This window comes from Hypomesus nipponensis, chromosome 10 (assembly GCF_054491055.1).
Source record: "Hypomesus nipponensis isolate SF chromosome 10, ASM5449105v1, whole genome shotgun sequence".
Classification (NCBI taxonomy): Eukaryota; Metazoa; Chordata; class Actinopteri; order Osmeriformes; family Osmeridae; genus Hypomesus; species Hypomesus nipponensis.
The window spans coordinates 15,054,768-15,186,975 of record NC_140370.1 but is presented as its reverse complement, the minus strand read 5'-3'; the positions used below and the strand labels follow the sequence as shown (position 1 = coordinate 15,186,975).

Below are 132,208 nucleotides of genomic sequence, written 5' to 3'. Positions count from 1 at the left end.
GCTGGTTCATGCAGCCTTGTGCCGTGTGTTAAGACTCAGCCGTTTAATGTTGTCAAAGATGGTTACAGACTTGCTCTCTCCCTGATGAACAAAGCAAATCGGTTCGACCAAGCACGGAGGGCTGAGGCATGGTTTAGTGTACTATGTATTGTGTGCGTGTGTGTGTGTGTTCCCAGTAATGCCATTAGGGGCAGTTTATTCTGGAAAACCTCACAACACCAGGCCAGGAAGCGTGTATGTGTTATTTTGTAGATGGTTACAGTAAAGGGTTTGGAATCGAGTGAAGGTTCTGGAATGTTGTCCGATGGCTCTTTGTTATTATTATGGGATGGCGATTAACTCTGGGGAATTTATGTATTTTCAAGGTGGTATTGGGATGTTTGAGGTTGATCAGAAGGGCAGGTTTGTTACCCTGGTGATGATGGCGACTGGTAAGAGTTCAGTCTGACAGTGTCTGTGAGCAGTAGTAAAGGAGAGCTGTAGAGTCTGACTTAACCGAAATCTGGATAGTGTCATCTCGTAAGAAAGGACTGGTGTTATTAACGACAGGGACTTCAATACTGGACTGGGCCTGGATAGGCCATCTTACACCAGACCACAATTGATCAAAACAATGAAAAATCCATCCAACTCCATTTTAATGTTAAGGTGATTTTGTTAATTTAATTCATATTATTTGATCTTATATAGAAAACCACTCAGTACACTTAATCTAAATTCATATTGAATGTGTGTTCTACGTGCAATATCTACATTGTTTTGGTCAGATCATAGAATTTAAAATGTGTTTGATTATGGGATGTCTTACCTTAGGGAAAAGTGGTGTGTATAGATGCATTGTATAGATTAACTGTTCATATAGCAACAGTATCTATGTGGAGGGTGAACTATGGGAAATGGCACTTTGGTTGTTATAGGCCATACCGTATCATGTGCTCTATGAAAGAGTCATCAAAGCCTATCATATTATATATATATACATATATTTTTATAGCCTAGATATGCGTTCTATTGTTGGCCTGTTGCCTGATAGAGATTAGGAGCTTAGTTGCTGTGTGTGTTCTATGTTCTATGTTCTATGTACCAGTTGCAAGTCCCTTGTATCTGGAGGGTAGTTAGGGTTGAGACGGGGTTGTTTTTTTTGTCTCATCAAAGGTTATTCTCTGTGTAGACTGGAGTTAGAAAAATGCTCCAGTACTGTACCACCTACTTTTATTTCCTTGAGGAAGATGGTACTACTTGTTCTGACAGACATAATAAGCCTGTTAGCAGCACAGTGTGTAACTGTCAAGCATCCAGGTGTTTCTTTATAATTGGGATATGACAACACAATGAAAGGGAGTGGATGAAATCCTCTTGAAGTCAGTTACCTCCAGAAATAGGTTCTCCAAGGCAACGCAGTCAGGTAAAATGTTGTATTCTTTACAATCTACACTGTGGTATTCTGTTTATATGGATGTTAGAGTAAAAAAGAAAATGACCACATGGGTCAAACTCATCTCGTTATCTCTTAGCGAAATCGGGTCACAAGACCTGTTTTATTAATAGTTCAAATAAAAACATACGAGAAGATTATTTGCATAAACATCTAGACACAGATATTCTTGTGAGAGGATAGTAACAGTGACCATTCATCAGTTAACAAATTATTAAAAAATTATCATGTTTAATGAGAAGGTGCACACCCAGTTTGCAATAACAATGGGAGACTTAATAATGTATTCATGTTGGCATTTGTTTGCACATTTTATGTTATGTACCTGGTACTTGGGGAGATTTTGTTTTAGCATTGTTTGATTAATTTGATGTTGTCTTTATTAATATGGCATTATGGGTAAATATCCATGTAATCATTACAGGTTCAGGTTCAATGTCTCTGGTACAGTTTTTCCCAATACGGAACCACAGCGATATGGAGTTAGGCCATCAGTCTCATGCTAATATTTTGTGATAGAAAAGTGATTTGTGCCTGATCTGAAATCATTGTTCAACAATCGCAATGAAGACATGAAGTTGTTCTAGTTCATGACCTTTTGCAATGTAATTGAAAACCACTGAAGCTTGGCTTGATTTAAACTGCTCACTGTTGGTTTTAACCACTATGACAGATCTTTTATTCAGTCATCACATATCACACATGCATAGAGATCATTGTATGAGAAATATACAAGAATACAATAAATCATTTCTATCAAACCATGTGAATATATTGTGATTGTGGTTTTTAAGATTTTTTGTTATTTTAAGCAAGTTTGGAAGTTATCGATAAAACAATTGAATCCAAATAAATTCACAACTAAAATGCGCGGACTACTCCTTACACATTTGTGCATCTTTATTAAATGTATCTAACAATATACATTTTTTGTTTACAAAAGCACTTGTCTCAATGGTCTTAGGCAGCCTCTCCTAAGTCCTACACTGAAGAAAGGGACATTTTTTAATGACCCAAATCCAAAGCCTTTCAGATCCCCTCCTCACACTCATCAGCGCAGATAACAGGAGGAACAGTACACAACAGGACTTCCTTCCCTGAGACATTTTAGGCAAATTCATTTGGTGTGTATCCTCCGTTAATTTTCTTCCTCCTCTTCTTTCCCCTCCTCTTCCTCCTCGCCTCCCTCCTCCTCTCCACCTTCTTCTTCCTCTCCCTCCTCCTCTCCACCTTCTTCTTCCTCTCCCTCCTCTTCCTCCTCTTCTTCCTCCTCCTTCACCCCCGTCCCTGCCGGCCTGCCGTGAACATGAGCCATGCCCGGCCTGCTAGGTCTGGGGTTGTGAGGTTGGACCATGCTCTGTGTTGGTGGTCTTTGTCCCTCAGCAGCCTCAGGTTGAGGTTGGTCTCTCCCCATCTCCAAAGCCTCTTCACTGGAGTTGGTTGGTTTCAGGGGGCGTGGGCCACGTGGGGGCTGGTGGGGGATGCTGGACACCATCTGGTCTTTGGGCTCGTTGCTGCCTTCAAAGCTTTGTCCACTGGAGGTCAAACAGCAGAGTTTATTTGGGTAAAAATCATGAAAGTTTTTTCGCCTCAGGATATCTTCATGACGAGTCATCACACCAACCGTATGAATATTCAGTCAGTCCCCTTGATTAAAAGCAAATAAGCTATAATAAGCTAACTAACCCTAACCATGGTCCTCTCACCTGTGGACTGAAGTCTGTGTGTGTGTTTCACTCCCCTGCCTCGAGTCCTGCCCTCCGCCACCTTTGTGCGACCCCCCTCCCGCCTGCTCCTCACTCTCCTCACTAGACTTGGCTGGAGGGGGCTGCGTTTTGGGGGGCTTGCTGGTCCGTCGGCACAGGGGCCGGGGACCCTGGCAGTGGGGAGACGGGAGGCTGTGGTTGAACTGGGACGCCGCCATGCACTCCGCACTGGTCCTGTCACACACACACTGCAGCTTGTCGCACACACTGACCCCCTGGCCTAGGAGTCATAAATGATGCATTAATGTCACTGAGGGAAGGCTTAGAAGAAAGGTTAAGTTAAAGGGTGTTTCTATGGCAGACCCATCTTAGGGAGGGGATGCGCGGGTGGATTGGTATTTGTAAAATATCTTAAAACACAGAGAAGGAGCTTCATTCATGAACTGTCTTTTTTATTTCTAAAATGACAGAAGGGAAGGTATTCAACATGCCACCATTCAGGCCTAATCAAACGTAACGTTTATGGACCTATGGGTTTGCATGTGTAGAGCTGCTTGCTAGGTTTCAAATGAACTCACAGCGAGGTTTCCGATTCTCACAGGAGATGCCTGCGTTCAGCTTCCTGTCTCTCTTACAGCCCATGGACCTGATCTGGAGCAGACAGCAGCGGTGGAAGAAACAGCACCTGACAGAGAGAGAGAGAGAGACAGAGAGAGAGAATAAGGAAGAAAAAGATGGAATAGATCAATTATTATAAATAATTGAGGGAGATTTGAACCTGTGATCCATCTGATATGCAGCTGCATCTCTCCACTACTCAGCCATGCCCGGCTCTACCGGCGTGTGCCCCGAGGAATATATTTCGAGAAGTCAGGTGGCTGAACGGTTAGGGAATCGGGTTACTCATGAGAAGGTTGCCGGTTCAATTCCCGGCCATGCAAAATGACTGTGTGTCCTTGGGCAAGGCACTTCACCCTACTTGCCTCGGGGGGAATGTCCCTGTACTTACTGTAAGTCTCTCTGGATAAGAGCGTCTGCTAAATGACTCAAATGTAAATGTAAAACATTTCCCGTATATTGCGGAGAATAAACTCATTCCGTTCAGGCTGACCTGTCCAGCTGGTCCATCGGTTGACCTTTGCCCTCCTGGCCGCAGTAGCAGCCGTACATCTCGTACTCGTGTGGGCAGCGGCCCGTGAGGCAGCGCAGCATCTCCCCCAGAGCAGGCATCTCTAGCCTGGCACGGCCATCGCTGGCGTACTGAGTGAAGGAGCCACTGCATTCTAAACACACACAGACACACACACACAGACACGTGCAAACACACACAGACACGCGCAAACGCACACAGACACACACGAAAACACAGACACGCGCAAACACACAGAGCTGGTAACTACTGATAACCATGTGTTCATTAAATATAAATGAAATGTGTATATATGGGCATGACTGTCAACAATGGCTTTTCAAAGCAGGTGTTGGAGTTGTTTGAATGCGTAAGTAGGCTCTGAAACTGAAATGTCTAAAGATAGATTCAATCCTCCGATCAATAACTTTCAGTAAGAAAAATAAAAGAATGAAAGGTTGATAGTTTAAGAGATTGGGTCCAGTTTTTCAGATCTTGACTGCGAGTGATCGGAATCGTCCCTGTCAGCTACCTTTGCTGTCAGCGTGGAGCTGAGCTTCCGACAGTCCAATGGATTCGAGGAGAGACCAGGCGAAGAAAGGCACAGCTCGTCTCTGGACCCTCCCCTGGCCTGAGAAACAGTAAGCGTTGGTCAGGGCTCACACCATACTGACACCTTCAGGATCGAGTGTTAGGTAGACATATTTTGACACACCCCCACCCCCCCCCCTTTCCAAGAAAACTGTCGGAGTAAAAGCACAATTGCGATGCTACGACACGGTGAGTAATCATTGGCTTTTCCACTAATTTGTGTATCAAGAGAGCAAGTAAGACAGCTGCGATTACGTGAAGGCAACAGGAGCGTCTGAATTCAGGTGTGAATCCCAACATTACAGCCTTTACATTTACATTACCACGAGGTTAACAAGTGTGTTTCTTTTTTTCAGTCCCCATTGAAAGAACTGGCTGAATCTGGATGTGAAACCAAACATTCCAGCTTTCCTACTTTCTGGGTGATTCTCCTGAGAGCTATCGAGCTGATCTTCCTCATCGCAGGGTTCTTTGTCTTTTTCCTCCTCGTCTTCCTCCTCGTCTTCCTCCTCCTCCTCTGAGACGTCTCCAGGGGTTGTGTATGACAGTGTTGTGAAGGACCCGTGGATTTCAGGCCAGGGTTGTGTTGTGATGGTAGTCTGGTGAGATGATGACGGTGGTGATGATGCAGATGGGTTGGTTTCTGAGGTTGTCCTTCTTTCCCCTAAAAAATGGGCATCTTTCAATTTTAGATTGTTAGTTCATAGTGAAGATAATACATTTGTGAATATTATGTATTAAGTATCCATGAAAACTGCCATAAAAGAATACTAAGTCGTTTCCAAAAATGTGTTTTTATGAAATACCGGCGTTTCCTAGTTCTATGGAATTGTGTATGTTACAGTATAATCATCACAGTACAAAACCTACCAAGTCTTGCACCCGGTATGAATTAGCATGTGTGAACTAAATAAAATTCAGTGCTAATTAATTGTATTGTACTGTGAATCACAGCTTTATTACTAACCACTGCTTGTGAAGCCCAAAGGAGTGACTGTTTGTGTTCTGGAATGTTCTTTGAAGGAATCCTCCAGAACTGTGGGTGGTAGCACTGAGGAGGCGGTGACTCTGATTGGCTTGGAGCTGGGATTTTCGGGACGCCTCGCCGAGGTTGGTGAGCTTGTCGTTGCCGCGGTAACAATTCCCCGCCCTGGCACGCACCAACAGACGCAGATGACAGCGATTGTACAGCTTGCAAACGTGTTTGGAATCAAATTAGTTTTGAAACTAGGTGTCTGGGGTTTTTGTTACACTGTTGCACTGTCATTACACTGTTGTTACACTCTTATTATGTTGTGATTACACTGTTGTTACACTGTTATTTGTTATTATTCTGTTGTTACACTTATTATTTTGTTGTTATTGTTTCCAGTGTGACAAAAACATGTACTAGTAATGGCTACTTTTTACTTCAGTATATATTAGAGCCCATTCTTCATACACTAACTTAGTGAAAAAGTGTATTTTTAAAGATTAACATCTGTACTTCTACGTGAGTGAAGGATGTGTGAACTTGTTGTGCATTGTTGCACAGCGTAATGTACAGCAAGCAGTGTAATACATGAAGACTGACCTTTAGTTTTATCAGCAGAAGCTGGAGGTGGAGTGTCCGTAACAAATCCTCTGTCCCCAGTCTGCAGTACAGACGAGAGCAGGGTGGGTCTGGTGGAGTTTGGTGAAACTGTAGGTCTTCTTGGCAAAACTCCCTTCACATTTTTTTCTTAACCCAGAATAAAAAATGTCCTTCAACTTATGGACTTGGGTTTTGACTCATCTTTATAGTAAAAACAGCAACAGTGTGGGAGGGCACAGCCATAAAGAATGACCACCCTCGGTAGATCCCCAGAATACAACAACAACATCGACATTTGTTTTTAATGTAACTGTGAATGTATAAGTAGATTGCTCTACCTGCTGGTTGACCAGGTGGCTTGTCTTCCATCTCGGCCGACTCATCAGTGGTTGAGGGTTGTGCTATGGTGGTTGTCCCTGTGGTTGAGGGTTGTGCTATGGTGCTTGTCCCTGTGGTTGAGGGTTGTGGTATGGTGGTTGTCCCTGTGGTTGAGGGTTGTGGTATGGTGGTTGTCCCTGTGGTTGAGGGTTGTGGTATGGTGGTTGTCCCTGTGGTTGAGGGTTGTGGTATGGTGGTTGTCCCTGTGGTTGAGGGTTGTGGTATGGTGGTTGTCCCTGTGGTTGAGGGTTGTGGTATGGTGGTTGTCCCTGTGGTTGAGGGTTGTGCTATGGTGCTTGTCCCTGTGGTTGAGGGTTGTGGTATGGTGGTTGTCCCTGTGGTTGAGGGTTGTGGTATGGTGGTTGTCCCTGTGGTTGAGGTGGACAGTTTGTTCACTGTGGTGCTAGATCTTGTGGTCGTGGTTGGAATGGTTAGGATTTCCTTGACTGTGGAATATCAATAAATCAACGATGAGATTATTGCACGTTTCGTAAACAGCCAGAGTCTCGTTTTGAAGCTGATATTACAAGAGAGGTTTTGGTTTACCGTGTTGGTTTTCATTCTCTTCGTCTTCCTCCTCCTCCTCCTCCTCCTCCTCCTCCTCCTCCTCCTCCTCTTCTCCTTCAGGTGAACTGTCAAGGGCATGTGTAGGTGGCTGTATTGTCGTGGTGGTGGTAGTTGTTTCTTTGGTTGTATGTACGGGTTTAACAGAAGTTGGTGACCTTGTCGACATGATGGTTTTCTCGGCTGAAAAATAATTCATGTTTGGAGAGAAATGTTATCCTAGTGCCGTTTCAGTCAATAGAGTGGAACTGTTTTGTACTCTGCTAATTGCAGGTTTTGCACAACGTCCGCAACCCGTACCTTCAAAAACAGAGTCCACTTGAGGCCGGAACAACGGCCTTTCCTGCTCCTCATCCTCCTTCTCTTCCAGTGAGTCCTCAGCCGTGGTCACAGGGAGCTCTCTGGGAGATGTAGTTCTTGATGGTGTTGTATGCTGAGGTGCCGGACTGGTCTCAGTTGAGGATCCCGTTGGTATTGTTACACTGGTCATGTTTACTTCCACAGTTTCAGGTGAGGGGACCAGTGAATGGTGGGTTGACAAATCATCTAATGTGGTAGCACTGTGTCCTTCTGTAATATACAAAGCGCCTTAAAACAAATACAATAATTATTTTGTATTAGGCATTGCTAAAATAATACATTATCTGATTAGAATGATTCTAAACCAAAAAACTAAATATTTCTGGTGGTGTGTTGAGTATTTGGGTGTTAAAACATGATGTTCACCTGAGTTGTTTCCTGCTAAATGAGTGTTCGCTGTCACATGTTCCTCCCTCTCCTCGTCTTCCAGTCCCGCCCCCGTCGCATTCACATCTGCACAGATAACACAGATCTAAAGACAACTAAGACATGTCATTCCCTCCAGACCTCCAGCTGTGACAGGGCTAAGAAAAGACACATGAAGGGTCTTTTTAAACCTTGTAAGACTTCGACATATTTCCCTATGTACATAGAGTATGTCATACTATAGATGTTGTGCTGAGTTATTAGTGTTTACTTTTTGACGTTTACCACCTTACTTTTTTCCTGGAAATACTTTTTAGTAACCCATACCAAAGATAATGTATTTATTTAACAAATCCTATCCAAAGCAACTTACATTTGCCATATGGTGGCATGTAATATATTGTATAATCTTTATATTGTTAAATATAGTGGCCATACATGCTGCTTAACAACCACTTTGAGGTAAAACCCGTTGAGAGTGTAAAGGCGTTTTGTCAACCTTGAAGGCTGAAGCCCGCAGAGAGGTAAGAAGTACGTTCTTCTTCTGCTCTCTCCTCTGCTTCCTCCCATGCCACACCTTCTCTCTTGTTCTCTGGTTCATCTACAGCACAACACAGCAATAAAGTAGTCATTTAGCACACACTTTCATCCAAAGGGCAGTGAGAGGGGGATTTGAACCTGCAACCTCTAGATCTGCAGTCAAATGCTCTACCATATATATCCAACCCCATATAACAATTTTTTAAAATCTACTTTCACGTACAGTATAACACGCTCCTGAATCATATAATTTATTTCATTATGCCACTTCTAGCGATAACAGCATGAATCACTTTTATAACATTTTATTGGCTGCCACGACTTTTCAGTCACAGAAATACACCACGTACTGTAACTTTGTTTCGCCCTTGGGGGACCATCGTCTTGAGTCAGCAAGTCTGAGGCAATTAAGAGTTTACCTTCAAAGAGTGGTTGGGTGGCCAGGTCAGTCGGTGAGGTCACTGGGTCACCAGCATTTGTGTCATTACCCATGGAGGTGTCCTTTAGCTGGTACACGTCTGATTGTTAGATGAGGAATGAGAAGTTCAGCACATATTCATTACAACAACAGTGTACAAACCAATGATTACTTTCTGACTTTGCTGTAGTCAGAGTAAATGATAGGAATCCCATAAACTGGTGACCAAAAAAACAATAGTTACAAACTCACAAATATATGACAGTTCTCCAGAACATTGTTGTTTCCTGGTTCATGTCCTGAGTTTGAACCAATAACAGTTAGTATGAACTGTGGTCAAAGACCAGGTTGTTACCTTCTTCTAGGTGTGAAGAGTTTGAAGACAGGAAGTTCCCATCAGAATTAGTCATGGACACATTTTCTGGAAGGAAATGATCTGAAACAGGAGGCATCATAACATTATCATAAGCTTGGTAACTTTGGGAGTCTTTGAGTACTTGTTTTAAACTTCCCTCACAATAGGGTAAAACATTAGAAGAAAGAAGGACAAAGAAAGTTACATTTTTTTAATCAAGATCTCTAGCCCAAACTTTACTTTCAATATCTCGTTCTTAAATGGTTCAATCTGGCGAAGATATTGATAGCTATTTCAGCCACATATACAGAACACCTGCAACTGAGCAGAAGAAGCTACGGTAGTTTATTTTAAAAGCTGGCGATTAGTCACAGATACAAACACTGTAAAAAAACCAGCAGTAGTTTATATTGTTGTGTGTGGGCTGAGACCACAGTGCAACACAAACCCCCCAAAAGATCAGTTTTAATTGACCGGATCAACCAAGGTGTGAGTCATCTGTACGCTTCTGGCCAATCAGGGCCCCAGAGATACGACCTGGGTGACCTGCACTGAAATTGACAGGACTATTGACGCACAGGACTTTTTCTCTGCTTTCTTTTTTCCTAGTTCTGTGTTCATTAAGGTCTCACCTGTTTCATTGAAGACATCCCTTGTGTCCGCGGAATTATTGAGCAACACTGTTTTTACACACAGAAACAGAAGAGTTATGACTCACCTGGGGGGGAGGAAGGGGGGGGGCATTGCAGTACAGTTCAACATGACCTATAACTTCTACTTTACCTATTTGTTTTCGAGCAGAGCAGAAAGATTCTGCCAAACCTCTCATGGAGATGGCATAGGAGCTTTGAGCCATGCATTCAACAGCAGCCTGGTCACATTCACAGAACATCTGCTGACACGAGCCAAACGAATCTGAACAACAGTAAGAATATTCATGCAAACTTTGGCATTGCGAGAGCTGAAATATTTTGTGAATACATTTTATATTCTCTCTTTGTTTTTACCACAAGCAATATTTTCCTGGGCACAGGTGAAGTTTTCGGAGAGGGTTAGAAGTTCCTGTCGGCATGATTTAGCCATCACTGCCTGATAACATGCTCTGTGTGCATGACAACAGCTGGAGGGGACAGAGATCACAAATAAACTGGTAAAGAAGCACATTTTACAAAGTTACAGTACTGTAACTTTATATATATATATATATATATATATATATATATATATATATTTAAAGACATTGAACGTCTTTGAGGACTCAATGAAGTTAAAAACAGGCATTGTACTCGAAAAGTTCAGGCGCTGTTCTAGAATGTTCACCACCGGCACTGTTCTAGAATGTTCACCACCGGCACTGTTCTAGAATGTTCACAACCGGCACTGTTCTAGAAGGTTCAACACGGGCAGTGTACTGGTATGTGTGTTCTTTGCTACCCGTCCATGGCGTCCACGGGGTGTCCCACTGCCAGGTGTCTGCAGGAGCAGCCGTAATCCTCCATGTGGCGGGGGCACAGACGGGCGGCGCACCTGAGCTTCAGAGCAAACCTCAGGAGCCCAGGGAAATTATCAAACACCGCATGAAGCCATGTGAAGCGCATCCCAAGACAATCTTTTGAGAGAGATAGATAGGAAGAGATAGAGAGAGAGAGAGATAGGAAGAGATAGAGAGAGAGATAGAGAGAGATGGAACTGTACGTGTAAAAGGAATGACTCAAACTGGGACAACCCCCCCAGAAACACACGGTAGACACAGAAGGAAGAATTTAATGGGGGGTTCCTTTTTTTCCCTTTCTGGCAAATCAATTTGGTTTGTAGCAGGTGGTGGGTAAAGAGATTTAATCTTAGATAGGCCAAGCTGTGGTCTGTCGTCTCAGTGTGAGAGTGAAGCGTGTGGAGCGGAAAATGATTAAGTTCACAGCTCTCTGTGGGAGCCTACGTTCCCTCAGCCAGGGTTACCTCTGCTATCAAAACAACAGGGCTGTGGACTGTTCGACCCCAAATGTCAACCCGCCCAGTCAAAGTCAGTTAAGTCTCCGTCGTCACTTCCTCGGGTCAGTAAATCATTTGGCTTTTTGAAGTTGACTACTCCTTGCCAGGTCAAGTCATGTGGAACAGGTGTCACCCAAGTTTGCAGTGCACCATTAACATCTTCGCTACAGCAGCTGTCACGGTGGTCAAATCTATAGTGGATTTACACTGTACAAACATCCAGTTCACTACCGTTGCCAGGTTAGATCATAGGAATTTGCTACTCATCTAAACTGACATTTGTCTTACACATGTTGGCCTTACCTATGAGCAGGTCGTCTGTGTTGAGTTCACTGTTGGCTGGGCAGAATATGGAGTTTCCAGACAGGGCTGCACACAAGATGATAGACATGTGACTGGCTTACAGTAGACTGAGGTCCTGTAAGGGTCCTATTATTATGCAAATTACTGCGAGATAGAAATCAATTTGTGTATGTTTAACAATCCACTCAACTACATTGTGTCTGTAAATCGATAGGACACTCACTGGTTGGAAGCGAAGATAACATAAATATCCATGTCAGAAACATGATTTCTACCTAGAATGATTGAAGAAAACACGACAATAGCACATATTTAACACAGAAATCAGAAGAAACTTTCAGCCACAGAAATCCATTGAAGGATGCAACCTTGGAACCACTCACCCCTGAAAGCATACAATTAAGTGACATTTTCAAAACAAATTCAATGCATTAGGACTACTATTCTTCTCTTGAATAACAAACCGTTCAAAGGTTATTTTCTCTTCACTTCTAATATTGAACTCCCTCATTAGGTGCTGATTAGAGAGCTTTTAAATCAGGTCGGCAACCTTCTCTCTGCCTTTGTATCTTTTTAACAACTTCAAACAGATCCCACCTGTCGCTCAACTAGGCTTGGCACCAGGCAGCAGACTGAAAGCGTCACTAACATTATTCATGCCCCGGGAAAGAAAAAGACGACGGCATTTTCGTAGCTACAGCAGTGAGTGGGAGATCAGTGCCTTTGATATGAGCCAAATCACTGCCATCTCCGGCGTCACATTGCTTATGTCAGCCATGCCGCTGAAGCTTTCTTTCAAAACAGCTCAGTGCGAAAAGCAGCGTATTTTTAGGCTGTTTCGAGGAGTGAGTGCACTCTTCAAATTGCCTGGTGTCAATTCGCTCTGAAGTTGCTGCATCTTTGTGTCTGTGAACAAAAACTGGTCTGGCTCTGGTTGTTGAGATAAAAAGAGGTCACATAAAAGCAGCACTTGAAATGTCCCCTCGCGAAGCTTTTTTCTTCTTCCCCTAAAAGCGTAAGTTACAATATGATATATTGTCAAGAGTTTTCATCTTGAACTGGCCCTCGCTTTTATATTTTGGCAACTCCAATAGGCGATGGTATCATTACAGAACAGGTACACACCATTAAAAAACATTAGTAAACGTCACAACGATTCCCCAAATAAGTCTTACCTTAAATCTACGGTTGCCAAAGTCCATATTGTAGTGCTGTTCACTCTAATGAGCCTGATCAACCAGGGCTGTCTTTGAGAACAGGCCTCGTAGTCCAGACCTCCTATGGACCATAGTCACCGTGCACAAAGACTTAATAGATAACTAGAATCATTTTACCTCTGTTTTGTTCTATCATGGCCACACAAGCTCTTATGTCCAGAGGCCGACTTAAGGGTCTGTCTCGAGTCCTTAAGTGAAGGAATATCAGGTATCGGCTGAACAAGAGAGCATCAGAGCCTACTTCCTGTCCGGTCTGTCTTCACTTGGGTCACCTCAGAACTGCCGGGTGGGGAGGGAAAGCCTCACAAGGGCCATACAGACCCATCTCTGTTCCCCCGGAGGTGCAGGTCTGACCTTAAGGTTGACCTGGTGTTATCTCCCCCCGCCACCCTCCCCCTCATATTAATGGGCTTCTGAGACAGTGGAGAGTCAATGAGACACTGTCTGTGTGTGGTTCTGAGGATCTGAACCAAACAAAGAGGTATTATCTCAACCAGGTGCTCAACACAACCCTTTTGAGAGAGAAGGTTGGAGATGCAGAGGCGTTGCTGGAAGTATGTGAAGAATGCATTTTGTCAAACAGCTAATTTCATAAAGAGTTTAAAAAGGTCCCCATAGAGAAATATATCTACTTACTGAAGTTTTTTTGTCTGGCTAAGGCAAATGTTTCAGACAGAATTAATAGATCTGAAGAGCGTTCCTGGCTGCACCTTTAAAGGACTGGTGATATCGTGTGGAAATAAACTTTAAATTAAAGATCTTCTGTCACAACACGGACATTAGAAAAGGTTACTTTTCAAGATGAACAGTATTTATGCCGGAGCTTGAGCCAGTGTAGGCTTATTTAAGAAAATAACAATTATGTGACATTGTGGTCGCAGTAATCTCTTCCATTATCTTGATCCAAAAGCAATCCCAGTGTCCTGTCTTACAGTGCAGCTGAACGGAAAAACACTGGAGCTGTGACTGATCACTGATGAACATTTCCCCCCAAAGCTGTCAATGGATCCCTTCCTGCTTATGTTTCCTGATAACAAACTACAAAGCTGATAGACACCCTAGGGTCACTGAGACACGACATACAATGAGATCGTTTGGAGTCTAATTGAATTTTCTTTGAACATAGGTCAAGATCTATTGTAGCCCATCGTCGATCTATTCCACAAATGCCCAGTTTCTTATTTAGAGAAGTACTCTCTCATTTACATTGTAGTCATTTAGCCGACGCTCTAATCCAGAGCGATTTACAATAAGTACAGGGACATTCCCCCAAGGCAAGTAGGGTGAAGTGCCTTGCCCAAGGACACAACGTCATTTGGCACGGCGGGGAATCAATCTGGCAACCTTCAGATTACTAGCCCGACTCCCTCACCGCTCAGCCATCTGACTCCCATCTGACTCCCTATCGTATCGGAAATGTTCCCTGAAGAGGATCATTAAAGCTGCATACTGTGACATTCAGAACAGTAAAAGGTGTTTCTCGGGAAACGGATACACCATCTGCATGACTTAATTCTTTGGACAAGGCTCATCGACAGGTTTAGAGTGAAAGAAAGCCACACTACACAGAGTTAGTTCCCACAGGTGTCGAGGACAATCAAACAACATGTTTATTGGAATTCAGAATACAATGTTGAGAGAAGGTTCAATTAGAATGCGTAGATGGCGGAAGTGTTGATCTCATGGATTAGCTCTCCGTGAGAGAGAGGCGCTTTGAGAGTTTCCTTCCCCTCCTTCTCTTTGTGTCTGGCTACGCTCTTCATCTCTCTTTCTCCTGATATCCTGGTCACAGTTTGTTGCACATTCTCGCAAGGCACCTCTGTTTCAAATCTGACGGGGGAAGGGAAGGCGGTCGGGGGAAAAAAGAGGTATGAGAGACAATTTCAAAGACGTTCAGCTTACCTTGTCAGTTTTAGAACATTTGTTGACACATTTATTTGTGTAACGTTTCTGCAAAGAATGTATTGGAGCCTGCGGAACATGGTACGCCTTAATGCTTCCTTATGGTCACATAAGACAAAAAAGGAGTAAAAGGAGTACTACAATTGTTAGTCAATGGTAAGTGAGTATTACTGTAGGTGTCCTCAACTACTAACAAATTAATGAATGATTTTTTGTAGGCGGGAGGGGCGGGGGGTCTGTGGAGGAGCACTCAGTCAACCGATAGCCATCCTACTTTGTCACGGCACAAAATGGCCGACGCTCCCTCTCCACAGAGCGCTTGCCGAAAGGGCTAACGACGGAGGCCGGTGGTGAAGGACACACGGCCGTATCTGTCCTTGCGGAGTCTGAACCTGGCCTGGGTGGTCTGACGTGCGCTGGTTGTCAAACTCTCTCAGAGAGGCTGATCTGAGCTGACCTGCGTGCCTATTAGTGCCGCGTTTCAATGGGGAAGCTCAGTGTGTTTTGGAGGGCCGGTGGTTTTAATGAGGCCCCCATTTTGACCTGATGAATAGAAGCATCGTCAAGAGAGAGGGGGGGAGGGGGAGAGAGGGGGGGAGAGAGAGACAGAGAGACAGGGGATGGGGAGAGATTCAAGTTCTGTGATCTGCTGTTAATTGTGTCTGGTTTTCATGCGAGACAGTTTAAAGCTGTGAGGTTCACTTCAACCGCCTCCAATCACATCCACGCTCACATTCGAGAGAGAAAAATGTAATCTACCAAATCTGGCCCCTTCTTCTCATTAAATATCTAGTTTTTTGGTGTGAACGTTTGTTCTCTGTACTTCTGAAGGTGATTTGTCAACTCATTTGACTGACTTGGTTCTTGTGATTACGTGATACTATTACACAATCATGGCACTCAAGTACCATCAAGCATGAAAAATCAACAACTCCTTGATATGTGACATAGCTTCGATTGCTCACTGGATGAGCAGATCCGGGAATTCTCCTTTACCAGCTCTACCTGACAACTGACCTCAGATCATCACTTACTTTTAGAGAAGGAAACTCTTCGGACCCGCCTGCACACCTCAAACGTGTGTTTCTCGTACCACAGATGACTGTCGGCACAATATCTGTGAGACAAAACGTAGAATCGGGGTTACAAATCACGAAAACAAAACCATGCCCCTGATCAGAGCCATGTACTGTGGGACAGCATGGCCTCCGCTGAATGTCCCCTGACCTCATCGTCGTCTTGGATCCGTAGGAGCGGCAGAGACACTGGGAGAAGAACTTGCACAGCTCCAAAACGCAGGGCTGCAGCTTGTGGGCGCTGACGGTGGTCGTTGGGGTCGGGCTGGTGAGGTAATCGTCCGTCCACTCCCCCGCGTGGTGCAACGCGGGTCGTCTCCACGGGCAACCTGTCAGGGGAAAGGTCAACGTTTCTTCTTTTATGGTAACAGGCCATTTTCCCGGACGTATATGTTAAACATCTATCTCCACGCGTGTATCATAGTGACATGGTATGTTGTGTTTAAATACCACAGTGTATTGGAGATACATGACAATGTTAACTTCAGCCCAGCACTGTTACCTAGGTTGATAATATTTTCATAAAATGCTCTTATTGGCCTCATCCTCAATGCTACAATCTCTGTTATGAGAGACACACACACTTTTGAATGAGAAACCGCTTAGCCCTGCAAAACCTTTCTTCAGTCACATATCAAATGGCAAATTCAGGCTTCCATCAGGAAAAAAAAAACACATTTATTTCACACAGAATATAGATGAGTTCAACTAATCTTCAAACAAAGTCTGCCCTCTGAGTAAAAATGAAAATTCCATTCGCCCCTTCCACATTTCCCAGCTATTTCCCAGCTCAACCCCACCTGCTAACTCTCGCCCGTGGCTACAGTCTGATCCCTTCAGATGCTCAGCCAATAGGAAGCTTCTCTACTCTCACCTCAGCTGCCGTCCTGCACCCCCCCTCTCCTGCATTGCCACACAGCGGACCCTGCCTGATTACAATCATTACATAGCAGGTGCACGGACACTCAATTACCATATAAATATACGGCAACTTCCTCTCACAAAAGGAGTTACAAGAGCAGAGCTTTTGCTTCCTTTTAAACTGTAGGGCAAGAATGGAGTCAATGTGCTAAGCGAGAAACAGACAATTAGCAGTGAAAAGGTTTGTTGTATGTCACTCTATTTCAAATGATAACTGATCTATAGAGCATTAAACTGGAATTATTGTCCAATTAGGTGCAAATAGATATGCACAGGCATGAATTGATGGGAACAAAAACAGACACAATTATTATAAATCTACTATTTAGTACACATTGCTGTCTTATTTTGGCACATTATGTACAAGACCACATTTTTTCATTTGCCATTGGCAGTACTATATCCCTTGATACGAGTGTTCTATTTTCTGTGTGTCAAGATATCGCCACCTGGTGGCTCCTTCTTTCGCTACACCTTAGATCAGGGTGTGGTAGACGGCTACTGTGAAAAAGATAATGGACTTCTACCTGCTGATGCGACCTTTAGTTTTATAGAGCAGTCAGTTTTGTATTCGAACTTTGAGGAGAAAAGACAGTCCTCTCATTCTACTTTGTTGGACATCAGAAGTGAGACTATCGTCATTATATCCTTAACAACCAATCTGTCAGGCACACACACAACATACTCTCATGATATATTAGATCCTACACTGTAAGCTTAGAACATCACTTAGTAGGTTAGATAATGTTACACTGTAAGCTTAGAACATCACTTAGTAGGTTAGATAATGTTACACTGTAAGCTTAGAACATCATTTAGTAGGTTAGATAATGTTACACTGTAAGCTTAGAACATCATTTAGTAGGTTAGATAATGTTACACTGTAAGCTTAGAACATCACTTAGTAGGTTAGATAATGTTACACTGTAAGCTTAGAACATCACTTAGTAGGTTAGATAATGTTACACTGTAAGCTTAGAACATCACTTAGTAGGTTAGATAATGTTACACTGTAAGCTTAGAACATCATTTAGTAGGTTAGATAATGTTACACTGTAAGCTTAGAACATCACTTAGTAGGTTAGATAATGTTACACTGTAAGCTTAGAACATCACTTAGTAGGTTAGATAATGTTACACTGTAAGCTTAGAACATCACTTAGTAGGTTAGATAATGTTACACTGTAAGCTTAGAACATCACTTAGTAGGTTAGATAATGTTACACTGTAAGCTTAGAACATCACTTAGTAGGTTAGATAATGTTACACTGTAAGCTTAGAACATCACTTAGTAGGTTAGATAATGTTACACTGTAAGCTTAGAACATCATTTAGTAGGTTAGATAATGTTACACTGTAAGCTTAGAACATCACTTAGTAGGTTAGATAATGTTACACTGTAAGCTTAGAACATCACTTAGTAGGTTAGATAATGTTACACTGTAAGCTTAGAACATCACTTAGTAGGTTAGATAATGTTACACTGTAAGCTTAGAACATCACTTAGTAGGTTAGATAATGTTACACTGTAAGCTTAGAACATCACTTAGTAGGTTAGATAATGTTACACTGTAAGCTTAGAACATCACTTAGTAGGTTAGATAATGTTACACTGTAAGCTTAGAACATCACTTAGTAGGTTAGATAATGTTACACTGTAAGCTTAGAACATCACTTAGTAGGTTAGATAATGTTACACTGTAAGCTTAGAACATCACTTAGTAGGTTAGATAATGTTACACTGTAAGCTTAGAACATCACTTAGTAGGTTACATATTGTTATGAGGAGCACTTGTAATTATCTACCTCAAATTGATACTTCCTATATAAAAAAGGCCATTACTGGATAGTAATGTTAAGCTCACTAATGCTACTCATGACTCATGTTAAATTCTGCTTTTGTGATTTTTTTTTAACTCACTCTCCTCTTTGTAGAAGCCATTACTGCAGTATTACACTGTAGCTGAACCCAGCATCTCTTTAGCCTTGTACCCATGGAGATCCACCTCTATGTCTTCTGGAAAACAAACCTGGGTGACCTTCCCTGCAGCCTTTACAACGCCACAGTAATCTCATAGAGAACTGATAAATACAGAACGTATGGCCTTAATTCACTTTTAACCTTTACTGCCCAAGACCACAAAGGCAGTCTCTTGGGAAGTGGCAATGTCTGCGTTTCCATGGCTACTATCTCTCCACACTCGGCTGCGTCCACACACACACACACACACACACACACACACACACACACCTTCCCCTAGACACAGAGTCGATGCCTGTGGACCATCCAGAAATTACATTGAACTTGATCTGATGGAATGGCGGTAGTATTCAACTCTCTGACAGGGTCAGGAGCAGGGAGCCCCTGCTCATCCAATACAGGCACAGCAGGGCATGTGGTACTGTACATTCAGTAACAGTGTGAGCGGTAAATTGGCAGCACTCCCCCCCTGTCAATTACATGCAGCACAGTTCACAGTTTTCATTCATATCTGGTTGCTTCCATCACTATTTTAATTACTCTTCCCTCGATTTAGTTTACCCATCTTGAATTACAAAAGTGAATCTGATTCTTACCTGGCTTCTCAGTGACAGGTGATCTGGTGATCACCCTGGTTCTAGTTGTGGCTGGAGCGCTAGAAGTGGATAGAGCTGTTGTTGCAAATATTGACTCTGTGGTTGTGATCGCATGAGTTGTTCTTGGCGGTGGGCCTGTGGCTGTAAGTGGTCTCGTTATTGTAATAGTTGTGGTCGTTGGTTGAGCTGTTGTCATGGCAAGTTGGGCTGTTGTCATGGCAAGTTGGGCTGTTGTCATGGCAAGTTGATGTGTTGTCATGGAGAGTTGGGCTGTTGTAAAGGCAGGTGGGGCTGTCGTTACGGCAGGTGGGGCTGTTGTCATGGCAGGTAGGGCTGTTGTCATAGCAGGTCGGGCTGTTGTCATGGCAGGTTGGGCTGTTGTCGAGGCAGGTTTTGATTTTGTCCTGGCAGGTTGGGCGAGTGTGATGGTTGCTGGATCAGGTGCTGTGGTTGCCAGGTTAGTGGTGAGTAGGTCTGTGTTTAAAATGATTTGGGTTGTTCTGGGTTGAGTCATTGTGGTTGTTATAGCTGATACAGTGGTCAGCAGAGTGACTGTAGTTGGTGGGAACGTGGTAGGTGAGTCTGTGGCCGTGGTTGGTGTGATCGTTGTGATCGTGGTTGAGGCAACTGGTTGGGCTGGTGTTGATGTTGGTCTGGCTGGTGTTGATGTTGGTCTGACTGGTGTTGATGTTGGTCTGGCTGGTGTTGATGTTGGTCTGGCTGGTGTTGATGTTGGTCTGACTGGTGTTGATGTTGGTCTGACTGGTGATGATGTTGGTCTGACTGGTGATGATGTTGGTCTGACTGGTGTTGATGTTGGTCTGGCTGGTGCTGAAGTTGGTCTGACTGGTGTTGATGTTGGTCTGGCTGGTGCTGAAGTTGGTCTGGCTGGTGTTGATGTTGGTCTGACTGGTGATGATGTTGGTCTGACTGGTGTTGATGTTGGTCTAACTGGTGATGATGTTGGTCTGACTGGTGTTGATGTTGGTCTGACTGGTGTTGATGTTGGTCTGACTGGTGTTGATGTTGGTCTGACTGGTGTTGATGTTGGTCTGATTGGTGTTGATGTTAATATTGGTCTGGCTGGTGTTAATATTGGTCTGGCTGGTGTTGATGTTGGTCTGGCTGGTGTTGATGTTGGTCTGGCTGGTGTTGATGTTGATCTGACTGGTGTTGATGTTGATCTGACTGGTGTTGATGTTGGTCTGGCTGGTGTTGATGTTGGTCTGACTGGTGTTGATGTTGATCTGACTGGTGTTGATGTTGATCTGACTGGTGATGATGTTGGTCTGGCTGGTGTTGATGTTGATCTGACTGGTGTTGATGTTGGTCTGGCTGCGGTTGTAGTGGGTGGTTTTGATTCTGTCTCCAGAGTTGCAGTTGGTAAATCTTTAACAGTGGCTGGGAGAAAAGTGGTCATGTGAGATTCACTTGTAGTTGGTGCTTCTGTTGTTGTCCGGTCTTGAATAATGGATGTAACTGAAGACAATGAAAAACATGATTTTATTATTTTAAGTTGAATATTTATCTGGAGTCTTCCAGCACTACTGATTGTCTGGGGTTTACCAAGTCATTCCTCAATTGTTTAGTAACCTTAATCCTCTTGAATATATCAAAATAATTGTTACTAAAATCTGTTAAATTAAGACTAACTTCAGAAGTGTATTAACAAAGCTCACCTCGTGCAGTGGCATGGACTCTACTGGTTAGTACAGCACTTATCCCAGGTGAGGAAATATGGCTTGCATTTGTTGGCAGTTGGTGCCAACCTAATGTGGCAAGGGAGTCATGGTTTTATACACTGATGTATTTAAATGTTTAAATTTGCTTATGAGAAATTAAATCAGCTGACCTTCTGTACTCACCAATAGGTATCTTGTGAGCCGAGATGTTACCTACTGAAATGAAGAGAGAGAGAGAGAAGCAGAGAGTGTGTGTGTATCTCAAAGGACCTGTTACTTTGAACATAAACATAGCTTGTCAAGCTACTGTAGTGGTGGCTGTTTTGAAGCCACACCTCAAAGCCAGATTTGCACTACAGAGCCGTTTAACTGGTCTTTTCTCTGAAAATGGCTGCCGCTGTTCTTATATCAGTGTAGCTTACCTTGTGCTGCCCTGCCAAAGGAAAAACCCTGCCTCTATTTAAGTCTAGTCTGTGTGCCTGCCTTTATGTCTGCCTTCCTGTGTGTTTGTACCTTGTCTGCCTGCCTGCCTGCCTGCCTGCCTGCCTGCCTGCCTGCCTGCCTGCCTGCCTGCCTGCCTGCCTGCCTGCCTGCCTGCCTGCCTGCCTGCCTGCCTGCCTGCCTGCCTGCCTGCCTGCCTGCCTGCCTGCCTGCCTGTCTGCCTGCCTGTCTGCCTGTCTGTATGTCTGTCTGTCTGTCTGCAAAACTAACCTCTGTGGCTGTCCTCTGTGATGGTCTGGTTGAACAGTGGCTTGATGGAATCCACCTCCCACAGTTTAGACAGGTCTTTATCTGAGGAAACACTTTCATTCAGCAGTGGCACACGAACAACCTCAGCTTCCTCCTCAACAGTATAATGAAGTGTAGATAAAAGTTATTGGAAAGCAAACACGATTGCCCAAGGGCAACATCAAATTTCAAACAGTAGCCTATGTCTTTGAATGTGTTAATGAGATGCAGTGTTCAAGTTCTAAGGTGTGTCATGTACAATCACAAAGCTTGGATTAATTCGAAATTGCCTGATTATTGTAAACAGACGAGAGTACCTGATTCAGACAATTATGACAAACCTGTTTTTCCAGCCATTACACAGATATATGTGCAGTCAGAATGATTTTTCTGGGTCACTGAAATAAACAAATACATAGTCTGCAATTTATAATTAAGAATATTTGTCAATTAATTATGACGCTGCATAAAGTGCACATAAAGGAATTAAAGTCTTACCCTCAAAGTAGACAACCAGGCAATATGAAAATATAAACGACCAACCAGTTTATCTTCCACTATACCTGATAGTATCGAGCTGGATTTGAACAGCTCATGTAGATAGCTTGTGGAATTCCCCATCACATCCAATAATATTGCTGTAAAATCTGTTGGAAAAGTAGAGACATAAACAATATTCCTTAAACACAGTGAAGAAATTATCATTTTAGATCGCCTCAACCAGACAAGGAACAAGAGGCAGAAATAGAGTTTTTACACTTTGTCTTACCTGTTAAATCATTTGTTTCGTTTGTTACACAATAACAGTACCTCTTCGGAAACATATTGTTCTCGAAACTTCGGAAACTTGAAACTACATAACAGAAAAAATTGTAGTTATTTAATAAAAGTATCACAAGTTGGAAATAAGTATGTTAATATTAGCTCTAGCTAAAATGCAGCTAATTTTGTAGTCCATCCCTTACTAGTTTGATTGCCCAAGCAATTGTTTTGCTTGCTTTTGCAAAATGTTAAGTTTCCTCTTATATTGCCTCAGTTAGCTAGCTTGGGAACAAGATGAATCTTCAATAAGATACCTCCAGTTTATCTTCTCGGGATATGGCCACTGGCTAAATGTTTTTCATAATGGACCAACTATTACAACGTTTTGAAATTGATCTTGATCAAATTGATCTTGAAAGGATACCTTATATTACCAACGCACTGGATATGATAAGCTAGCGCTTACAAATGTTTTGGTTGCTTTTTCCACAGGAACACCCTTGCATTTTGAGGTTCATTTTGTTTAGTTGTAACTTGTTTAACTAGCGTTACATGCTCTTATGGTTCTTCCCTTTGGCACTTATTTGGTTTTCACAATGTATGCTTCATGTTTTGGCTACCCGCAATGTTTAGGGCTATATCGTTGTTATGATCAGTGACCTATGCACTTTTGTTAAGCTCTGTCTTGGAAGTCTCTTTGGATAAAAGCGTCTGCTAAATGCATAAATTTAAATGGTACACTTAATTTTCCCCCTATATTGATTGAGGCCACAGGTCATGAGTGTTCCTTACCGACATCTACCACAAGAGGGCGTAGTGGTACCATGCAAAAAGACATTGCCAGAGGTTTAACAATCAGAGCAAGCGTGGCCGTAAATTAATTCCAGATAATGCATATAACTTATGACACCCACTGTAACAATGTTACATGATCAGAGATAGGTTATTTACTGTTGTAGACCAGCAGAGTGAGCTTATGAAGGGCCAGGGAACTGTGTGAGGTCACACTAAGCAGGGAAAATAGCTGATGTGATCCTGCGGGTGCAGAAAAGAGACAGTTTGTGATACCAAAGTACTAAACCGATACGTCATATGATGCAAGTCATCTGTATACAATATGTATAGTTAAAACTACAATTCCAGTAGAATCAGAACACTTCTTTTATCAAACATATCTGATAAATTATTTGGACTAAGAACTTAGTAGGTTACATCACCTTTTCCCACAATCATAATGATACTGTTATCAACATTATTTTACCAACTTACCTGATTGTGTTGAATTAATTAATGTATTGACCAATGGGGTAAGATCTATTGCTGCTGGATCAATATATTGCGCTGGGATTTCTGGGAAGAAAATATACGCACCATAGTTCATGAAAATGGACAAATGGCCATTATGAATATTGCAGAAAACGAGGGGTATCAGAAAAAAGTCAAAGTAAAGTAAAAGTCATCGTCATGAACAATTGCTTGTAATGAAGAATGAAAGAAAATCACATATATTTTATAGATGGTTCCCAAGGTTGCAGAGGATATGGACAGCAGTTAGTTATAGATAATTAATTGTTTTATAAGAAGATGAAAAACTAAAGACTTCGTACCTGTTGATGCTAGAACATCTCTCTTGGACACTTCTTCTTTGGTTTTATGTCTTATAACTATATCATAACAGGAAGTAAAACAGATATCAACAATTAGCAATATTAGTAATAATAAGATTGAAGCCATGGGTTCTCAAAGGACAAGTAGGATATTGTCTGAAATTCATAATAAAACTAACGAGTTACAACACGTTTTGCAACACAGTATGATGCATCGTCAATGCTTCATGCATACGTGTACACTGGAAACGTAAATAAAGATGCACAGGAAAAGGCAGTTAAGGAATAAAGTGAAGTGCATGTCCTACCTATGTTGAAGAGGACTAAAAGTAAAACCACAGACAGACATATTCTGAGACCCAGACTTGAGCGATATCTTGACTTCCAGAAGCTTTCCATTGCATGCGAGAACCCTACCACAACAACACAGCACTGTTATGAAGCTGTCAGACACCAAACTGGCAAAACGTAATTGGTTTGCTTCATATGGGGGCAAGTGTCCTCCATACAATGATGTCACCAATGGATGTCCTCAACTTCTGAGGTGATCTTAGTGAGGCACAACTCCTCACTGCAACCTTCAAGTTTGAAGTTGTAATTTCTGCAATCAGGCCCCTCAAATGAAAATAAATAAATAAATATTCCAAAGCCTTATAGATATGTAGTTTGTATTATGTGCAATACTGACATAAATAAATAAAAACATGTTAAACTCACAATCAGGGAACATCATAATCACACATACTGATTTCAAACAGTTAGAGTGACAAGAGGCTCCCTAAACCAAAACTGTAAAATCCCACAGCGCAAAACATCTTTTGGCACATCAGCCTTTTCTTACAGGGCCTGTAAACTTTGGAACTTACTGCCCACAGAGATTAAGAAGATTTCGGAGTTTAAAATGTTCACCTCAAAGCATAAGGCTTGACTGAAAACAAACCAAAACTGTACCCATTTGTAAATGTTGTGAGTTTTCAATCAGTACAATTGCATTTTGTACTTTTCGAATGAGTTTTTAGAATGAGTGTGTTCTGAATATGTAGAATTGCAACTGTGTATTTTTCTTATTTTGTATTTTTAAAATTGTATGTTGTTTTTATTATGTGTATTTGTAGAAAAGCCCCTACAGGGACGGAGTTGAAATTTATCACTTGCTATAAACTCTATGTGCATCACATCAGCTGCAAACTTTGCTCTGTAGCTATGTTTAACTGCATTGTCCCTGTCAAATAAATTAATGAATAAATATTTTTTTCTCTCAAAATTTAATTAACACAGACACAAGGAAAAAGATCTATTTAAAAATCATATATCGTTTGCCAACTTGTCTATCCATCTCATTTTCCCCCTCATTCCCACCCTCAAAGCCAGTCTATAAAGCGAGACAGCTTACCTCTGTTAATCCCTTGCCTGAAATCAACCACACAGTTTCCCCACCAACATCAACCTTCCACCGCGTCACACAGGGAGCCCTGGCGAATGGTAAAGCCTTTTTTTCCCATCCACTGAACGGTGAAGCCCGATATCAGACTGGCAGCTCACCGAGGCTGTGCGTCAGGCACGGAGGCTGGGCACGGCAGTCTGGGAGTCCAGCAGGTGGGCATAGTGAGACGACTGGGCCCGGTCCTATTAACCTCCACCGGTGGCTGTGTAAATAGCTGTAATATGCTGCTGGAGTGTCATTTGAGACCCCGACGGCAGCGAAGGGGAAGAGGAGTGAAAGGGAGGCTTTAATGATGGAGGAATGGTGGGAACTCCAGTTGCACGGGCACTCATAGTCACGGGCACACAGCCGTAATTGGCAAGGAGAAATAAGCCTTGGGGGCTCCGAGACACTGGCAAGGGCCTGGGAAAAAACTTTTCCTAAGACAAAACCGACTGTGGATTTAAAAAACCTGTCAAGTCTTTTCTGTACAGTTCAGCACTAGTTTTTGGGGGTCTATTGGTTCAATGTGTTAATGTCAACCCTGTTTCTGTTATATTGGAGAACAGAAACTTTAGTTAACAAAGTTAAGACAAGGATGAGAAGGTTATGCAGCTTGACTGATAATTATACTGGCAGCTACACAGAAACTCCACTCTTTTCTTATTGTTTATGTCTCTTTATTATTAACAGGTGCAATTGAAAAGACAACAACATAAGAAAAATCAAGTAAGAATACCATTTGCATATCATATCATCGAATCCAAATGTTAAAAGTGGTGTAGTTCATAATATAAATAACAAGTACGTTTTTGAAAACTAGAATGAGTAAAGCAATGTTATACAGCTCAGAAGGCCACTAGTGTAAAGTAGTTTGGTAACACTTTACCTTAAGTTGATATTAAACAAAACTACTTTGAGATTACTCTGTTGTTACATATTCAGTCAGATAAACTCAAAGTAATGTGTTACCAGTTGTATTATCATAATACTATTTAGAGTAGGATATTGGGAAAAAGGTTAAACAAAAACCGTTTTAACCTCAATAAAATTTCTGCTAATTGGCTACATAAAACTGTCATAGTAATTAATGCCTGTCAGAAAAAAAAAACTTCTCCACACTGAACAAGTTAAAAATGTTGTTTATATTCTGCTATTCTTCGTTTGCTGATCATCACAATCATGGGCCACTAAGCGAAACGTTTTTCCATGAGTATGACAGTAAAAAATAAAAATAAAATTGAAACAAAGCAACAAAAACAAGTGATCTGTAAATTATACTTTAAAAGGGCAAGGCACAAATAATTCATACCAGTTGTATGTCCATAATTACAGGTTGTGCCAAATGTACATCCGCACATTTTATGGTATGCATTTACAGTATACAAATAACCAAATCTGATCGATAAACCAAGACATCGCAGCTAGCACTGCTGCGCTTTCTGACTGGAACAGATGAACACAGTACATGTATGGAGCCTGATATTCACACTGTAAACGTGCACATGACCAAATACCATTTAAAAGCACAAGTTGTGACGTTGGGGCTAGGTGCACATGTTGCATGGCATGGGAACCAAATGATGGCGAATTAACAACAGCCAATAATAAGCCGGTGAGAAATCAGTTTGTAAGCGGAATCAGTTGAGAGGAAGTGAAGATGAGCTGCAAGTAATGGAACATTGTTTCCCATGGGCGATGGGCCCTGTGCTACAGTGACTGATACTGGACAGCAGAACTTCACAGCCATGCTGATGGTCCATGAATGGATGACCCCTCTCAGCTGAATCTCTGACTGTGAAAACAACACTTACAAGTCAACATATTAACCCTCCCACACCTGCCAAGTAGGTACTGGGCTTTTTAAATGACAGATCAGTGTCTCAAAAACAATAACTTCAATGTGGATTATTAACACGAACAGCCACTCGTTGTCAAATAAAAGGTTAAAACGTTGGCAAACAGGCTTCTAGAAAAAATTGGATAAATCCATTGCTTTATTAATTTATTTTTCTACACAAAGTATGTTGTGTATGTTGTTTACTGGATTCAACAATCTTAACTGATTGCATTAACTAATAAGAAAGTAAAATTGATATTTTATAGGCCTGTTCCTATGGTTGCAGCATGTCAAAGGCTTAAACACACAACAACTCAGACACATAGTAGACTCACATTATTTTCTCAATTCAGTTTGACGTTCCAAACTGAATTGAACTTACCTCTAACATTTATATTTTGGAAGACCTCTTATTGTATTTGGAAAATTCCCCCAAGACAATATAGATTTTTGAAAGGTTTAAAACAGTAATTTGCCGTGCAAATATAAATCCATACATATTGATTGTAGCTGACATGCTACTGTATGAATACTTGATGAAGAATATATTTCAGATTTTAAATATTTGTCTGGTGTCAGTTGATGATTTTAAACGGTAAATGATAAAAAGCAAGAGGATGGAGATGAAGAAAGAAAATTAATTCAGCTCAGGGAAAAAGGTGAAAAAGGTGAAGGTTAGATAAAAGGAAGGAATGACAATCTGCCTTATTATATAAGAACACGAACAAAAACAGCATTCTTTGGTGGGTGGACAATGATGAACCATCACACTTAGTTACCTCCTCAAAAATCCAGCCTGCTTTTGTTAAGAAATTACAGTGATTCCTTTTGAATCGAAGAAATCAATTTTAACGGTATTTAAATGAAAATCTTACATAAGTGTACATCGAGAGCAATAAAAACAGCATGGAATGTAGATGTGGACATTGTAGAATCACAAAAGATGTTGTGTCATTTCTGTCGGTTGCGTCAAGTCCACCACTGGAGAATGACAGCTCATGTAGACTACATGTTGAAGGCACAATGAAGATAATTATTCCAGAGAGCCAAAACACAGTTAAAACAGATGGATCCAGTGTAACCGCTGCATAGTGAACGCTATGTTCCTACACTCACACATCTGAGCAGAAAGCATGCTGATAAATAGGTAACCAGTAGCCATTTGCTGATTACCATCCTTATAGGTTGGTATTTAACTAATTTAGGACTATATATTAAATTGAATGTCACATAAAAACCCTCATACTTTAAGTCTTAAAGTTAACGGCCTGTTAACTGATGGGCCTGATGTGTTTGAATGGTTACAGATAACCGGAAGGGACTTGAACCTAAGCAATGAAGGATGCTGTTCGTGTTGTACTTTTACCGATCTTTGCTCATCTTAAGTTAGCTATTTATGAGGAAAATCCTCATAATTCCTTGGCCATGTTTCTCTTACTTTTATCAAGTTAGTAAGACGATATTTAAAATACTTTAATACATCTTCCTACATTAACATGGCCTAATGCAAACTTTCCACATTTATTATACTTGCTAACTTAGCTTTTTTTTTTTTTTCAAACATATCAACAATTTATTTTAGATACTACCCTGTAAATGAACCCACATTAAATGTAGTCAACAATTGAGCTTCTCAGAATTTATCTGAAAATATTTTTTTTCTTTTTAACCTTTTAGCTTGCCCAAAGGGCGTTATAGCTGTTATCAAACAAGATTTGTCTTGTCTTAATATACAGTACCTTATGACTGGGCCAAATACATTGATGTGTGGACTAATCCAAACCATGTTCATGAACACTTAACTAGGTCTGTATTCCCAGTTCATTACCTATGTCCATCTGCAACCAGTTTCTTTTACATGTTTATCAGTTACCTTTTATAAGTGTCTTTCACTTCTGAACATATGAGCCAATAAATCCTATTTTATTGGTTTGTTTTTGGATGCAATGAAGGAAAGCATTAAATAAAGACAAGATGTGCCGTAGAACATGGGTTTTAGTGTTTGAGATTGAATTCCAGAAAGGATTTATAGTGAAGCATACAGCTTGAAAAATGAAGATACATGTTTTAAGTTTCTTACAAAGTGTATTGACTAAACAAACATCATGGAATCCTTTATCTTTGACTTGCCACTTTTGTTGAATCTCCCATAGTAATAACCAACTAGTATAAAACAATGAGACAGGAGACTTAAAAATATCAATCTCAACCGTTCTTGGTGCATCATCATGCAAACCATGCAAAAAAATGAAAATGTATTCTTATAAAAAAATAAGTGTTACAAAATGGCATAGCATTTATAAGTATCCATTCAAACTCGTTTTCTTTTACCTGATACCTGAACTTTGCAATGTCTACCTCTAAAAATTGCATGCATTACATGCAGTGCGGTTTGCTTTGCAGCGATAAAGCTTTGGGTGTATATATATATAGTTGTATTAATGTTTATATATTTTTCATCCTCGCTAAATTTCTGTGGTGAGTGCGCTGTACAAAGTCTGTTTACTATACAAACAGAGAGTTGTTGTCTATGTAAGCTCCCGTGAAGCTTCTGCTTTCTCTATGCCACTGAGTCGAGTGTGTATCAAAAGACTTGGGAGAGTTAATGACAATGCCAAGTCCATCAAACCATACTGAGGTCAAACCGATCTTACCCAGGTTTGTTCAGACTGGAGTTGTTTCTGACATCTCACCAAGTGTTTTGGACCCCTAAACCCACTTGAATCTCCAGGCACGGCCTGTCATTTCACCTTCAGTCAAGTTAGATCTGGGGTTCGAGTCAGTCAGGGCTTGGGTGGGCTCATGGAGGGGTGTTCCACACGGAGTCAGGAAAGCCCTCCCCGGTGGAGGACAGGGGGAGAGCACCCCCGCTGGGTGTAAAGGGGTCAGAATCCGTGTCGGTCTCCCCCTCCGCCAGGTAGCGTCTCCCCCTCGCCTGGTCTCCTTCCCCCTCCTCCCCAGCGGCCCCCATCGAGGGGTCCCCCTCCCCCTCCTGTTCGCCCGATATGCTGAATCCGCTGGGAGAGCGCTCCAGCTCCTCGTGGTTCACCGAGAGCATGGAGAGCGGAGTGTCCCCTCCCCGCCCCGTGGTCCTGCCCAGCCCCGCCGACAGCTGCTCCATGCAGGGGCTGTCCCCTTCCCCTCGCCCAGCCATCTGGAAGTCCTGCAGGGAGCTGATGGGGAGGACTGTAGGCCGCTCTGTGTAGGTCGGGATGAGGCCGGGGTGGCGGTGGGGCGGGGGCGGGGGCGGGGGGTGCTGGTGATCCAGGGGTAGGCACCCGCCCCCAGGCAGCCCCAGCCCTCCTCCACCCTCTCCCCTCCCAGCAGTGCGAAGCTCCTTGTGGTGGCTATAATAAGGCATGACCTTGCTCACGGGTACCTGGTAAGACATGTGCGGGCAGGTCTCGCTGTAGTTTAAGAAGACCCGCCGGATCTCGGCGTAGCCACGGCCGTCCCTGGCGTCCAGGCCGCAGAGGGGGTCGCCCGCCGTGGGGTTACAGGGATCCATGGTCATGTGAGCTGCACCGGCCGAGTCCACCTGGAGGTGTTCGATGTGCTGGACGTGCATGTCCACCAGGAAGTCCAGCTTCTTCTCCATGTCCTCCACCTGGACAGACACACATGGGCAGAGGTGTCGGTTTCATCATGCATGGGTGGATCGTGTCACACTCACTTTTTCGAAAAGGTTAAACATTTATTCAATGACTGCGTCCTCAGTTCCTCAAAATCTCCCCCCCCACGTTGGAAAAGAAACCTACGCTCCTGCTCATGGTTGTTCATCATGTGCCAGATCCCATTTATGTTTTACAAGCTGCTGGGTAACATTGCGTATACCCCATCCCAGGAACGTCTTTGCACACTAAAGTCTTAAAATGATCTCAATAAAAAAAAATACAGTTCAGTGTGTAGATACAGGAGCCAAAAGAACAAAGAGGAAAAAACTACCACCCAATCATTGCTAAATTTAGATGTGCACAATGTATATTTAGCTTATGTTGGCCATGGTCATTGAGGATAAGCCCATTAGCCATAAAAAAATGGCATCGTGGTCAGGCAATAAGCACTCAACCAGAAGGTTTCAATCAAGTCTAATAGCTCTTTACCTGTCTCTCTACTCTGACGAATCGGCCCATCATGCTTTGGTCATCAGTATCCGCCAAGGATGCTTTGGCTAGATAGGTTTCTTGTCTGCAACACAATCACAGATAAATATAGTTCAACCACATAAATATGTCAACACGGTACGTTTGTGGTAGGTCAAGGGACCAGGAAAGAGATGGAACGTGGCATAATGAAGATCTATGCATATTGAGTGTGCAAATGTATTAGCACATAATGCTATTTGGGTTTGGACCTGGGAGACTGTTGAGGTGGGTAGGCAAAGGGGGTCTTCTGAGTCTTCTTGTGTTTCGGGGTGAGAGGGGGTCCAGGGGCCAGGATCATGTCTATTCTGAAAAGCGAAAGAAGCGCGGACAAACGAGATTTGAGTTCAAATGTAGAACACAACGTAACTTGACTTCTTTGATTTGTTCCCTGACGTGAATTCATCACGGCAGTTTGACACTGCACAAGAGGAATGTGTGGACGCTCAAAGTAGAAAACAACCTCGTAAATAAAATAAAAAGTCACCTCACGCATTCATGTTCGTGAGCACATATGGATGCTTTAGATAGCATATATTTAAGTGTATTCCAATCCAACGCTGCCCACCTTGTCTGAAGGTATTTGATCCTGCAGAGCATGTCCAGATGTCCGGCAGAGTACTGCTCAATCACGTCCTTCACATCGTAAGGCCTCAACGTCTCCTTGAATCGCTTTTTGTTTAAGAGGAACCTCATGATCCTGTGAGAGAAACGGTTCATATGAGAAAATATTGGAGCCTATTAGACTATGAAAGATATATGATCAATATGGTAAAATCCATTAGAAACGACTTAAATATCACTGTAACCAAAGACGGTATAAATATACTTAAACGAGGAACATTTTAAATGTTGGCATAAAATTATAATGTGATATCAGATATTGGATAGGATTAATAATGTTTGCTATGTTGTAAAAACATCTATAAACACAACTTGACGACTCCTTTACGCCATTGAAAAAACTTGGCAACGTTTTTTATGATTCAAACTGATTAGTCTGAGAACTCTTTCAGGCTAGCTTTGTTTGACACATGCACAGTGAAACCTCTTATTGGTGACTTGAACTCAACAGCCTTTCCGTGGTAGAGTGGTGCTAGACAAGTATCACTCTCTGACAGCCTGAACTTATCTTGAAACGAAACCCCACAGAAGTCAACGTCCTATTCACGAGTCCATTCACACACAGATAATGGAGTGGAAGGGAATACACATTCATGGTGTGTTGATCACTCATCTCTTAGGTATTCATGAAACATTGGGTTCTTACATTATGTCAAAGGTGTGGCCTATAGATGTTCAACTAAATGTGTGTCTGTGTTTGGTGTTTACAAAGGAAACGATTCCCAGTCTCTGGTCTACAATGCCGTCGAATAGCAATGATTCATGCTTCGGTTGTAGCACTGTGGTAAAGGTTTTTATTCCGTAAGAGCAGAGACATTCCTTTGCCTCTGTTCTTAGGGAATAAAAACCTTTACCGCATTCGTATTTTATTTAATGTGAGCCCTGGTAGTCAATCCTTCATCCTACTGGTCTTTCCGGAGACAAGAGGAAGACAGCCTAACAAGCCCTCAAATGGTGCTTCAAACTCTGTAATCCCTAAACTGTGCTCGATTTCAGCTTTAAGGCAGAGTAAAACTGAGAAAATAAGTCAAAGTGCTATCTCCCTCACTCTCACCCAGCACAGTAGACAGCCTCAAGCAAACGCTCAAATAGTTTGAAAGGATTTAAACTGTAATTTGACCAGAGTCGTTTCTGAACTGGCTTGGCTGAGGCTATGAGTTGTGTTCCTTGGAGGAAGGGTGGAGGGTCTGTTGTGGCAGCAAGAAGTTCAGGAAGGACAGTAGTTGGAACTTCCTGTACAGTAGCTGGAACTTCCTGCACGGCAGCCGGAACTTCCTGTAAAGTAGCTGGAACTTCCTGTACAGTAGCTTGAACTTCCTGTACAGTAGCTGGAACTTCCTGCACGGCAGCTGGAACTTTAAGGCTGCAGGCTCACCTGACCGCTCTGATGACCAGCTTCAGAGTGGGGATCATCTCTTCCAGCAGGATGTCTGGAGGGAAGCCTCTCTCCTCGGGGTCCTGCAAGCCTCCAGCATCTGGTGGGACAAACACAATGTCACAACTGAACACATTAGCAGGTGACTTCAAAGGACGTCGGGTTCAGATATCCTCATATGCGCAACATACGAAAACCGTTGGTCACTGAGACACGGTGATGCCGCGGCACCCAAGAACCTTTGTGCGTTCCCGACTGTGGTGAAAAGTTAGCCTGAATAGACAACAACCTGATGCAACGAAAGCTCTTTATATCACAGAATAAATTGTTACTGAAAAGGACTTTTTGGAAGTCTTTGTGTTGTCTCTGTACCTTCAGAGCTCTGGCGCAGCGTGTAGGCTTTCATGCGGAAGGCGGTGCGGAAGCGCTCCCGGTTACTGAAGCCAGCCGGTTTGGCCTCCTTCGAAGGGCTCTCTTCTATGGAGTCTGCGTTCCCTGGCATGATGGGCTTACCCCTCCCTATGGACTGCCGGGAGTTGGGTAGGCGCACTCGCTCCAGCAAGGTCAGCTTTTGGCTACTAGAGAGAAAGGGCAAGTTGGTCAGATCCATTTCAAGATATCAATACTCTTTATTTGATGTTATAGAAGGTTTCTTTAATGATAATTGATGATAAACGACAGTGAACTCAGATAAGAATGTTGATACCAGGGCAACTGAGCGTTCTCAGGGAACGACAACACTCTCAGTCGAGTATCCCTTTTCTTTAAACAACCGCTTATTTAGAAATTAGTGTTTTTCAGCTTCCAAGAAACAGTGCTTTGGCACTAAGGAAGACTCAAAGAACCACGGGAGATTGGACTCCTTTATTGTCCAATCACTGGCAATATTTGGCAGAGAAGAGAGCTCACTGGGTAAAACAAGACTCCTGTGCCTTGGGTGGAGGTAACCCGAGCCGACAACAGCACAACAAGGCCTCCGAAACGCAAATCATTCTCCCGGACTTTTCTCCCACAGAGGAGACACAATATGCTCCTCTATCTCGCCCCGGGCAGAAAGGGACGCGCAGATTACGGTGGTGAGAGGCTGGAGAATGGGAAGCTTTAAAGGGGGAAGAGAGACTCTTTCCCGCCTCTCTGACGGGATAAAGGAGAGAAAATTAGACGTGATTACCGCGATCCGTTACAATAATCGAAGAGCACAACAAAAACGTCTCCACGATCCCCTTCGTCCACCGCTCGTCCTCTGAGACGTGCCGGTCTTCAAAGCGTTGCGATGCACCCCATCCTCTCAGTTATGATGTCATTTCTATGTTTCTATACCCTCAAACAGTATCAGTATCACCAGCACTCTGAAGTAAAGTCCCCTGTTTTCCTTGTCTCCACACGTATACTATATGTCCGGGGAATAACATTTTGATAGGCGACAAGAGCGGGCAGATAACCTCTTGGTTCTTCGCTTATCGTCCATTATTTCTACAGCAGGGCCACTTTTGTTTCTGTCATTGCTAAAAAACTCTCTGGCTCAAATCCACCTGATCTTTCAAAGCCAGCGTGATAATGTCAGGCCACTCATTTCCCACCCCCAGATCCTATCGGTGCACTCTTTCTTTCGCACTTTTGCTTTGCTCATTCTCTCTCTCTCTCTCTCTCTCTCTCTCTCTCTCTCTCTCTCTCTCTCTCTCTCTAGCTTCTCTCCCTCTCTATCTCTCTGTCCTCCCCCCCACTCTCTCTCTCTCCCTCTCTATCTCTCTCTCTAGCTTCTCTCCCTCTCTATCTCTCTGTCCTCCCCCCCCTCTCTCTCTCTCTCTCTCTCTCTCCCTCTCTATCTCTCTGTCCTCCCCCTCTCTCTCCCTCTCTCGTCTCTCTCTCTCTCCCTCTCTCATGTCTGAGTGTTGGCAGAGGTGTCCAGGGCTTGGCTTCTGGGACAGCTGCCAAGTAGCATTTAGGGGCCAGTAACTCAATCCTGAGTGGTGAACATGGATTAGTAGAGAGAGAGAGAGGGAGAAGAGGCGGAGGGCAGTGGTCAGGGCCAAGGCGTTGGAGCAGAACGTATGCACTGATAGGCCCTCATTACCAGACTATCAGGACCAAGGAAGCAGTGGTGAGTCTGGTGCATAGCACAGTGACACACAAACAGGAAGGAGATGACAGAGTAGTCTGAGAGCGTGAGAGTCAGTCCAGAGAGAACAGAGGCGTTATTAGACTGTATGATTAGATTTTTCTTGTGGTGAATTGCAACTAAATGAATGATGGTTTTTATTTTCTGTTTATTTGTGAAGACTTGTGAAGATTTTTGTGAAATAGCAACATGTCTTTCTCTTTGTCTCAGACAACATATACTTCAGAGAGGGCGTCAAAGAAAGGTGTCGCATTACATTGAGGTTTCTGGAAAAACCCACTATCTGCTCTGTGGGCTTGTGAGAAAGACATTCATACTGTGACCTCATCTGGGCATCTTAATATGTCTCTATCTAACTATGAAGGCAGGAATCTGTCTGTCTTTCTGCGGCTCAATGATCTTGAGAACTGGGCACAGTATGAAGTTAGAATATGGAAGGTGTGTTGCTAACAACCCAAGGATGTGCAGTGTTGAGTGTGGTATCCTTCTGCATGGCAGGATATGCTCAGAGACCCACGCCGTTCGCCAGACCAGAAAACTATTTCACCTACACGAGCACTGCACTATAGTTGATCAAATTTACAAATAAACCAGGTCCCTTGCGTCATTGTTTTTCTATACTACTATTTGTAACATTTTTAATGTGGAGCAATAAAATTAAAATTAAACAACCCAAGACTCATCATTACTCTTTTCTCTGGATGATGCAGCTGCTATTCATTATTTAAACCAAACTAATGGACTCAATAATGGGATTCTGAAATAATCTCAACAATTATGTCATAAAATGTCTGATATGATAGATATGTGAGTGTCCATAATGGAACATATATTTACTGGAACCATTAGCCACGGCTTTGCAGGGAAATTGATACGAGTTCTGATTTACTATCTGAAGTTATTTGAAGGGGGATATTCAGATTGTATCATGACATTTTCTGGCTTAAAGAGATCATTAAAATGCCATCAGTAATGTTGGATATGTATACCGTATGTTTGAGACGTGTATCATCGTCAGGGATCAAAGAATGGAGACTTACCTTGCTATGCCCTCCAAATGATCCTTTCTGAGGAAACAAATAGAAATTGTTAGTCATTAAAGTTTGTTGTTTGTTTTGCAGATAAAAACAAGTCTGTTGTCCAGACAGACGGTCACAACACTAAACACTTTCTGTCTGTTTTCATTCATTTTTTGGTGAACCAGTCGGGATCAGGGGGGGCCACAGGACATCTGTACCTCACAGATGTATCACTTGTATTGTCACGGGAAATTCCTGTTTTTTCAGTGGAAACCAAGGTCTCCAATGGATTCAGGATAAAGTTAATCATGCAAAGTAAAGAATAAAACAGAACAGGAAAAAAGTAAATCGATAAAATTATGATGATAATTTAAACTAACAAATTATAGTGTATATATATATATACATATAAATCAATAATTAAATGACACTGACCACAAATACAGTACGAGCACGAGTACGGTGATACAGTATCACCACAGGTTTTACAATGTGAAACAAAACAAAAATTGTGCTTCAATAGATCTGTTTTACAATGGTCAGAACCTATGGTATCACTTACCTGAAACAGGGAAGTGAGATTATAGTCTCATAGAATCTCCATGTGGCAATAAGGTCTTCTCTGATTGGATTGGTGGCGTAATAGCGCCAGGCAGACTGTACAGAAAAAAAAGCAACGCTACAATTCACGGAGGCAGTGTGTAAGCACGATTAACATAACATGAGGTCGTATTTATTTTTTAACGTGCGAAACATTTAGGACACAAATTTTGGACTCAGTGTGCAAAGGCCTTTAAGGTCCGCATCCTTAGGGTTAGGGTTCCTTACTAAGATCCACGTCACTAAGGTCCGCATCATTAGGGTTAGGGTTCCTTACTAAGATCCACGTCACTAAGGTCTGCATCATTAGGGTTAGGGTTCCTCACTAAGATCCACGTCACGTGGATCCGCATTGTTAGCTCACCTGGATAAGTCCGGCGGCAGGATGCCTGCGCTTCTCAAAGTGCTTCTGTCTGTGCTGCTCCTGAACCTTCAAAGCCAGGCCTGAGCCTAGGATGCCCTGCAGGGATAGACAGAAGTAATTAACTACCGATCCCATTGCTGAAATAGACACCATTAATCAACTGTAGATCCCTCATGGGGTGTGCTTGGATTATCAACCACACTTAGTCAAAGGGAAGTACATCCATAGGGAGAAGATGTATATTCATAGACTAATTATGAAGCATTTGGCTCTTTTGAAATAAATAACCTAACTGTGTGTTGTTTCTATCAGTGATTTTAAGACTTAAGTAGTGATTAAAGTAGTACAGTCAGTGTCATTGGTACTTAGAAGCCATACCGATAACAATTAAATTAGAAAGTTAGTTGTTTGGAACACTGTAATAGGTCAAAAACGTTGAGATCACCCTTCATGCTGTGCCTAACCTTGTCAGGCCGTCATTATAAATAATAATATTCTATTAACTAACTTTCCTGAGGAAATGTCATTAAAAAAGTGTAAATGTGAAAGTAGCCAGACCAGCACAATCAATCCTGCTGTATACTCACCGCAGGCAAAGCAAAGAAGGACACTCCAATCAGAGCGAACGTCCCAGCTAACAGTCTCCCGGCCCACGTTTTCGGGGTTTTGTCCCCGTAGCCAATCGTAGTCAACGTGATCTACACAGAAACATGACGTTCATTCGTTAACACCATGGCCTTATTTAAGATGCCTTGTGGGAGGCTATTTTTTTTGTTTTTTGTAGTTCAACATGATAGGTCATAATAAAACAATATATATAATTAAAAAAGATCTGGGTCAGAATTATGCTGGCGAATGACTCACACAAATTCAGTTGCAAAAGTTTTGAGTTTTATATTGACAACACGTAGAATTATAGAATCCTAAAAGTTATAGATCTACATTTAGTCATTTAGCAGACACTCTTATCCAGAGCGACTTACAGTAAGTACAGGGACATTCTCCCCAAGGCAAGTAGGGTGAAGTGCCTTGCCCAAGGACACAACGTCATTTAGCATGGCCAGGAATCAAACCAGCAACCTTTTGATTAATAGCCTGACTCCCTAACCACTCAGCCATCTGACCCCCCTCCATTCAAAGCGCGTGTGAGTATATAGCACTTCGTCAGTCTCTACACACGTACCAAGCCCCACCAAAGAGCGTCTGCGTAGGTGTCAAAGTCCTGGGGTTTGGGCTGGGCAGTGGGGTTGTCGGGGTCAGACACGTCCATGGTGACGTCGTCCTTCTCCACCAAGTACACCAGGAAGGAGGCCAGGATGAGGGACAGGAAGCCGATATACCAGGCAGTGATCAACTCCTGGAGGAACATCACAGATTACCATATACAGAACTCCTGTGCGGTTTAATGTACAGGATGCCTTCAACAGGCCTTCTGCACACGGCAGTGAATGTGTGTGGATCATTGATGGTTTATAAGGATCATCCTGCAATATCCTGTCTCTGTGCGGACTGCAGTATGCTACGTATATGCATAGTTTCCCCTGACATTAAACAGCTCATAATTTAATAGTTTCCACATTATGGAACACTTTGATTTGTACATAATTTAGAAGAAGACTGGAGACAAAAAACCCCATCTATTTTACGTGATGAGTTTAAGTTTATGAAAGTCTTTAAAGACCCCAAAAATTCAAACAACCACTACAACTGCAATTATATTCACGAACAAGCTTCTACCAGCATGCAAACAACAGCATTCCACCTGTTCCAGAAATGTACCTAGGGTGGTCTGGCGTGCTTCGAACACACCAGGCGTAAAGGGCGTCCTTAAAACAGTACAGTGGGGGTCTCTGTACCTTGCTGTGTGCGTAGATAGCCGAGCCCAGAAGTTTCCAGGTGCCCCCGCGCCGGTCCATGCGAAGCATTCGCAGGATCTGCAGGAAACGCAGGCTGCGAAGGGACGTGGCCAGCACGTTGCCCTGGTTACGCACCACTACCACCGGCACAGAGGCAATCAGCACGAAGATGTCTGGGAAAGAAAGAAAAATACTTTGCAATAGGATGTGGTGGTGTGTGTGTGTGTGTGGGGGGGGGGGGATTGTGAAATCCAAACCATTTGGCTAGATATACTTCTTATTTGATACAGGATTAGGTCAAATATGTCTTCTAACTGCATTGCTTGACAAAAAAATCTCACATTGAAAATGACTCTACCATACTGTACGTTTGAAGGGAACAGACTCCAGTACTCTTACAGTGTTCTCTGTGTGCTGTGGGTACAACCAAGACAGAAGCTCCAGCAACATGGTGCATCTGTCCTACCTAAAATACACAAGGGCTTGCGGGCAAATTTGAGCCGCCCCCTCCATCCTTTGTATCGACAGCAGCATCCCGCTGCCCATATCCTCAGCCCAAACTCTGCCCCAAAGATGAAGATGGTGAAGGTTTCCTGAGAAATAAAGATGCAACAGAAAAAAGTCGATCAAAGTTTATTTGTATAGTTCATCTGATAACGACGGATACAACCAGGAATTCAGAATCAGAATTAGCTTTCTTCACCATGTAAGTTCACACAAACAAGGAATTTACTGTGGCAGGAAGTGATTATTAGTGAGAGTGAGATATACTGAAGTAACATGATCTCTTTGTGTATGTAGGTAACTTACCAGGATGACAAGCCAGTGGGCAGAGTCCTTTTCGTGTTCTTTGAAAGTTGTTAAAATAGCCAATATCAAACACCCCAGCACAATCAGAAATCTGTAAACAAAGAAAAAAAAAACCTTAATGAGAAACATTTTTGTTATTTTTGTTATAATATGTTGTAGTAAGATGATGTCTATGATCCCTGTCTTTGATCATCTGTAAGTAACTGACCCAACTGACTTCATAATAATTTAAGGCTTTTCTGTGTCTAGTAATATTGAAATGATTGCAATAATTCTCTGTGCCACTAGGGGGAACTCATACACAGCAGTTTGTAATTCACACATCTCATCCAGGAAATCCTGTAACTTCTTAAATATACATTTTAGTTGAATAACTAACATGAAGAAATGTATTTAGGATGTGCAACTAAATGTATTTACTAATGATATACATTTTGGGCGTACAGTTTTGGCACTTGTGGAGTACTAAACTTAAACAAGTCACGTACTGTATGACATCAATACTTAATGTCTTACAGTACATAAAATCACTTCTTATAAAACAAATTCATCATAAACAATTTGGCACAGTTAGCACTGGTCTATTAATAGTGATTGAAGCCTCTGGGTATACAGTATGCTGAAGGCCTTAGAGTTTGCTACATGGACATCCCTCAAGGCTAGTAGAAGTTGTCTCTGCTTAGTGCCAACTAACAGGATGTGAGCTACAGTCAGGCCGGCGGCCAAATTCAATGAAGCCAGTAGCTGCATCCATCACTTACAGTAGAAAGACCTACAGGAATTAGTGCTAGAGTAGCCAACCAGAACAGAAATGTCTCAATAATAAGGTTATATTATATATTATATTATATAAGATTAGTCTCGATAATAACTTTTTCTCGAACTTGTTGGCCAGCACTGTGGAGTACACAGAGAGATTTCCTGGTACATCAACTCCTGATGGGAATCCCTTCGACTTTGCTTCTCTGTAGTTTGATATTCAATTGGACGACATTCATAGTATTTTGATTGGTTCCTCCTGTACTCTATGATATATTCAACATTCTACTACTGTCCTGAGATATGCTAATTTCAACGATGTTCTTAAAGTTAAACTAATCTTATGCAACATGATGTTAATAACTTGTAAATTGTACCGCATCTCCCTATGTTGTTTTGTTACATCATTATTGACATCATTCTCTACACTACAAATCCCCTGTTAGTTGTGAGTGAGTCATAAATTGCATAAATGAATATGGGTACGGTAATAAGTTCTCAATTCAGATGACTAATAATTCCACAAAAATGGGCTGTGCCTCAAACAATATTTAACAATTCCCAACTGGAAGAAACAGGTATCTGATTCTCACTTTTCAATGTTCTCTGCTGTATAGACTGTAAGTGCAATTGACCTTTAATAAAACATATCATTTTATAAAATTGGCAGGTTAAAAGTTTGAACATGTGAACCATGTTTGTTTTGCTGAAATGAAACTAGCGTGAAATAGGCTGCACACACCCTTCCACCGTGGCATGTCTAATTCCTCCATATCTTTAAGAATGAATTACTGCCTGTCTGTCCGTTTGAAATATACTGTTAACTTAAAGCTTAGCACGGCTGACTTTGCATGTTAAGTATGGCCCTCACTAGGTCTCTCACCTCTGTACTGCAAATCCAGCAAAAAAAAAAAGAAAAAATGCATGTAGATTCCTTGCCAACATCAGCTTAGACTAAAACTCTACCGCAAGGATACATGCTGCCAATTATCATTCGCCCAATGTGGTTTGTACAATGCTCTCCAGCTAACCATTTCTTCAAAGGTTACATGGTCCATATCCTTCAGCACATCCCATTCCTCAACTCTGGAGCCTGGAAACTGCACATCTCAGACAAATACAGGTTTGTCAGGAGCATGGCGACCATTTGCAATTAGCTGCAGGAAGGTCAGGTTTTACAAGGATTGTAATCATGAAAAGTATACAATGAAATACTAAATGATAGGTCTGTGGTTTATATATAATGTCAATTATAGGTTAGACTGGAACCTATGCTGAGCTAACTGCAGACAACTGTTGTAAATTAATGGGGGATTGAAGGAGGGATATGCTAAACTAAGCTCACTAAGAGAAGAATCAAATTCTGCATTCTGCAAATTCTGCACTAAATCTGACTTAAGGTCAAGGGAAGTCACCTCCAAGAACAAACTGTTACATATTTTTTGCTTAAAACAGGTCACATTTGGTTGATTGCATTGAAATTGTTTTAGGGTTTAACACTGCCAGAACTGCCTGTTTTGAATCAGTACAAATTAATTCCCAAACATACAAAATGTTTATTTTAGGGTTACAGGACAAGGACATGAAAGGTCATTTCGAGGGGACAAGACAGGGATTAAGACAAGACAGGGATTAAGAATGTTACTGAAAACCAAACAGTGAGGAAGCTGATAAATCAGTGACGTCCCCAACACTTCTGAGTGGAAAATATTCCACGAGTTGTCAAGAAAATCCCTTTCCTTTCCGCTCTGCTCTGGCAACTTCAAAGCCGTCAGTTTCATAGTAAATTGTTGATGAGCCTTTTATGATACTTTAGCTTTGCGCTTGAGACAGCTACCATTCTGCATAGAGTCCTCAGTGAAGGAATGCCTCAGAGAGTTCCGCCTTACCTAATTCTCTAATGCTCAGCACTTTTCCCCTCAAGATTCTTCAAACTAAATCATTCATGGCCTTGTTGTGTAGCCATTAGGAAGCACAAACGCCTCTGATGAGTTCTGAAGTGCAACACCATAACAACATGAATATTTTACCAGAGAGCACAGTCACACAGTCTACATAATTCACCTTAAAAAAACAATTACAATGTGTTTTCCTCCCTTGACTGACTTGAAATGACTTGCTTTACAGGTCTTCTTTAAGGTTCAATTATGTGTAATTGTGTCCCCTCCAATCCGCCTATTTACAGATTACATAGCAACTACAGTCTAACTAAAGTCAACCAAAGGACACTGTTAATCCAAATAGGGCCTGTTAAGGCCATTGTTAAGTCAACACAGCAGACTAGTCCCAGATATATCTGGTGACCATGAATGGAGGTTTGCAATAAGTCAATAATTGTTCTTGCTTCAATCAGTTTGTTCAATAAGGCACAGTTGGTTTCGTCAATGTCAGTTACAGCTGTTTCCGCAATAACGAGAGACAAGACAAAGGTCTATAAAACAATAGAAATCAAGAGTTTCAACAAAGGCAACATTCCCAGTGCTGCAGAGTTCAGTACAAGCGTCATTCATTTGAACTTGAACAAGAAATAAGCATCTGCAATTTACATAATGGTGCTAATCGAATGACGTAGAATTATATAGACACGACCCTCTCTTACAGCTCAATCGGTAAAATTAAAATTCCAAAGAATTCAAAAGTAGTGCGAGCTATGCTTTGCCCCTAGTGGCCAACGGGGAGTACAGTTTATGGACAGACCTCAGATGCCCTCTCAGTTTTCCACACTTCCAGTGTGGTTCTGTTATTGTCTGAAAGAGGCCGAGTTAGACACATATTGCACCCTGGATGCTACCACGGAAACGCTCCATTACCTTCGTGTTAGCACGCTAAATGAGGCATGGAATCCAATCTCTGGGGTGATTGGCAATCATAAGATTCTTACAAAAGGGACCAGCCTGTTAGTGAACTAACTGAAATCTATTTGGTATTGGAAAATGCAGTACCAATCTGAGCTTCGTATTTGGTTCCTACCCTTTTGTCTGTCTTGAGCAGAGGCGTAAATCTATGGACTTATAACGTAAGAGGCATTGAGGAGGATATAGTCGCTTGATTATTGTTTCCCATTTATTTCCAACAATTTGACTGAATTTGCTATTTTACCCAGCAACAAAATAGATTGATGAAACGTGCTACAATCTAGAACATGTTTTGAATTGATGGTATGTAGTTAGGATCATGGTATTTTCCTATCTTGGGATGAGATGGAGGAGGAATCAGGATGTTATTCTCCAAAAATGCACCAGCTCACCCACACACATGACCCGTATATACCTCTCTGAGCTCCACAGCTCAACAAAACCACTCCTCAGTCAAATAAGTAAAAGTCTTCTCTTGGCATCGCACAGGATGACACTTTTAGAATCCACAGTTTTGCACTGAGGGTGTAATCAGACAGAGTGAAAAAAGTATTCGCAATAATTGTAGGTTATAACAAAATTACAAGATGATCAGAAAGACTGCTTTAACTCTACATGTTACTGATCATTGTACAATAAACACTGGTAAAATAACTTCCTAAGTTACCATGGTGTTCTACTGTATCTCTGTCTCTTCGGTACGACACAATGCTGGTGCAACGGCGAATGACCCAATAAACCAGCGGAGTGTTGGCACGGTTACCATGGTTTTAGACATTCTTGAGTTCTTCCTGTCACAATGTCTGTTGTGCTGTACTCCCCGGGGAAATAAGACAGACATCGTAGAAAACAGTTCCCTTCTTTATGCAATCATCTTGCTTAAAGAATTTAACGTGAAAGATACCTTCTTCTGTAAACGGTGGGGTCAGGTTCATATACAGATAGTGATTTTGTAACCAGAACCATTTGTTCCAATGGATGAATGGACCATTTGAGGTTCCAACAACTGAGAATTGTTCCATGGGAAACCTAAGCGTTCTATCTGGAAGTTTTTTGTGACGTAGTAATTCGATCCCATGGTAGACATGTTTAGCACTGAGTCCTTTGTTTGTTACAAAAATACTTGGCATACTAGGGCATTGGTGTCAGAGATGGACTGCCTCCATCGCTTGAATGAGGATGGAGGCAGTAAGAAATAGGTTTTGAAAGGCAGACATATGGCAATAATGAGCTTCATCACCTTCCCACTTCTCAGTCACGTCAATGTGCAGACGCCACAACAAGTTTAACACCACCAGGACTCACAAAAGCCAAGAGTTTTTTTAAACTATCAATAAACGGGTGTACTGTAGTCAGTCACACCATCATGTGACCTATATATCCGAGGTCACCTTCCTATCAGGAGAAGACAAACTCTATGTCTTAACCTGTTGGAACACAGCTCAAGGTATAACGGATGATCCCTGAGTTCACAGCATATGAATTAACATATCTGCCTTGTGGGGGCAGATGTCCGCATGTTCCCCTTAGTCTCCTATGTTGTCTCTGGGTATTCCTAACAACCAATTTACAGAGAAAGATTCAATAAACGACTGCAGACGATGCAGTTTGGACAGTTGATTTGCTCGGCAGTATGCAAACATATGAGAACAGGACAGCACTGGCAGTGTAATGACTGCACTCACAAGGACAAGACAATACATTCCTCTTTATTTAACTTCCAGTAGAGACGCCAGCTGTACTAGGGCTGCCAGCTTAACACTTTCCACTCTTTGTAACCAAGTTGCCTGCTCAACAAAATAGCAATGTGTTAAATTCACGTGTCAATATGGGCTCTGCCTAATGACAAATATAATTGGTGGACGAGTCTTGGATTTGGGGTTTTGAAAAAGAAGCAAAGAGTAAGCCTTTGAGGCTAAAATACAGATTATCACATTAAGGGAAAAAAATTTAAGACGAACATATTACGGGTCAATCATGAAGGATGAAACTCTATTTAATCCATAATCTCGGAGTATTGTGCTCAACTGTACTGAATGTACAGTAGTGGAAAGTACAGTGTGAAATGTTGTGCGGTGACAACCCTGCCAGGGTATACATCTGCTACTGCCCCTGTCTGACACTGCATCCTCACAGGGGGTTTCATTATTGATGACCCGGCAGGAAGAGGAGGCGTTTTCAACTGGATGAAGTCGACACCCTGTTAGATACCCTTGTAGCTCTCTAACCCTCTCTTTCACCCCCCCCCCCCCCCCCCCTCTGGGCTCTCCCCGGACCCCTTGACGCAGGTAAGATTTACAGTTGAGATGTGGAGCCACAGAACGCTACGATGGGAGTAATGGATTTCACCGTTGGCCTTCTCCCTGCTGCTCCCTGCAGTGTGTGAGGGAGGGAGGCAGGGAGGGAGGGAGGCAGGGAGGCAGAGAGGGAGGGAGGGAGGGAGGGAGGGAGGGAGGGAGGGAGGGAGGGAGGGAGGGAGGGAGGGAGGGAGGGAGGGAGGGAGGGAGGGAGGGAGGGAGGGAGGGAGGGAGGGAGGGAGGGAGGGAGGGAGGGAGGGAGGGAGGGAGGGAGGGACAGATAGGGAAGGAGGGAGGGAGGGAGGTGTGATTGTGGCTGTGATTAGATCTGCTGATTATGCTGAACGCAGCATCAGACAAGAACATCCAAACCTCCTCTAACACTGTTTAACAGTGGGGTCTCCCCTGTGGCAGCTGATGGCTCTATAGAAACCCTACAGGGTCATCCTGGAGAGGGCAGCCATTTTGCATTGTTGTTTATCCCCGTATTTGTGTTGAAAAGAAGTGTGATCGAATCAAAGTCGGGGCACAACGGAACCACTAGCCTAAGTGTTAATAGACACACCTATTTACATGACTGGTTGTTATCAAGCTCTGCAGATAAGGATAGTGTGCCCTGAGAACCAGGGTAGAAGACCACTAGAGTCATTAATATTTATAGCACCAAATGATCAATATTGAATTAAATATCCATTTATATCCTTTAATTTATATCTATTTATCCATGCAAAACTATACATTGTAGATAAGTTCACAGGCCAAGTTCCACCCCAATAACAACCAAAGGAAAAAAACGCATCGCTGGTTAAGGCCATCTTCTAATCAGACTGACTTTAACATTGGTGCCACAAAGTCATCTCTGGCCACAGTGCCCCATGGGAACAAGCCAGGGTTGATAACTCTGGGACCACAGAGATTGATTTCCCCTTCCATCTCTAATCTTCCCTTTTCTGTTCAATAGGGAATTCCTATAGAGTGAAGTGCTGTAGGAGTTTGGGGCTACAGACTGCATCAAAACACATTCTAAATGTTTTCCATCTACAATACGTCACCACATCACTATCTTTAAGACAGAAAATGATTAAATAATTATTCATTATTCTTATTCAGTGTTTTTGTATGTCTCTGTGGAATCATTTTTATATAGCTGAGTGAACTTCAGAATTAAAACCTGTAGGTTGCTACAAAACAAGTACAGTAGGCTGCAACGTAAGACACCCCCTTCCCGCCAATTCACAAGATCACAGAAACAGACCATAAATCCAGTTCATGTTTCGGTGTAAATCATTTGGATGAAATGGGATCGTGTGAAGTTTTTACCCATCGTCATGACTATCCTGGCATTGCAGTTCATTTTGCTGACGATACGAGGCGGCAGCCAATGAAATGGGAGCCGCACGCGCAGATCAATCACCCTCGCAGTTTCCTGTCTCATATCGAACTGCAACTGCGCCGAGACGTAACTCCAGGCTAGTTCGGTTTTTCAGGTGATGTTTACGTCAAAGTGGATTTTCCTGATTTGAAAGCGTATTAATGGGCGTCTAATCTAAAAAAAACAGATTAAACTTATATATATATATATATAATGAACATGATATGGCGAATGCCTTAAGGCATTCCTTAGGAATTACACTCAACATTGCTCTTGAGGTAATCCTGATGTAGATAATCACAGTCAATCAACTCAGTGTTTAAATGCCTCATACACAAACACAAGACACCTCTGTAGCTAGTGAAAATCAGGCACCTCCATCTTCATATTAAGACATGGAGAAAAAATCCACTAACATTTGACGACAATGAAATCGGACGAACTCCAGTGACCTCATATTTCGGAGTGGGAAATCAAATGTCGTACCCTGGGTGTTAATTAGAGTACATTTCCTCTGTGTATAATTAGGGTCATTCCACAGGAAATTAGTTTCAGTAATAGTTCTTCAACCTTCCATTCGTGGAAATAGCCGGAAGACAGGGTGGCAGTTGGAAATATACTTGACCAATGTAGCTGCCAGAATCAGACTTCACTGAAGTCAAATTGTTTCTGAATAGACGCGAAACCCAGCATTCAGCAACCCTGGTTACTGTGAATAAGAAACAATTGGGCTGGATTTACCCTTCCCCAAGGGCAGACCTTACTCATCAATCAATACAATCCTTATGACATGGGAGCCCAATCATCAGTCAACTGATACGAGCTGTCATTTTCACTGCCTGTTCGGAGTTATTAAGGGGAAACTGGCAGAAAAACCCCCCACCATCAGAGGAGGTCAAGCTCAGTTCTGTTGTTTTTAACGGTAGGCTGTTTGTTTTTAATGACTTATCTGAGGAAATGTACTCATCGACCCAATTTCATAACGAGAAATCATTACCACCCCCCTCAGCACTAGAACAAATAGTAATACTGACTTAGATGTCTTAGATTCGCTTAGCGGTTAATAATAGGCCTTTAAACAACATTCTCAACATTCCATTAGAAATCCAATTAAACACGTTTTACATTTTAAACAGTTTGATTATGAACTCAAGACACTAATGAGTTTCACATTGTTTCTGGTGAGTCACCGATGACCAACTGATACTGTATGAGCGTGGCTGTTTGGGCCTGTTCTGTCAGACCTTAGGGACTCCATCACAGGCTATAATCTGTCACCTGACAGCCCTCAATGCCAAGGAGAGGTGCGAGCAATCACTGTCACACACTGACCAGACTGTGTTCATTAGGTAGAGTTCGCCACAACAACACTCTCTCGCTGACACAGTCAAGTCTGAGAGGGAGAGGAGCTCGCTTGTTTTGCTGGAGTGGAGAAGTGGGGCTGTAGAGGGTTTTTAGACAAAAACAGACGAGGAATGGCCGACGTCGCTGGTTGGTTACTGAAACGTTCTGGATCTGCAAGCAGTCATGGATGGATGTGGTGAGGGCCTGAAAATTATAGTTGTGGATTGATTGCGAAAAGGTTGTGGAGCCAAGTGAGCATGTTATGCATTCTAAAGCCATTCAATCAAGATTTCCTTAGAGGGAATGGGGCTGCAGTAATGACATAATATGTTAATATGCCATGTACATACAGTCCTGTTGGATTACAAGATCTGAGTCTTTATCAGCTTAATATCACGGTGTGTGATTTTCTATTAAGTCATCTTTGATTTCCATTAAATCAGCATTAAGTGGAAGAAAATAATATAGGAGCAAAATTATAAAATTCACAAAATCTGTACAGTTGATGATTCAATCCGTTAAACTCAGTATAAAACACACCAAAAAAAATCCATTGCCCTTTTCTGTTTGAGGATGTCTATTCAATTCACTTTGGTTGAAATAAAATGTCATGCCAGCTAATTGTGTTAGATGAGCAATACAAAGAAACAGAAAAAGGGAGCCACACATAGAGCAGGGGAGAGTTCTAGCATTTCCACAAAAACAGATGGGATCAAATCTATCTCTACTACTAGACTGTGTTTCAGTGTGTTTTTACCGTATGCCATCGAAATATTTGCTTGTGTTCATCTCTTCTTGGTCAAAACATAAAATATTTTTCTTAAACAAAGTTATCCAATGCAGTTTCAGAAATGTGCACAAACATGTATTAACTATAAATAAGGGGAAACAACTGGAACACAGCTATAAAAGATCAATAATCGCTTTTAGATATTCTTTAAGGGGACCAGGTGTTTGGCTCAGTATTCTAAACCCATATCATTCTGTTAAACGTATTTGCTTTACTTTATGCTTCATTGTTTCACGCATATAATTCCTAAAAGTCGTAAAAATGCCTGATTTCTATTAGTAATTCCAATCTACACAGGATATTACCATGCAGGGATACAGAGAAGCGTAGATCAACACTGGTTCTCATGGCCAAAGTCCATGATAGTCCGTCATTGCATGGAAAATCACTGCGGCTTCACCTTGGCTTGATGGAATGGGTGACTGTCTGGTGCACAGTCATTAATCTCGGCCAACTGTACACAGAACACAGTTCAGGTGCAAGTACAGTACTGTACTGTAACTCCACGGGGCGCAATTCCAGGGCCAAAGGAAGAACGTTCCAGTTGCTTTCCCAGGAGGGAACCCTGTCATGCAAACGCGAGAACATCCTCCGTCACCCCGGTCAACGCCAAGTCAACTCAGGAGAACACCCCGCGTTCGCTCCATCACCATGACAACGGAGGTCACTCGTGTCTGATTGCCACGCCCCGACGCACGTGTCGTCGGACACGGTTTGAAGTGACTTGCAAAACAGATACGACACGAAAACCGACACGAAGCTAGAGACAGCCGCCATCTTGATTTTTACAGGACATTTCATGTCGCAACAAATGCAACTCATATCTCATGTTGTTATGTTTTACAATCCTGATTTCCAGAATAAAAACTCGCAAATGTTTTTGTGTTCTCAAATGATCTCCCACAGGATTCTTCCACGGGTCACCATGACGACACCTGCCTGCTCGCGCTCACCAGTCACATCCGTCACAATCGTTTCCATAGCAACGCACCCGACAGATGTGGCCGGTCCAATGAAGGAGCTGAGGTTGAAGGGCTCGTCAGAGCGCCCTCAGAGCTCCCCTTGTCACCGGGGTCGCCCTGCTGGAAGTGCCTCTCTGTTGGAGGGAAACGGTACGTGTGGAGCCTACCGTACCGCGCGTCCCCGGCTCACGCACTCCCTCTCAGACTGCCGAGGCAGGGCTGTCCGCGTCTGGGCTCGGAGGTTACGGAGTCGAGCTCCTTGTGAACATTTAGACGTTTAGCAGACGCTCTTATCCAGAGCGACTTACAGTAAGTACAGGGACATTCCCCTCTGAGGTAGGGTGAAGTGCCTTGCCCAAGGACACAACGTCATTTTGCACGGCCAGGAATCGAACTGGCAACCTTTAGATTACTAGCCCGATTCCCAAACCGCTCAGCCACCTGACTCTTTGTGTGAAGGAGGTGAGAGGTGCTGAGGAGGACTCTGTCCCTTCTGGCTTTGCCTGGAGAGCTGTCTGCCGGGGGATTAAGAGACTCTGATCGTGACAGCACACAGATGCTGCCGCCACAAAGACCCATTTAGATATTAGGGGGGAGCGAGAGACAGAAGATGGGAGAGAAGAGAGGGAGAGGAAAGAGGTAGATCGAGAGAGAGGTAGATAGAGAGAGAGGTAGATAGAGAGAGAGGTAGATCAAGAGAGAGGTAGATAGAGAGAGAGGTAGATCGAGAGAGAGGTAGATAGAGAAAAGCAGGTGGCTCTCTCTACCTCCCTCCTGAGAGGTAACACTCTCCTACATTCCTCTCCTGTATAAGCCAATCATTCTATTACCAACCATTTTTCACTGAATTGAATAGATATGTACCAGCAGATTCGGATGATGTCCGTTTAAATAGTCTTGTTAAAGAATTACATGTTTTATTGCATCATTCGTACTTCATCAAAAGTACTTCCTAATTGACAACCCAATGACAAAGCGAACGGGACAGATTGTCGATGATACATATTCATACTTCTACACAAATAAATCAGATTATTCCTGCCTCTGCAAGACCCAGGGACACTAGAAAGCCTCTGCCACAAATTCAGATTTATGAGTCGACATGAGGTCTGTGAAGAAGCTATTTCTGACGCTTTTAACAGTTTATTTCCCATGATAACCACACACATATATCACGCTGGCCAAGCTGCGAGTGCGTGTGTGAGTGTGCGTGGGAGGGCTGTAGGGATTCACTCATGGTCGGATGAATATGTTGGAGGAAAAATGCCTGTGTGTCTTCCTCACAGGATCTCTGCGACGGAGTCTAAGTGGAAGCTGTGAATTCCTTCTGTCACTTGAGTCTAGTCAGATTTTTTGTTTGTTTGAATACAGAGACACTATGAAAGACGTTTATTAAAGAGACGCCGCTTTCATAATTTGATTTATATAACACTCCTCAAGCGAAATACTTTCATGCAAGACTAAAACTGTCACTATGTTTGTCCCTGGTGCTGAAGAAATATGGATTCATTATGTGCCATACAGTAGGGAGGACTAATATCTGCTCAGATATTGCGGAAATATGCTAAGATTCTGAAATTAAACTTCCATTACTCTACTGGACATATCTTTCACTCAACATTGCCTTCTTTTTCCTCTCTACAAGTATCAATATCAATCCCAGGTCTGATATAAACCTCTCAGAAACCTTGGGAGTTGACCCAAAGGTTCCCTTACATCAGTGCAAGCCCAATCGATGGTCATCTCACTGGCCGTAATGAAAGCATCGATATCAATAACACTATTACAAGCCACAGCCGTATTTCCTAATGGCCTCCTCCAGTCATTCTTTTTTCGAAATGATTTCCGAGGCCGGTTCTGCTGTGTCGAGGGCGAGGCAGCTGGTTGAACGGCCATATTGCCAAACCATCCATCAGTGAAAGTGTTAGCCAGCGTAGCCCGTGGGCACACCCAATGTTGGTTGATCTGGCCCTGTGATGGAGTTGACACGGATGGCTTTTAACTCCTTCTGTAGTCTTTGGGCTCAGTGGAAGTGGAGGAAAGAACTAGACCTGGTGGTCTAGTGGAGTAAATTGCCAAGCCTTAGACATCAGAGGGTGACTGACATAAAGCGCCCTAAGCTGCCACCCAAACAAATTGTTTCCCCACAATCCTTGACACCTCATTTTCTCCCTCATTTCTGATCTAACTCGGCCAGCCCAGTAGTCGGTTGGTACTTGGTATCATTAGTCAACCACTTTGGCCTTGAGTCTTCAGTAACTGTGGCCTGTTTGTCCATCTATAGCCATAAAAAATCACACACATGCCTGACAATCAAAGCCTGTGGCCCCGCTGATGTCATAATATAACCTTAGAATCACCTCAGTAGCTTTTCCCACATCACCTGTTATCTTACACGCAGGAAGATTAAAATCACTAATTGACTCCCGGGAGATACATCGCACGGTTGTTTACTTTCTATTTCACTATACTAACGCAACTGCATGAGAACAGGCTACAGTATATGGTTGATCGATGACTACAGGTGTTCTACAACAGGCAGTGTGCCATTAGTTGGTTGGTAACAGTCTGTGCATGTGTGATTGTGTGTATGGGTGAAAGCCTGTGTGTGTGTATGTATGTACTATGTTATTTTAACAGCAGATACTGTGTGTCCAAGACTAATTTAATTAGGCACAATAAAGTTGATCTAATCTTAGGTGTGTATTCACACACTGCAAAGTGTATCTAAGAACATAATTTACATCAGCATTAAATCTCTCACACCCAGTCGCTACAGTAAACATGACTACAACAAAACAATTGAGGCTAAAATGCTAAAGTGTGGCTAAAATGGATTCAAATAACTACAAAGAACGATTGCATCTGCCACTGTTTGTACATCGACTCTGCCAACTTTTGCAAAGGTCAAGGGTGACACCTATGAGGAACTTTTCAATCTAAGTTTTATAAGTGGCCAATTACTCGTTTGAAGTCAATGCCATCCCGATTGTTAACTTGTTTGTGTGGCTGGCTGTTGCCACATTAACTGTAAGAGAATTTGGTTGTTAACCCTACTAGCCATTCATCGCTTACCCAATTAAACCTCTTGTCTGTCCTGAGGGTCTACAGTCTCTCTTAAAAGGGAACAAGATGAATCAATGGGGAGAAAAGATGGCATTACGGAGTGACTTTAAATGGCAATCAGCAAAACCTTCCTGCTAGGGCCATTGAATAGGGTTTGTAGAGAGTGATTTCAGGGAACATAGAATTACAGTATCTTACTTCTGCGGCACTGAAGGTTACTGGCTTCTGTTTCTATTGATACAAGAACAAGGACTGATAAGGCACAATAAGGCATGATAAGCAGCATTACTGGGATAGAATCCAAAAGCTATGCTAATGGACTGATTGTAAATTGCTTGGAGACATCTTGCAATTTGACTATAGATTGTCTGCTTCAGTCTCAAACACCCTTGTCAATAACTTGTCTGTGAATGTTAAGGCTAATGGCTTCCGAATGACACGCGGTCTGGAAAAGCAAAACTGTTCAAAGATAGTTTCGAAGACGGATGTTCATCGTGAAGCTCCTGTGTTTTGATGGCCTTTTGTACCACTAAAAGTCTACATACAGTGGGCATTTAAATGATGCCACAAGGGCATCGTAGATTAATATGGATGAGAATGGAATGAGTGTGCAGGCAGCACGTCAAGTGCATACGTGGAAGATAGGAGTATCTCCACTTCAATGTAAATGTAGTTGTCAAAGTGAGATTTCAAATGAAACCCACACTGAGAAGAATAGAGAGAGAAAGGGTAGGATATGGAGAGTAGAGGACGTTAAATCCTCCACAGTACAACAGTTATCAGCACAAACATGACACGGTTTACCTAAGCCAAACCGTCCCAGAAGGTCCAAACACGATCCCTATGACACAAGGAGGTTCTCAAGCAAACACAGCGCTCGGCATCATGTATGTAATATTTCCAATTCTCAAGTCTGGTGTTGTATTGTAGCCACAAAGTCCACAAAGACTTTGTCCATCTGTGCCAGTATATTTAATCTGACCTTAGAAGACCCACAGCCCCCCGCGTTCCCCAGTCCCAAGGCCTGCTGGCAGGGGGCGGTGATTGGCATAGTCTGGTGGTGCAGCCTATTCATCAACGCAGCTCTGGGAACAGATGGATTCTGTAGTACAGTCTGTATCCCGGGGGTCTGGAAGGATACTATCTCTATGTTTTAGAAACTAAGGGGTGGGGTGGGGGTTGGCAAACACTGTAAGCTATCACCTGATGTAAGGCCATCAAATATGACCCAGCCCCGATAACGGCGTGATCTTGACAGCGCATCGAGAAAGCAAGTGGAGGTGTGATTGGTCACCGCTAGAGAAACTGAAGGCGAGAGCCTCTTGCAGAGACACTAGTCTGGGTGTCAGACAATGGGATTGAGCTTTTCTGCTTTTTCCGCTCACTTAGAAACAGCTGCGAAAATTGTGTCAAATACAGATGTAACGTATGACTAACATTCGATTGTGATTTTTTCACTGCCTTTTCTTTTTTAATGGTTATAATTTCCTGGTCAATACATCTTAAATGAATAACCTTCATAATTGAATGCATACAAGAAGATGGTTTTAGTTATCCTGACATACTTACTGTCCAGTATCTGTTCATGTTGCTTCTCATCTGATATCATCTGAGTTGGTTTAAATTATAATTTTATTGTTTAAGCGCTACAAATGCAGGCAGTACCCAGTGGAGTGACTTGCTACAAATTACAGCATGTGATATCTACATGCAGATCAGGTTTACGAGATTCACAGCATCATCCATCTATGTTCTCCATTGTGTATTAATACATATTAATGCAATATGCTGACTATGCCTATGACCTTGTATTGAATGGAATTCATTTACTTTTAGACCTGTGAGAGTTGTGTTCATTATTTAGCATGCTACCATGAAAATGTAGCACCATTGTTAAATGTTTTATTTATTTATGCAATATACCGTATTTTTGGAAACTCAGCATGTGCTCTCAAGGTTCCATCTTCTAATACACATTATAGTATTCCAATGTAATTATTATTCTACCTAATTTTTTCTTTATTCTTTTTTTTTTAAATAATTGTTTAACCAGTGTACAAATTTGGCATATATGTTCCAAAATGGCAATCATTTTTTTAAAAGATTTATCATAGTTTCCTCTTCATCTTTTCTAGTTCTCTTTATTTCTTTTCTCAACATAAAAAATGTGAGGAAAGATGCTTACGAAGATAGTACCAGCTCTGACATCACATCTCACAGCATGACCAAACTACTATAAAGGGATGCATGTCCACTGGCTATATAGGGGTTGCTGGTGGGAGATGGAAAATGAGCAGCAGAACACATTCATTAACTGTAACAAGATGAAAATAGCTAATAAATAGCTGCAGGACAAACCTAGACTTTGCATATTTTGGGTCAAGTTCAGAACCACTTTTGTTCTGTTTTTGTTTGCAAAAATAGTATTCTGGCTACGCCCCTGGTTTGTGCCAATTGAATTAATAACATGTAATTCACATTATAGTTTTTTTGTTGTTTTGTACCTTATTACTGTTTTGATTGGATTATGAGAATTTGTCATTTTAAACTACCCAGAGGAGCAGCCACACTAGAGACAACCTGTCAACCACTCACAAACTGGAACATCACAAAACAAGTTCAGGGTCTTCCAGGGTTTAGGTGTTAGAGATTTGACTCTAGAGTGGCTTGGTTTGTGTGTGTGTGTTCTTTTCAGACAGCATTTCCCAACAGTGATTATTCCATCATTCTTTCAATTTACGTAATTCTCCAACTAGCTACGCAAATGCAATGTCATTTCACCAGCTGAGAAAACAATTCAGCACACAAGTAGGTCTAGTACCAAATGATTAATCAACAATTGATAATGTTTGTCTACTACAGAATTACACCCATAAACAGCTCTTTGTGCGGGAGGGTTTGCTTGCTGAGTAAATTTGCAAAGCTTCTTGTAGGAGTTTTCCTATCTTGTTTACTTTTCTGGCAGTAAGAGCACGGGAATGTGTTCACCAAAGAAAATATAGTATTTAGGGTAAATTACCACACATTTGCATTATTTAGCAGTCAACCTTTTACAGATAATACTTCTTAACACAAGTTAAGATCAAATGTGAAGTTGTACTGTAGTTAAAAGTTTTCAGAAAACCAGATTGGCCTCAATCTCTCAAACTCAACAAAACACGAGTTTGATACAAAGAGAAGACTCCTGGCATGAATAATACGACTTCAATGAGAGGAAGCAACTCAATCAGAATGCCCTACAGATAACAACAATGAGTCTTTTTAAAGCAGACTTGGTCTTCAAACGTTCAAGCTGAAAAATAACAATTCCGTTTTTTTTAGAGGCTAACAAACTCATTCAATTTAAGAAATCGTAGCTACCGGAAGTAGATAATTTAACAAATTGATCCAATATGACCCAAGGCAAGGAAAAAACAACCACGTCCGCCTCCACAAAAAAAACTAAATAAAACGTGAATCAGTTCTTGAAATGATGATGACGAAGTTTTGTGACCAGAGTGGCCAGATGGAGAAGAAAATAAGTTTTCAGTGTGCCAACATTTTTTCATATTTCTTGCCTCTCCAACTGTGATATTCCATCATTGGCAGTTGACTCTCCTACTGTAACTGTTGTTGAGTCACGCCTTCAGTTGTTGTTCACTTTGTGTTTGTCTATGGGCTTTCCCCTTGGAATTAAAACCATTACTTTCAAAACAACATTTCAACTTCAAGGGATTTGTCACAGAAGGCGACACCGAAAAACAAGCTCCCCCCTAATCTGGCATTTGGGGAATAAAGAACAGTTAGGCCTATGTGCTGTAACTGCATTGTTCATTTAAAGTACAACATGTAAATATAGTCGAATCTGTTCAATTTTTTTTTTCTTCTTAGCTTTAAAATCAATGCTGTCTAAAGGACTCTGAAATGGGCTTGTGCATTGTCTATAGGCTATTCTGAAAAGATTGCAGAGAAAAATACATAGGCCTACATTACTTTGGGCTATTTACCCTGTTGCAATGCATTTGATAAAATCCCGCTAACCACTTACGAAAGAGGGCTTTTGGGGCATTTAGAGAAAGATTTCCAGAATTTTGGAGATTCAGAGAAGCTGATAAGGAAAACATACTACTAATCACTTGGTTTAGCCAATTTATTGGCTCATAAAACCAAGATTGCTTTAGTGAAGCTAACGGTAATTAGCAGTTTGTGTCAGCAGAGCGTTGAGTCTCTGTCTCCCCAGCAGAGTGAAACAGCAGGCTGGTGGAGGGAAGACCCCATCTCAGCTAACATTTAGCCTGACAGAACATCTGCCTCAGTAACGTGCTCCACTGAAAGCTTGTTCACTCTTTGCAAGACGGCGGTACAGTATCAATCCCATGCTCCTGTGGTAGTGGCAGCTCAAGCCGGTTCAAGTCACGATTGTCTGAAATGTCACAGAATCCTTTATTTTAATTTTATTTTAAACACCGACTAACTAACAACCCCTTGACTGGTGTGTGAATGAGTAGCTCATGCGGACACAGAGAACTCTAAATTGTTGTGGAGAGATCGGTTGGAACGATCAAACGTTCAGATAGACCTACTTGAGCAGAGGTCAAGATGTGTGGACTGCAGGCATTTCATTAAATCACTGAATATTGAGTGTAGTATGCTAATTAATTCCTAGTACGTGTTGACGCAGTTTCCATCCATAAATATATCACTGGCTAGATACATTTACGCCCCCCTCTACATCTCTGAACCCTCCACTAGGAACTCAGCGGTGCGTCATAGAGTCGTGTGTGGAAAAAGCTAATGGAGCGCGAAAACAAGAGGCTCTAGCTCTGAGGAGAAAGACCCGTGGCCGGATGCCCTGCCCCGTGACTGCTTGACCTCTTCATACTCACTGCGGGCGGTGTAGCAGCGCGATAGCTCCGCGCTCCGGGGGTTCCGTTTAAAAGACGTGAGTCGGTGGGGTAGGGGGGGATTAGAGATGGATCTTAGAACAAATGTGTTATTGTAGCGTTAGTTTCACCTCCGGGATATTAAATATATATATTTTTTGGGTGGTGGTGTTGAGGCACTAATGACATTTCAAGTTCGGCTTGTCTTAAGTCGCTGTGGCGTTGCGTTCTGGAGTGTTTTTTTGTGTGTTCCCGGCTCTACTTGTGCGGAGGCCGTGCTGCTGACACATGCTTCTGTGCTGAGAACAGAGCATGAAACGTAAACAGAGAGATGTGTTGTCTCTCATCCCTCTGATGTGCAGCATTCCCGGGGAAGAAGCAACTGCCGCGCTCGGCATTTCAGTTTCTATGGTAACAGAAACATCACGGGCTAAAATAGCGTTTGCCTTTTATTATCCCTTTCCAACTCTGGCCAATGAGAGCGCAGACTTGGTATGTGCACAGCAAAACATGGTAATTATGAGCGTTTGGGCGAGTGGCGTCTGGGAGACTGCGGTTTTATCTCAATATTGTGATCTATGAGAGTTCGACATGGTGCAGCAGACATCTTAGGAGCATCGAGTAGACCTCACGTACAGGTTACCTTTGTACCGTTGGAGCAGGTCAACAATAGTGGCATCCACAATGATCATAAATGTCATAACATCATAAAAGTCCTGCTTTCCTATTCATCCTACCCCTTTCCTGTCTTTATCAATGACTGATCATCAATTAGTGAAGTGAGGACAAAGAACTTCTATTGACTTTGACTAGGGCTTCCATACTCTTCGGGTGAGGTGTCTTATCTTCGGATTAATGCAAAGGAAGACCATAGATGAATCACAGGCAGTGAGTGTTCCCTTGTGACTCATCATTGCTTTAACTTGTCACAGAGGAAAGCATAGGGACACTTGCCATTGATTGGACTGCAAGTTGAAAGGGTCACATGGCCGCCAAAAAGGTGACAGGAGTACTTAAGCAATGACAAGATGCAGGATTTCCCCTTTGGTTGTATCGACATCCCTTCTCTATCTCATGACCCTTTACAAAGGGCAGTTAGACAACATTACAGCCTTCAAGATCCAACTACAGATATCAGATGTATTTAATTTGACTGCGAAATCTTTAGACATTGATCGGTTGCTATCAGGATGTGATGTTTACGTCAGTAAATATAACAACAAGTGCATCTCAACAACATTACCGACCCTGCCTTTAATCGTACACAGACCACGTCATGTGATATGCCAGTCAGTCTACTCATCACTATGGGACATCAACCATGATGTGAAAACAGTCCCTGCCATGCCCTAAAACAGCATCATCATCCTCCTCCTTCCTCTGGAGACACAGGATCATCCGTGAGTTCATCCACACAACGTCTGACACCCAAGAAGCCGTTACCTCACCCTGCCTCCCAGAGAACCCTTTCCTCTCTCCTCTCTGAGCCGTGACAGAGAGAGACAGAGAGGGAGGGAGGTAGGGAGGGAGACAGGGAGCGAGAGAGAGAGAGAGGGAGAGGGAGAAAGAGCGATAGAGAGTGAGAGAGAGGGAGAGAGAGAAAGAGAAGGAGAGGGAGAGAGAGAGAGAGAGAGAGAGACAGCGTGGGAGGCCGTTATGGTACGCAGATCGGCAGACAGAGAGATGGAGACTAGGGTCCTAAAGTAAGAGAACAATTCAATGAAGATCTCCATTGAAAAAGGTTTTCAGTCTAGGACTGGATTAATCCATGTCTGTAAAAGTGGGCCTGAGAGTTGTAATGATGGTCCAGATCATGGCGTCAGCGGGTGACAGGATTGAGGTAACCCAGGAAGGGGAGGACTTTAGGTGAGGCTTGAGGCTCCTGTGCTCAAGACGCCCACGCTGACTCAGCGGGGGGTCTGGGGAGACGGGAGAGGTCAGACAGACGGGGAGGCAGACCATCCTTCTGCCTGGAGGCGCTCCACAGTCTTTCATCAGTCTTTGAAATCACCCAGGAAGGACTGATGTGGTCAGAGGAAAACAGGTGACCCACAGAACGCCTTCGATCAGCCAAATACGTCTTAGCCCGCAAGGAAAAAAGATGAAATGAACAATACCCGCCAACAGCGACCACACGCACGGTGTGTTAAAACAAACCCCCTCTCCTACCTGCCATACAGTACATTCATACTCATTCTACCCTGCACTTCTCACAGCCGGCATTGACCACACGAGCCATATGTCCCAGCCTACCTGCTGGGTCTCTCAATGTCAGAGTGGTCTACATTAACACATTTTATACCCAGCGTGCTCAGAAGACGGATATTACCCGCCGCCCCGGGGAAGCGTGGAAGCCCCTGATCCTACAGGAAGCTAGCAGCCTCTCCTTGAGAGCAAGGAGGAGTCATTTGGCACCCTCTCAGGCTCTGCCAAGTGTCCTTGCTCTCACACTGCCGTTTCTAGGCCTGTTATCAAGATGCTCCCTATTCTTTTTAATTTGTCAAGCCTGTTCACACTCTGATTGGCAGCGTGGAACAACCGAGATGTCGGACACGACTAAGAACGGTCTGTGTGTGTGTGTGTGAGTGTGTGTGTGTGTGTGTGTACGCGTGTGTCTGTGCCTGTGAGGAATAATTGAGTGCAAATCGTAATCTTAGTCACGATTGCTTTGGGTAATGGAGGGTGTCTTGCAGGAGTGTAGTGTGGCTCAGGATTAAATCAGGGACATCTGACTGGAAAGATAACTTGTTGTTTAAGCACGACAGACAAAGAACAGCACAAGAAGCAACTAGCCCAGGCTGTAACAATAAAACCACAAATTAAACTTTTTCACATGGGAGACAACCGCAAATTGATGACTAAACTGTCCAAGTATTGGTCTTACATTCTGTATTTTTTTCCCAGCGATTGTTTTTACACTCCCCTCTCTGTTCCTTTTCTTCCTACTCACTAAACACCTTCTCATTTTCTGCCCCTTCCTGCATTCTCCTGTCTTGAGACCCCTGGTGTCCCTTTGCTCCCAGTGTGCCTTTCAGGTGGGTTCACCCTCCTAACTCAGTGGCCATTTGCTCCGGAATCCAAAGTCCTTACTTGGATTCTCTCTGCGTACCTTCCTATGACGGGTCCTCGTGTTTGCAGATGTTTCGGTTTTCCTGACAATTGACCGTTCCCCAGGGCCACGCCCCCTTAGTTACTGTTGCTAGTGGCTAGTTTTTGCTGGTGTTATCTAACCTCTTTTCATCGGTTGGCTTTGCAGACGAGGTTTTTGATGATGCTGTTTTGTACATTGTACATTTTCAAGAGCTGGGATTAAATGCGTCATCTGTTAGCACTTGCCAAAGGACAGAACACCATGTAAGGTTTACCTGTGTGTGTGTGTGTGTGTGTGTTTCTGTCTGTATATGCTGACTATGCTGACTTACAGCACAGCTAAATACATAAAAATAAAAAATAAAAACATTGTATGACATTTTTATAAAACCTGTGAACAGAACACCCCAAAAACTCAGCAAAATCGGATCAATTTGCACTTGCTGATTAAACTCGACCCCTGCACTGCAACCCTCTTACATTTAGATTCAGTCGGTGGCCTTTTGAACCGAAACCTTCCATCTTCCAGGGCCAAAAATCAGCATATTGGAACAATTCATAGAATGCCGCCGGGCACTTCGAAGTTGTGTGACTACCCAAGGTCATCCCGCCTGCTTAATTATCCACCCCAAACTGCATTGCGGGGGAACTGGAATGCATCCGAGAGCGAGGCCTTGAACTGCTGCCACAGCCTAGCAGAGGTGGCTGTGCGAGCAAGGCCAGGAACTCCCCACTCTCATAATAACAACGCTCTCCGGTCTCAAGCTGAACCTGCTCACTCACACTCTACTGCCATCTGGCTCTCATGCAGACATATACAGGGTTTCCCGCAGCACTTTGCAGCTGAGGCTGTCTAAGCAACACACGCCTGCCGCCTTAACTACGTCGTCAAAAGACGACCCCCCCGGTCTGACGGCAATCCCCACCCTACCACCTTAACTAACAACTTTTCTATAGGGAACCCTGGATTTACCAACCCAGTGTGTAAATCCAGTCATTTTCAATTTTCATTCAGCTGGATAATGGTGGCTCAGATCCACCTCAAATACTTTTCAGGACAACTAGGACATTCTATAGAACACTGGAACAACAGAACGTCGGAAGCTTCTCATCCCAGTGTTCCAGTAACACAGCAGGACTTGTCCTTCCTCTCCAACCAGTGGATGATGGAGGAGAAAAGCCTGGATGGGTCGTGCCCTGTTCGAGCCCTGTGTTTTCAGAAGGAGAGTCATGGCGGGGGAGAATCTAGGTCTAACACCAGCGCTCGTGTCTCTTCCAGCTGAGGCTGCTTTGTGCTAAATTCACTGTGTTTTGGTTTGCGAGAGACGGCGTTTCGTGTGTGTATGTGTGGTTGCCTAGCAACTGGGACTCTTCATTTTTGTACATGCCTGTGTCATAGTACTCTGCACGCACACACACACACAGACACACACAGACACACACAGACACACACATACTCAAGCGTTCAAGTTTCATCCCACCCCACACCTAGTGTGCATATGTGAACTGCACTTCAGATACAGAGAGAGAGAGTGTACTCAGAGAGACTCCCCCATGTGTGGAAGAGGGAGCCCAAAGAAGCTACCTTCCACATCTCACCACAGGGCTCTTGGCGCGGAGGGGTTACCGTGGCAACGGCGCACGTGGTAACCAGGGGTAACCGCCGCGGCCAGTCCGAAATGCCGGTGAGGAATCTCGAGAGAAGACGGGCTTCGGAACGGGGGGGTGTGGGGGGGTGGGGAGGGGGTGGGATGGTGGGGAGGGGGTCAGGGGTCAAACAGCAGAAGAGCTGGTAGAGACTGGTCTGTGCTGCTTAGCTTTTCTGGCAGGTGTTTCACAGTCTGATCCGAACACTGTTCAATACGGTGTGGCCTCTAGTCTGCAGACTGGTGGACGTGCCGATACGAAGCCCGTCTAAGACCGTCTTGGGTTCCTCCTTTCTGTCTTTGGTGCACGAGGAAGGCACTTGGGATCAGGTTTGGTACCAGCGGTGCTGGGGTGCCAGATAAGCTTGATCCAATCAATCAAACAAACAGCCTTTCTTTGTCTCACTAGACACATCAGTTATGTTCTGTCATATTTGCAGACTTGGTGTCTGTTGGTTGTTGTTGAAGATGAATCGTTTTCTTACTAAACATTTGAGCCTGGCAGACTCATGTGTCTACTTTCATAAAATAAGTCTGCTTTTACAGTAAATAGCTTGGTTCCTCTACAGTTTTGTTTGATGATGTGAGCAATTCTTATATAAAACAGCGTGACACTGTCAGTTGGCACAGTGAACGCTGCGACAATAGAACAAGTGATAATGGAGATAGTCACTGCTAAATTTGCCAACAATAAAAAGGGGTAGATTTGAGTCTTTGCCCAGATCTTTTAAAATGGGAATTTAAAACTGGTCGGATGGAACCTTATCACTCTGAGGGAAATTATTTTGCTGCCAGCTCAACAATTATTTAGTAGTTTGAATTACACACTTACAGTAATAATCTTTCCCTAAATAAACAAGGAGGCTTTTACTCCAAAGTGTGTGTGTGTGTTTGTTTGTGGTTGAGAGTCAGTTCACACAAACAAATATCTCACAACTAGCCTATTTCCCTTCCAGTCTAATTCAGTTGCTATCCAAGCTCAAAAATACAATCTTTGTTTTCCCTTGATGTCAGACAAACAGAGGGACAGAGAGGGAGGTGGCACTTTGAAAGATTCTATCAAAAGAACTGCACTCGTGACCACCTGGACCAAGTAATGAGAAAGGACCATGGACAGAGAGAGAGAGACAGATAGAGAGAGAGAGAGAGAGAGAGAGAGAGAGAGAGAGAGAGAGAGAGAGAGAGAGAGAAGGGGAGGGAGACAGGGGGAAAAATGTGTTTGTTTGTTTCAGACAGAGAGAAAGAGATGGGGGAGGAAGGGAGAGAGAGAGAGAGAGAGACATTTAATTATGGGTGGTGTTGACTGCCAGAAACGAAACAGGAGAAGATGGAGATCAAGGTATTGCAGCATTCAGAGGCACAGGTAAGAAACCACTGGAGAGAAGGGAGGCAAGACAGAGGAGAGGAGAGACAGAAAAACAAACAGACAGATCATGTGTTTAGAGGGATGGGCAAAGTGATCGCAGGAAGCAGAAACAGAGAGACACAAAGAGCTTGGGATGGAGGTAAGACAGACGGCGATTATTTTAGGGAAAAGAGGAGGGAGAGCTGAGGGTGGCACAAAGAGAGCAGACAGAAAGATAAAAAGGAGAGCTCTGGTGACAGACAGCTCACAAGTGACCCTTACGAAAACAGAGGCTGGAAAGGGAAGACTTAACCAGCAAGACAGGGGCAAAAAAACGACAGTTTGAAGGCTGGTCGTGAGAAGACAGTCCCAGCGAGCAGTGTTAGAAGCGAGTGATGAACAGCGAGTGACAAAAAGGTTGAAAAATGGAGGGCGCGTGCCTTGTGAACGGCTGGTGGAAACCGCCGGACAGAGAAGGACACGTGTTGATGATGATGCAGGGATGATCAGAGAGGAAGACAGACAGGGGAGCGGGATGCGTGCAGTGTGTTACAGCGCGTGTGCCTGAAAGGCTCTTAACGCAGACAGAACTCAAAGAGGTGAGGGGCTCTGATCAATTATTCACAAGCCTGGGCTGGATGGAAAATGTCAGCCCATTCCACACAAGCTCACCGCGCCCCACCCCCCACACACTCATAGTCATAGAAGCAAATATGGATGAAAGTCATGTCGATGAGGGCATGGGCAATTTTTTAAGGTTGTCAGCCAGCATGCTCTGGACTGACCTACGAACGCTCCTAGCGTAGTTTTGAAGATGTAGTTACACGTGTGACAGGTGATCAACCCTTGACAGCTACCGTGACACATTCCAATTGCTGAGGCAGTTACTGGCAATTAGGGGATCTATGCATCCTCAAGAGCAAAGTCGGAATACGGTTCTCTTTCTTCTATTTCAGTGGGCTGTGTTAGCAGTCTGTCTCAATGCCTCACGAAAACCTCTAAATAGCGCCTGCATCGGGAAGATCTCCCCAACTCATTTAAAGCAGACTGACGCTGACAGACTGAGCAGAGTCAACGCTTCTCACCATCTGTCCGGATCATTCCGTTATATACATTAGCATCTGCGGGTGTCGGATCCCCAGAAAGGGGCGTGATCTAATTACGTCCTGAAGGCTGCAGCCTGGCTGCGGAGACAACGCCCCACCCCGTGCCCATCCTGCAGACGTGTGATAGGTGACACGGCATGCACGATCCCGCCAGATGGAAGCTGTGCAGGACAACCATGTACAGAGCTCTGGGTTGTAAGTGAGCATCTCCCTTAGCCGATGGACGACGGGGGGGTATAACCCAATCCTGTCAAGATCCACTCTGCTCCCCTCAAACGCAAAGTGTGTCTGAGTCTGGGGGAAGTTTGATGAAAGTTTAAAGGACCTGAAAATAACTGTTGCATGAAATACTGTTGAAGAAAGTCTGAGATCTGGCCGCTGTAATGTTTATTACACAACGCTCTCGCAAGACACTTCCAGAGTGTAAAACAAGAATAAGCCTAGCCTCAGGCACAAAAGTTTGTTGACGTGTGAGTCTTCCTCGCATCTACCTCACGGGTAGATGTCTTCACTGTTTTGGTACAGCTGAGAAGGCCAATTGTGTTCCTTTGGTGTGTGTGTGTGGTGTCAGAGTTCACTGAGTCTGTCTCTGCTAGAGTCTTGGCAGCTCTCCTAAGATCTGAGCATATTTACATGTCTGTAAGCTAATATGCAGTCGGACTGAAGGCCAGTGAAACACGGTGTGTAGCGAGGGCACAAAATGTTTCATCCCATTACCCCGCAAGCATTCCTGTTTAACAAACGATGGGGGGAGTGTGCAACAATAGGGGCGAAAGTTTTCCTCAGAGTTCACCACGAACCAAGCGACCGAAACCCAAGAAAATGCTTCAGTTGCATCTGTCAAAGATCGATAGGGGTGCTCGCAAATTAGGAAGGGATCAGGATTCAATAAATAAATCAGCAAGCTTTGCAAACAAGAGGAGTTGTGTCCAGCGAGGGACTCAGACTACTAAAAAGAAAGGGAGTGTTTTTGTCCTCTGGAGTCGGTGAAAGTACCTGCCCTTTCCAATGGTGGATGCAACTGTCCTTTAAAAACAACGATTAAATGTAACTGTCAAGTCAGCAATACCCCCGCCTCCCTCTTTCCTCTCAAGCTGCGTCCTTCCTTGTCCTTCAAACTCCACACATGAACCTGCATCTTGGTGAGAGATTTGGCTTTAATATGTGTTAAATATACCAGATGTAACACCCTGCTCAAGCTGATCTGCTTTACATGCCTACATGTATTTCCATTCTAATAGGACACCTGCTGTGTGCCAGGGATGGTGTCAGCACAAGGCATTCTCCATGACCTCGTATCTCTATAGGGAGCAGAGGGCACAGAAGCTCCAGGTTAAATGAGGTGATTTGTTGACAAAAAGGTTTGTGGTTTTTGCGTTTTGGATGGCTGTTGAAATGTTAAGCTAACAGGAAAAATTGGGGCATCCCTTTTCTAACCGAAATGTGCTTGGTGTGGGTAAATGTTTGCGGACATCTAGAACACAAATGCGATTTTTCATCAGCATGCAGTCATATGGGTTTTAGGAGCATTTTAAATGCTGAGTAAACCGATGAATCTCTCGCCCGGCCTGACAGATGTTGACCCATAACATCAACACTAAGCCTCAAGAGAAATAAAACCAGCCTGGGGAAACAAGCCTCCAATCTCATCCAGGCCCAAACAAACATCACCTCTCCAGCACGAAGACTCAGGGAATGGAGGGATTGTGAGGGATCCAAACCAGTCCTCTGGGGAATTCAGTCCAATCACCTGAGCTTTTATCGTCCGCCAGGAAACAGGAAGCATTAAGGTTGCTGTTTTTTTCTTCACAGTAACTGGCACAACCTCGTCATTTCAGGCCGCTGAGAGTGGTAAGGGGGTAGGGGGGGGGGGGTTGGAGGGGGGGGGGGGAGACAGGTGAAACGAATGGTTCCTGGTGTAAAATAAACCATGAATAAATGATGAGAGCGTAGTTCACACTAGCGCTAAGTGCACTGTCAGCTATGGGCCAGGACCTGAAAGTGAGGTAAGTTGAGACGCGCGTGTGTGAACTGTCGTTTTCTCTGAGCCTCACTCACTCACTTCTTTACTCATCCAAACTTCGCCGACTTCGGTGTCTCTCCTTCATGTGGTTCAACTACATTCATTATTTTATTGTGAATAATCCGGTACAATTTGGGACAATCCGCTTGACCGGAAAAGCCTGAAACTTAAAGTCCTCTTTTTTTACCAGTCTCAATAAACAGAGAATTTATTTAACAGGTCGGTGGCTATCTTTTTAAACAACAGCGTCAGTAAAAGTATGGGTTGAAGCCTATGGCGAACCGCACATTGAAAATGCAACCACGGTCTTCAAAATGGCTCCCCGAGATCCCAGGCATTAAGACCAGTAAACGCTGCGTGAAGAGACAGACGGGAATTAGCTGAGCGGCTGTGGTTTGAGATAGTGGGAGTGGAAGGGGAATGGAAGAAGGGTTTATTAGCCTTATCAGAGCCATAGGAGAAGGGCGTCTCTCTGTGTGTGTGTGTGTGCATGCAAGTGAGTGTGCAAGTATGCGTGTGTGTGTGTGTACATGTGAAACAGAGCTTGACGGGTTAGCGAAGGTAAATGACGTCTCCCCTGAGTAAACACAGAAGCTAAATTAGCCAATGGGAGCTGCCGTGGTGTTGTGGGTGGTCTTTAGACACCGCAGAGGAATCCGGATCATGTTACCTGCTTGGTGAAAGACAAACACAATGTGAACCTCCAGAAGGTTAGCTATGAGGGTACAATCCTGTTTGTATTTTCTATTGGTGTGACATGGGTCTGGCAGAATATGGGTCTGATACACTTGTACGGCCAGTAGATACACAATATGGATGACACAACCATCGGCCTTGAGCCAGGGTGAGTGCAGGAAGGTGGGCCCAAACGAGAGAGAGAGAGAGAGGCAGACAGACAGACAGACAGACAGACAGACAGACAGACAGGCAGACAGGCAGGCAGGCAGGCAGGCAGGCAGGCAGGCAGGCAGGCAGGCAGGCAGGCAGGCAGGCAAGGAAGAATCCAAACTAAAAGGGTATTTATTTTCTAAAACCCTAGGAATCACAAAGGTGATACTCACATGTTAACAACATGACAGGGACTGCCACAGAGAACAGGGCAGGGCGATCACACATAGACAACAGCTGGGTGATTGGAATGAGAAACAGGAGGTGCAAGGAGAGAGAGACAAGCCCTTGACCGGCACACACCCAGGCAGACAGACGGAAAACCCTACGGCAGGGAAAACCAGGAACTTAAGCTGGGGCACGGCCGTGGGCGTGACACCACGACCCTCTAAAGAAGCCTCAGATCAGATTTTTAAATTATTTCTAAATTATATAAGAACCATTTTAAATCCCCATGATATACCTGACTTTTATAACAGTCATAAACAGATTTAATGGATGTCCTGACGCCTGACATAACATTTCCAAAGCAGGCTAACGAATCAGATTGATTACAACCGTGCTGGTTTATTTAATGAAGGTTGACCTCTGAGGCTGTTTTCTCTCCAGCTAATATCAAGCCACGTGGTCGTGTACGGTCATCGTACATTATGGAGGCTTCAATAACGACGTCTGGTGTTAAACAAAGGGCATCAGAACTGCAGACTGAGTGCATCGGCACTGATATTAGCTTTCATTTATTGAGAGTGCAATAATAAATGTATTGAATAGTATGGATTCTTGTGTCTGTCTGCCAACAGAGACAATGTGAGTGCCAGGATGAGGGGGTTGTGTGTGTGTGTGTGTGTGTGTGTGTGTGGGGGGGGGGGGGGGTAGGGGATCACAACTATGACCAAACTGCTGATGCATAACATTACTGAGTATCCCTTTTCCAGTCTCTGTCGCTCGATCTGTCTACCCTCTCATCTTCCTCACTCGATGGTTGCTTTCTATGACAATGAGCAAACTATCTTACCCTCCCTCACTCCCTCCCTCTACACATAAAATTATACTTTTTTAAAGCCATTGGGTCAAAATCTCAATCTCCCCCAGTTCCTCTATAGTGCAATCTGAAAAGTAATCTGAGCCTTCATGGTAGTTGACCCTAAGTGCAGTAAATCTCTATGGTCTCAATGGCCGACAAACCTGGCCACAGGAAGATGCTAACGTGATTAGTATGGAGTTGCCCAGGCAGTCAAGCAAATGGTTCTGGATACGGTAATTTCCCCGAATAGCCCGGACCATGCTATAATTATCACAAGCTCTTAAATAGCACTGAGAAAAGCAGCCAGTCATACATCGTCTGCTAATGAAGAGAAAACCATTGTCCTTTGCTTTGACACTGAGAGGATAATGAACTGAGATGAAGCACATTCAGAGTCATATTACCCAAACAGCTCCGAAAATGAACTGCAGCATCAAAGACATGGTGAGAAGTGAGCTAACTGTCCCATTTTACTGTTACCACCAAGCCTCCTGTAACTAATCAACAGGTTACGCAACCAATGTGTGCTTAAATGTCAGCTTAAATGAGATGTGCACTCAGAAGCTTGTGTCACACTGTAAATCCGTATATATTATCTACAGTGTGGCTGCTTTTCAAACACTGAAAGGTCCATGGTAGAGTATTAGGGCTTTGGGCTGGGCTAGGACTGGGGGTTGTGCTGGGAGGTGGAGGTTGGGGCTGGGAGGGGGTGGAGGTTGTGCTGGGGCTGAGAGGGGCAGTGGGAGGAGTTGCTCACCTTACCCACAACTGATGTGTAGCAAGGAGATGCTGAGGATGTACTCTGAAACGCTATGCCACACTCAGTGATTCTGTTCATCTCTACTGAAGGCTTCCACTGTGTGTGGCAACACACTTACAGCATCCCTCCACAACAAAGTGATTGTATTGCAAAGCGTTTGTTCGATTTTCTGCATGACTAGTACCTGACTCAAATCTAAAAGACGGAGCATTTTGCGGCCCACAGTCCATGGCCACGTCGGTGGACGTTTAATGAATCTCTGCGTTGTTTAGCCCGGGGGTTAGGCATAAACGATGACACGGGGAAATAGGCCCTGCGTCACTCAACTCGTTACGCTGATCCCGCTACTCCAAATACACAGCACCTTTTCAGCGGAGATTAAAAAATATGAAGAGACAGCGGGAGAGAAGGAAACCTCGCGTATGAAGCGTGTTGTCGAAGAAAAGAGAAGCCGCCTCTTTAGTTTCTCCTATTGGCACTGTGTACTTTCACTCACTCACTTCAGGAGTTATTGTAATTGGAGATGGCGGGGGGTTTTGCATATGGGACGTGTCGAAACTAACGAGCTGGCTTAAACATGCGAGTGTAACATCGTCCCTTAAGTATCACTCTGATAGGCAGCTAAAGCTAAAACAGAGAACGTTATATCACTCTCAACTTCGGGCCCTTCTCTGTAAAGATAATGTGACAGTTAGACATATCAGGTTCTTATTTAAATGCATATTCAAGTGAGAAACACATGATTGATTCACTCAAAGATGTTTGCATTTGTTAGCCAAAGGCTGTCATTAACTCCAAGGCTTGCATTACCCTAAAGCTATCCTCAAACAATTTTCACATTAAAATACATGTATTCCAGGGCCTAATGTGTATTTCACTGTCAAGGTTGCATGTATGAAACATTTCAGCAACACTTGTTGTTTTTACAATTGGTATTGCTATGCATAGTTACATGGTCATTTATGTGAAGTGTAAAGTGACATCATTTCTATTTTATACATGCATCAAGTGGCAGCCCTGGGCCAGAGCTTTAGAGACAAAGAGAGTTCTGAGCCCTGTGCTTAACTGCAACACCATCTCAGAATTGAGAAAAAAAAAACACAAACTGTTAAACAGCAGTAATGTGTCGTCACTGTCATTGAGGGACCTTTCCCCCACAGTGGCTTATCCTTCCATCAGCTACACACATCACATCCTGTTACATCCACAACACATGACTGCAGTTCCAAATAGAATGACTCATTCCTCGGCGTGTGGGAGCTTAATTGTCTTACATAGTCACGGTTGACATTTCAGTTTCCCCGTAGCAGGTGTGCTCTTAACTGCCCTCCATCCTGGTTGTAACTCCTTTCCTCTCGAGAAAACACAGTTCGCTTTGATATATGAAGACGCTCAAAATACTGAAAGCACCATGGCCGCCTCTTGGCCTCAGCCACAACATTTACATGTAGTCATCTAGCAGACGCTCTTATCCAGAGCGACTTACAGTAAGTACAGGGACATTCTCCCCGAGGAAAGTAGGGTAAAGTGCCTTGCCCAAGGACACAACGTCATGTGCACCGGCCGGGAAATGAACTGGCGACCTTCAGATTACTAGGCCGATGCTCTACCCGCCCAGCCACCTGACTCCCAAAACAACACACAGTTCTCAAACCAAAGGAAAGCCAGTAGAATACTCTGTTGCCATGGTGGCGTCCTACCTGCCCTTGACTCTGAGGCCCACCTCTGTGGCAACACTGGACAACAACGGATAACAAGAGACAGAGGATGACCACAGCCAGGATGGACCAGCAACCAGGGAGGTATTTCTTGTGATGTTTAGGGCCTTGCAGTGGAGAGGGGTTTTCCCTTACAGAGGTGGTCGATCTCTTTTCTCCTCACGGGAAGAGCATCGTCTTCAGGGTGGTTTTTCTGAACCGTGCACTATTGATCTCCGTCTCCTTTAAGAGGGCTGGAGAAGGCAGGGGAAAGACACTCAGTAATGTCCAGAACGCCAGAGGAAGGCCTAAAGCACAAGCTGTGTGTGTGCACGAGCGTGTGTGTGTGTGTGTGCATGTGTAAAGTGTGTGCGTGTCTTGTCTCTCTGTGCATGCTCACGAGCGTAAGATATCGAATGAAGCGTCGAATGTACTGATACCAAGGACCAATCAGAGACCATCTCTGTGCCCGAAAACACTGGTCAGAAGCTTTTGTGTGGAGTCTGGTGTTTGTGTTCAGTGTTTTCATGCCGCTTTGAAACTTTACCCAATCGGGAGGAGCTTCTTGTTAGCATGAAGCTTCACTGTGACTTTGTATTCCCATCCCTCACTCAATCTGCATACAGATCACCAGAGCGGCTGTATTTGACGTTGAAGGGTTGTGAGTCTTACTATGTATTGCTCTGAAAGACCAGAATCCACTTGGTGGTCTAGCTAGGCGAGTAGAAGAGAGGGAGGGATTTAGTCTCATTTGGAATCTGTCTTGTGCTGCTTTTATTTTGGATCGTATCCATCATCAGTCATTCATCTATTCATTTGCTGCCATTCAAAGACAGCAATGTCCTCCCGTGCTGGTGTAGCCAAACACATGCAGACATTTTGGCAAATCCAAGCCCGACTGTTCACCCCCGCTGCCATGCCTAAACTCACAGCGCCGGACGCCACGACCGCCGCGGCCCCACTCCGTTTACGTGCCGACATGATGCTCCAAGACGCCCCGAGACAAAACTCCTGAGGCATCGTGCGCCATCTGTGCACCTGACCGTCGTCATTAACGACCTCTACTTATCCGATGCAAACGTGCAAAACTGACCTCACGGGGACACAGGCACACTATGACTGTTGCCTAGACAACACTTCCTCCCCTCAGGGTGGTCTGTTGTTGTGTGGACTGAAGAACAAGAGGACCCAGGTGGGGATTCAATTGTGTTTACCCTCCCTAGCAATTCATTCCACACAAAATACCAGTTTGTCAAGTATATTTAATGCAATAGGGGTGCGTCAGAACATTTGGCATGAACATTTTATTGCACTAAATGAAAATAAAATACAGGGAAGTTACTTTAAAATGTGAATGGCTGTGAGATTTGGCAAGGTGTGTTGTTAACCGTCTGAAATGATTTATTCATTCAGGGTGGCAATGTCTTAAAAAGCAACCTGACACTGGAGCAGGTTTTACACTATCACACTTATATCGCTGACAAAATGTGCTTTCTGTGTTTACACGGGAACCAAGCCAGAACATAGGGGCGGAGCCAGACCATTAGATCACTCACTGGGCCTGCAGCGCCTAAGCTAATTACCCAGTACCTTAAATCTCCCTTGAAACCAGACACATCCGAACAGTCATAACCATAAAAGCATGAGCCTTGCCAGACAACACTTTTCAGCCCTGCCCATCGTAACATCCACACAGTCCCAACACAACACAAAGCCACCTCTGAAGAGAGCCCAAAAAAACCCCGACCGGGCCTTAAAGCGTGGTCCCTGGAGAGGCCTCTAGGAGGGGCCGGAGAACGTGGGCGCCGCCGCCGCACATTACAGCCGTCTGGTTCCAGGATGAAGCGGTGACAGCCAGCGCCTCTGTGGCAGTGTGGATGGATGGATGAGGGGAGGGGCAAGACAGATGAGTGCTGATATCAGACAATTGGATTTGTTCTGGTGTTTTGGATCATTGTGTAGCAAGCGAGACAACAGAGCACGTCTCCCCCCGTCCGTCCGTCCGTCGTGAGGGGAAAGCAGCTCATCCGGGTTAACGTGCCAAAATGACGGGACGCTCAATCGCCCTGATGAAATGACCGATTTCCACACTCAAAGTGTTTCGGTACATGCAAATAGACGCAAAGGGGAGGGAGTTTAGTGACACAAGAGTTCTGGGGGTACCTTGTAGGCTGCTGAAGACATGCTAAAACACCTGTGGGGCAGCCGGGGGGCAGCTGGGTGGGCAGCCGGGGGGAAGCCGGGGGGACAGCACGTCCAACTCACACAGAGGAGAGCTTTCAGCATGTTATCTGACGCCCGATCTGGCACAAACCACATGATCCCACCAGCAGGACAGGCAGGCCTCTTCTCTATGTCTACTGTAAGGGGGAGTCAGGTGGCTGAACGGTGAGGGAATTGGGCTAGTAATCAGAAGGTTGCAGGATTGATTCCCGGCTGTGCCAAATGACATTGTGTCCTTGGGCAAGGGACTTCACCCTACTTGCCTCGGGGGGAATGTCCCTGTACTTACTGTAAGTCGCTCTGGATAATAATGTAAAAGCAGGCGGCTCGGCATTCCTCACTGCACTCAGGGAGAGATTGTTTCTGACAATACTGGCTTTTAATGAGCCTTAAAGAAATAACGAGTGTCTTTATTTACTTTTTATATCTCCTCGAGTACTGTCATATAGACCTACTATACGTGTGTGTAAAACACATCTCCATGTATTTGGATTCTGTAATTGATGTCCTCATAATTCATCTACATAAAAAGTGTTAATGCATTAATGCAAGTGATTTTTAAAAGCAGGTCATGGGATCATGAGAGTCATTCAGTAGGGCCAACATCACTTACCTAACAGTGCCACACCCATTGAGTCTCAATTATCCACCAGGAATCCAGAACCAACGTCATTGAACCAATCCCAGCTCGTCTTTTCCCACCCTGTGGTGGTTGGTCCAACAAATTAAGGCACTTAAGGAGAGCTGTGTTTAGACAACTGATAGGCTGCTCAGGAAGCCAATTGAAGAGCTTGGTGCTTCATTAGGCCAATCGGATCTTGTTTTACCATTTATTTCACGCTTACCTGACCCAGTAACAGCCTTTGTGAGTTGGAGTCTTTGTGGGTAGCTAGGATGCTTGTCTGCCATAGCAGAGATGCAACAGAGCATCTGTCCATAAACAATCAAGGGATGTCAAGACCCTCCCAGCTACTGAACATTAGAAAACGCTAGTCGGTTAACATCTGTTCAGCATGGCCTCATTCACGACCAAACAATTACTCTACGCCCCTGTGTGCAAATGTATCAAACAATAAAGTCTTTGTTGCATCACAATATCTGGACACTAATGTATTGTCATGCATTTGTTCCCACTAATGCCTCTAAATTATAATGACCCAAACACTCTTGTGATGTGAGTAATGGGGGCCTTCTCCCAAAGGATGCTTCTTAATCTTCATTCATAGTCATTCCCTCATTTACTTGGTGTAAACAAATTGAGCACTTTGTTATATTCGTCCTCATTGTTTGACATAGGCACACTGTCACTGGTGTGGCACAGAGAGAGAGATTTCTTTGTGACGATATGCCGTCCAGAATGTCGTAATGACTGTTCTGGTACCAACAGACAGTATACTGCACAGCATATCTCAATACTGTACAACAAAGTGGGTCATTTCGACGTAAACATGAAAACTCCTCAGGGGGCAAGAACACCAGTATTTTCAATTTATTACACTGTCAGCCCTATGTTGGCAATTATTACCAAAAATCAAGTGTGTAATTAGAGCACGTTTAAAAAATCAGCTAATGCTTTTAACGATTAAATCACTGTATGGAGTTGATCATGAAGAGCTTGTGATTGCTCCTGTGTACAAGCTCACTAGCTGCTAATGAACACTTCTGAGCTGGCAGTGATATCTGCAGAGAGAGCACCACTTGTGACTAGTAACCTTCTTCCACATGGTGTATATTCTCCTTGTGTGCCGAGTTATTCACAATGAGCTGTGTTTTGAGAATAAGAAAACGATTTCATCGAACAGTTTTGGTGGTCTGTTGTTTGTATTATGAATAAACTAGCAACACTACAACATGTACTCAAACAAGTTGGTATTATTGTTCAATCACTTCCTTTCCCTTTCTTCCTCTGGTCTTTCAGGACCTTGGACAGCTACCCGGTATAACGTCGTTTCCAACAGTAGAGAGGCTCGATTGGTGACACGTCCCCACACCAGGATAGATCAGACAAAAACACATTTTCTTCCTCGAGAAATCCAACAGTGAGAAGAATACACAACCATAAGTCAATTTAACAAAACTTTTCAGGAGAAACACTGTTGTAGAGATGACAAACTCAAGTTGTCAAGTTGTTTTATACCCCAAACACAACAATTCTCTGTTTTGTAATTGCACAACTTCCAAAGACATAGTTAGGCTCCTGTTATCCTCAGACGTTTTTCCAGGAGCCAGTTTTGGAGAAACTATTGCTACACTGTACATAGGCCATGTGTTGTTTTTAGTTAGGCATTTTAGATAAGTAGATTAATGTCTCTTGTATGTAATGTATTCGTGTGTGGGCCATTGCGCCTGAAATAAACATCAAAATTATAGGAGGATCATTCATCCGTCTACTCTGAGAGCATGACCACTTGTCAGAAGCACCAGTTTGTCTGGATGCCAAGACGAGAGCAGGAATCACTACTGATCCGCCCGTAAAACTGCTGATGCATAACATCTCACCCCCCCCTCCCCTCTCTTTCTCTCTCTCTCACCCGCGCAATGTCTCTCTAAAATTCAATGTCTTGCTTTCTCTCTCTCTCTATATATATATATCTCCCTCTCAATTACTCTGTTTTTCTCTTTCTTTCCCTCCCACTCATCTCTCTATTCCCTCACCTGCGCTATCCGTCTTCATTCCTTCGAACAATTCCCCGTTCTCATCTTGCTTCCTTTTCCATCTACTGTACAATCCGATGCTCCTGCTGTCTAATCTCTCACTCCGTCTCTGAACCCGCTGTCTTTTCTATACTGCCTTTCCTACATCCATTACTATCTTGTTTCTCTCTGAATCTAATAATTCCTCTCCCCCCTCCTGCTGCGCTCTATCTTCATAATAAATCCTGCTCTCCTTTCTCCCTATCTACCCCCCCTTCTCTTTCTCTCTCTCTCTCTCTCTCTCTCTCTCTCTCTCTCTCTATCTCTCTCTCTCTCTCTCTCTCTCTCTCTATCTCTCTCTCTCTCTCTCTCTCTCTCTCTCTCTCTATCTCTCAGTATCACTCTGCATGAGCATTCAGGCACATGACAACATAGTAAGAGTCACTAACTAGTCATATAGAGTACACACACACATGCTACAACAAGCCTGGGCTACAGAACTCTGTGTAGAAGCATGGCACTGAACTATACTAAGTATAGAACTATGTATTGATATTACGCATTTTGGAGGGTTAGGACATTGGGTTAAATGTCTTAACTCCATAAGGATGTATTTAAGTAGCAAGTCAAATCACTTAAATATTCATTTTTTTGTAGTAGCCTAAATTCATATGAATAATTCATTTTCCTACACATGTAGGGGCTAGACCCATTTTAGAAGTGTCTTCCTCAAAGTAGTTGGAGCTAGTTTAAAGACTGATTACAACAGAGCAACGTAAAACAATGAGTGGTATTGTAACGTAATTAACGCTTAACGCTTTGTCCAAGTTAACAGTTGTTGTAACAATATTTTGCTGGTTGTCAATCAGATCCTGATGATTAGAAGACAGTCGCTGACAAACTTAATGATAGCACAAGTTTGAAGTCTGTCAAAGACGGACGTCTTACAGTGAAATATGATCTACTTACACGAACGCATGGTAGAGCAGCGCCCACCCTCGAGGTCTCTCGAGCGTGTCGTAGATGAGGTTCTGAATCCTCCGCTTCCTAATGTTATTCCTCTTGGTGGGTCGCGTGTACCCCAGAGGTGTCTTGGCCAACAGTCCAATTCCTGTGGAACCCCTCTTGAAATCATCTCGACCAGGCGCCACGAGCAGCAGTGCTCCATCTTTATCCGCCCCGGCTCCTTGGTCCAAATCCCCGGGTAGAGCTGTCTTCTTGTCCCTCTGCTCCTCCGAACCATTACTAACATTTCTGGATCTGATCCCCATGTTCACTAGTGAGCCTCGGCGCCGCGCTTGTGGAGATCTTGTATGAGCAGCATGCCATGATCCGGGCGATAGATCAAGATGCCTTCAGCAGTGGGTCATTTAAGGATCTGGTCCCCCTCGTGAAGGGAGGTGCTCAACAGTCTGACTGGGGAGAAAATTTGAAAGGGGAGGGGGGAAGCAAGATATGTCACAAGCGAAAGATGACAAGTCACACAGTGTAAATAATGAAAACATTGGCTACTCCGTGCAGTATCATGCTAATTTGGATGTAAGTCTCTTCCAGTGATACAGTGTATTGATTAAAAGCGTGTTCTTCAAATCTAGTAACGAAACAACAATGTAGTCTATTATCACATCGTGCAACAATTGCCTGATTTTATTTTTTATATAGTGGCGTTAATATTGCCGCATTAAAATATCCCCAAAAGCCTATAAAAATTAAGAAAAAAACGAAATAGAAATACAGATAAAAACTGGACAAGGCTGACATGTAATTAATCAGCAAGACATTGAAAGAGAGTTTAGCCATACCCATATTCCACAGTCGACCGCTCTCGACAAAGCATGATTTGTGTTCCAAGACTTCGACCCAAACCCCACCTGCCGCTCGCGATAAAAACAAATGCTGGTCGAGATGGGTGGGGACGGGAAAGGGATGAGGAGGTGTCTTGCGTAAAGCAGTTGATAGTGAAATTGTACAGCTCGTCTCTTCGCATCACTGGCCAGCAATGGTTCGTTTTTCCTCTCCAACACAGACGTGACGAGAGACAACAGAAGATCTTCGAGGCGCACCGAGCACGTGATCCATTGCTGACATTGCATCTTCAAAGATTTAAACATCTCCTCACCACTTCCTATTCCACTTCTGTTTAATTAGGGTAAACCTTATGGATTAATTTTATTATTTACGGTTAAGATGTCGTGTACGTGCGCATTTTGTTCACGCTTCAACTCGCCAAATCCAAAGCGCTTTTGTCACTGCAACTTCACAGCATCTGTGCACATCAAGACCTAAACTATGCGCTATTAAAACCCACTCAGCATTGTAGCAACATTAATTAGCAATTTAGAGACTGAATAATCAATCAAGGGAGCACTCCTCAAAAAAACAATGTCTTGTAGGCTAGTAAATATTCGTGTTGTCGCTCTTCCACATGTCAAAAGGGAGGTAAGTCGTCAAGACACTCCCCAAATTATATATTTAGCCTACAAACAAAGAAAACCCGTTAAGGCCTACACAGTAGCTCATCATAACACAGAAGAAAGCTTCAAGTTTCTGTTAAATTGCAGATACATGGCTTCTCCCATGCACAATTCTTTACAATAATGACTTTTACATGAACGTGAAGAATACCATCACAGGAGAATACATATGTAATTGAGATTGGCCCACACCGACAGAAAGAGACTCAATTTGGGTGTTTGTTGTTAACACGCATTGTTGATCCAGTTGAGGGTTGTAAACCAGGAAGGGACAATGTGATAGCTTCGTGTGGACTGCAAAAATGGACTGCTGAAGCCACCTTATCCAATCAGTTCCTACATTATCTGAATGCTTTGTCTTACCGTTTGGTAGGCTATTAACGGATCTCTCATCATGTCTCGAAGTATATTTGTATAGTCCTTTTTACAAGCAATGTCACAGAGGGCTTTAAATACGCCCATAGAACCGCCCAACCTAAACCCTCAAGGAAGACAAGGAAAAACTCCCAGAAAAGCTCACTAGAGAAGTGGAAGAAACCTTGGGAGGAGTAATTCCGTGAGGGATCCCCTCCTCCAGAGACGGTCAATGAAAGAAAGGTGCAGAACACACGCTAAACATAGCCATAGAGCACGGCAGTGTCAATGGGTGTGGAAACACCACCATCATGTGACATCATCTGCGGCTCACAGTAAGATGACAGTGCATGTGCAGCAGGTTTGGGGGTCGGGGGAGAGGGTGGTGTTGTGGGCGGCAGGTGGAGGAAATCCCCATCGAGACTGGCAAAGTGGATATGTTGCTCTTTTCTTACTCCTTCAGGGCATGCGCCACGCCCGTCTACTATGGACACATCTTAAACCCCCTTGACCCCCCTCCACACACACACAAACACATGTGCACACACACACACACGTACACACAATCATGGACACACACCGAAATACACACAAATACTGTCTACACACATACACATTAACACACACACTATTTCACACACACACACACACACATTTATCCAGACAGACTGTCTGTCTGCACAGGTCTGGAGGGAGAAAGCTTATCCTTGGCTGCAATCATCAACATGCCACATAGTCTTTAGGTAACAAATGCTTCTACCTGTTAATTATGTTGGCTCACTACAAACAATAACATCCTCTTAATGATATCCAAAAACATTCTTTGATAGGTATTTTACTACATTCATCAATAAGATGATAATATCTGGTGGCCACCAATAGTCTGTTTTATTTTTGTTAAAGCAAAAAATATCAGTATTTACGTTAAACAAAGTAAATGATGACCGTTTTCAAAAACATTTCTCATCTTGTCAAGGTATTTGGGTGTAACATTGACCAGGCCACATTACACAACGAGTTGTGCTAGTTACAACCTGGAACCTGCATGGTGAACATCTATGACTCAGACAGGAGTGATATCCCGTTAGCATCCATGGAACAATCGTCTCTGGAGCGGCACCTCAACATGTCTCCCTCGAACCCTTCAGACACGGCCAGGGCAAGCAGATGCCTGTCATCGGTTTTCAACCATGTTTGGCTCCTATTTTGCTGTGAAAATTAATAATTACTTATATTCCTGGAACTTATTGGTTCCCTGACCTGACCTCCAGGGAGAACCGTGGCTAGAGAATGGTTCCACTGGGAGAACAGTAGTTACTTCTGTTGACACATACAGGCCTGAAGTTGAAGGCTTAAAATGTACAGTTTGTCTGCTACATCTTGAGTTGACAAAAGCCATCTGCTGTGAAATTCACAATTTATTTGAAAAGAAAGTACTGTATACTGTAAGTTTGTGTGGCTTTCGAATGACCCGCTTGCTACATTGGGTGCAAAAGAATCTGTCATTCTGAGAGAATTCATGATCAGAGGGTTGTTAAGACACAACAAGGCTTGGTTCAGAAGAGCACCTCGAGGCATCACCTAGCACTGTGATCGGGTTACAAGGAGAGGATTTGAGGATATGATCACTTTGTTCTGCTATTTTTTACTTGTTTTTTCTCTCAATAAGGAATCTGAGGGACAAACTTGTACCAACTTATCAAGTATTTAATCATTCAGTTAGAAATGCTACGGAATGTGAACAGATGTTTCCTTTACAGCTGACACCTCAACTGAAACAATAAACTCAATTTGTAATTGCTGTAATTGTTTACCACAAACGCAATATCTTTCACACCTGTCATATGTATGTTGACTTGATGGACAGAATCACTCACATCTTGTTCTGAGCAATTGTTTGAAAAGCCAGAGTCCAGAAGAGACCTGAAGAATGGTTTGATCCAGGAGGAGAGGGGGGGTGGATGTGCCACAGTTCCAGCTCGTGAATTATTAATGTCTTTACAGGCCTTTGGTTATTCCCGCTTGATGTGGCTGAGCCCACAGTGGCATGGCCCATGTTTAATTTATCCACTTCATCCAAGTTTCATAATACAGGGTAACAGGGAACAAAGACTAGGCTACTCCTGAAGTCACTACAGTCCTATGATATCAAAGCCATATAGGTCAGATTAAACATAGTTTAGGTTCGTCATCATAAAGCTACAAAGTCGGCTGTTCAACAGACTGCCGAGAATCACATCCGTTTGATTTGCAGCCAAACAATGTGTCTGGTGCACAGAAAAAAATCTGCTTGTTCAAGGGACTTGAGGTTGAGATTTGGTTTCCCAAAAATTGCAAGGCGGCAGAAAAAGAAACCTCACTAAGTCCGAACTGAACTCGAGTAAACGTCTCTCTCATCACTGGTTTTCTGTTACACCTAGGTCTCTACCTTGGGGGGAACTTTAGAGTGGCCATTTAGACATAACTCAGCACTTTTATTCTGTGCATGCACCTATTGTACATGTACATGTTACAGTATTAAAATTATTACTAGAATGTAATACACAAAATAAGAAACAAAAGCATATCAAACATGACATTAAAAGCTGTTTAGAACGATATTTACAAGAACACAACTTTTAATGATAATTTCAGAGTCTTCCTCTGTCCACCTTCCTCTTCAACTGTTGATATCTCCTTTTCAGAGGTGTGTCATCAAGGTGTGATTGTCATTTTAGCATTCATGCAAATCAACGACTGTCCCAGACGAGTGTCTGGGTGACCAGTGACAAAGGGGCTGCCAAAACAGCCCTACAGTATATTACTGACTAGAGCCCTCACAGATGTTACCGGAGACGGCTCGCCTTTCCACCGCACTGGTCAGAGAAGCGGGCTTCAGAACATCGGTCACGTGTTTAATTGGGTGTTAACAGATTGTCAACTCCGAGCTGATTTTTTTTTGTTTTGCTGGCGGCTTTTTGTGACAATGAACAAGGGGAAAACAAGAGAGGGAAAGAATATAGAAAGTTTCTTTTTCATAAGACAAGCTTGAAAGAGGAGATTAATTTGATGTAACTGAATTTCCACAGAAACACAGCAACCTTGTTTTAAGGAACCCTACATGCTACCCTTTATGATATAAGCTACATGTCCCTGACAGCCGCCAACAGGAAACCTTAAGACAAAACTATGATGACTCAGCCTGTCGTATAAAGCAACAGTTGCCATTTAACTTGGCAGTTCGTAACATGGCTGCGGAAAATATTACAATATTTGACATGGTTTGTTTTGCAATTCAATTTAGCCTGCAAGTCCAATCGAAATGAAAATCTCATTTTGGTACAGACCCTTCGATCCATCTTTCATAGTAAAAGGAGAATTCTCAGAAGCCAGCCAGGTCACATCGCCTAGGCTACAAGGTAAAAGCTTCATCTTCTAGCTAACCTTTTCAAATCAATGCATAGCCTTGCGAGGGGGAGTGCCTATTTTGCCAAAGGAGGCAGTCAATGACTTAAGCTCGCCATGAATCAAGTGTTAACACGGTGACATGTCTGCTGCCACGTGACAAATGACTTTAACTTCCCACCCTGAAGGATTGAGGTGTTGCTGAATTGACATTCAGGGTTAGGGGGATACCGGATGATTCAGCATAAATGCTGAGATAAACATATCAATCCCACAGCTCTGCGTCAGTCGTTACCCAACAAGTAAATGTGTTAAAACGCGTTAAACCAAGTAACCAGTAAAGACAGTCAAACTTCCTGTGAAAAAGGAAATACAGATTATTCATTCATTGTTGCAATGAAACATTTCAAGGAAAATGTAATCAATAGGGCCTTTCATTTTACCATCAAGTGCACTCAGCCGACCAATGGTTGCTTGTAGCGTCAAAGTAGCCATCTCAACACGTCAACACAGAGATGCATTACAGAGCAACAATATAGATTTTTTCATCACCTTTAGTTCACTCATACATGGAGGGTTTCAAAGGACTTCTCACATGAACAGGTTGCTTGAAAACACATGTAGCCCCATTCAGGAGGCACAGGAGTCTTCAACTCCAGTCTGCAAACTGTTTATCAGCAACAATTCATCCTGATCATATTGTAATTCTACATGAAGCAGATGGATGATAGCTGTGTTACAAAAACAAAAACAACATATTGACATCAATACATCATGTGTACACCCAGAAGGTGTAGCTCAACAGTTTTTTGGTAAGTTTTTTTTATAAAACTAAACCATTTCCCTTTTTCTGACCTGATCAAATCCAATCCAATCTGTCAAGTTTGTTTTTGCATTGTTTTCCAATGCCCCCCGATTGTCTGCATCCAATAGAGTTGCCAGGAAACACAGACCCTATAATATTCTACCTGTTCCCTTAACATTCAGCGGTTGTGACCAAACACCCCCCCCACACACACACACCTTCTGACACCCCTGACACACCCACCCACACGACCCGTGTTCTACACAGGCTGGGTGTTGCAACGCTCCAGGATCCCTCTGCAGCTGCTGCTGTGGACCCAACGCTGTTCTCAGCCAACCTTAGACAGACACACAACCTGCTGGGAGGCCAAGAGGGAAAGGAAGTCACTCTAGCAGGTTGCTTAAATAATGTATTCTTTTAAATGAATATCAGCGAGTAAGAGAAAGAGGTGAGCGAGAGCGTCATTCAGAAAACAATACGCGCGTGCTGCCATTCATATTTCAATCTATAAATGTTTCTGGTGTGCCTTGACCGCACGAGTGTTAAGCACTTCAGTGGCGACAATGTAAATAGACAATTACAGTTCACAGCCAATGGGAAAGGAATCCATCCTAATGTCCCTGTGTGTTGAAACACAACAGAGCCCGTAAGAGTGTCTGCCTTGTAGCGAGTCACATTGTGTGTCATTACAGGGATCCTTGGTGCTTCTTCTGAGCTGTACTCCAAGCAAATTTCTTTTTTTTTCATCATACTGTGGGGGGAAAAGGGTTATGACAATAACACTGATTACATCTAACCCTTACATAAGATGCGTTTTGCTCTGTCTAATCATAAACATTGGTTGGTTCTCACTACAGACAGGCAGTGACACTTTACTAGCCAGGATTTTTCACAGCATCTGTTGGTAAAGGTTATGAACATGTTGTCTTTACAAGTCCCTTGGTTATCAACACAGCGACCGAAAGGTCAAAACGTGCAAGGTGAAACTGTCTCTGGATTCTTTAACTACTTCATTGCCAGTAAATCTTCTATCCTGAAGGTAGTTCATAGATGAATCTCGAAATGCTTTCATGTATTGTGACCTTATGTGGAAGCGACACACATATCATTCGTTGCCAAGATTATAATTCTCTTGCTAATGTTTCCAGTAATGCCAACAGATAACATGGTTATGGCACAGGAAAAGAGATGTTACTCCCTGTTCCTGAGTGCTGTTACTTGTATGAAGGAGGATGTATGGGGAAACACTGAAGTGTGTCGCACTCTTCTTTATATCTTATTTTATATAACTTTGTTCACATTGTGAAGTATTGGCTAGAATAATTTAGATACTGTTGTTAATTTTCTACATCTTGTATTTAAAACTACATGTTTACCGTATGTACCTTCCTGCCATTGTCAATTCCTTGTTTGTGTGTCACTTACTTGCCCAATAAAGCCGTTTCTGATTCAGATTGTTTAAACATATACCATAAGTATACTATACGAGTGTCACAGCAACACATCATAACACACTTATTACCAATAAGGTTTCAAATAGCAGGAACATTTTCCTCTCAAATGTTTTATTTGGGGTGATTGTTTTTGTGCTGTGCAATGTAGTATGAAGTAATGACCATGGACAATGATGCAATGTTGATGCTTTGCCTCAGACTTTGGGGGGGGGGGGGGCGACAGATGTTTTGTAGCATAGTATGTTGAAGGCGAAGGATCCTTAGGCTACCACTGCCATTGAGCCAGGCTGCTACTCCTCCCTCAATCCTATTGGATGCCACTGAGAAGGAGCGAATTGGAACTAAACCGACTTAACTCCACCATCAGGGGTCAAGGTTCGTACAGGTTACCTGGCTGCAGTATCACATGGAGGATTGCATCTGACGCCTTCAAAGGGATTGCCTGTTTGAGTCGATGCACTACCCCATAAATCACCAAGACAGGGAAGAACCCTTGGGGACGCCCATCGGCATAAAAACTATTACTCATAATCGGCTGTGCGTGGAATAATGAGACCTTGTCGTGTGTTGCCTGTGTGGAGATAGAGGTGCAAGAGTGGAGAGGAGTTCAAACCACTTGATACCCTCCTGTCAGAACTGCAGCATATGCATCTTGGCAAACATGCATGTGTGAGTGGCCTAAGGCCGTGTTGCATGGATTACAGTCTCCCTCAGTACAGCTGGAAGACGAACGAGGGAAGGGAGGCTGGAACGTTTCAAGGACACAACCTGGGTTGGAACGGAAGTTAGTTTGCTTCCCTGAAATAATTGTAAAAAAAAAAAAAAGGTAATGGAGGCGTCTAGAAAGGGTTTCGTGACTTTCTGTGAGATAGAAGTTGCTATTTGGGGAGTCAGGTGGCTGAGCGGTTAGGGAATCAGGCTAGTAATCAGAAGGTCGCTGGTTCGATTCCTGGCCGTGCCAAATGACGTTGTGTCCTGTGGTATTGCAAGTTCCGTCAGAGGTATACAGGCAACCGTCCGCTCCCACCATTGACGTTGTTTCCTTGGGCAAGGTACTTCAGCCTACTTGCCTCAGGGGGAATGTCCCTGTACTTACTGTAAGTCGCTCTGGATAAGAGCGTCTGCTAAATGACTAAATGTAAATGTATTCGCTACATACTGCCTGGCAGACTGTTTCAACACCCCACCAATCACGTGTTTCTTCTCAATACCTCAAGACTTCCAGCTCCTACTTCCTGTCCTGTCCTGCACTTCCTGTTTCACTCTGACTTCACCATGGCAGTACATCAAGAGAGCAGACATCTTTGCACAGTCAGTTCTTAGAACTTAGTATTAGTTATTTCCTGGAGAATAGTTTTCTGGTAAAGCTTCAATTTTACATCCTCTCTATGGTATTCCTGGTACAAATTATACAAAAACCTTTTATTAAGTGAAGGTTTACAGTTATTATTTTTCGAATTAATTTATATTCAGAATGAAAACAATGTTTTGAAGACACAGACTGGGTTCCAGTGATTACAGGGGGATTTGCAAACACTCGGATGAAATTAAATAATTCTAATTGAACATTTTCCAATGTGTCCGTGTTTGATAAATGAAGCAGAGTGGACATATTTCAAATGCCATCAGCACAGTTTTGTCTGCTTCATTTGACTGTGAAGTGATTCAGAAGAAAACATCATGCAAGCAACATGTGTTATCTTTATAGACCAACTGCCATATCAACAAAGATTACCATTACTCATGAAGCAATAATAACTCTGTGTTGAGAGCCATTTTGTGAGGGGTATGCCAACTAGTGGTTGAGGTAAAATATTGACAAATCTTTTAAATATTGAAATAATTTGATTGACCTTTAGCATTTAAAGTATTGTAGAATATATATTTGCACAAAGCTTCTACTTACCCTTACTTAGAGAGCATATTTAATTTTAACATTAATGTACGACGGCAAGATTGTGTATTACTGGTGGATTCTTTTTTTAAGCTCGGAGGAAAAGGTTATCCACACTGTTAGAGGAAAATGGTCCAACCAAAAACAGTTCTCTGAAAAATACCATGTTGACATGTGAGTGTTGAGAGAGTGATGTGAGAGAGAAGAGATCATGAAGTCACAACCTCAAAGCCTTTCAACTGACCACTCACAGTAAAGAAAAATATGATTGAGGATTCAAAGATGAACATTAAGTCCAAAAGTATTTTTATGTCCTTTGGGCAGTAACTGTGTCAGAATAATATCTTAAAGACCCATCCAAGTTTGCTATCTTGAAGAAGAAAAACGATTACATTCATTTTAAAGCACAGTTGGAGCTCAAGAAAAATTTGTAGCTGGGAAGAAAGCTTGGACTACTGACACAATGTATTCCGTATTATTCAAATTTATACGCATTATTTGACGTAATTGACAATGTTTTACACAGATATTAAACTTAATCTCCACTTTGTGAGAACATTTGAAAAAACTGTATTTGCTAGTTTTCAGTACAACTGTAAACAGCCCTGCAAGTAACGTCATTACATTTAGGAGGAACAGAGAATGTGAGGAATGTGTTTGTGTTTCAATTAAACAAATCAGAAGTGTAGACTTCTGTGACAGCTTCAGCTCTAACCTTCTTTTGTAAAGATCAAAATTTCTTGAGATTTGACAGTCTGATATGCTTTCTTCTCTCACATCAATGGGGGGACATCGGGGTCATCAACAAATCCATCTGAAAATGTAAAGTCTTCTGTTGCCGAGAGATGTTGTTTGCGAGATAACTCGAGCGGCCCCTCTCTGGTCGTTGTTCTCGGTACGATGTTTGCAAAGTCGATGACAGAATGTTTGCTTGGGTCCACTTCCAAACGCTCAGTCCCCTTGTCTGTCCTGTGATGTCATAAAATGCTCAAGGTTAGTTCAAACACTGTTGATTTGGATGAAGTAAACAAGGTAAGGTCAAACACTTGATTTGGATGAAGTAAACAAGGTTAGGTCAAACACTGTTGATTTGGATGAAGTAAATGCAAATACCTAAAACGTTGTGAGAAAAGACTCAAATGAACTAGATTTGATGGATTCACATCAGCTCTCACTTGGTGTCGTTGAATGGTCGAAAAATGAGAGAGCATGAATTATTCATTAATCCCCCAACAAAGTAGAACCTGTTAAGAATCTGTTCAAACTGAAGCCAAGTCATTCCTGGGGATCAAGTCCATACAATCATCTCAAAGGTTTTGCTATTATGAAAGATATTTCACAAGTCTCTCCCTATAAAGTAGGTCATCACATTTGCTGTAAAACGAGGATGAGTTATCACAATACTTATCTCAGATTCAATATCTCCGAAAAATGTTTAACTGAGAACAGAGAAAGGATCTGAATGCAACTACGTAAAGTGAAGATGTACTGTGAGTTGGTACTTGCTGTTAACAAAGTCCCCATTGCTGACATAAGAAAACATCTGCTACATACATCGCTAATAAAAATCTAACTTGAGCTCATTTATCCCACCACATCTACTGCCTAGCTAAATTATTTCCATGAAAAAGAGAATTACTTCATTGCAATGCCAGATTGTGCTGCTTTTTAATCTTGAGAAGTGCTCATTAAAAACGAGCTATCACACCAGCTAATTAGTTCTCAAACTGAGAAAGTTATGTTGTGTCCAGGGGCGTTTCTACACGGGGGCCTACAGGGGCCAGTGCCCCCCTGAGCTGACTGAATAAAAAAATAAACGTTTTCTTTTTTTATTGTTGTTTTTTTTTTTTACACAGTTTTCTTCTTCTAGTAGTCATCATGAACCGAGGAAGGGACATTTCAGCCTTTTTTGCCCCAGTAAATAAATAAGTTAGAGAAACATATTAAGGTATTGAGAGAGCTGAGGAGCTGGAAGAGGGAGAGTCAGAGCATTTAGTATGATTTTAATGTGAAGAAAATTTAAGTGTTTAATGTTTAAATATAATTTGTTTCCGTTTTTTAATGTGCCCCTCTGATTAAACACTGCCCCCCCCCCCGGTCCCCCAGTTAAATTAAACTAGAACCGCCACTGGTTGTGTCCAGACCTACAGTCTGAACTTTTCTACATTTTGTTGGGTTGGATGCAGTGTAATAATCAAAATGGCTCATTAGTAACCCATTTTTGTGGCAAATCAGACAGCTGCCAGAACAACAAAGAACTACAGCTAGAGCAGTTTTTGAACAGGCTGTGGCTCAGGGGGTACAGAGGGTCGTCTGTTAAGCGCAAGGTTGGCGGTTTGATCCCCGACTCTTCCCAGGCCCATGTGTCGAAGCATCCTTGAGTAAGACTCTGAACCCCAGGTTGCTCCTGATGGGCCTTGCATGGCAGCTCTGCCTCCGTCAGTATGTGTGAGGGTGAGTATGAATGGGTGAATGAGAGGCAAAAATTGTGTAGCGCTTTGAGTGCCGCTAAGGTAGAAAATGCGCTATATAAATGCAGTCCATTTACCATAACTGGTGATGTAACACACGCTTAACGAGACAGTGTCCTGGTAACTAAGGTTACTTCGAAGGCAAAACCCCACGTTGTGCATTTGCACTACAGGACGGAAATATCTTCTTTCAATAATCAAACATCCGCATCTGGCCACTCCTTATTTACACTTTATGTTCATAAAATTCTACCCTTATCTGCCACTTGACATTTTCCTGTTAGTTCTATGTAGAAAAATGAATCTAAAAGACTAAATGTAATTGGACTTCCTGGGAAGCACTGTTTTGATTGGCCATCTTGTTGGAGTGATAACGAAACTGAGACAGCACTGCTGCCCTTTGCCCGTTATTAAACCACAATATTAAACTGTGGCGTAATTCCACCTCGTCCATTCAACACACAGCAACGCAGCGTCTGAGTGGGCACCACCAACGAGACTAACAAAACAGAAGCCGGTGATTTATGGAGGAGAGCGTGGCAATTATAATTTAATCTCACCATGCAGCCGTTCAAATTACAGTGGAGGAGAGGCAAAGGAGGGGCCCTGTTCACCACTTCATTACACTGAGAATTTTGCAACTTGTTTATTGCAAAGGCAAATTAAGCTGGTGGAAAATAATGACAAACAACAAACAAAAAGATTCGCCCTGAGTTGTTTTTGTTGCATCTGCACACTCTGGGAAGAATGTCTGCGGCGTAGCCGTGGTTTAGGAAGTGATATTGCAGAGATGTTGTTGGCTTGTATTAAGGCTTGAAGTGCATCTTTCTGTTTTCTGTGACTGAAATCACAGAAATGACACTGTGGCAGGGACAGAGATTGTACCATCATCAAAGTGTTCTGGTTAGCTTCAATGCCTGCCATAGATCCCAGCCCAATCGGGTTTAGAACTAACTAGGCCTGTTGCGTGCTCTTATCATAATCTTATAAAGTCACATTTTGACTAAAGAAGCAGAGAATACAAGGACTAAAGAGAGTTACTTATACATTTGTGACTGTTCTTTCCTTCTTTGGAGTCCTTTTAACTAACAGATCTCTCATTGTGATGGCTAGGGTAATCCATAGTAAATTCATTATGAGACCAGGGCAAGATTAATGAGAACTGTGAGCGTGACCTAAATGTAGACTCCAAACTCATCTTTGTAATAGACAGGTAAACCTGGACGTCAGTGCATTGTAGACCACGGCAGATAAATAGAGTCGTTAGTTTGACTTGCGATAATAATGCACAGTATATGAAGGAGTTTGGGGATGTGCATCATTTAAAATGTCTGACAGTGATAGCTCATGGTAAAAAGGAGGACGTTTATGAATAATCAACAAAGATGGGCAGTGACTGTAAAGCATAGTTACTCTTAGAATAGGGAGGTCTTTTAAAAGCTGCTGTACAGGGTCAGCCCAGACCAAGAGATGTGGAAAAACACTTGGCTGTTAATCAAATTATTCTACAAGGGGGTCGCCAAACTAAAGCAAAACAAATTAGTTTTCACCACAAATAACCAGCTACTAGCTGACTTTAAATACTACCACTGTGCCTTGCAGTTTAATCTTAACACCCCCACTGTGACTGTTTATGTCTATAACTTTTAATGTAAATTAAAGTCTTGCCTTGCTCTGCCTAGTGCAGACAAGTAAATCCATTCCACACAATCTCCCTTCCAGATAGCTCTCTACTTCCTCAAGAAAAGATATGCAATTGGTAGTCAAGCCAGACGTGACTGGTCAGAGGTCACATTTAATCAGGTCCTAACAGCTCAGCCACTGCAATTCACTAGGCTAATAGTCACTGTAGTTACTTAGCACTTTTTCTATTTTATTTTTTAATCTAATGTTCAACTTGGGTGTACAGGATTACAGTGCAGCCTTCTGTCTGGTTGATGGGCTTGCTGAAGGACAGGGGCACGGTTCATAAAATGGAAATGTGGCCTCCTTTCCAGAGTGGCAGCCCAGCCCAAGGCAAGGTGATGGAGACTAATGAAAACCAAATAACAGGCTAGCAGATCAGCTGAGGACCCCTGGGATCTTAGTTTGGCTTTGTCGAGGCAAACTCATAGCCAGAAGCATAGCTATCAATTATATAAAAACAACAATATAAAAAAAGAAAATATATTAATAAAAAAATAAATAATAGGTGCCTGTTTTTAGTGTTTGTAGGAACAATGAGGCTCAACAGATAAGCATGGATGCCTCATTAGTAACTGTAGTTTTCTGAACTTCTCAAGATTAAAACTAATTAGGCGGAATATTACCCAACTGTAATTAAAATATGTAAATGACATGAGTTTTAGGGCAAATAATTAATCTGACAAGCAACTTTATTTTGTTTTACTAACTGCATCGCTAAAGTGAAGTGTTTCACAGTCCCTACTACTACCCCTAACATTCAGGTGCAGGTTAAGGTACAATTTGTGACGCAGCACAGTCAATCAAAAAGGTGTCATCCTTTGTAAACCTTCCCAATCCAACCAATCCAGACCTTCACCAGCAGAACTCAGAGAGAAAGCCTGGTTTTAGAGCAGCACTTGGAAGCCATTTCCATATAAACTGTGAACGTCTCACTGCAGTCCTTACGACAAGCAGGTCAAGGGTCAGGGTTGTAAGACCCTTCTGGTGACATGATCATTAACAGGCATCATCTGTACTCCTGATGAGATCCACGGTCACAGTTCAATACGCAGCGGACGCAGGCAGACAAGACAGCACTGACGGAGGCGTGCGTACTGATGTCAAGGCTAAGACAGTCCATGAAAACTATGTTGGGCAATTTAAATGATGCACAGCTGAGCCTCGTGAGGTGTTTAATGTAAGGCTGTTAGGCAAGGTCAGTCTTAACATTACTCAAGTTTTTGTGATTCATCATTGTATCCTCAGTCAACACTTCAGGCGGGACAACTGATTGTGTTACTTGGAATGGAGTTCATGCTGCTTTATGCTTTACTTTTTTAATTTTATTTTATTCATGCAGCGTTTAATTGATCAGGCAAAAAAGATACACACACACACTCACACACACACACATATATTGTAATTGGGGTCAGGGAAGTTAAGAGTTATTCATAAGCCTCGCAGAAACAAAGAGGTTGGTAAGGACATAAAAATCATGAGAAATTAATGAAAATAAATACCTTATCTTTTCTTCTGATGTGCATTGCGAAGCTTTTGATGGTTGTGATGCCGTTTTTGCTGGCTTGATTTCACCTTGAGCCTGCAATAGATTACAGGAAGGAGTGAGCAGAAAGCCATATGGAAATGTTATAGAAACACAGAAAGGTCTGTAAAAACACCACCTGGCATTCTTTATGGATTCTATAAAGTTTTAGCAGACACTTCACCTCAGCACAGGGACATTTCGTGCGTCTTTTGTTGAAAAAGGTCAAATAACCGTCAACTATTGGTTGTCAACATGGAATGTGAGTACAGGCAAATGCTTGATTTAACTTATTTGACTTGCAGATGTGGACCAATATATATTTTTTAATGCAGAGTTAGATGTTTTATGCAACATTAGACAAAAAAACATCACACCTTCTAAGATCCAGAATCAAACACAACAGTAAACAAAGATAAATCACAGAATCCCTGCCATATATATGTCATCACAAATCAACAGTGCCATCAACAAACTTTGATTTGATTTAGCACTCTCTCAATCATGGCTTCCGAAGTGTAATGATTGGCTGCAGCTACGCTTTCCACCCGGAATTCAGGAAACGCATCATCTGTTATGTTTCTCCTTCCCCATAAACCAGAGACGCGGAGATTTGAACACAGAGTCTTGGTCGCTTGCTTAAAGTAAAAGTCTGCGAATAGAAGAAGATTAAAGAGCGTTTCGTAGGTTTAACTGCCCTGGCTTATTCATGAGCATCTGTTTGCGTAATGACAATGCAGATGATGTTGTGTTAAATCAGATCTGCGTGCCTCGGAAACTATATAGCCGCGTGTAGTCAACGACAACATTCTTACCATACAGACTCCCCCAGAAGTAGAGATTGATTAGATGAACACCAACACGACACTGACACAGTTATAAAACACTATCACCTCTACACAGAAACACTAAAAACACCCAGTATAGAAACACACAAGGACACACAAATGGTTTTCAGTTATAAAATCCATTGGTCGTTTTATGTGCAGTGCACCCTCCACACCAGTGGTTGATGCAGGCAGGGTGTTGAGTGACGACAGCAGTGAGATAACGAGGTTGTCTGAACGATAACGCTGATAAATGCGGTGAACAGCAGCTAATGATGAAGCTCGTGGAGAATCAGTCCAAGTGCCAGTCAGAAGAGTGAATCACGCGTCATGGATCTGAGAGAGCAGTTTGTTTCGATCACTGGAGGAGCGGGCGTGCTTGATCATTGTTTATCCTAAATTAATTATTGATTTAATTGTAATGGGGATGCTTATACACCAGATGTTGACTAATTCATTCAATTTTCTACACACTTGGAGTGTAAACATACAGTATGCAAGTTCCTTTGCTATTATGCTGTTATCATAGAGTCAAATTACAGTATTCAGTATTCAATTATGATACCATGTAAAGGAAATGATTCTTTTTTACTATAGACATGCTTTCAAACCATACATACAACTTAATCTAAAAAATAAATCACAGTCATTTAACATAACAGATAGTTATGAAGTAAATACGTTTAGTCATTTAGCAGATGCTCTTATCCAGATAGAAATAAATATAGTTTCTGGTTTTATTTTATTTTTTCCCCTCATATTGTAACGTTGCTGTTTTAAGATTGGACGGGATGGGGTGAGGACCAGGGAGCCTGCTGTACCTTAGGCATGGTGAGGACCAGGGGTCCTGCTGTACCTTAGGCATGGTGAGGACCAGGGAGCCTGCTGTACCTTAGGCATGGTGAGGACCAGGGAGCCTGCTGTACCTTAGGCATGGTAAGGACCAGGGAGCCTGCTGTACCTTAGGCATGGTGAGGACCAGGGAGCCTGCTGTACCTTAGGCATGGTGAGGACCAGGGAGCCTGCTGTACCTTAGGCATGGTGAGGACCAGGGAGCCTGCTGTACCTTAGGCATGGTGAGGACCAGGGGTCCTGCTGTACCTTAGGCATGGTGAGGACCAGGGAGCCTGCTGTACCTTAGGCATGGTGAGGACCAGGGGTCCTGCTGTACCTTAGGCATGGTGAGGACCAGGGAGCCTGCTGTAACTTAGGCATGGTGAGGACCAGGGAGCCTGCTGTAACTTAGGCATGGTGAGGACTAGGGAGCCTGCTGTACCTTAGGCATGGTGAGGACCAGCGAGCCTGCTGTACCTTAGGCATGGTGAGGACCAGGGGTCCTGCTGTACCTTAGGCATGGTGAGGACCAGGTGACCGGTGGCCTGGGACCTCCTGGCTGTAGAGCTGTCTGGCTTGACTTCTGCAGGCAGCACCAGCTGGAAAATCTGGGGCATCAATTATTCACAAACGTAATTATCAAGATGAATGCACAGATTATGAATTCAGACAGTTACAGTTGGTCAAATGGCTTTCATCATTAGTGGGGCTTTTTATAGGTACACTTTCTAAGTTGGGGCACTTGTAGGAATATCTTACAGAGAGTGACTGGCGGTCATGGATCTTTACCAGCTCTCCCAAAACAGTATTCCCTTCAGTCACGTGATGCTAAGAACAACTATGCCCAAACTCACAGGTACAAACACCAAAAAGCCTTCTCCCTGCTCCTTCTGGGTCCTTCACTTGTCAAAATAACAGGTGTTCAAACTGTGAAACGGACTTGATAGACACCTTGAATGACTCTACATATCAGTTTCCCCTTTCTTCGCTACATTAGTTCGTATTATTAAGAGATTTTATAAGTCTACATCGTTCCAAAGATCATGCATCGACTATTAATTCACTGGCGGGCCAATCAGAACTGACCCTGGTCTTAATATGCAGATCCATAAATCCTCTTGGAGCACAGCCCTGACATTCAAGTCTCCCCACAAACACCAGTTGGTTTGGGATGTCCACAGAGACTGTTCAACTGGCAATCATTTATATCACCTTTTCAAGGTCCTAAATCTTTCATTTGTTTATTGCAGTTAAATAAAGAAAAGAAAATGGGGGGGGGAGACTAAACTGTTTTCGCTTCGTCTAAACGTTTGTTTAATCAGGCTTAAAGGTCACACTGGTCTGTTTGAGGGAGATTAAATGTCCAGCACTTGTCTCAACATGTTAAGGAATATCTTTCCTGTCCTGCACACAGGGTGTAGATAAACACATCCCTAACACACACTGCCTTATGGTAACGAGGGAGATTACACACTGACTGATGGCAGCATGGCTGTCGTCTAACTGCATTGGACAAGCGCCATCTTTTCAAACTCAAAAGTTCACAGGCAGGAAATTGCTTCACAGATGTGCCGTTAATTATTTTTGTCAAAGTGTGTGAAGCCCTTTGAACGGAATGTCTAGAATGGAATGTTCTAAGTTTCGGGAGCTTCCACCCACTGGAATTTACTGTCTCAAGTTAGAAAATTATGGACCTTGAAAACCATATTGATTTGTAGTAAAAAATGTTTCACTAAATCTTACTGATCGGCACACTCAATCATTGATCTGGCACTCGAATAACTCAGTTGAATTAAAGCTAGAACCTTTAAATCAAGAATGAATTACTGTTTTACCTTCGTAAAGAAGTTCAAAAATAGCCGACTAAATGCGGCTTACCCCCAAAAATGTAACCCCATGTAATTTCGGTTTTGTATATCCCAGCATCAAATGACACTTTCCTCGTCAAAGTTACAGGGGGTGCTAACTTTGCATTTACTCAGAAACTTACCTTCCCTTTGATTGTAACTCTAGCGTACAGTGGTTGAATGTCAACATCCATGAGAGAGGTGTCCATATGTCTGTTTGTGGAGAATTAGGGAATGGAAGATGCACAGGTTAAGTCAATTTTGACTAAATAATTGCTCTAGTTTTGGTTTTGTTAACTCATTATACTGTTGTCTTACCTGTAGACTTCCAGGTCCAAAACAAGCATATTCTTGTCCTCCTCGTCTCTGAGCACAAAACCTAGCCTACGAGTGACACGTGTGTGATTAGACGTGTATATAACTTCTACTGACACAAACATAAATAAAAATGTCTTTGTTGGCCGATTTCACTTATCACAATCTGTAACTAGAGGTACAATGATGCATGGTGTTCTCTCTTTGCTCCTTGCTTTGTTGTTTGAGACAAAACATCTTATTTTCTACTGAAAATCTACAGAATAATACAAAAACACCTTTTGTTATTTGGCAGATCATACAGATGATCAGGCTCTTTTTTTTGTAGTAAACCAGCTACCCTCCTTCCTTCATCTCAGATGTAACTGATGTAGTAAATCACAGGCAGAAAAGCATGTTTCCACCAATCAAATCATTTTACTGTTACATCAAAGAGAGCCTCAATGAACCTTTTTCAGAGTAGTCAACCAAAGCCTCAAACTCAATTTGGCGGAATTGAAGGTTTCCTTGATCTCAGTGTGAGTAGTCACTGTTGTTCCGCTCTCCAGACACACCGCCATAAAACTACAACCCCCATCTCACAACTGATGGATACCGATATCATAAACTACAAGCAGAGACAAATTAGAAATGAAATCAGTGGTGTTTTTTAGGGTCTTGACCTCTGACTCTCCCCGCCGTGTGTAATGGAGGGGAACCAGGGGCACTCATTTCTCAGAACACAACACCCCGTTTGAGTGTTGCACAGTAGATGTGGCAGTGAGATTACTAATGTACCAATCACACCATTCCCCGGCAAGTTCTTTACCCAGGTTCGCTGACCATGCGTTTTCAACCTCCTACCTGCGACAAAGCAATACAATCGCCGGACTCAAAAAAAAAGAAGAAAAAAATACATCTTGGAGGTAGAGGGAAACTGTAAAAGGGAAGACGTTGTAACCTTTCTTAAACATTAACTGGACCGCCTGATTGAATGTGTTTTCATTTCAGGTTTGGCTGCTCGTCGCTGTGCAGGGAAACTGGACCTCTTTCAGCGGTAGAACCAATTAAATTCCATTACAGAGCACTCCGCTAGGCCCGCCATAACAGGGTAGTACTACGGTTTATTCAGCACTATGACAATCCTTGCTGGAAAAGCCATTGGGGCATTACGAAGCAGTGGGTTCAGAGCTATAAACAGATTCAAGGTTCAGTCTAACATTCACAGAACAGTGGCTCCCGGTGCAAGAACACACGTTTTTTGAAAAACCTATCCGATTCTGTCAGTCGCTGTAGCCCGGTCCACACCTACCGATCCATGCATCTGATCTGCAAATACACACTGTGTACCTGATAACAGCCCTTTCTCCTGATCTCCTTCTTGTTTTATTGGAAGATTTGGACATAGAAATGCATTTGCTATCCACATTACAGTGTATACACTTCACTACTATGACATTGATTGAAATAAATTGACACTGTATCTAAAAGTGTGAGTGTGTGTGTGCCCCGACACACTGACACAGTACAGTGTGTGTGTGTGTGTGTACATACTTGGCTTCGTTGACGTTCATCACCCGTCCCTCAGGGGTGATCAGAGTCCTGGGGGGCTTGGGCTTCTTCTCCTTCCCCCTGGAGGCAGGAAGCAAAGCATGAACACGGTGTGTGTGTGTGTCTGTGTGTGTGTGTCTGTGTGCGCGATTGAGAGCCAACAAATGACATCAGAGTTATGGGGCCGTCAGGGTGAAGGTGAGGCCCTAGCCAGAGGACCGGGCCGGGGGGATTCATAAAGCAGAGCAGAGGCAGGTCTGTTGAGAGGCCTCCCTGAGCCGTAAGACACATCCCTCCACATGTGGCGTCACAGTCACAGACACACATGAAACACTGCAACACAGCTTTCGTAGAGCAGCTTTCTGCACAGGTATGAGCCCGGGTTAGAGGAAATCACAGGAGACAGCGTTGTGACATAGCAGCAGGGAATGAAGCAAATGTCACTCTCTCTCACACACACACACACACACACACAGACACACACACACCTAAGCCCCCGCCGTTCTTGTGAAGAAGCAGGTCGCCCCTTATAAAGAGCCAGTAGCAAATTAATAAGAGCTCCTGGTCAAGGAGAACTACCACTTTAAAGCTATACAGAGCTGTTTCTTCAGCCCTGTGGGGATTTGACCATTAGAGGCCTTGCTGTGGAATATCTAGCATGCAGGGCAGCAGTGAGGTATGACGTCTGACAGCAGCCTAGTAGAAGACGGCTCCTCTGTCAGCCTTCAGTCCCACAAGATCCCAATAGTACAGTTCAGTTCTTCATTTAAACTCGTTTTGTGAGGTTGGTTTCTTTTTTTAGCACGGATATAGCGAGAGAGAGCGAGGGAAAGAGAGGGAGATGGATAGATTGACTTACATATAAAAGATATAGAAGGAAGGGAGGGAGGGAAGTGAGCAAGATGGAACGGTTCGAAAGTTTTCAACATCTAACTTTTTGAAAGGCGTATAAAGGACAGTTTGTCAACCCGCCAAAGACAAGCTCTAACTCAAAGAAAGTCCTCTAACGATATTCTTTTGTCATAAAATCTCGCTTCCCCCAATATATCACAGCCACCCACCATCTCTTTCTCTCTTCCTCTCTCCCATCTCTCTCCGTTTTCTCATCCTGTTATTGCTGTGCGGGACTTTTCAAGGGTAAAGCATTGCACACCCCATAGAGAGGTCCCTCCTCTGAAACTTTTTGGCTGGATCACTCATCAGGACACTGAGTCAGCATGCCTCTCCCGCTCTGCTGGCAGGTTATGGACTCCAACCCTGAGGAGAATGTGTTCCGACAGCCACTTAGCAAGCCCTAAGCAAAGCCACTACAGGCACTATGTGCTTGTTTTTAGGGCTTTTAGACGGAAATTGAAAAATGGAAAATAATTTCCATTTGACTCTTTCCGGACAACCTGAACTTGCCAGGATGAGTATTTTGTTGAATACAGTTGATGTATTGAGTAAATCTATCTGCTCAAGCATGGACGGACAGCATAAACATTTTAACTCTTGGCGAATTGCTAATGTTTCCCTTATTGTGGGGTGACCCGAAACGTTATAGTTCACTGGTGCATTCAAAGACATTTCTGAGAGCTACAGGGGGTGGGGTGGAGGAGGGGGGGGGGCAGCCTCTGTCCAAATGACCTGGAGTCATCCAGGTTATCTAGCCTCTTCTGTCCAACAGAAGACTTAGTAGTTGCTGTGTAGAGACAGGCAGAGGTCAGGTGACTCCTTCAGGTGACAGATGGAGGGTTGGACACACCCAAAAGCATTTCTCTAAAAAGGCTGTGAAAAATCATTAACCCAAACATATTGGTTTCTGACTGACCTTCTCACACCTGCGTCTGGAACAGAACATTCATCTTTCCTGACAACACACAGTGAAGGATGGCTTCGTGTGTCAAGTCAGCGGACTGGGCAACTCAGACAGGAGACCAGGGTATCATGATTTTCCACTTGAACAACACATGGTTTAAAACCTGTTTTCACTTACGGAAGGTGTTTTAGTTTTTACCTGTCAGCTTTTGTCACACAGCATCAAGGTTCCCTGACACAACCCAGATATTATTATATGACCTGTATCCAGAAGGATCTTATACTACCCTAAAACTAGCGAAGCCACTTCTGTTAAGAAAAGCTACATGTCTCAAATATGTGCACGCTAACACATTTTTCTTTCCAAACCCACTAAGGATTCACTGATAATGCCAGAAGCAATATTTGTTATCCTATTTGTAATACTTACGGATCTAAAGCATGCCATGCCTCTGAGAAGCAGATAGCAGATGGGAGACGGTCTCAGCCGTGGGGAGCCCTAAATATTCACTCCCCACCACATCAAAGGGAATTCCTATTTCCAAGGCGTGATTACAGCCAAGTAAAAATAAGCAACCCTCATTTGCTTGTGCTGACACCAGCTTCCTCCAATACTGGTGACTATTTTTACCTAATACCTGAGACAAATTAACATCTTAATTCAGGTCAACACTGACTCTACTGTCATATTAAACTAAACACAGACACTCTTAAATACCTGATTAACTTCTAAAGTAATCTATTCTGGGGTCTCACTGTTTAAATCGCTAAACTGTAAATGTCTGTGTCTTGGGTCTGTTTGAATATGGTGGCAGCAGCCACAGACTACAAGGGTAGAGCGAGCATGGCTACTGCCATCACTGAGGTGAGAGAGAGTCAGTTTGAGAAACAGACAGACAGACAGACAGAATATGAGAGAGAGAGAGAGAGAGAGAGAGAGAGAGAGAGAGAGAGAGAGAGAGAGAGAGAGAGACAGACAGACAGACAGACAGACAGAGAATGAGAGAGAGAGAGAGAGATAGAGATAGAGATAGAGATAGAGAGACAGACAGACAGAGAGCGAGAGAGAGAGAGAGACAGAGACAGAGAGTAGCACCAGGGAGGAGAGCAGGTACAAAACACACCCAATTAACACCCTGATAAGTGGGTCACCTGTAGGGTGAGCAGGCCACAATTAATTAAAGGCATGGTGGGCAAATTAATTAGGGTTGGTTTACCCCCTATGCCTGAGAGAGAGTCAAAAGATGGCAGCTTGTGATTAGCTCTGTGTTGAGGTCTCTCTGGTGGTGGGGGAGATGCGAGTCTGACTGACAGCATTGAGCGGGAATGTTATGGTTACCATATCCCCTAGACGTTTTGGATAGAGTCTATAGCAGTCCTGTGTGCATAATAACAGGACAACCGAACAGGACAAGCCATGTGCTTGGTACCTCTGGCTCTGACACAGTTGAATAAAGGCGATGAAAAAGGATTGATGATTTTTGTTGAATTTCACTCTGTTACACTTTCGATTGCATACTGTACAGCATATAAGCTTAAGGTGACATTTAATTAAATCAAGTTAATGTTCAAGTTTAATTTGTGTGGGACCACATTGGCGTTCTAAACTGATGTTTATGTTACACTGACACGCAGTGGACAAAGTAAGTAACTGCGCTGATTTAAAGCACATTGACACTAGCATGACGGTGACCACACAGAGAGGCTTGGAAGAATTCTCAGACATTTTTTTTGTTATTCATTCATTTAAAATGAGAAATAGATGTTCTGTTTACTTATAGCACTGGTGGTTACAGAGCACAAAGCTTTACTCTGCATGTGAGACTTGAGTTGGAAATGTTACTTTAAAATTTTTACAATGCTCTCAAAAAGTATAAATCTAACACAGGCTCAACAGTTCTAATGAGTTGAGCTCAATAATATTCAGAACGCATGTGGTCCAGCTGTCAGGGTCGCAAGTGCGTCAGAGATTTTCAACAAGCTTCATGTTTATAAAAAGGTTAAGATGAAATCAGACAGAGCATCATTAGGGTTAATGAGGTTGCTGATGACAAGCTTAACAAACCACCCTCACTTGCTCCCGAGTCTGTCAGTAACGTGATCGATAACTACGACATTTCTCCAGGGCCTCGTTGACGGTTCAGCTTCTGCGGGCTCCACCGCGTTGGCGATTACATTTGGATTAAAAGAGCCGGCTGGCTAATTGGGTAGGGGTGGAGGATGACGTACTTGTCATGGGAATGGAGACCAAAGAGAGAGAGTGGAAGTGTGACGACCCCCTACTCTCGAGAACATGGTCTTAGCGACTCACATCCCTGTCTGGGTGGTTAGTTTGCTGTTCAATCGTAAACATAGACTATAAGAGATTAAAACCTCTGTCGACCTCTTGAGGAGGAGGAGGAGTCAGGGGAAGAGGCTGAGTGGAGGGATGAAGAGGATGACAATGGACAAACAACGTTGTCATCGTCGTCGTCCCCTATCCGCTCAGGAGACAGGATGAAGGCAGTGGTGACAGAGAGCAGACTGGGTTTGTGGTTTTTCATACAAGGCGTTGTTGGCTACCTCTCTTGCTTCTTCTTCATGTCCTCTTGGTGTTGGTGGGCCTCCAGGCGTGACTCGGGAGTGAAGGCGCATGGTTTCTCCCAGAACTCCTTGTCCTTCTCCACGGACAAGAGGCTGGCAGTCTCCTTCTCTGACTGTTCCACCTTCGGGTTCTCCTCATTACCTTCTGGCTCTGGGCTAGAGGTAAACAAACCCAGGAGTTATTTAGGCATATCTGGACCTACAGTAAATGATATGCCGTCTTAGAATGATTTGTTGTGTCGGAAAACCCGGTTCCTTGCACGTACACAGTGTTACTGATATCCGTGTACCAGCGCCCATCAAAGCCTGGTTTCTTTTCATTGGTGAGGACCTTGTTTTTCAGTTTCTCTTTATTGCTCTCCTCCTTCTCCTTCCTTCTCTTATTCAGGTACTCCTGCTCCTGTTGCTTGATGCGCCTCCTCACCTCCTCCAATCCCTGCCCAGCTCGAATCCTCTCTGACCGGCCGATCTCCTTCCCATCCAGCCACTGGAGGAAACATCATCCATAGCAACAAAGCGGACAGAAAGCGTTAGATACAGAATTGTTTTTAAGCTCTCCAAGAAAGACAAACATGTAACTGCAAAGAGAATGTAACATCGATGCAACAGCAGGAAAACGGTGGCTTTTACATACAAATATGTTAACTCATTGAAACATTATAATAAAATATGTGGTATCTCCAGCTTCCTACCTTCAGCTGGGGAATGGAAGCCACTACGTATTGCCGGTAGCCCTCAAACTCAGTGCAGGGGTTTCCCACCAAGAAGAGCTCTCTAAGATGGAGGTTGCTCCTCAATGACTCCACACTGCTTACTTGGCCCACAAAGTTCACAGTCAAGTCAAGCTTCTGAAGACTCTCGCATCCTGTTGGAGAGAAGAGTAATAATACCCTCAAATACATACATTACATTGATCCCGGAGATAAATCCAGCATTCAGGTAACTCTGTGTGTGTTTTGATTTGGTGGTATTTAAATTTCAATAAGTATTCAATGCCTTTTAAAATTCAAAACATGATGTCACTGATTTGCACAGAACAAGCAGACATACCTTCCAGGTTTTCAATCAGCTCGATGTTGTTTAAGGCGAGGTTAAGGTATTCCAACTTCTTCAGTCGACTTACACTCTCTGTTGAGGAAAAGCCCAATGTCACAAAATAAAACGATGCATTTGAATGTTAATGAAAATCAGACATGAAAATCTTCAATTCAGTTCAGCTGTGTTGCTGATTTTTAAATAAAACGCTCACCTATTTTGGGTATCAAATTGTTCTGAAGATACAGGATTTTGAGTTCCCTGCACCACCTGTCGATATGTTCTATTCTTTCAATGTTTTGCTGATGCAAGGACACCTCCTCCAGCGAAAATATCTCACAGTTGTTATGCTCAGATCGGCTACGAACCATCTCCTCTGTGACTGACGACAACGCAGGGAGAAATGTTAATGACATACATAGACAGAAGTCATACTTATACAGATATAAACCTGCTATCCAAATTAAGAGTATTGTGTACAATTGTAGGCTACTGAACCGCCTAGTTGTAGCACTGCTACTACTACTGTAGCAGCCGTAACTATTGTAAAACCATATAATTTACTTTATTTTCTAAACAAATTCGAAGTGGTTTCAACTCCGTGGTTTGGCTCTAAGGGTACTGTATAATTCACTGGACATAGAGTAAGACTTGCCCATGTGTAATATATGCATTACCTTTGTAATTTAGCCAACTTACATGTTACTGACTAATTAGCTAGCTCTTTTAACTTGCTCACGCGGTTATCAACTAGCTGATGTGACGATCAGAGGTGGCTATGATGGCCAGGCTTCAAATACTACTAGCTAACTAGCTAGCTGTCTAGTAGTATTATTGCTAGCCTAGGTGCCACCTGACCTGAACGAAGAGAAGCGCTTTAAATGATGGCCCCCCATAGCTGTAGGCTATAAGTAACACTACAAACCAATTCAAGTAAGTAACAAACTCGCTAAATGTCTTTACGTAAGAGCTTGAAAAAGAAAATCTGTCAAATTACTTCCGTTATTAGAACTGTATCTACTTGTGTTTCGCGCATACTTACTGAGTACCATCTTTTTGATGTCAACATAGGCCTATGATAATTACCGTTGCTGTGGAAACCACCAACACCAACTTCAGAACGTCGATGTGGTACAATGTTTGACGGGCAGGGGGCGCACGATGGGCTTTTATTTTGAAGGTTCCAATACGGAAGTTGGGACAGCAGAAAGAACCAGCAACGACAACAGTAACATCCCTTACGACCAGGGTTTGATGAATGAGTAGCAAAGCTAACAGCTATCACACCCGCATATTTAATTACGGACAGGGTTGGCTTGTTTAAGCCCTTAATGTCAATACCTTTCTAACTAAAGCGAGGTGGTTGTCCCAATACCCCCGTTGACAATGACAAACTACAAGGCTTTTCATACTCAATTGTCGTCCATCATGGAGGCATTGACCAAAGCGGCAATGGCAGAGATTTGTGAGCTCGTAGATGATAGTTATGCAATTTTGCAATTGGAAATATCTCGGAGTCACAAAGAGAACGAAGCTTTGAGAAGGAAACTCGAGTTGATCGAGACAGTTATCGTTCGTGGGCACAACAAAAACATAGCTTCTTTGGGCAACCTGCAAGAAATAGGTGCATTGATGTGCGATGGTAAGTTGAGGAGTGGCACTTTCAATTGTTGATGCCACGAGCACATGGTTTATTAGCACTGCCAATCATATTTTCTGTGTGTAACAATATGGTGTTTAATCATTTATGTAATGATGTGTCTCGTGCTGTTCCAGAACGTGCCTTTTTATCAGGATTGGGTGGAAAGCAGCCAATTGGTAGTTCAAGAAGAGTTGGCAAGACAACGACTTCGAGAGAATCACCAGAAGAGCAATTTTCTGAAAAGTCTGGAACCAATCAGGTAAGAATAAGATTACAGGCGACTTCTAGACAAAAAGTTTCCTACTGACCTATATTCAGTGAATGCAATATTCATAATCTTCATGATCCATTACTACAAAAGGATTAAATAAAGTTATGAAATTGATTATGCTATTTTCCAAAGCATGACCATATATTTTTAAAATTACATTTCTGTATTTAGCAGACGCTTTTATCTAAAGCGACTTCCAAAAGACAGCTTTACAAAAGTGCATAGGTCACTGATTATAACAACGAGATAGCCCCAAACATTGTGGGTAGTTAAAACATGAAGCATACATTGTGAAAACTAAATAAGTCCCAAAGGGAAAATATATTGCACAGCAAGTACAATAGTTTTAAGTCAGTTACAACTAACCAATAAGAGCAACAAGTCTCTCAATATGAGTCATTGTGATCCTGGATCCTTTTGTCATAACTTTTGTCAAAGTTATTTATACGCTAGGAAGTTAGGAATGAGAGCGGGAATTAATCGAAATTGATGTTGTGGCTCATATGTGCACTCACTAGGTAATTTTCCAGTCACCAGAGGAAGAGACGGGCTCTGACATAGTTCTGATAAAGGAGGAGAAGCAAGCAGACCACTTGAGTAGTAATGATCCCGAAGACCAACTGTTAATCAACGAGGAGGGTAAGCAAACACAAAGCCCATTTTGCAAACACAACCAAATTCTGATGAAGTAAACAAAGACAAAATCCCTATTCCGTGACATCACGCAATACTGTTTCTGTAGACACATCACCAGCATGTCCATGAAGTGTGCCACGCTAACCCATCATCGTGTCTTCACCATCCGTCTGTTAGGCATGGAGGTGTTTGGAGAGGATGACTGTCAAGAGGGACCTTCCAGGCTGATGGCTTCTGTCGCCATGCCAACAAAGCTGACCCACTGGGATCAGAGTGCAGAGGAGCCCAGCCCCCCTCACTTTGAACAAGAGGACTCCCAGCATTCCAACACGTCCAGGTATGGGCCTGGGACTGCAAGACAGAAGACCCTAAGCGTTCGTTACAAACCCAAAGAGACTCCGAGTGAACCGGGCTCCTCCAGTCCAACAGGGGGCGATGAAAGCGAGACCGCGGAGCAGGTTTTCGATATAGTTTCCGAGTCGGACTCTGAGGTCACCGCCGGGCAGTCTGCAAGGAAACTCTTTGAGTCGAGCGGTAGTCCCAGCTCTCTCGCGGGGGGTTTTGAACCGAAAAGAGGCGTTTCCATGCTCAGCTCTCTGCCGTATGATGTGGAGCTGGAGATGTGCTCTTCCTGGAGTAACCAGGGCTTGCCAGGGATGGTATCCATGCAGCATGCACAATATAAAGCCGACCAAAGAGGACTACACCCGGACAAGGTCTCTGACCTGACATCCACCAACTATCAAATGAACTTGGGCCTCGGCTCTTCCTCCAAGGTCGACCAGCTGGACACGAGCAAGTTCAACAGGGACAAGCGGTTTATTTGCAACTTTTGCGGGAAGTGTTTCACCTCATCGCGAAGCCTGGAAACGCACGTGCGCGTTCACACGGGAGAGAGACCGTACAGCTGTGCCCAGTGTGGGAAGAGGTTCACTCAGTCTGGGCACCTCAAAACGCACCAGAGTGTACACACAGGGGAACGGCCTTTTGCCTGTGAGCACTGCGGGAAAAGATTCGCAGGCAAACAAAACTTGAGGATACACCAACAGAAACACCACACTAACGCGTAGGGTTTTAACCCTCGTGCTGCCTTCGGGTCACATGACCCAAAGGTTCACAATGAACCATCGTTGTGTTTACCCAATTTTACCCAATACAAAAACAAATACAAATCATTTTCTTTTAACCTTGGCAATGTGGGGGGTCTGAGACAGCCCGACGGTTAAAAGAAAATGCTTCACTTTGTTTTTGTATGCGGTAAAGTTGTCGCAATACGACGGTGGGTCACATTGACTGATGGGTCAGAATGACCCGAAGATAACACAAGTTAAACTAGCTCATCATGTAAGCTGCTGAAAGGATCGTCGTAGTCGTTGATCATTTAGGGGGTGAACTGTAGTACTGATACCATGTTACTGTATCTAATTTTTATAGTTTTGTGTGCATTGGCCGTACAATGTTTAACTTGTCCATCACTGGCAAAGAGGCTTGGCTGAACACGTGTGTACCCTGAAAGAACGGATAGTTGAATTAATTGAATCACAATAACCTTTTGTTATGCCTTATCCTGTTAAATCTATTATATTACCTTTTTTAGGTGGTTGAATTACAAATACAATGTTTAGTGTAAACTGACATAAAACAACTGTTACCTCTAATGTGGGCCATGTCTGGACCTCTATTACGATTGATTGGTTCCTGCTATCTAGAAAGACTAAATGCTCTCTGTATTGAGTTGTACATCTCTTAAATAGCATGCAACTGTTAATTATTTGGTGTATAGGTCAGCAATAGCTAACATTAAACTGTGTGCAACTGGTCTGAAACTATTAAATTGTTCTCATGGCCTTTCTTATTATCTTTGGGAACAGTTTTTACAAGGAAGCACTGAGTCTACCAATCTAAACACCATGGAGTACAAAGCATAAAAGCAAATTTAACAATACAATAATTGTTGGGAGACAGTACATATTGCATTTTACATTATACACATTAGCATTGCAAAGTATTTAGAGGTGTATGCCATATTCCTTATTAGGCATTTGAACTCGAATGTGAAGAAACACGAAATCAATGTTTCAGGAATGAACTTTTATTTTGAAACAATATGGAAAAAGGAAGTCGAATAATTCGGATCGGTGATTGCAGCTTACCCCGACGTCTGTCCGCCAGCAGAAAACAGATCACCGTTTGAATAGCACAACTGCCGGAGTGTCTGTAATGTCGATTAAACTTAAATCGCACCGGGACATTAACGAAATGGCAATGCACATGCCGAATTCAAAGGCTATGCACGATCAATTGGCGATTATTATGGGGGCGTTGACCAAAGCAGCTGTAGCAGAGATTTGTGAAATCGTCGACGAAGGTTATGCGGTTCTGCATTTAGAAATATCAAAGAGACATAAGGAAAACGAGGACCTCAAGAAAAAGCTGCATTTGATCGAATCTATTATTGCGCGTGGCAACGCGTCTTCTCAAGCTCCAAATGTAGCTAGCACAGACGCGGTGTCCTTATCGCGAGATGGTACCTGCACTAAACATCGACAGAATAACAACGGGGAAAATGTCAACGATGATGGGAAAATAACTCCTAGAGATGGGTACTTAATGGAGCGAGAAGAGGTAACTTTTAGCCACCGATGTTCATTAATTATGCACATCCGTATGTATTTTCTTTACTACTCAGTTTCGTGTTCAGATTAACTGGTTACCTAGGGCGCAACGCTCACGTTTGTGTTTATCTGATCTTTGTTGTGAAAGCTAAACTCGCGAGAAGTCCGTCGTGAAAAGTGAGGAATGAACTTTCACCAATATTTCATTGCAGTTTCCCGATGTTGTGCTCATCAAAGATGAAGATTCAGATAATGAGGCCAACGCGGAGAGCAAGGACGGTAATGAATGCTTTAAACCTTTACAACCAACATTTCAAGGGTATGTCAGTGGTATAGACGTCCCCCTTCATCCTGTACTTAAAGAACCACTTGGGTGTCTCCAGTATTTTTACCATATTTTCTTTTTCAGGTGCCAAAGTTACTAAAGCCCAGGCACAGGCCATCACAGGAGGCAGGGAGGGAAGCAGCCCAGGACAGTTCAGAAACAAGATAAGAAACTGGGCAGGAAACGACATTGAAGGAAACCTGCAGTTGGACCTGAGGAAGAAGACGTCAAAACAGTCTTTCAAACGCTCCGCACCCAAAATAAATTCCGGCAACAGGAAGACCATGGGCTCTCCATTCACATTGCGTGCAGCCTCCAATGAGCCTGGTTGTTCTGGGCAGTTAGAGGGCAACGAGATGGCGATAGCAGAGTCCAGTCAGTCCTATTCCTCCGCCGACACGGCCACGGAGGGCCTATTGGTTCACCCAGACCACCCGGATTGCTCACCAGTGTCAGATATGAACACTAACAGTCAGGTGTACTTTGATGCTCAGGGCGAGGCCTTGATTGACTCTGAGCCTAATAAACTAGAGCTGGACCTCTGCTCGCCATGGCCCAAACAGAGGAATAGTGATTTGGATTTTACTCGTTTCCATCCAAGTGAAAACGATGAGCACGAGGCTTTTGGACTGAAGCTAATAAGCGTTTCGGGAGCTACTACAACTCACTGTCCACTTTCCTCGGAAATCAACACCTCCATGGACTTTGATGGTTCTGACCTGATGGCCTTCACGGTCTATGACGAACAGTCCAGCCGGCTGCAACACGGCGAAGTGCAGCCGGGCGCCAACGGTAAAGGGAGGCGTTTCATCTGCCGACTTTGCAACAAACACTTTGCCACTTCCCAGAACCTGGAGGTCCACATGCGGATTCACACTGGAGAGCGGCCGTTCAGCTGTGCCCAGTGTGGGAAGAGGTTCACGCAGTCTGCCCATCTGAAGTCGCACTTGAACATTCACACAGGAGAGCGTCCACACGCGTGTGAAATCTGTGGGAAGAGTTTCATAGTGAAATATAGTATGAAGTTACATATGAAGAAATGCCACTCCAATGTGTAAAGTTTAAACTTTCATCCATAAACTGTCATCCATAAACCAGTTCAATCTAATTAAGAACTTGTGGTATTCATTCAAAAGCTTGTCTGTAATATTGATGTTTATTATATCTACTTTTGATACATTTGTTGTTTCATCTAAGTGGAGGTTCATTTTCATCGTACTGTAGTATGATTATGAAATGTTTTTCTAATCCTACCCTATAGTAGAACATGTATTATAGTTAACAAAGTATGACAATTAGAGACCAAGTTAAACTGATTTACTCTAACATTAGTGCAATGTATTTTTTTTTTATACAATTATAAATGTAGCTGATTTAATTTGTAACTGTTATTCATCACAGCAGTTTCTTCTGCAATAGTTGTATTTAGATTAAACAATAATCTTATGAATGTTCTTTGTCAAATCATGTGTATTTTTATACATTTCAACGTGGCGGCTGAGCATCTATGATGTCCGTTTAGCCACACCCCAAAGGTGCGCTGCTGGATTGAGATCTGGAGACTCTGGAGGCCATTGGAGTACAGTGAACTCACTGTCATGTTCAAGACCCATTTACGTTAAGTCATTTAACAGACGCTCTTATCCAGAGCAACTTACAGTAAGTACAGGGACATTCCCCCGAGGCAAGTAGGGTGAATTGCCTTGCCCAAGGACACATTGTCATTTTGCTCGGCCGGGAATCGAACTGGCGACGTTCAGATTACTAGCCCGATTTGCTAACCGCTCAGCCACCTGACTCCCCTAGTTTGAGATTTCCCCAATTTAAGATGATGTGAGATAGCTACAATGTGGTCATAAAGGGGATGGAAGTTGTCAGCAACAATATTCAGGTAGGGTGTGGTTATTTAACAATGCTCACTTGGTGATAAAGGACCTAAAGTGAACCAAGAAAATAGCCCATGCCTCCACATGCAGCCTGAACCGTTGAAGAGTCGCAAGGTAGGATGGCTTCATGCTTTAATACTGTTAACGCCAAATTCTCAGCCTACAATTTGAATGTCACTGCAGATACAGAGACTCATCATACCAGGCAAGGTGTTTCCCGATCTTTTTTCGTTCATTTAGTTGAGCCAGAGCAAATTTTAGCCTCAGAAGTCCCTTCATGAACCACTGGGCGACACCAGAGAGCTTCGACTGACAGTTTGGCAACGAGAAAGACAAATTTATGATTGCTTTTAGACATTATTCATTCACGTTATCTGAGTGTAGATTGCATATGGTGCATTTAGGGTTTTAAAGGTTTAGTACAGAATCATGCTTGACTGTTAGGATTATGGAATTATCCTTTTTTTGAAACACCTTGAGTGTCGGTTTATACTTTGAAATTCAACCTTGTAACCCGTGACAACTGTAAATGTTCACTGAACGGTGTTGGGATGTTTTTTTACAGGTGACGTTCAGGGCTTTATCTTATCTTGCCCAACCCCACCTCCCAGTGCCTTTATGAGGAAATAATCTCAGAATGAAGTTCTTGTTCTCATTACATGTCCCACTTAGGGTCCAGAACAAGATACATGGCTATGAGAAACCTGTAGAAAACTATGGATTCGATAGATTTGTATTACGTTTTGTTTCAAAATCTGTGAATGCAGCATAGAATTAACAACAACATTTATATATTTTGTTATTATTCCCTTCTTTTTTTCTTTTTTTTTTTTACATTTTAGCTAAGTGACCCCAGACCAGTTTCAAACACAGCATTATATACTACATTTAACAGTTGACATTTACTGGAACAGAAGAAGTTTCAGTGGGACAATTGTTCCATTGATTTCCTCTGTTTCCTCTCTGTGTATTTTAAGTTGTAATGTGTTTCCTGCAACTTTAAAGCAATTTTCCTTTCCCAGTGGAATGGGTGTGCATGTTCTTGTATGTCTGTGTATGTGAGTGTGCATTTCCTCTCCCAGGCAATACCTCTTTTACCCATAATGCAACACTGGAAAGGAAACCTTCTTTTGTTTACCTGTGTTGCACAGCCTTCTTGATTCCTCGCAGAGAAAAAAAAAGGAACTTGAGAAGGAGAGGTGTAAGAGAGATTTTGTTTCACACTTTAGTTTGAAGTTGTATGTTTGCTAAAGCGAACCTTCAACTCCATGTTGGGAGAATTTTGAGAGTTTGAACCAGAATTCCTGAGTTGACAGAGTTTCTGTGTTGCTGTCATTAGCATGTGAGTGTGTTGAGGACAGACTGGGGGAGGAGCCTCTATTTAACTTCCTTGTGGAGGTGGGGGTTGAGGAAAACGTAAGAGTGGTGGAGGACAAGCCATGAGGGGAGGAGTCCCAAAAAACTCTCGTCTTATTTGATGAAACTCTGATCACATGAGGTCAGAACTTCACCAACAGAGGGAAAAGTCTGTGTTGTGTTTTCTGTTCAGCTATGTGTGTGTGTGAGAGAGACAGAAAGAGGGAAAGGGAGTAAGAACTTTGGAATCTTATCATGAGAAGGTGAGAAGTGAGAAACACAGAGGTGCTGAGTTCTGTTCTGTGGAACAACCCACACACGTGTGGAACAGGAAGAATGCCCACCAACTTCACGGTGGTGCCGGTGGAGGATGGCAGCAGGAGAGAGTCTCGGCATGGGAGTGTCTGCCTGGAAGAGGACAGGGAGGAGCTAACCCCTGGGGGATACTCAGGTAAGCTGAACACACCAGGAACACACACACTCACGCTCATTCACTCTCACACACACACACTCACTCACTCTCATTCTCACCGACTCTCACACACATTAACACACACACTCACGCTCATTCACTCTCACACACACACTCACTCACTCTCATTCTCACCGACTCTCACACACATTAACACACTTCACTCATGCACACTCACTTATGCAATCTCACGCATGCACTCAGTCATTGCGAACACACACTCACACACACTGGCTCACCGTGACGCATGCTGGACAGGCTCAAACAAGTGGGATGTGTTTCTGTTGAGGAAAGCGAGGTTGTGGTTTAGCTCGTTAGATGAGGGATAAGCATGACTGGATGCACTTGTTTGTGTCTCTTTGTTGACAATCTAGGGTGTCGTGTGACTTTGTCCGGTCCTTAAAGTAAATCCTAATCCTGCGTCTACTAACATTCTCATGAGCGATATTGAATGCATTTCAATAGAAGTCGTAGTGTGGAGAAAGTATGCTTACAGACAGCTGGGATCTCATGAGCTTGTTTGTGTCTCTGATGTGGGATCAGCTTCTGGGAAGTAACCAAGACTTCCAGAAACCCTTCTCCCTCCCTCCCTCTCCTCCCTCCAGCTCTCTGTTTCTTCACTCCGCACTCCCTCCTTTCTTTTCTCTCACTTGCTTCAGCCCTAGATCTCAGGAGAGGATCTTTTGTCATGCAACCGTGTCTGTCCTCTTTGTCTCTCACTTCTCTCATGTGTTCTCTTTGTTATTCCCTGACTCCTGTTTTCTCACTTCCCCCCTCCCCCTCTTCTTCCCTGTCTTTCTAACACATTGCAATATCCATACTTCTCTGAGGGCTGTCAGTATAGCAGACTTCTTTCCCTGTGGCAATATTGCCAGCTATCTCTTCTTCACTGGTTTCTCTTCAGTCAAGTATTAACTTGCTGTGAATGACAGATTGTTCGGCTTATAGTCCCCTTTTGAAGGGAAGTCGTTTGCTGGTGTGTCTGTGCAATGTCATTGTGATTGATTGTCTATCTTTCACAGGAAAACACTTACTACTGTTGGTGCTGTGTGATAGCGTGAGTGTGGGAAGAGGGGCATCTATTCATGGGGGATGATTGAAGCCAGATGTGTGAGTGAGTGTGTGTGAGTGTGTGTGTGTGTGTGTGTGTGAGTGTGTGTGTGTGTGTGTGTGTGTGAGTGGGCTGGTTTGTGCCAGTGTCTGGTGTTTTCTTGTTTGTTTCCAACTCTCTCCTCTGCCTATCAGTGGTATTTATTGGCCCCTGGTCTATTGCTCTGGGATGAGGGTTAGTATTTGCTCCAACACGCCTCTTCAATTGGCTGACCGGTCTTACCGCAAATATTTAACTCTTTACCCTGGTCTCCACACTACATGTGCATGCAGACTTTATGCCTAAAAATACTTTAGACTTCAAGTCACATGCAGCGGTTTACCCCCCATCACACACAAAGATGTGCAAAGATATGGTTTGTCTCTAACATGTTGTGAAATCTTACAAGGCCTCCTGGGGTGATTCACTTAACACTCTCTAACTGTTGTGTTCACTCCAATACTCAAATAGTAGCAATACCCACCTTTTTTGTAAATTTGATGTTACACCAGAGATTTCCACTGGGTGGGGTAAACACCAGTCCTTCCACCAATAGGTGTCTATCTGTAGAGGAAGTCCTATTAAATCTTCTGAAGACAAACACAGTCCTGGTGGTGAACCACACTGACTGCAGGACTTCAACCACACTCACTCAACCACTCGACCATTATATCTCATGCTGGTGAGATTGAATTGCAGATTGCAGTGGCCAATGTCATCGAATGTCATGCACATGGTGCCACCTGCATGCTGCGCAGTGTTTGTTTACATTGACTGTGTGAGTAATGTACCTGGTAGAACAGGTATTTGTGGTTGCATAGTGCACTGGATACACAAGCAAACAGAATGTTCTACAGTCAAATATGTAATGTACTGGTGTATCATTCAGCAGATCATTTTAACCAAATCACACACTATTTAAGGGGGATTTAAGCTTGAGATCTTGAGATTTTTATCTTTGGACAGTCAAATCCTCTGCCACTGAGCCATACTCACACCCAAACATAATGTAATAGGTTAATGAGGAGATGTTTGGGTGTGAGTAAGGACATAACAAAAGCAGTCATCACATTTGGTGAGTACAACCTCCCAGACACTTTGTTGGCCAGAATCACTAGGTTGTCCTTTTCTCATGTCTCATATTTCTTGATGATTCGTTGTGTACCATAGTTAACTTTGAAATGGGGTTTGGATGCTTGGCCTTGCTGTTAGTGCCGAAGTTTAGCTTTAAACTGTCTGAGATTTGACACTGCTGAATGTACCCATAATTACCAAACTTTTTTTGCTTGCGTTTCCAAAGAGCTATATCTGTGTGAATCTGTGTGATCTGATTGGGGCTCTACCTCCATGATGTGTGATCTGATTGGGGCTCTACCTCCATAATGTGTGATCTGATTGGCACAGTACCTCCATGATGTGTGATCTGATTGGCACAGTACCTCCATGATGTGTGATCTGATTGGCACAGTACCTCCATGATGTGTGATCTGATTGGGACACTACTTCCATGTGTTTACATGGGATGTCCCAGTGGTATTTGTATGGTTCTTGTTGTTCATGGTCTTCGTTTAGTTTACCTGCCATGGAACTGATGAGTGTTCCTCTATGAAGAAGCCAGCTATGGTCTTGCCTAGTAAACCATCATCATCTTAAACCAGCGTAGCAAACAGGCCAACTGTTGTTAACATCAGATTAAATTACAGACAATCAATCCAAGTGGAAAAGGCTCCACTTTTGTTCCAAATTGCACAGAAGTCTTTGGCAGAGTCTGGGATTCCGCAGTAATGTGCTTTGTCCCTTCCCAGTTTTATATGCTCTGGAATGTTTCCCTGGGGTTATTCAGTTGCTGCCATGCTAGAAAAAATGACACTTAAAAAACAAAACAAAAAAACAATCAATAGATGACGTCTTATTGCTTGTGTACTTGGTAAAAGTTGTATTTGTTTGCAGTGTGCTCTCTCTGTGTAACTGTAGTCTTTTTCAACTGCCTCTTATCATCTCATCTGTACAGGCTTGATCAGGAAAGCCATCGATGACAGTGGGGTCTGGTAAACTCTTAGCTGTGTCTGTGGGCAGGGTTCTTGTGGTGTGAGGCAGCAAGGCTTATGATCAATTCTATTGAAACAGGCTGATTAGTGATTTGTTGGCTCATCACTCCCCATAGCTGTCATGTTCACAGGGGACCAATGGTGGCAGAACCTCCAAACAGTAGAACTGTGCTGTGGGGAAGTGATGACATCTTGTGGCGAATCACTTCCCCTTTTTAATTCTATCGATCTTTCTCCACATCCCTCCCATCCTCCCTGTCTCTCTCTCTCTCTCTCTCTCTCTCTCTCTCTCTCTCTCTCTCTCTCTCTCTCTCTCTCTCTCTCTCTCTCTCTCTCTCTCCCCCCCCCCCTCTCTCTCTCTCTCTGTGTTCTTCATGTACTCCCTCCCTTTACACTTCCTCCCTCTCTCTTTACTGGCAGCGTGTGTGTGTGTGTGTGTGTGTGTGGGGGGTGGTGGTGCTCAGGTCAGGTGCTGCACCACCCTGTAGGGACTGCACTGGGACTGGACTGCATAAAGGACAGAGCAGGGATGGTTACTGTCCCGAGAACATACACACACACACACGCGGGCATATCCAGCTGAGCCAAAGCTGCTAAGCTACACAGATCAGATAGAGCAGATATAGAGGACTGAGTTCTAGACAAGCAAATAGACAGACAGGTAGACAGACAGACAAGCAGACAGATAGAGAGGTAGACAGACATGCAGGAGGGCAGGTAGACAGACAGGCTGACAGACATACAGACAGACAGACAGACAGGTAGACAGACAGACAGACAGGCAGACAGGTAGACAGACAGACAGTATCTAGCTGCGGGGGATCAGACTGGACCGGGGTCACAGCACCCCCACAACTCCCCCCCACCACCATGGAGAGAGGGGAGGGGTCCCGGAGACGATCAGGTCAGCGTGTGTGTGTATATTGTTTTGCAGTATGTACTGTGTGTATATTGTTTTGCAGTATGTACTGTGTGTATGTGTATGTATTTGTGTGTGTGTGTGTGTGTGCAGCCATTTAAACTCAAGCCAATTTTAAATATATGCAGTCTGGCCTGAACATTCCACAGGAGTTGTAGAAGTGTGAACTCTGCAGGGACTCTCTATTTGCATTAGATCCCTGTGTCTACATGACTACTACTTTGTGTGTGTCTGTCTGGTTTGAAGTGTTTATGTATGGTGAGGGGAAGGAAGAGGGTTTGTGTTAACACACAGAGACTTGATAACACAGATTTTCTATGTTATTGTGTGTGTGTGTGTGTGTGTGTCCCCATCAGTCCATGCGTGTGCGCCTCACCTTCAGGCTGTGCTGTGCTCAGGTACAGTAGGCAGCTTATAGATGAGCTTCACAACAGGCTTACAGAGATATAAATAGCTGCTATTGTCTTTCAGTAGTAGAGACGGTGGCGTTGTCATAGTCTGGGGCACACCTGATCGTCCCCTTCGAGGGTGACGCTGGACCCTCCTCTCAACACTGCCTGTGCTGCAGACTCTGGGTCATTGGGACTAAGGGCTAATTCGGTATTGCCATGTTGATGGCTTTCTATTGGTCACGATCTTGGACAGGAAGTTGTGGCTGGTTTTGGCTTACCCCTCTTCCAGTTTGGTTTAGGAAGGTTGGTGTTAAGGGGGAACGGCTTTTTGTTGAGCAGTGGGGTCTTGCTCTGCATGCATGCATGCATGCACGCACACACACACACACACACACACAGACACACACACACACACACAGACACACACAGACACACACACACACACACACACACACACACGCACACACGCACACACACACACACACACACACACACGCACACACACACACGCACACACACACACACACACAGACACACACACACACACATACTCCAGGAAAGCACGTACACATAAGCAAACACACATGCAAACACACACGCACATTCTCACCTCTCTGTCCGTGTCTGTCAGGCAGAGCAGCAGGATTATAAATATGTGATTAATGCCTGAGAGAGTGTCCTCCTCACTGCCCACATCTGACACCACCACAACTCCCCCGGGAACAGCTTTCAGGTGCAGCCAGACTTCAGTGCCTTTCCTTCAGGGATCAAAGGTTCAGTTTGTGTATTTGCTCTGTTCTGCTTCATGAGACCCCCCCCCCCCCCCCCCCCCCCTGTTTTAGACTATGGTACAGTCTATCTATACCTAAACTCAGACCCACCCCCCCTGTTTTAGACTATGGTACAGTCTATCTATACCGAAACTCAAACCCCCCCCCCCCTGTTTTAGACTATGGTACAGTCTATCTATACCTCAGACCCCCAGGTCATGTTATTGTTGTTTTATGCACTGGTTCAAACTGCTGCTAAAACTGTCCTGTGTGTGCATGCTAGTGTGTGTGTGTGTGTGTGTGTGTGTGTGTGTGCATGCTAGTGTGTGTGTGTGTGTGTGTGTGTGTAATGAGAGGAGACAGCAGTCAGACAGTTGGTCAGCATTGCCCTTGTCCAGGTATACAGATCTCCAATGTGTCAGACAGCAGTTTTAGAGCTGTCTGATGTGCAGATGGGGGTCAACCCTCAGCACCTCCACCTTTTCCTGACAAGCCCAAACTACCAGTAGACCATAAGGACATCACTGCCCAAGCAAAAAGACAATGTATACTTAGAGTATACTTACAAAGTTTAAGTACATACGTACATATGTTGAAGTTGTCAATAAGTATGTGAAAATACAAAATCAGTTCATTTTAAGTACACTTTAAAAAATTACAAATTAGAAAATGTATCACAGTAAGCTCTAATTGAATGCATTTTAATCAGATTTTCTTTTTTAGAAATTACTTTTCTGCTCTGGTGGACATGCTCAAGTTATGCAACACACATGTACCAATGTTCAAACCTATCTGGAGTGAGGTTAGGATGTGAAACTGTGAGCTTGTTGTGTGATTTTGAGGGGTGGTGAATGATGACGTCAGCATCATTGATTAGCTTCATCAGCTGTGGCCTTGTGATCGTGACTGTAACATCACAGTTGGTATTGACTGCTCTGGTAGACTATAGTCCATCTCCACAAGTGAGATCAATTCAGGTTTTGGAATTTAAACTTTAGTTATCAGTCGGTTTAGTGAAAAGTAACACCAGATACAGAATAACAACCAGATCGAGGAGGCAGGAAGGTTTTTGGAAAAGTCTGTCTGAGGCTTGAATATTCAGAGAACTCCAAACAGAAAGGACCCTGGTTCCAGTGGTGAGGGGCAGTTTAAGGACCCTGGTTCCAGTGGTGAGGGGCAGTTTAAGGACCCTGGTTCCAGTGGTGAGGGGCAGTTTAAGGACTCTGGTTCCAGTGGTGAGGGGCAGTTTAAGGACTCTGGTTCCAGTGGTGAGGGGCAGTTCAAGGACCCTGGTTCCAGTGGTGAGGGGCAGTTCAAGGACCCTGGTTCCAGTGGTGAGGGGCAGTTTAAGGACCCTGGTTCCAGTGGTGAGGGGCAGTTTAAGGACTCTGGTTCCAGTGGTGAGGGGCAGTTTAAGGACTCTGGTTCCAGTGGTGAGGGGCAGTTTCTGATGGCGGTCCGCAGGCGTGTGGTTCCATAGTGATGACGACACGTGACTTTGGTATTTCAGTTGGAGATGACATTCCCAGAGAGAGCAGCCCTTTCATCAACGACGAGGACAAAGGGGCCTACTACGATGGCAAGAACATGGCCCTGTTTGAGGTAAGGTTACTGTACTCCTCTCTTCACAGCCTGCACGGCTGTCGCTATCCTCCCACTCGCATTCCGTCTTTTATTGTCTCAAGCGTCTGGATATTTATCTATACTATATTTATATCTTAGCACTTATTTGCTTTTCACAACGTATGCTTCATGTTTTGGCTACCCACAATGTTTTGGGGCTATCTCGTTGTTTATGATCATTGACCTATGCACTGTTTGTAAAGCTCTCTCTTGGAAGTCGCTTTGGAAAAAAACGTCTGCTAAATGAATACATAATAAACGTAAATATCTCTGTCAGTCTTAGATAAATGACGAAGGCATGTTCAGTATCTAGAGGCACTGGACTGACTGTCAGTCCTGGTGTGTTTGTGTGTCTTCTACAGGAGGAGATGGACAGCCATCCCATGGTGTCGTCCCTGCTCAACAAGCTGGCCAACTACACCAACCTCACCCAGGGCGTCATCGAGCACGAGGAGGCAGAGAACGAGGAGGGCGTCAAGAAGGTCACCATCACGGTAAACAAGCCTGCGCCGCCATCTTGGATCTTCAAAGTGTCTGCGTCCGTTTGGTTCTGCGTCCTCCTTCACGGAGGACCTCCACGTGTCCTTCTGGAGTTTCAGATCACATCCGTACGTGTGTGTGTGTGTGTGTGTGCGCAGGCCCCTCAGATGGGCACGTTCATCGGGGTGTACCTGCCCTGCATGCAGAACATCCTGGGGGTCATCTTGTTCCTGCGCCTCACCTGGATCGTCGGCACAGCAGGCATCATGGAGACTTTCGCCATCGTGTTCATGTGCTGCGCTTGTGTGAGTACACACACACACAGTACATACACACACACACAGACATAGACACACATACTGTACATATACATACACAGAGAGACATTAGCACACCCACACACAGAGATGGCAAAAGTACACACATCCTTCACTCAAGTAGAAGTACAGATACTGGTGTTTTTCACTCAAGAACTTAACTTTTTTAAACCACATACGACACTAAAAAGTGTGTCCAAAACTTTATTTTCGAAACTTTTAGATTAAAACTAAAGCAACGAGCCTGAATTAAAATGTAAGAAGTAGATACTAAGTAAAGTACTGATAACAGAAAAATCGACATGAGTAAATTAACGAAGTAAGCTATTTGTACATCGTTAAATCCTATCTCTGCCCACACATGCACACAAACACACACAAAAACTCAGTGGCATCAGTTCTCAGTATCTACCTGTCTCTCTTCTTTGTCTGTCTCTCTACCAGACCATGCTGACTGCCATATCCATGAGTGCTATTGCAACCAACGGAGTAGTACCAGGTACTGTTCAACGTCAAACCTTTCTCATCTCTGTGTGAAGATCCATTCAACTAACTAACCAACCAAGCCCAACTGTTTCCCTCCAGCTGGGGGCTCGTACTATATGATCTCCAGGTCTCTGGGTCCAGAGTTTGGAGGAGCCGTGGGGCTGTGCTTCTACCTTGGGACAACGTTCGCTGGATCCATGTACATCCTGGGAACCATCGAGATCCTGCTGGTGAGCAGCGGGCTGGACGATGCCTGGGGGGGCTGGGAGGGAGGGAGGCATGTTGTCTTTCTCTTATCTTAACTCTCCAACCTCCAGTGGTCTCAAGTTATGGCGTCCAGAGAGAGGTGTCACAGAATAATGAGATTCATCTTTCTCTCTCTCCCACTCCCTCCTGCTCTCTCTCTCTCTCTCTCTCTCTCTCTCTCTCTCTCTCTCTCTCTCTCTCTCTCTCTCTCTCTCTCTCTCTCTCTCTCTCTCTCTCTCTCTGTGTCTCTCTCTCTGTGTCTCTCTCTCTCTCTCTCTCTCTCTCTCTCTCTCTCTCTCCCTCAGACCTACATCGTTCCCAGCTGGGCAGTGTTTGTGGCAGAGAAGCAGGAGGATGAGAAGGGAGCGCTGCTCAACAACATGCGCGTGTACGGCACCTGTTGCCTGGCCCTCATGGCTCTGGTGGTGTTTGTGGGGGTGAAGTACGTCAACAAGCTGGCGTTGGTGTTCCTCTCCTGTGTGGTGCTCTCCATCATGGCCATCTACGCCGGGGTCATCAAGACGGCCATCGAGCCGCCTGACTTCCCGTGAGTCTGACGCACAGGACACACTGCAGTCCGCACTACTACCTGTTACTTTCAAAAAGACACCATTGACACGGGGCGCATTCGCCGGGAATCCTTTTTGACATACATTTTAGAAAATCTCCCTTTTGAATCATCCAAAGTTTAGAAAACTAGAAACCTTTTTATGTCGTGTTGTGTGTGGAAAAAAAGGTTTTAAACCTTTTTTTTTTTTTTTTTTCAACCTTTCAAAACTTGTTTGTACATACTTTTATCCACACGCAAAACGTTTCAAAAAGTTTTTAGTTTTTTTAGAAAGGCAAGTACACCCAAATATAGAGTTTCAGGACTGCATGGTGAGGTAATGGTGTGGGCGTTCTCTCCTCAGTATCTGTCTACTGGGGAACCGTTCTCTGAAGAACCACAACTTCGACAAGTGTCTGAAGACTGAGGTGATCAGGAACGTGACCCACACCACGCAGCTGTGGGGCCTGTTCTGCGACAGCGCCGCCCTCAACGCCACCTGCGACGAGTACTTCACCCTCAACAACGTGACGGAGATCCAGGGCATCCCGGGTCTGCTCAGCGGGGTCATCTCAGGTCAGAGGTCATGCGGAGGATGGACGGAGGGAGGGGAGGAGAGATGTGTGTGTGTTTCTCTTTACACTCTCTCTGTCATGCATAACATGTGCGTGTTTGTGTGTGTGTGTGTCTGTGTGTGTGTGTGTGTGTTGTAGACAACATGTGGGGGGACTATGGTCCCAGTGGTATGCTGGTTGAGACAAAGAACCATGCGTCGGTCCCAGCTCAGGATAGCTCCAACGACATCAACAAGCCTTACGTCTCCAACGACATCGCTACCTTCTTCACCCTGCTGGTGGGCATCTACTTCCCCTCCGTCACAGGTACTGTAGCCTAGCAACACACCTTCCCCTCCGTCACAGGTACTGTAGCCTAGCAACACACTTTCCCCTCCGTCACAGGTACTGTAGCCTAGCAACACACCTTCCCCTCCGCCATAGGTACTGTAGCCTAGCAACACACCTTCCCCTCCGTCACAGGTACTGTGGCCTAGCAACACACCTTCCCCTCCGTCACAGGTACTGTAGCCTATCAACACACCTTCCCCTCCGTCACAGGTACTGTAGCCTATCAACACACCTTCCCCTCCGTCACAGGTACTGTAGCCTAGCAACACACCTTCCCCTCCGTCACAGGTACTGTAGCATAGCAACACACCTTCCCCTCCGTCACAGGTACTGTAGCCTAGCAACACACCTTCCCCTCCGTCACAGGTACTGTAGCCTAGCAACCTTCCCTACTGTTTGTCCTCTCCTCTGCTCTTCTTTGCTCTCTTCTTCTGCCCTCTGCTCTCCTCACCTTTCATTTCCTGATCTTCATCTCATCCTTCTGTGTGTGTGTGTGTGTGCAGGAATCATGGCGGGCTCCAACAGATCAGGTGACCTGAGAGACGCTCAGAGGTCCATTCCCATTGGCACCATCCTCGCCATAGCAACCACCTCTTTCATCTGTATCCTTTAACACGCAGAGTCGGTGCGTGAGATAGTGTGTGTGTGTGTACGTGTTTTTGCTGCATACCCAAGTGCTTTTTCCATCTTAACTTCACCAAACAGACATCTCCTGTGTGGGTTTGTTTGGAGCATGTATTGAAGGAGTTGTGCTGAGAGACAAGTGAGTACGAGGTCAATGTTCTGTTGCTCTGTACAAAAAATAATCATTAAACATGTTATCAAACCTCAGCCATACCTGTTACAGCTATCCTGCAACATATAGAAATCATAAACTCAGGTCAGGTTCATACAACAGGACAGCAGAAGTTGACATGGCAGGCCGAGAGTGTGTGACAAAGTGTGTGTGTGTGTGTGTGACTCCTGATACAGTAGCATGTACTGCTGTGTCAGGACTCACAGTATCTCCACACTCTCACAGTACGGTACAAAGGTAGACCTAGAGGACGTGTCTTGCAGGAAATAACCAAGCCAGACCAGTGTTGTGTTAAACCGACTGAAACTGAGCAGATCCAGATTATCACGCTTGTTTGAGCTTTGGATGTGTGTGTGTGTGAGGTCATTTCCTTTCTCTTCCCCAGGTTTGGAGACTCTGTAAACAAGAACTTAGTGATTGGTACTCTGGCATGGCCCTCCCCCTGGGTGATTGTGATTGGCTCCTTCTTCTCCTGCTGTGGGGCGGGGCTACAGAGTCTGACTGGCGCCCCCCGGCTGCTGCAGGCCATAGCGCGGGACGGTATTGTGCCCTTCCTGCAGGTGAGGTGGAGGGGAGGGGGGGGGGGGAGGGAAGGGCGGGGAGCCCCCTGCTAGGCTGGGGGGGGGACCTCAACCTCCCCAAGCACCATCAGAGCCATCCACTGCTTTCACTGACCAAGCTGTTCACTGAGCAGGTGTTTGGTCACGGCAAGGCCAACGGGGAGCCCACCTGGGCTCTGCTGATGACGGCTGGCATCTGCGAGATTGGAATCCTCATCGCATCACTGGACGCCGTGGCTCCTATCCTGTCCATGTGAGTGTGTGTGTGTGTGTGTGTGTGTGAGACAGTGTATCCCTGGTGGAAGGGGACGTAGATAGGCGACAAAACAAGAAGGGGAGAGAAATTGAATACCAACATCCAAGAGGATCATGATTGTGACTTGTGTGTGTGTGTGTTGATGTAATGGATGTGAGCCCTGACATATGTCCTCCTCTCTGGCCCAGGTTCTTCCTCATGTGCTACCTGTTTGTCAACCTGGCCTGTGCTGTCCAGACCCTGCTGTGCACGCCCAACTGGAGACCCCGCTTCAAGTTCTACCACTGGTCTGTCACTGCCCTCCCCTCCCCGGCCACAGACACTCACAGGACTCACACTTCTATGAACGACTCCTTCTCTGCCCTACATACACACACACACACGCACGTGCACACACACATACACACACAAAGTCTTTCCTGTATTCATTTAGAAGCTGTGTCTATGTAGAGCTCTTCTCTGGTGGTAGTGTGTAGTGAGTGTGTTCCTGGTGCTGTTTGTCCCCTCCAGGACCCTGTCCTTCCTGGGCATGAGCCTGTGTCTCTCCCTCATGTTCATCTCCTCCTGGTACTACGCCCTGGTCGCCATGCTCATCGCCGGATGCATCTACAAGTACATCGAGTACAGAGGGTGGGTGTCACGGCAACGGGACCAAGTCCGTCCGTCTGTCCGTGTCTGTCTTTTCCCTCCATCTATACTTTATTGTTGGTGTGTGTGTGTGTGTAGGGCAGAGAAGGAATGGGGGGACGGGCTCAGAGGACTGTCTCTGAACGCTGCACGCTACGCCCTCATCCGCCTGGAGGAGTCGCCGCCACACACCAAGAACTGGAGGTGAGGACACAGACTTGTGTGGGTGTGTGTGTGTGTGTGTGTGTGTGTGTGTGTGTGGGTGTGGGTGTGGGTGTGGGTGTGTGTGTGTGTGTGTGGGTGGGTGTGTGTGTGTGTGTGTTTGTGTGTGTGTGTGTGTGTGTGACTCACTGGAAGGGATGTGGACGTGGAGGAAGAGTCATGAACAGAATGCTGACATCAAGGGTTAGGAACTTAACAATTCCTTGTTTGTCTTTCTCCTCCTCCTCTTCCTCCTCCCCCCTCCTCCTCCTCCTCCTCCTCCTCCTTCTCCTTGCCCCCAGGCCCCAGCTCCTGGTGCTGCTGAAGCTGGACAGTGACCTGGGGGTGAAGCACCCTCGCCTGCTCTCCTTCACCACCCAGCTGAAGGCAGGCAAGGGCCTAACCATCGTCAGCTCTGTCCTGGAGGGAACATACATGGCCAGGGGCTCAGACGCCAAGCGCTCGGAGCAGGTGGGAGGCGCCCTGATGACATACACACATGCACACTCACAGTAACCCCCCCCCACACACACACACACACACACACACACTCACAGTACCCCCCCCCCACACACACACACACACACTCACAGTACCCCCCCCCCCACACACACACACACACACACACACTCACAGTACCCCCCCCCCCCACACACACACACACACTCACAGTACCCCCCCCACACACACACACACACACACTCACAGTACCCCCCCCCCACACACACACACACACTCACAGTACCCCCCCCCCCACACACACACACACACACTCACAGTACCCCCCCCCACACACACACACACACACTCACAGTACCCCCCACACACACTCACAGTACCCCCCCCACACACACACACACACACTCACAGTACCCCCCACACACACTCACAGTACCCCCCCCCCCACACACACACACACACACTCACAGTACCCCCCACACACACACTCACAGTACCCCCCCCCACACACACACATACACACTCGCAGTACCCCCCACACACACACACACACTCACAGTACCCCCCACACACACACACACACTCACAGTACCCCCCCCCCCCACACACACACACACACACTCACAGTACCCCCCCCACACACACACACACTCACAGTACCCCCCCACACACACACACACACACACTCACAGTACCCCCCACACACACACACACACACACACACACACACACTCACAGTACCCCCCCCACACACACACACACACTCACAGTACCCCCCCCCACACACACACACACACACACACACTCACAGTACCCACACATAGCCAGGCACTAAGCCACTCTAGTCCAGCTCGTCCATGAGCCTGCTGTGGATCTGCTTTGTCATGCAACCCTGAAGCCATGATCAATATTGTAATTAGAGCCTGCTCTGTCTCTCTGTCTCTTTTTCTCTCTCTCACTTACACACACACACACACACACGTACATGCACACAACACATTGCATGAGAACCTACAAAGGATCTCCTACTTGAATCATATTGCACTCCTGACATTCCAATGTAGAAATAGCATTCTTGGCAGTTACAAAACAATGATATTTATTTCCCAAAACGGCTTCTGACTGTCTTGGCTGCAGTATCAATACCTGGCTTCAGGGTCACAAGTAATGAATCTGTTCCAGGCTGTGACTCTGGTGCCGGCACAGTCAGCAATGTGTCCCGTGAAAGACGTTTCCACCAACACAAAACACACACAAACTGACACACACACACACACACACACATACTGTTTATGCACACGCATGCAAAAACAACATCCCATTGAGGAATAGCGAGGTTGTGTCACTGCATGTGCTGACAAGGACCCTATGTTGTTATCTTATCATTTAACCTTGTATATCACCATCAGTTTGTTAAATAAAAAACACAAACACATTTTTTCTAAAGGTTCTCTAAGGTAAAATAACTTTCTCAAAAGAGTAAAATCTCAGCTGATATCATCATAAGGGGTGCTGTAGGTTTGGACTTCCCCTCCAGCCTCCCTTTTGACCTCAGTCCACACCTGTTCCCCGCAGAACCTGAAGGCGGCCATGTCGGCGGAGCGTACCAAAGGCTTCTGTCACGTGGTGGTGTCGTCTAACCTGCGAGATGGTTTCTCCCACCTCATCCAGTCAGCAGGCCTGGGGGGCATGAAGCACAACGCTGTGCTGATGGCCTGGCCTGGGGGCTGGAAACAGGCCCAGGACTCCTACCCTTGGAAGAACTTCATAGGTCAGAACACACACAGACTGACAGACTGACTGATCTACTGACATAGAATTACACACACACACAAACACACAGGACAGACAGACAGACACACAGGTGTGAGGAGCAGACACACTTCAAGTCTGAACAATAAAAACACCAAACATGCTGTAGCTGTTCCTCACTTCATACATACAGTCAACCGTCTCAGTTGTCACTGGGGATCAGTAAAGTTTGAGAGTTGCGTTCTCCTCACAGAGACCGTCAGAGAGACCACCTCGGCCCACCAGGCCCTGCTCGTTGCTAAGAACATCGACCACTTCCCTAGCAACCAGGCTCGCCTTGGGCAAGGCACCATCGACGTGTGGTGGATCGTCCATGACGGAGGTCTGCTCATGCTACTGCCCTTCCTGCTGAGGCAGCACAAGGTGAGCTCCTGTTTCCTGTTGAGACAACTACTTCCTGTTGAGGCAGCACAAGGTATGTTTCTTGTGCAACTTCCTGTTGGGGCAAATGTCAGCCGGACTGTTCGCTCTCATCGAGGGATAAGGTACTGAAATGGCTTCTTCAAAGGCCTAGAGAAGTGTTGTTTGACTCTTCATGGTCTCTCTCTCCACCTCTCACTCACTCCCTCGCTCGCTCCCCCCTCTCCTCCCCCTCTCCCTAGGTGTGGAGGAAGTGTAAGATGCGCATCTTCACCGTGGCCAACATGGATGACAACAGTATCCAGATGAAGAAGGACCTGCAGTCGTTCCTGTACCAGCTGCGACTGGATGCCGAGGTGGAGGTGGTGGAGATGGTGAGCTCATGACCCTGTCACGACCGAGGGATGCACTACGCTGCATGTTTAGAGAACAGCTTTTATAGAGTTTTGTAGTGACAGCACAGAGTTCCAGTGTGAGGGGAAAGGAGTGCTGGAGAAATATTTGGAGTTTGGAAAGAAACGTACAGGCACCAAGATCAGAATGTCATCAGGCCATCCCTCCCTTCCTCCCTCCCTCCAGCATGAGAGTGACATCTCGGCGTTCACCTACGAGAAGACCCTGGTGATGGAACAGCGCTCCCAGATGCTGAAGCAGATGCAGCTGTCCCGGAATGAGAGGGAGAGAGAGGTACTTCCACCTGTTACGCTGTTACACTACCCTGTTACACTACCCTGTTACACTACCCTGTTACACTGCCTGTACACTGTCCGTTATACTACCTGTTACACTGTCTGTTACACTACCTGTTACACTACCTGTTACACTACCTGTTACATCACATGGTACACTACCTGTTACATCACATGTTACACTACCTGTTACATCACATGTTACATCACATGGTACACTAACTGTTACACTGTCTATAACACTACCTGTTACACTACCTGTTACATCACACGTTACATCACATGGTACACTACCTGTTACATCACATGTTACACTACCTGTCACATCACATGTTACATCACATGGTACACTACCTGTTACATCACATGTTACACTACCTGTTACATCACATGTTACATCACATGGTACACTAACTGTTACACTGTCTATAACACTACCTGTTACACTACCTGTTACATCACACGTTACATCACATGGTACACTACCTGTTACACTGTCTATAACACTACCTGTTACACTACCTGTTACATCACACGTTACATCACATGGTACACTACCTGTTACACTGTCTATAACACTACCTGTTACACTACCTGTTACATCACACATTACATCACATGGTACACTACCTGTTACATGGTTACCTCACCTCTCAGGTGTGTTTCTGACCTGTCACCTCTCCTGACACCCTACTTGCTTCATGTCTGCTCGGTGTGGGACTAAAAGATTCAGAGCATCACTGACGAGTCGCGTAGCTCCATCAAGAGGAAGAGATCGTCCGTGCTGGACGTCCCCTCCCCCAACACACTGCAGGTCCCCGGGATAAGCATCTGGAATGACGAGGTAGCTTAGCAACCGTCCCACGGGACCGTCCGCCATCCCATGATAAGACAACCGTCGCGCACCCCTACCCCTCCCCCTCTCCGTCGCCTTCTAGAACACCCTCCCAGATAGTCGAGTAGTGGAACGTTCAAATCTCTGTTGCTCAGAAACATGTGAAGAAGGACGTGTCGCCTCACCCGGTTGTTGCCCGCGACAACGCGTGTGGTATCTGCAGCACCTGAGCGTTGTGCAGGTCTGACTCGGGCTCGGATTCGAGTGTTCCTTCTTTATATGTTGGTAGTCCTCCAGACTGCTGCACACACCCTGCCTCCCCTCTCTCCTCCTCCCTCCTCCCTCCCCCTGCACTGTAGTGTGTAGACTCCTCCAGACTGCCTCGCATCACCACCACCCTTGGACACAAACCCTCCATCTTTTTTATCGTTTCATTTCTCAACCCTTTCTGTTCGTCACCTCCATCTGTGCATGGTTTCCTGCACGGCTCTGACCTTTCAACACACCTCGGATTCAGAACGGTCTCATTCTAGAAAGTGGCCGTCATTGCGGCGATTTCCCCCCCACGAAGCACGCCCAGCGCTGTGATGACATCCCCCCTGTTCCGTCGCCCTATAGGCCCAGCTGATCCACGACAGGAACACGGCATCTCACACCACCATCAACGACCGCGCCGTGCCCGCCACGCCCGACCGCGTCCACATGACCTGGACCAAAGACAAGCTGGCTACGGAGAGGAACCGGAGCCGCGAGGCCAACATGGGAGTCAAGGACCTGTTCAACATGAAGCCGTGAGTAGCTGGCGCCCCCTGGTGGCTGGTGCTGCAGCGGCATGCTGGCAGGCTGACTCAACTTTGAAGTCTAGAGTGCATCTGTTGGATTGTAACCCACTTTACACTCTGACTTGGCATGGACTTTCTTCTGCCAGTACATGTGTTAGAAAACATTGTTATGGGATGTTGTGTTGAAAATGAAGTGTTTCTTTTATCCATCCATCTATGATGTCCTCTACTTGTGTGTGTGTTGTGTCTGTGCACTGAAGACACATCTAAGCAGGCTGTGTTCTGTTTTGTTTCTCCTCCCTTCTAGAGAGTGGGAGAGTCTGTAAGTCAAGTTTCCCTTCGTCTCGTGTGTGTGTGTGGATGTGTGTATGTATGCAGGTAGGTGTACATGTGGTGGGAATGTAGGTAGGTGTGTGTGTGTGTGTGTGTGTGTGTGTGTGGATGTGTGTATGTATGCAGGTAGGTGTACATGTGGTGGGAATGTAGGTAGGTGTGTGTGTGTGTGTGTGTGTGTGTGGGGGGGGTGTGGGTTCACTCTTCCCTTCTCCGTACTAAGCATACGACCTCACACAAGCATGCTTGAGCTACATGAGAAGCACAGTCATTAAATCTGCATGTCCAGTTCCCCCTCTATATCCTGCCAATGGTTAACCCACCATTGTTGCTTCAGACATCCCAAGTCTCCCGGAAACGAGTCTCTGCAGGTTGGGATGTCTGCTGCTTACTAATGAATAATAACCAATACCCTGTTGATCTCCTATAATACCAAATAACCACTTAGCAGTAATTTGAACACATTAACACATTAACCCTGTTGGAGCTACTCATGCTGCTAACGTCGATTCAGCCAAGTCTCGTCATGTCCCAGGACTGGGGTGGTGATACTGCCCTCTGCTGGCGGAGTCTGACTCACACAGCAGAGGTGTGTCCGAGGCCCCTGAGGTCACACAGAACAGTGCACCGACTGTGTGTGTGTGTGTGTGTGTGTGTGTGTGTAGGAACCAGACGAACGTGCGGAGGATGCACACGGCGGTCAAGCTGAACGAGGTGGTGGTGAACAAGTCCCAAGGTGCCCAGCTGGTGCTGCTCAACATGCCTGGACCGCCCAAGAACAAGGGAGGGGACGAGAACTGTATCCTTCACCCCCCCCCCCCCCCCCCGGCCACCTCTGGGCCTCTGACTGCAGAGGATACTACTGTCTGTGTGTGTGTGTGTGTGTCATACAAGTATGCACATACATGGAATCTGGCTGTGTTTGTGTGTGTGTATTGGGGGATGGTGGCAGGGATGTGTGGTCAATGTGTGTGTGTTCTGCGTGTGTGTGTGTGTGTGTGTGGCGCTCCAGCCAGACGGTGGTTCCACCCTTTACCCTGGCTGCAGACATGGAGTTCCTGGAGGTCCTGATGGACGGGCTGGACCGCGTCTTGCTGGTGAGGGGCGGGGGCAGGGAGGTCATCACCATCTACTCCTAACGCCGCAGACGGGACACGGGGGGGCAGGCTGGGACGCCTGGCCTGGGGAGCGGGAGCGGTCTGGTGCCAGGACAGGAGAGGAGGAAGAAGAGGAGGAGGTTGCCCCCTGCTGGGCTGGAGGAGGGTGGAGGTGGAGAGGGGAGCGATGCCACTGCGATGCAGGCTGAGCATGTAGCAAGCAGGCTGTCTGGGAGGAACATGCCCCTCTCCCCCCCCCCTCCCCTCTCCCCTCTCCCCCCCCTCCCCTCTCCGTCTCCCCCCCCCCCCCCCCGAACGCCCTGGTTCCTCTATCCCATAATGACTCTCTGACGTTTGGCTTTCCTGTGCTAGTAGTGCGAGCAATCCCAGTAGTAAAGCAGCTAAGCTTGCTGCCTTCCCCAGCCTGGTGACTCCTCTTCTGTCTGGGCTGTGGCTCTGCTTCGCTCA

General features: G+C 44.1%; 6 protein-coding genes across 9 annotated transcripts; 3 read left to right on the top strand and 3 right to left on the bottom strand.

Moving 5' to 3' along the window:
- Positions 1 to 14,562: 14,562 nt before the first annotated feature.
- Positions 14,563 to 24,579, bottom strand: hhla1 (HHLA1 neighbor of OC90). Its single transcript, XM_084707646.1, has 15 exons — positions 24,489 to 24,579; positions 24,181 to 24,237; positions 23,843 to 23,923; positions 23,525 to 23,608; positions 22,581 to 22,664; positions 22,375 to 22,458; positions 22,153 to 22,209; positions 21,794 to 21,874; positions 21,266 to 21,298; positions 21,080 to 21,169; positions 20,632 to 20,766; positions 19,401 to 19,628; positions 16,054 to 16,231; positions 15,861 to 15,943; positions 14,563 to 14,754 (listed from the first exon to the last, which is right to left on the bottom strand). Exons 1-15 carry the CDS (start codon positions 24,577 to 24,579, stop codon positions 14,711 to 14,713), a joined length of 1,410 nt encoding a protein of 469 aa, XP_084563772.1. The 3' UTR covers positions 14,563 to 14,710.
- A 4,616-nt stretch (positions 24,580 to 29,195) lies between these two features.
- On the bottom strand, positions 29,196 to 78,521 carry kcnq3 (potassium voltage-gated channel, KQT-like subfamily, member 3). The gene is made up of 15 exons (XM_084707278.1): positions 78,065 to 78,521; positions 40,353 to 40,443; positions 40,009 to 40,135; positions 39,543 to 39,715; positions 38,870 to 39,043; positions 38,274 to 38,384; positions 37,687 to 37,782; positions 37,285 to 37,379; positions 36,744 to 36,770; positions 33,957 to 34,159; positions 33,585 to 33,684; positions 32,154 to 32,285; positions 31,798 to 31,893; positions 31,547 to 31,631; positions 29,196 to 31,050 (listed from the first exon to the last, which is right to left on the bottom strand). Exons 1-15 carry the CDS (start codon positions 78,364 to 78,366, stop codon positions 30,244 to 30,246), a joined length of 2,619 nt encoding a protein of 872 aa, XP_084563404.1. The 5' UTR covers positions 78,367 to 78,521; the 3' UTR covers positions 29,196 to 30,243.
- A 9,276-nt stretch (positions 78,522 to 87,797) lies between these two features.
- On the bottom strand, positions 87,798 to 105,036 carry dnaaf11 (dynein axonemal assembly factor 11). Of its 4 annotated transcripts, none has more exons than XM_084708370.1 (12): positions 104,585 to 104,937; positions 104,122 to 104,289; positions 103,923 to 104,000; positions 103,565 to 103,737; positions 103,139 to 103,359; positions 102,852 to 103,028; positions 98,496 to 98,573; positions 96,966 to 97,031; positions 96,791 to 96,860; positions 95,313 to 95,408; positions 93,117 to 93,196; positions 87,798 to 88,429 (listed from the first exon to the last, which is right to left on the bottom strand). In XM_084708370.1, exons 2-12 carry the CDS (start codon positions 104,276 to 104,278, stop codon positions 88,234 to 88,236), a joined length of 1,392 nt encoding a protein of 463 aa, XP_084564496.1. In that variant the 5' UTR covers positions 104,279 to 104,289; positions 104,585 to 104,937; the 3' UTR covers positions 87,798 to 88,233. The 4 variants fall into 4 exon arrangements, with proteins under 4 accessions (XP_084564496.1, XP_084564495.1, XP_084564494.1 ...); XM_084708369.1 differs by having other exon boundaries at positions 104,607 to 104,937; XM_084708368.1 differs by lacking the exon at positions 104,585 to 104,937 and adding an exon at positions 104,950 to 105,036 and having other exon boundaries at positions 87,799 to 88,429.
- Positions 105,037 to 105,126: 90 nt separating this feature from the next.
- On the top strand, positions 105,127 to 108,334 carry LOC146271955 (uncharacterized). The gene is made up of 4 exons (XM_084706832.1): positions 105,127 to 105,549; positions 105,684 to 105,808; positions 106,339 to 106,459; positions 106,634 to 108,334. Exons 1-4 carry the CDS (start codon positions 105,294 to 105,296, stop codon positions 107,524 to 107,526), a joined length of 1,395 nt encoding a protein of 464 aa, XP_084562958.1. The 5' UTR covers positions 105,127 to 105,293; the 3' UTR covers positions 107,527 to 108,334.
- Positions 108,335 to 108,574: 240 nt separating this feature from the next.
- On the top strand, positions 108,575 to 110,829 carry LOC146271954 (uncharacterized). The gene is made up of 3 exons (XM_084706831.1): positions 108,575 to 109,081; positions 109,284 to 109,350; positions 109,481 to 110,829. The coding sequence occupies exons 1-3, from the start codon at positions 108,677 to 108,679 to the stop codon at positions 110,452 to 110,454; spliced, it is 1,446 nt and encodes a 481-aa protein (XP_084562957.1). The 5' UTR covers positions 108,575 to 108,676; the 3' UTR covers positions 110,455 to 110,829.
- Positions 110,830 to 112,803: 1,974 nt separating this feature from the next.
- Positions 112,804 to 131,991, top strand: LOC146271953 (solute carrier family 12 member 7-like). The gene is made up of 26 exons (XM_084706830.1): positions 112,804 to 113,089; positions 119,840 to 119,931; positions 120,315 to 120,446; positions 120,591 to 120,737; positions 121,194 to 121,248; positions 121,335 to 121,465; positions 121,787 to 122,028; positions 122,393 to 122,604; positions 122,742 to 122,909; positions 123,437 to 123,535; positions 123,639 to 123,696; positions 124,115 to 124,289; positions 124,424 to 124,542; positions 124,734 to 124,832; positions 125,056 to 125,175; positions 125,272 to 125,376; positions 125,676 to 125,844; positions 127,408 to 127,603; positions 127,838 to 128,007; positions 128,247 to 128,378; positions 128,584 to 128,691; positions 129,421 to 129,537; positions 130,147 to 130,319; positions 130,618 to 130,632; positions 131,309 to 131,442; positions 131,691 to 131,991. Exons 1-26 carry the CDS (start codon positions 112,975 to 112,977, stop codon positions 131,780 to 131,782), a joined length of 3,375 nt encoding a protein of 1,124 aa, XP_084562956.1. The 5' UTR covers positions 112,804 to 112,974; the 3' UTR covers positions 131,783 to 131,991.
- The last annotated feature ends 217 nt before the right edge of the window (positions 131,992 to 132,208 follow it).

Excerpts from the sequence above, each read along its gene's own strand:
- LOC146271955 (XM_084706832.1), top strand. The coding sequence starts at position 105,294 with ATGACAAACTACAAGGCTTTTCATACTCAATTGTCGTCCATCATGGAG. Across the intron at positions 105,550-105,683 it reads AGGTGCATTGATGTGCGATG|AACGTGCCTTTTTATCAGGA; the intron begins GTAAGTTGAGGA and ends GTGCTGTTCCAG. Across the intron at positions 106,460-106,633 it reads ACTGTTAATCAACGAGGAGG|GCATGGAGGTGTTTGGAGAG; the intron begins GTAAGCAAACAC and ends TCCGTCTGTTAG.
- kcnq3 (XM_084707278.1), bottom strand. The coding sequence starts at position 78,366 with ATGGGGATCAGATCCAGAAATGTTAGTAATGGTTCGGAGGAGCAGAGG. Across the intron at positions 37,783-38,273 it reads CCTTCTTTGCTTTGCCTGCG|GGCATCCTAGGCTCAGGCCT; the intron begins GTGAGTATACAG and ends CTATCCCTGCAG. Across the intron at positions 33,685-33,956 it reads GCTGCGCCAGAGCTCTGAAG|ATGCTGGAGGCTTGCAGGAC; the intron begins GTACAGAGACAA and ends TTGTCCCACCAG.
- hhla1 (XM_084707646.1), bottom strand. The coding sequence starts at position 24,579 with ATGGAAAGCTTCTGGAAGTCAAGATATCGCTCAAGTCTGGGTCTCAGA. Across the intron at positions 24,238-24,488 it reads TTTAGTCCTCTTCAACATAG|TTATAAGACATAAAACCAAA; the intron begins GTAGGACATGCA and ends GTTATGATATAG. Across the intron at positions 19,629-20,631 it reads TCAGATCAACATCAACACCA|CCCAACTTGCCATGACAACA; the intron begins GTCAGACCAACA and ends CCATGACAACAG.
- LOC146271954 (XM_084706831.1), top strand. The coding sequence starts at position 108,677 with ATGTCGATTAAACTTAAATCGCACCGGGACATTAACGAAATGGCAATG. Across the intron at positions 109,082-109,283 it reads ACTTAATGGAGCGAGAAGAG|TTTCCCGATGTTGTGCTCAT; the intron begins GTAACTTTTAGC and ends ATTTCATTGCAG. Across the intron at positions 109,351-109,480 it reads CAACGCGGAGAGCAAGGACG|GTGCCAAAGTTACTAAAGCC; the intron begins GTAATGAATGCT and ends TTTCTTTTTCAG.
- dnaaf11 (XM_084708368.1), bottom strand. Across the intron at positions 103,738-103,922 it reads GCTGATTGAAAACCTGGAAG|GATGCGAGAGTCTTCAGAAG; the intron begins GTATGTCTGCTT and ends TCTCTCCAACAG. Across the intron at positions 103,029-103,138 it reads ACGGATATCAGTAACACTGT|CCCAGAGCCAGAAGGTAATG; the intron begins GTACGTGCAAGG and ends GTTTACCTCTAG.
- LOC146271953 (XM_084706830.1), top strand. The coding sequence starts at position 112,975 with ATGCCCACCAACTTCACGGTGGTGCCGGTGGAGGATGGCAGCAGGAGA. Across the intron at positions 119,932-120,314 it reads AGAACATGGCCCTGTTTGAG|GAGGAGATGGACAGCCATCC; the intron begins GTAAGGTTACTG and ends TGTCTTCTACAG. Across the intron at positions 120,738-121,193 it reads TGTTCATGTGCTGCGCTTGT|ACCATGCTGACTGCCATATC; the intron begins GTGAGTACACAC and ends TCTCTCTACCAG.